The sequence below is a fragment of the Saccopteryx leptura genome, chromosome 1, assembly GCF_036850995.1.
Source record: "Saccopteryx leptura isolate mSacLep1 chromosome 1, mSacLep1_pri_phased_curated, whole genome shotgun sequence".
In the NCBI taxonomy this organism is placed as follows: Eukaryota; Metazoa; Chordata; class Mammalia; order Chiroptera; family Emballonuridae; genus Saccopteryx; species Saccopteryx leptura.
In genome coordinates, this window is record NC_089503.1 from 269,724,662 (window position 1) to 269,868,023 (window position 143,362).

The 143,362-nt window shown below is 45.3% G+C and overlaps 2 protein-coding genes and 1 non-coding gene across 8 annotated transcripts; 1 reads left to right on the forward strand and 2 right to left on the reverse strand.

The window, feature by feature from the left end:
- Window positions 1-19,413: 19,413 nt before the first annotated feature.
- Window positions 19,414-24,252, reverse strand: JMJD4 (jumonji domain containing 4). 5 transcript variants are annotated; one of them, XM_066352799.1, is made up of 6 exons: window positions 23,766-24,252; window positions 23,396-23,561; window positions 21,420-21,545; window positions 20,806-21,073; window positions 20,117-20,191; window positions 19,414-19,835 (listed from the first exon to the last, which is right to left on the reverse strand). In XM_066352799.1, exons 1-6 carry the CDS (start codon window positions 24,028-24,030, stop codon window positions 19,536-19,538), a joined length of 1,200 nt encoding a protein of 399 aa, XP_066208896.1. In that variant the 5' UTR covers window positions 24,031-24,252; the 3' UTR covers window positions 19,414-19,535. The 5 variants fall into 5 exon arrangements, with proteins under 5 accessions (XP_066208896.1, XP_066208877.1, XP_066208867.1 ...); XM_066352780.1 differs by having other exon boundaries at window positions 20,117-20,263; window positions 20,806-21,037; window positions 23,766-24,250; XM_066352770.1 differs by having other exon boundaries at window positions 20,117-20,263; window positions 23,766-24,250.
- Window positions 24,253-24,434: 182 nt separating this feature from the next.
- Window positions 24,435-94,515, forward strand: SNAP47 (synaptosome associated protein 47). Of its 2 annotated transcripts, none has more exons than XM_066352820.1 (5): window positions 24,435-24,611; window positions 31,677-32,215; window positions 68,933-69,423; window positions 75,556-75,680; window positions 92,758-94,515. In XM_066352820.1, exons 2-5 carry the CDS (start codon window positions 31,716-31,718, stop codon window positions 92,902-92,904), a joined length of 1,263 nt encoding a protein of 420 aa, XP_066208917.1. In that variant the 5' UTR covers window positions 24,435-24,611; window positions 31,677-31,715; the 3' UTR covers window positions 92,905-94,515. The 2 variants fall into 2 exon arrangements, with proteins under 2 accessions (XP_066208917.1, XP_066208925.1); XM_066352828.1 differs by having other exon boundaries at window positions 24,435-24,606.
- Window positions 41,691-41,766, reverse strand: TRNAD-GUC (transfer RNA aspartic acid (anticodon GUC)). The gene has a single exon. It is a non-coding gene; the product is annotated as a tRNA-Asp (tRNA).
- Window positions 94,516-143,362: the final 48,847 nt, after the last annotated feature.

The following is a 143,362-nucleotide window of genomic DNA, read 5'->3' on the forward strand; positions in this document are numbered from 1 at the left end:
TCCTGGCCAGGGCACCCAGGAGAAGCGCCCATTTGCTTCTCCACCCTTCCCCCACTCCTTTCTCTCTCTCTTCCCCTTGTGCACGCAACCAAGGCTTCATTGGAGCAAAGTTGGCCCTGGGCGCTGAGGATGGCTCCACAGCCTCCAACTCAGGTGCTAGAATGGCTCTGGTTGCAACGGAACAACACCCCAGATGAGCCAGGCATCACCCCCTAGTGGGTTTGCGGGGTGGATCCCAGTCAGGTGCATGCGGGAGTCTGTCTCTCTGCCTCCCCACTTCTCACTTTAGAAAAAAAAAGACTAGGAGAACAAAGTGGCCTTTGTTCTTAGGATTTTATTCAAAGACGGCGGACACCTCCTTAAGGACATGTGGCTTCATGTCCTGAGTGCTCTGTGCATGCACAGTGGCAGGCAGGCATTGCAGAGGGACCTGTGGGTCAGCTGCATGACTCCAGTGTCCAGATTACCTAAAGCATACAGTCCAACCCTGGGAAGGAATGTGTGCAGGTGTGTTAACAGTCCAAAATCCCCCATGTATCTGATGCTTCATAAGGCCAAAACTCAAAACACCAGAGTTTGGAGTAAGAAAAGGTTTATTGATCGAGAATACAGGAGCCCTAGTAGTTCCTTAAGTACACCTTAAGAAAGTACAGAGTTCAGGCTTCATTTATGTCAAGGAGAGAGGAAATGGGGGGGGGGGGTGTCTGCTTTTGTAAAACCCAAAGCTACAAGCAAACTTCCTCTAGTGCATCTAACTATACACAAGACAAAAGCTTGAACAAGACGGGGTGGGGGGGAATCCAAGAATTTCACTGTTGCAGGTGAATGTTCTCAGACATTGACCCAAACATTTGTAACCAGAAACAACCGCACAAAAAGAATTTTTGGATATGTGCTTCTTCATCCTCAGTGAGTTATCCTAGTGTGGTCAGGTGTTGCAAGAGATGGGCTGGATGCTAAGAGATTTTAGAGATGCTATCTGCCCCCACCTTCTTCTGTCTACAATAGAGAGTGTCCATCTCCTTCCTCTTCTTGTCTCAGAAGACCCATAAAATCCAAAGTGGGAAGTGTTTGAGATCTTGCTCCCTGGTATATGTCAGTTAACTCAATAAAATAAGTGAATGGAAGTATGAGGAGTGGTGTTAAATACTAGGCAACAGTCATTGAACTTGGCACGAAGAGGGGCGCTTGGAGTTTGGCAAGTCTGTCTGGATGCGCCTGCGGGGGCGGGGAGGCGCGGACGGACCGCTCCGGAAGCAGCCCGGCCAAAGTGGGTCGTGCGCGGGCTTGGGACCGGGCACACCTTCCTGGAGGGAGGTTGCTTGCGAGGAACTCGGCGTCCGTGGTTGAAGACAGCGGCGGCGCGCAGGGCAGAGCAGACGGCGATCCGCAGCCAGGCCCGGCACTCGGAGCCCTCGCAAGGGTCTCAGCGCGCAGTCCAACCCACATCTAGCGGTAGCTGGAGGCGCCAGCCGTACGCAGGGCGGAGGAGAGTCAGGGAAAGGGAAGGAGCGAGCGAGGGAGACGGGCGGAGGGAGAAGGCGAGTGCAGGGTGGGCAGACGCCTCAACCTGCGGTGACCCAGCGCCTCTTGGCGCGGCCAACATGCAGGGAAACACAGAGCTAGAGAAGCTCCCCGGCGGGGCGGAGGATCCCCCACCGCTGACCACCGGTGCGCCCCGTGCCCTCCTGGCAAACAACCTGGGAGCAACTGCATCCAGAGAGTCCTCCTGCGCACCCAAGTCCCACTGGCCAGTCCTGGGACGCAAGGGGCACACTCGCCCTATCCTAGTACCAGGGAGCAGGACAGGTGCTCAGGGAGGGGTCGGGGTTGGGAAGGCCTGAGATGGAGACTGCAGATGTCAGAAGACACTTTTATAGGAGCGTGCCCTCAAGCAGGGCTATCGCAAAGATCAACATCTACCCTCCCAGATAGAGGCAAGGTTCCCGGAGTCCTCAACTTCTCTCTGCCTGGAATCTCTATCCCCCTCCACCTGCCTCTCCATCCAGAGGCAGATTAAAGTTGGTTGAGGCCCCAGGTGCAGAAGAAAATATTGGGCTCCTTCATTAGAAAAAAGTGTAAAGTTGGGGTTTTGCGGGGCCCTTCGGAAGACTGGGCCCAGGGCGCGCCCGCCGTTAAATCCGCCGCTGTCTCCATCCCTCCACTGCAGCCTGGGACTTCACCCAGCCTCCTTCACCCAGACCTGGCCCTTCCTCCTAGAGCACAAGCAGGTCCCAGCCCTCACTTCTGCTGAATGGATTCCCCAGGTCCTGCCTGAAATAGCCTTTCTTCTCTCTAGCCTTTTCCAATTCAGAATACTAGGCACACCTCTTCGTCCTGAAGCAAGTTTGTTCTGGGAAAAAGCAAAACAAACAAACAAAAGCCCTCTCTAGATATTTTTTTCTTCATATAGGAACAGTGTTTCATGAAAGACAAAAAGCATTGTTTTGTTGAACAGTGAAAAACTGATCTCCAGCTTTCCAGCTTCTGTCAGATTAAATCCACCTTGATAAGAAAAGAAAATTATGAAAAATAATTATAATGCAGAAAATAATTAGTATATTGAATGCATTTCCTAATTTTGTACCTTATGATGGTTTCCCTAAATGGCAACACAAGCATTAAGAAAACAAAACATATTTGATGGAAATTCTTGGCCATCCTGTTTTTAAATTACTTAGTAACAGTGGTAACTAAGAAACTGTCTGGCTCCCATAAAACCTCCATGCAAGTTGTGGCCAGCAAATTAGTTATTATAACAGCTTACATTAAAGTAGGAAAGAGCTACACTAATATTAGGGAGTAAAGCTTGCAATTAGATGGCTCAGCCTCTGACATCTTTGCTCTGAATCTCTACCAAGAATGAAAAAAACCCTCTGCACCAAATATTGAAGGGGACCAGTTTTCTGATTGTGTCCTAGGGGATTTGGATAAAGCTCGAGAAATTTGAAGCATCACTTCACGTTGTACTCAGCAGAACTCTGGACCTCTGCCTTGATCAGGAGAAGATGCCAAATCACTAGCCGTTTGGTGGCATATAATTGCTTCAACGTTGACTACTCAGGGATATATATGATCTCCTCTGTTTAAAAGGGACTGAGCAGTTTAAATGGAAGAAGACTAAATATAAAAAAAAAAATTTAAATAAGCACTGAAAGGAGTTAAGCTGATGGTAAACTGAAAAAAAAAAAAAGGAAAATAAAACAAAGGCTTAAATATAGTATGAAGAAAAAGATTAATAATGTATGATTTCTAAACACAGTCTTTTCAATCTGTTAGAAATATTGAAGAATCAAGAGTTAAAAGAAAGGAGGGAAGAACTCAAACTTAGAACAATGTATGAAATCATAAGGCTGGTTTTCGGTGGTGTATAAGGTATTATGGCTGGTTTCGTGGATACAGAATTAAATAGCACTGAACCACACAGACAGAAAGGTCTTCTTTCATCAGTCTCAATAGGAAAGTGTTAGAGCTAGTCTGCCTTCAGCTTCCCTTAAACACTTTCCTTTTAAAGGAAACACACACACACACACACACACACACACACACACACAAAACTGGCCACAGGCTCCAGCTCTAATCTAATTGTTATTTCTATTGTATTTATTTTTGTAGTCAGCTTATCTTTATGGCAAGTGAACTGGTTTGTGATTGACCTATAATTTTTTTCTTTATTTACATTTTTGAAAACTGAGTCAACTTTTAAAGATAAACATTAGAGTACTGGGTGAAAAAACAGAGAAAACCAATAGTGGTTTTGCCCAACATGGTTCCATGGGCAAAGATCTTATAAAGGGCCCTGAGATAATTCCAGTTTTTTTTTTTAAAGTCACCTTAAAATCATGGACTTTCAGAGCCAAGGGACTAGGAGCAGGCAATCCAAATCTGCTCATTTGACCCATGAGGAGACCAAGGCCCAGTTATAGGGCAGAAAGGACCAGGAATAGCCATTACAAATTTGTGGTATCAGAGACAGGTGTTACTCTAAGCTGGCTGCCTCTTTACCCATTGCTTTTACCATTATTTATTTGGTAGGTTTCTCAAAAACTGTATTTGTTGGTCTTGGCTAAATGTGTCCTGCCTTCAAAGGTGTCAAAGTCAAAGGCAAGCCTCTAAGGAACGGATATTCTTTAGTGAGACAGACAAAACACATGCAGCAGGTAGGACCACAGTGACATCTCATGGTGTTCTTTGATGATGCGACTTTTGATGCAACCCTTGATTTCAGCAAGTTTGCCATTAAAAAGCAAACATTATTTTGTACAATATCCCTCGCTCAGTTTGGGGTTGACTGTTTCCTCATGAATAGATTGAGGTGTTTTTTTTTTAGCAGGAATGCCACCTAAGTGAAGTGTTTTCCTTCCTTAGTGCATCATATCAATGACAGCTTGTCCCATTATTGGTAATATTAACTGACTACAGGGGGTCCTCAAGTTACGACAACCTCGACATGTGACGTTTCGAGTTTATGACGCTCACTCTTATAAACTTTAAAAAATTGACACATGAGTGTTTCGGCTTACACCATTAGTGTCATACTTACAGACTATTTGGGCAAACTAGTTTGGTTGCATGCGGTAGAAGAATACGCAGTACAGTGTACAGTAAAATATATTTATGTCCTTTCCTTTTTCTGTGGCTTAGCTGTGTTTTTATGTTCTAGATTATGATTTTACACCTGTGTTAAAATAGGTAATGACTTAGGCTAGGGTGTGTTTTGACTTACACCAAAATTCTGGTTACATCACTGTCATAGGAACAGAACTGGGTTGTAGCCCGAGGACCCACTGTATTTGGTTATCGTGGTACCAGGTTTACCCTCTATCAAGTTACCATCCTTTTCCTTCTTATTAACGACTGACTAGTGGGGAGATATTTTGAAGTTATACAAATGTATATTTTGTCTTCAAACTTTCATTTTCTAGGTTTTTTATTTTTATTTTTAAATTAATTTTAATGGGGTGACATTGAAAAATCAGGGTACATATGTTCAGAGAAAACAGCTCCAGATTATTTTGACATTTGATTATGTTGCATACCCATCAGTCAAAGTCAAATTGTCTACTGTCACCTTCTATCTGGCTTTCTTTGTACCCCTCACCTCCCCCACGCCCTCCCTCCTGCTCCCCCCATTACCACCACACTCTTGTCCATGTCTCTGAGTCTCATTTATATGTCCCACCTAGGTATGGAATCATATAGTTCTTAGTCTTTTCTGATTTACTTATTTCACTCAATATACTGTTATCAAGGTCCGTCCATGTTGTTGTAAATCATCCGATGTCATCATTTCTTATGGCTGAGTAGTATTCCATAGTATGTATGTACCAGAGCTTTTTAATCTACTCGTCCACTGACGGACAGTTGGGCTTTTTCAAAATCCTCACTATTGTGAACAATGCTGCCATAAACATGGGGGTGCATTTCTCCTTTTGAAACAATGCTATAGTGTTCTTGGGGTATATTCCAAAAAGTGGGATAGCTGGGTCAAAAGGCAGATTGATTTTTAATTTTGTGAGGAATCTCCATACTGTTTTCCACAGTGGCTGCACCAGTCTGCATTCCCACCAGCAGTGCAGGAGGGTTCCCTTTTCTCCACATCCTCGCCAGCACTTATTCTGTGTTGTTTTGTTGATGAGCACCATTCTGACTGGTGTGAGGTGATACCACATTGTGGTTTTAATTTGCATTTCTATAATTAGTGATGTTGAGCATTTTTTCATATGTCTATTGGCCATCTGTATGTCCTCCTTGGAGAAGTGTCTATTTCTTTTGCCCATTTTTTGATTGGATTGTTTGTCTTCCTGGTGTTGAGTTTAACAAGTTCTTTATAAATTTTGGTTATTAACCCCTTATCAGACGTATTGTCAAATATGTTCTCCCATTGTGTAGTTTGTCTTTTTATTCTGTTCTTATTGTCTTTAGCTGTGCAAAAGCTTTTTAGTTTGATATAGTCCCATTTGTTTATCCTGTCTTTTATTTCACTTGCCCATGGAGATAAATCACAAATATATTGCTGTGAGAGATGTCGGAGAGTTTATTGCCTATGTTTTCTTCTAAGATGCTTATGGCTTCAGGGCTTACATTTAAGTCTTTTATCCATTTTGAGTTTATTTTTGTGAATGGTGTAAGTTGGTGGTCTAGTTTTATTTTTTTGCAGGTAGCTGTCCAATTTTCCCAACACCATTTGTTGAAGAGGCTGTCTTTACTCCATTGTATGCTCTTACCTTCTTTGTCAAATATCAGTTGTCCATAGAGCTGTGGATTTATTTCTGGGTTCTCTGTTCTGTTCCATTGATCTATATACCTGTTCTTATTTCAGTACCAGGCTGTTTTGAGTACAATGGCCTTGTAGTATAACTTGATATCAGGAAGTGTGATACCTCCCACTTTATTCTTCCTTTTCAAGATTGCTGAAGCTATTCGTGTTCTTTTTTGGTTCCATATAAATTTTTGTAACATGTATTCTATATCTTTGAAGTATGTCATTGGTACTTTAATTGGTATTGCATTGAATTTATAAATTGCTTTGGGTAATATAGACATTTTAATGATGTTTATTCTTCCTATCCATGAACACGGTATATGCTTCCACTTGTTTGTATCTTCCTTGGTTTCTTTTATTAATGTTTTATAATTTCCCGAGTACAAGTCTTTAATCTCCTTGGTTAAATTTACTCCTAGGTACTTTATTTCTTTGGTTGCAATAGTGAAGGGGATTGTTTCCTTAATTTCGATATCTGACAGTTTATGGTTGATGTATAAAAATGCCTCTGATTTCTGAGTATTAATTTTATATCCTCTGAGGTCACTGGTTCGAGACCTGCACTTGTCTGGTCATGGCACATATGGGAGTTGATGCTTCCTGCTCCTCCTCCCTTCTCTCTCTCTCTCTCTCTCCTCTCTAAAATGAATCAATAAAAAAAATTAATTTTATATCCTGCCACCTTGCTGAATTCATTTATCAGGTCCAGTAGTTTTTTAACTGAGACTTTAGGGTATTCTATATACAATATCATATCATCTGCAAATAATGATAGTTTTACTTCTTCTTTTCCAATTTGGATGCCTTTTATTTCTTCTTGTCTGTTTGCTACGGCTAGGACTTCCAGAACTATGTTGAATAGAATGGTGAAAGGAAGCACCTCTGCCTTGTTCCTGATCTTAAGGAGATTGCTTTTAATTTTTGCCCATTGAGTATGATGTAGGCTGTGGGTTTGTCATAGACGGCCTTTATCATGTTGAGGTATGTTCCCTGTATTCCCACTTTGCTGCGAGTTTTGATCATGAATGGGTGCTGGATTTTATCAAATGCTTTTTCTGCATCTATTGAAATTATCATGTGGCTTTTCTCCTTCTTTTTGTTTATCTGATAAATCATATTGATTGATTTGCAAATATTGTACCAGCCTTGCCTCCCCAGAATAAATCCCACTTGATCATGATGTATGATTTTTTTCATATATTGCTGAATTCGGTTTGCTAATATTTTGTTGAGGATTTTAGCATCTAAATTCATCAGGGATATTGGCCTATAATTTTCTTTCTTTGTGTTGTCTTTGCCTGGTTTTGGAATCAGAATTATGTTCACCTCATAAAAGGAGCTTGGAAGTCTTCCTTCCTCTTAAATTTTTTTGAAATAGCTTGAGAAGGATAGGGGTTAGTTCTTCTTTGTTTTTTATTTTTTATTTTATTTTTTATTTTTTTGTATTTTTCTGAAGCTGGAAACGGGGAGAGACAGTCAGACAGACTCCCGCATGCGCCGGACCGGGATCCACCCAGCACGCCCACCAGGGGACAACGCTCTGCCCACCAGGGGGCGATGCTCTGCCCCTCCGGGGCATCGCTCTGTCGCGACCAGAGCCACTCTAGCGCCTGGGGCAGAGGCTAAGGAGCCATCCCCAGCGCCTGGGCCATCTTTGCTCCAATGGAGCCTCAGCTGCGGGAGGGGAAGAGAGAGACAGAGAGGAAGGAGAAGGGGAGGGGTGGAGAAGCAGATGGGCGCTTCTCCTGTGTGCCCTGGCCAGGAATTGAACCCGGGACTTCTGCACGCCAGGCCAACGCTCTACCACTGAGCCAACCAGCCAGGGCCAGTTCTTCTTTGAATATGGTAGAATTCACTTGTGAAGCCATCAGGCCCAGGACTTTTCTTTTTTGGGAGTTTTTTGATAACTCTTTCGATCTCATTTGTTATAATCGGTCTGTTTAGGTTTTCTGATTCTTCTAGATTGATTTTTGGAAGATTGTATGTTTCAAGGAATTTGTTCATTTCATTAAGGATGTCTAGTTGTTTGGCATACAGTTCTTCATAGTATTTTCTTACAATATTTTGTATTTCTGTTGTGTCAGTTGTTATTTCTCCACTATTATTTCTAATTTTATTTGAGTCCTCTCTTTTTTTTTTCTTGATGAATCTAGTTAAAGGTTCATCGATCTTGTTTACCTTTTCAAAGAACCAGTTCCTGGTTTCATTGAGCTTCTGTATTGTTTCTTTAGCCTTTATGTTATTTCTTTCCACTCGGATCTTTATCATTTCCTTCCTTCTACTACTTCTGGGCTTTACTTGCTATTTTTTTTCTAGTTCTTTTTGATGTAGGGTCAAGTTGTTTATTTAAACTTTTACTAGCTTCTTAAGGTATGCCTGTAATGCTATGAACTTCCCTTTCAGGACTGATTTTGCTGTGTCCCATAAATTTTGAGTTGATGTATGCTCATTATTATTTGTTTCTAGGAATTGTTCTATTTCTTCTTTGATATCATTGTTAACCCAGTCATTATTTAATAACATGCTATTTAATTTCCAAGTGTTTGAGTATTTTTCAGTTTTTCTGTCATAGTTAATTTCTAGTTTCATGCTATTCTGATCAGAGAAGATGCTAGATATGATACTGATCTTCTTAAATTTATTGAGACTGCTTTTGTGCCCTAACGTGTGGTCTATCCTAGAGAAAATGCCATCAGCACTTGAAAAGAATGTATATTCTGCTGTTTTAGGGTGAAAGGTTCTGAAGATATCTATTAAATCGAGTTGATCTAGTGTGTCTTTTAAGTCTGCTGTCTCTTTGTTAATTTTCTTTCTTGAAGATCTATCTAGTGATGTTAGTGGGGTATTGAAATCCTCTACTATTATAGTATTGCTGTTGATCTCGCCCTTTATATCCATCAAAGTCTCTTTATATATTTAAGTGCTCCTATATTAGGTGCGTAGATATTTATAACGGTTATATCTTCTTGTTGGACTGCTCCCTTTATCATTATGTAGTGACCTTCTTTATCTCTTACTATAGACTTTGTTTTAAAGTCCATTTTGTCTAAGTATTGCTACTCTAGTTTTTTTTCATTTCCATTTGCATGAAATATTTTTTTCCATCCTTTTACCTGCTGTCTATGTGCATCTTTTGTTTTAAGGTGTGTCTCTTGTAGACAGCATATGCATGGGTCCTGTTTTCTTATCCATGCAGCGACCCTATGTCTTTTGATCGGATCATTTAATCCATTTACATTTAAGGTTATTATTGATATGTAGTTATTTATTGCCATTTTAATCTTTAAATCTCTATTCTTATTTTGCTATATTCTTTTTCCCCTTTGATCTTTTTTACAACAGGTCCCTTAGTATTTCTTGCAGCATTGGTTTGATTGTAGTAAATTCCTTGAGGGCTTTTTTTGTCTGGGAAGCTTTTTATTTCTCCTTCAATTTTTTTTTTTTTACAGGGACAAAGAGAGTCAGAAAGAGGGATAGACAAGGACAGATAGACAGGAACGGAGAGAGATGAGAAGCATCAATCATCAGTTTTTCGTTGCGAGACCTTAGTTGTTCATTGATTGCTTTCTCATATGTGCCTTGACCGTGGGCCTTCAGCAGACTGAGTAACCCCTTGCTCGAGCCAGTGACCTTGAGTTCAAGCTGGTGAGCTTTTGCTCAAACCAGATGAGCTCGCACTCAAGCTGGCGACCTCGGGGTCTCGAACCTGGGTCCTCTGCATCCCAGTCCGACGCTCTATCCACTGTGCCACCGCCTGGTCAGGCTCTCCTTCAATTTTAAACGATAGCCTTTTTGGATAAAGTTGTCTTGGTTGTAGGCTCTTGGTCTGCATTACTTTGAATATTTCTTGCCATTCCCTTCTTGCCTCAAGTGTTTCTGTTGAGAAGTCGGATGTCATCCTTATGGGGGCTCCTTTGTAGGTGATAGCCTTTTTTTCTCTAGCAGCTTTTATTTTCTTTTTATCACTTAGCTTTGGTATTTTATTTATTTTATTTTTTAAAAATATTTTATTTATTGATTTTTTGTGAGAGAGAGGAGAGAGAGAGACAGAGAGAGAGAGAAGGGGGAGGAGCAGGAAGCATCAACTCCCATATGTGCCTTGACCAGGCAAGCCCAAGGTTTCGAACCGGCGACCTCAGTGTTCCAGGTCGACGCTTTATCCCACTGCGCCACCACAGGTCAAGCAGCTTTGGTATTTTAATTATGATGTGTCTTGGTGTAGATTTCTTTGGGTTTCTCTTTAATGGAGTTCTCTGTGCTTCTTGAACTTGTGGGACTTTTTCCTGCCTTGAGGGAAGTTTTCAGCTATGATATGTTTGAACAAAGTCTCTATCCTTTGTTCTTTCTCTTCTTCTTCAGGAACCCCTATTATGCAGATGTTATTTCTCTTCATGTTATCACAAAGGTCTCTTAGAATTCCTTCAGACTTTTTTGAGTCTCTTTTCTTTTTTCTGCTCTGCTTCCGCGCCTTCGTTTATCTTGTCCTCTAACTCACTGATTCGATCCTTAGCTTCATCCATCTTTCTTTTAATTCCTTCCATTGTGGTCTTCATTTCTGATATTGTGTTTGTCATTTCCAACTGATTTTTTTTTATTATTTCAATGTCCTTTTTTATATTTGCTAATTTTTTATTTAGGTGATCATAATGACTATCCATTGTTGTTCTAAGATCTTTGAACATCCTAACAATCATTGTTTTAAACTCTGCATCTGGCAATTTGGTTATATCAGACTCATTTGGGTCCTTTTCTTGGGATTTCTCTTGATTCATTTGGGTTATATTTATCTGCCTTCCCATTTTGTCTGTGTATAAGAATGGTTTGGCCACTGAAGTCCAATGGATGTGACCTCTGTGTTCCCTAGATGTGTTTTGTCTGCAGGCCTGCCACCCCCTCTGCCGCTGCCTCCTGCGTTAGGGTATGGGTGTTGCTGGCGCCAGCCTTCTATGGCTGTTGCTGCTGTTTCTGCTCTCCTCTTTGGCAGGGGCTATATTCACGTGCCCAGGTCTACAAGCCTCTGCTGGTCTATTCACTCACCCCGACCCCGCAGGTGGGGTTGCGTGCGGCACAGGGCTGCAAGCCTCAGCACTGAGGTCTGCTATGAGCACCTTTGGTCAGCTGCGGGTCTCCACCTGTTCCGGGGCTTTTGCCCCACGCCGGCAGGAAGAGCCGGCTTGTGTGTTGGGCCACAAGCCTCGGCTCCTCGGGAAAGGCGAGGCTGCACCCACACGCCCTTGCTCTGTGGCGGGTCTCTGCCTGTTCCTGGGCTTTCGCCTCCCTTCCCCCAATCCCCACAGGCGGGGTTGCAGGCGGGCCCAAAGCCGGGCCTGACCGCTTTCACCTGTTCCCTCTGCCCCCACCAGGCTAGACTGAGCTCATACCGGGCCTCAGTTGTGGCCAGCCCGGCTTCCACCCCTGCTGACTGAACCGCGCTTCTGTGTCTCGCTGCTGCCCACCCTCTGGCAAGCCCTCAGCAGTGTGGGTGGGGGCGCTGCAACTCAGACCCTAACACTCAATACTGTAGTCCTGAAGCTCCCTCCTTCTAAGTGACTGTGCTCTAAGTGCTGCGGCAAAGCTTGTTTGGCTGGTGTCCTGCTTCCCTTTGCTGGTATTGCTGGTTCCAGGGGAAATATTCACTTCAGATTTGGAGAGTGACTCAGCCCAGGGGTTAGGGTGGTTGTCCCTCAAAGTGTTTCTCGCTGTGCCTCTTAGATTACACTCTCTTCCTGCTAATCTGGTCCTCTCCTCTCTCCCCATCCCCTGAAGCCCCGGGTGAGTGATTGTGAGGGAGGTTTTCTGTGCAGTCCCTTTAAGAAGAATCCTGGGTCTGAGTAAACTGTCTCTTTCTCACAAACAGTATCCTGATTTCTTTTGCTGCTAAATACTGTCCATATGCCACTTCTAGGCTCTGGGGCTGCAGGCTGGGGCTTTGTTCCTGGGGCCCAAGACCTTCCCCTCTCTGCTAAACTCACTTCCCGCCACATGAGTATCTCTGGGCTGCCGTTTGCTCCAGGGAGCTGGGCAGCCCTCTCCACGTTTCCACTTTTCCTGCCAGTCTCAATGTGGCTTCTTCAGTGTTCCTTGGTTGAAGAGTCCTCTTAGTTTAGTCCAAAGTTGGTTTTTCCAGATGATAGTTCTTAAAATTAAGTTGTAATTCACTTTGGTTCTGGGAGTTGGAAGTTTGTACAACTGCCTACCCTATCGCTATCTTGGGAAATCTCATTTTCTAGTTTTACTATTCATTAATAATTCTTGCCTGAATTATTAATATAGTAGTTGTGAAATGGTAATTCTCTAATTCTGTCATTTTTAAAAAAGATTTTATTTATTCATTATATAGATGGGGGGAGAGAGAGAGAGAGAGAGAGAGAGAGAAGGGGGAGGAGCAGAAAGCATCAACTCCCATATGTGCCTTGACCAGGCAAGCCCAGGGTTTTGAACCGGCAACCTCAGCGTTTCCAGGTTGACACTTTATCCACTGCACCACCACAGGTCAGGCCTCTAATTCTGTCATTTTTATGTAAATTTTTATATTTATTATTTTACTGAAAGAAGAGCTTTCCTTACCCTCTATTTATGGTGGTATTAATACAAACTCATGAATTCTTACATCATCTATAATAATGCTATAATAATCTACATTATACACAATCCACAATCTACTATTTATATCTCTTTAAAAAATATAAATGTTATGAAAGTAAAAAAAGGTGAGAAATTGTTACAGATTAAGGAGACAGAAGAGATATAACAACTCAATGTTATACATAATCCTGGATTTGATTCTGCACAAATCAAATCCAGGTGTAGGGAAAGGAGTTGTAAACATCTATAAAGGACATCATTGAGCCTGACCAGGCGGTGGTGCAGAGGATAGAGTGTCGGACTGGAATGCCAAGGACCCAGGTTAGAGACCCTGAGGTCACCAGCTTGAGCGCGGGCTCATCTAGTTTGAGCAAAAGCTCACCAACTTGGATCCAAGGTCACTGGCTCGAGCAAGGGGTTACTCAGTCTGCTGAAGGCCCACGGTCAAGGCACATACGAGAAAGCAATCAATGAACAACTAAGGTGTCGCAATACGCAACAAAAAACTGATGATTGATGCTTCTCATCTCTCCGTTTCTGTCTGTCTGTCCTTGTCTGACTCTCTCTCTGTCTTTGTAAAAATAAATAAATAAATAAAAGGAAGTCATTTGGACAATTGGTAAAATTTGAATAACCCTGTGAATTAGACACTGTGGATTAAATAACGGTACTATGCCAGTGATAAATTTTGTTTGGATCACTTTACCATGGTTATGTAAAATAAAAATATTTAAAAATATATGCTAAGATTTTTAAGGGTAAACTGGCATTATGTTTGCAGCCTGTTCTCAAGAGTAGCCTGGGAAGGTCTGGGCTGGTGAACTTCCCTGGACATCCTCTGGTCCCACTTCTGAAAACACCTTGGCCAAATAATTGTGTGTCTATATGTATGTGTGTGCGTGTATGTGTATGTATGTGCGTGTGTATGTTGAGAGGGAGATGATAAGCAAATGTGGGAAAATGTTTACGGTTGGTGGATCTGGGTGAAGAGTACACGGGTTCTTTGTGCATTCAGCAAAGATGTGGCAGCTATCTTTCCTGAGTGGCACATCCCCTAACTTACCACTTAGAACAAACGTTGATCATCTCAGAGCCTCAGTGACCAGGGGCCAGGCTCAGCAGAACTGGGAGCCTCTGCCTCTCCCAGGAGGCTGGGACTGCAGCCCCCACTGAGGCTCAACTGGGATAGGGTCTGTCTCAAGATCACAGGTTATTGGCAGGACTCAGTTTGGACAGGGGTCTCAGTTCTTGTCTGTGGGCCTGGTGCCCTATCAGTTCTTTGCCCTGGGGCCTCATAGGGCAGCTCATATCTGATCTTATCTCTCCAGGGCATTGGATCAAAGACATGGAGAGAGACAGAGAACAACACAGGAAGGAGGCAGATGGAAGTCACAGATTTTTTATAACTCAATCTTGGAAATGGCACCCCATGATTCTGCCCCACTGCATGCTTTAGAAACCAGTCATAGAGCCATGCCACCTTGAGGAGAGGGGCTCAGGTATAGGGGGGACAGGGCTGGGAAAGGACAGTTTTCAGTGAATACCCTGTGAGCACATCAGGAGAGGTCATTGCCACACACAGAAGGAGGAGCCCCAGATATTTGCATTGGGCCAGAAGCAAAGACTGGCCTCAGACCACCCATTTGGTAGACTGCATCCAGGGAAGATATCCTGTTGAGGGTTGTCGGGCTCTGGCTTCTCTGAAAGGCTCTGTAATGTGTTTGTTTTTGGAATGCATGTGAAAAGGTGGGCAGATGGGTAATTTTTTCTCCTCTCCCAGCTCTAGCACTAGCTCAGAGATCAATCCAAGCTCCAGCTCCAGCTCTTGGATATCCCGAGGAGCCAAAAGCAGTTGCAGAATCAAAGGCTCTGACAGATGCTGAAACCTATCTACCTCCAGCAGCTACTCCAGACCTAACCTGGAGACTGTCACCATTGAGAGCAGGCATCTAGAGAAGGTCCTGAATGAGACCTGAGCCCATACAAGCCACAGCACCACTGGATAAAGTACCACCACCTGCACTGCACTGGCCCCTGCAGACCTGGAGCCCACACAGGGCACAGCCCCTGGGTACAGTACCACCACCTGCACTGCACTGGCCCCTGCAGACCTGGAGCCCACACAGGGCACAGCCCCTGGGTACAGTACCACCACCTGCACTGCACTGGCCCCTGCAGACCTGGAGCCCACTGAGGCAGAACCAGAGGCTGAGGACTGAGGTTGGCTACAATGATGAGGTTCTGGGCTGGGCCACACAGACCGCAAAGTGGCCTCAGCCCACTCAATAGTGGCCCTCAGCCTGGGAACACTTCCTGGGATGTGGCGCCAGGGTTTCTCTTCAAGGCAATAGGGTATTTTCTGTCTTTTTAAAGTCACGTGGAAAGACAGTCATGTTAGTAAGCATTGCTCTGCCTGAAGCTCCAGTGTTGGGGCCAGCTGCAGTCCAGCTGTGTCAGAACTAACACTACAGCATCAGCTCGAGTAGAACCACCTCTGGCTCCAGTACCACTTCCTGGTTAACAGACAGTGCCCATTCCAGAGTGATAGCCAGTTCTAGTACAGCTCCACAGGGAAAACTAGCTCCAGCATCAACTCTGTCAACAATTTCAGAATTAGTGCCACTTCTAGAACCAGTTCAGTGCTAGCATGAATATCAGCTCCACTACCAGCTGCAGAGGTAGAATCAGCTCTAGCTTCAGCACAAATTCTAAATCTAAAGCCAGCCTGAGAACCAGCTCCAATGCTCAAGCCATCTCCATTCCCAGCTCCAGAAAAGTGCCAGTGCCACTCCGACACCAACTCCAATGCCAGATTTGAAGCAGCTCCAGAACCACCTGTAGCACTCTCTCTGTAGCTACAGCCAGCTTCACCACCTTTGCCAGAGCTAAAGCGAGCACCAGCTCTTACATCAGCTTCTGAGTTAGTTCTAGCACCAGCTCTAGAGACAGAGACTGCTGTATCACCAACTTTATGCCAGCTCCAGCGATAGCTCTAGCACCAGCTCTAGATCTAGAATCATCTCCAAAACAAACTCCAAATCTAGAACCAGCACCAAGTTCTGCACTAGATTCAGCTCCAGCACCAACTCTAACTCTAGCTCTAGAGTTCACATCAGTGCCAGCTTCTGCACCAGCTCCAGAGTCAAGGTAGCTCTGGTGTGAGCTATAAAGCTAGAGCCAGGGCCAGATCCTGAACCAGAACCAGCCTCAGTACCAACTACAGCACCTGCACCAGAGCTAGCTCCAGCACCAGCTCTACGACCAACTCAATAAAGAGACAGCCCTACCACCAAATCCGATGCCAGCCTTACCACCAGCTCTAGCAGCAACTCCAGAGCCCCGGCGCCGGCCCCGTGACTAGAACCTGCTTCACTATGTACTCCTGAGCCCGTCAGCTCCAGAGCTAGGATGAAGTCCAGTGTTGGCTCCAGTTCCTTTTTCTTTTCCAGAGAAACAACTTTTGCTTTGATTTTTTCTGTTCTCTATTACACTCATCTCTGCTCTAATATTTATTTTTTTACTTTTTCAGTTCACAAAATGCATCTAATTGATCCCTGATAATAGCCAACCTGAGGACAACCCTCTACAGGGTGTCTCTGGCTAAATAAACACAAACAGAAGTGGCCCTAGCCATGTGGGTACCTCCCTCCCAACCTGCCAGCTCAGGCTGCCTCCAGATTAGGACCTCTGTTCTGGCTGTGCCTGATGCCTGACTGCTGACAGGCTGACCTGGATTCCTGTGGTCCAGTTGCTGCTCTTGTGCCTTCCGCTATCTGGGACCCAGAGGACTAGCTGACTTTAGCTAAGGAGCACTGCCTTATACCTTTCCATTATCCCTTTGTAGTTATGGTGGGTCCCTGTCACCTAAGCCCACAGGCAGCCAGAGTACCCACTCACTCACTGGGTCTTAAGTTCTCGTGTCTACCGCATCTGCCTGTGAACTTCCCAGGGGTCCTAGCCCAGCCTTCCTACCACTTTAGTCTTTGTCAGAAGAGGGAATTGTCACCCTGGCTGCCTAGCTTGATTGGTTAAGCATCACCCCAATACACATGGGTTGTGGCTTCAGAAATAAATTGATGTTTGTTTCTCTGTCCCCTTTCCTCTCTCTCTAAAATCAATCAATATTTTTAAAAAAGAGAGAGAATTGCAAAGATCCCATCATCATCGTCTTGCCTACCCCAACCCTGGGAGAGACTCAGCCGTCTCATACCTGCCTCTTCACCAGGTGAGGAGGGGACAGCTGAGTCTCACTAATGTTCTCTGGTTCCTCTGCAAGTGCCACACACCAAGGACTTTATGAGACCACGGGACAGGGATCAGTAGGTGTGATTGAATTTTAACATAAAAGATTTAAAAATTTTTTACTGATTGTTACAATATTTGTAAACAGCAAAAACTACACTTGAATATTGTATTCAAGTTCTGTTCCTACTATGGCCTGGGAGCTATGGTTTTGCTCTTTGATTTCCTATGTCGATTTAAATCAGATATAGACTCATTCCTCAAGACATTTAGGTGGGAGAAGGGCCAGCTCCCGCCCTGGCTACTGAAGGACAAGGCCAAGTCCCCCTTCCTCTGATGACAGGTTCACTGCAGGGTCATGAGCCAGGGCCAGGAGCAGAGAAGCCCCTGAAAACTCCTGGGATTAGAGGCTGAAGGTAGTCAGGCAGAGAGACAGCTCTTGAAATGGGGTGTCTTTAAAGCAAGCCTGTGTCTGGGCCATTTACTGCTCTGGGACAGGAAGTCTTTGAGGAAGAGGGAACACTTTCAGTTTCTCTTGATGAGGTATCTTTTGGCCACCAATCGGGGAATTGTAGTTTTTAAGGTCAAATGGGAATTCATCAGCACTAAGTGGGAAAATAGTAAAAAAGATTAAAACATACACTGTAGAAAGGAAAAGGCCAGAGGAAGATTATCAGCAAAGAAAATGAGGGCAGGCGGGACTCCATCCTCAGTCCCCACCAGAGGCCCTGTGGTTGGTCTTTTACTTAGATTTGGATTCTGGGAGAGCCCCTAGGCTCCCCCCAGCCCCCAGGGCAGGTACACCCTGTTCACTCCCCTCCTGCTGACCCTGATGTGCTTTGGTTATGTCATAGGGGAGTGAGCCTTTTCCCCAGGGAGGGCTGAAATATGCAGCCTGGCAGGGAGGGGAGGGTGGGTACTGGCAAGAACATCCACCGGCAGAAGGAATGCAGCACTACCAATTAAACACTGCAGTGCTTCCAACCCTAGAGGGAAACACACCTGTTCTGAGCTCACCTCAGCACCCTCTGGGGCTTTCGGGATCAGGGCTCGAGGGCCAGCAGTGAACTCAACAGGGAGCCTCTGGGGCAGACACAACCTCCAGCCTGCACCCTGTCACTTATTTTAACAGCTCCAGAATATACAGCTTGTAAAGGTGGGCGCCTAGTGAAGTGTGGTGCAATTCCGAGTTAGCCCTTCCTCCCTGATAGCTACCAGTGTCATCTGCACAGGGCCCAGCATGACTGCAAGTAGACACTGAATAGAGCAAAATGCCACACACGACTATTGAGCCAGTGACTATGAGGTTGACCATTGATGGCTTAGTGGAGCCTGGATGGCAGAGGTGAGGTGCAAGGGAAGATGGGATTGGCACAGCACACAGTGTGTTGATGTGCAGGCAGCCAAAGGGATCACAATGGTTTTGCAGGATGGGGGGCTAGGAGGAGAGGAGCAAAGTGGTGAGAAGCGGTTGGTAATCTACCCCAGTGTGTTCAGAGTGGCTCGTGCACAGGGAGTGTGCAACAAGACACTTGAACAGCTAGTTAGAACCTGCACGTGGGAAGAGCAGGTATGTGATGCCACAGAGAAGTTGAATAGAATGAGAAGTACACACATGCACTGGTTGTGGAACTGCACATGGTAAGTAAAAGGTGATTGTGAATGGCAAACAATGGGTGTGCAAGGTGTGACACTGGAGAACAAGACCATGGCTTTTTGATTACATAGTGATTAAATGGTAGAGTGGGTGTGCAAGAAATGGAAGTTGATTGGTATAGAATGAGTGTGCAAAGATTGGTTGCCAAATTACCGCATGACTGGGAATAGTTTAATCACACAGTATGCCAAACCAGTGCCTGAAAACCATGAGGGAAGTAAATGTGCAGGGTAGGTGTGGACAGTGGGTGGTACAGTAAGTACACTAAAGGAGAGGTGTTGACTTGGGGGGGGGGGCATAGTGCTACTGCAGTGGGGCTGCAAGATGTCACTGCCTTGCATTGCCATAAATGGGAGGCCCATCAGTTTGGTGCTGGCATTTACTAAGGGAAGGCCAAGGCACCAAGAAAACCAGCCACAGACTGCTCCACTCCCAAGTCCCAGCATATCCCCAGGCTCCTTGCCACAGGTCCAAGTTACCAAGAATTCTCTACCCACCCCATCACTGGACCTAAGTCCCCACCCAGTTCTGCTGGGCCTCACAAAGACCTGAGCCCTCCGGACAGGCACTGGAGTCCCAGGATGCCTAAAGGGTAACCAGTCCCTTTAGAGCAAGAACTGTATCTGGATGTCAAGGCAAGAAGGCTCAGCAGGGAGGCAACATGTCCCAGGCCACACAGGAAGATGGAGCTTTATTTCTGGAAGGGACTCAGGAGCAGGGCTGCTGCCGTCCACGCCAGTGCTTTGAGTCCTGTCAAGATGTGTCATGTGGTCCTCATGGCATGCACTAAACAGACTCCATGGCAGCCAACACATCCTTCAGCTGCTGCAGGAGATCCTCTGGCTGCAGCGAGAATATGCTGGTGTCCACTCTCTGGAAGTCAGGGTTGACCACCACAGATGCCAGCACCTCAGCAATCCGGCCAATGTCAAAAATGACTTGCTGTGGGCCCAGCCCAGAGCCCTCACCGCACTCCAGTTCACTTGAGCCTATCTTCTTTGCTAAGAGGAGCCTTCTTTCAGCAATGATCTTGAGGAAGCAGTAAAATTCTTCAAAATTGATCCCAGAGCAGGACTTCATGATGACCTAGGCCAGAGAGTAGCAGCCAGTGAGCTCCCATTCACCTGCAACTCTGGGAAAGTTTCTGCTCTATGAGTCTCAGCTGCAAAGGACTCCAACCTATGTACCAGCCTTTCAGGATTGGGGAGGGTACCTGAGGCCAGCCAGTCTGGGTGGGTCTGAGACCCACAGCCTGGAAGCCTGTGACCTGCCTCAGCCCCAGACTGACCCTCTTACAGGCAGGCCAGGCAGCCACCACTCACCCCACTGCAGCCCTGCCCCACTCCTGTCCAGGCCACACACCGCACCTGGCAATGGCTGTGCCAGTCAGGCATGGTGTCCCTCCACTCGCTGACCTCCTGCTGCACGGCACAGAGCTCCTGCTGCAGGAAATGCCACATGTTGGCCAGGTTACAGCCGTTGACCCAGTTATGGTTGATGGAGATAGTGTCCTCCTGGAAGGGGCAGGGTGGAGGCTGTCCCCACAAACCCACAGCAGGCACTGTCCCTTCCCCCACCCTGAGGTCCTCCCAGTCCTCCTCAGCTGGGAAGGGCTCTCCCTCCTGTCTTCCTGGGGTGCCAGCAGGGAAGAGGGAACCGGATCTGGGATCACCTGAGTCCACAGCTAATCCAGAACAGGGCTCCCCAGGGGCCCTGGACAACCGCACTGTGTGAAGACTAGGAAAGTAATGTGGGAGGGAGGAGATGGGAGCTGGAAACCCTCAGCAGTGCTGTATGGAAACACGCCTACATTTGGGACCAGCCTCACCATGGCCTGCTGTCACATAGCCAGGCTCTCTGCAAGGGACAATCTGCCCACTGTGGAGCCAGGAGAGGCGGCACAGCCCTCTCTCCTCAGGAAGTACCTAGAAAGGTACCAAGGACAGGTTGGGGGGTAGTCAAAAGGGGGTCAGGACCAGACTGGTGAAACCTCATGGTGTGTCTCTCTGTCTGGCTGGGATACCACTCTGGCACACGGCAGGGTGTGCCGCCCTACCAGGTTGTGGACTTGGTGGTGCCACCCGCTGGGCACAAACAACATCTCTCCAGCCTCCTGTGTGACCTCCAGTGGTGGGTTGCAGTGCTCTAGCATAGGGTGCTGGTGGCTGTCCCAGAACTCGGGGGCAGTCACATCGTAAGGCAGGCCACCATGGCAATCCCTCAGGGCTTCTTCTTGCCCTGGTGGGAAAAGGAGCCACTTTTTCCTCCCGCAGATGTTGACTGACCAGCTGAAGGAACGGAAAATGTCGGCATGGAACGGCGACCTGTGAAGAGTCCCTGTTGGTGCCTCATGGTCTGGGTGTGGGCTTCGGTTCTTCCAGACAGACTGGTCACACTTAGAGGCCAGAGATCCCCTGCTCTCACAATGGTCTACGAGCCACAGCTGTGAACGAGACCTTCCCCACCCCAGAACATCCAGCAGGAGGGGCATGGGCTCTGGGCAGAGCTACAAAGGAAAGAGAGGGAAGGGGCTTGGAAGTGCCAGACCTGGCAGCTGACTGCATGGCTTGGCCAAGGGGAATTTCCCAGAGGTTCTAAGAGAGAGCCGACATGGTTCAGGAATGACCTGGGACAGGTGCAGGGCAGTGGGTGGAGTGGACACACAGTTACCAGGTGCCTGTGGGCCCCATGTAGATGAAGCGATAGTCGTCCACATCCAGAGCATCCCAGTACTCGTTGAGCCAGTCAGATGAGAAGTACACAGGCAGGGTGAACAAGCCCTTGGCAGAGAAGTCCCTTCAAAGAGCAAGCAGCATGAGAATGCAAACACCGCCATGCACACAAACCCAACGTGGTTACTGATGTGAGGTGACCTTCTGCAACCAGCACCAACTGCCAGACTGAGTGGGTCCTCCACAGACGACTCAGCCCTAGTCTGACCACAACTTCCAGTGACCTTAGCTGAGCTTGCCCAATAACTGACTCATGGAGATGAGATGGCTGTGGGGTGCTGTGACAGGGCCTAGAAGGCTCACGCAGGTAGCAGCCCAGGTACTCTGGGCCCCCCAGCACCAGCTCCAGGATTTCAGACTCTGGCTGAGCTGGGTTCTAATGACATCATCTGAATCACACTGATTTTCTGAAATGGTGGACCACTTGGGCATTTCCCCCCACAACAGTGACCTCAACTTTGCTGAGCAGACACAAGGCCACAGGCCCAGGCACAAGGACAGCCATGTACACCAAGGTCCTATTCACTGTCAGCCTTTTAAACACTCACTCCACTGGTGGATCCCACAGCCTAACCATGGGCTCCCAACACAGGAGCGTATTAAACCAGCCCAAGGGAGAACAACAGGCTGGAACAAACTTCATGTCATGTTACCCACACGTCGTGGTTGGTCAGAGGCCACAAGTAGAGCCCAGTACCACCATTCTACTTGGAGTTCCCCAAACACCATGCCTTTGTGCACTCACAGACCCTCATTCATCAGACCCTGCTCAGATAGACTTCCCATGCCTGCCTGGCTCTTTTCATTTTAGGGCTTGCTGGGGAAAATATAAGACACACTCAGTCAAGACCAAAACTTAAGTAAATGATAAAAAGTTTTTAGTATAGTATGCCCCCATGCAAAACTTGGGATATACTTACACCAAATAAACCCCACTCACTGTTTATCTGAAGTTCAGATCCACAGTGTCTTAGCGTTAGGGCCTATGGGTCCCTGAAGGCCAGGACCATCATCACACCTGAACCACTGTCTAACACAGAAAGCTTTATGCCAAACACGAAGAGGTGTGGCAGAAGCACCGAGGACATGCTGTGGGTGGGGGCTAGGGCTGGTGTGGCTCATGTACTTTAACACAGGTCTCAGGATCACATGAGCCTGAGCTGTCGTCTTTCTTTACTTTTTTAAGCCTTAGTTTCCACCTCAGCAAAACAAGAATTTGACTTGTGCACTGATTCATCCAACATTAATTGAGCACCTATGTGCCAGCTAGGGGAAATCTGACTCAGGTAAGTTCCTGCTGATGAAAAGCATGACCCAATGGGGAAATGGACACAAAACCAGAGGACCTCCACAGAAAGTGGGGATGGTGGTGAGCACGAGATTTTTCAGAGTAGCATGAGTTGAGCTCCACAAGTGGAAATGTGTGAGAGGAAGCAAAGAAAATCCTCTTTAAAGAAGTGTGTTGCTCAGCAGTGATGGCAATTTTAAGCAGGTGGAATAATCTGCAGGAAAGAGCATTTGGATCTCAGTGAGCCTCGCAGTGGGGCGCAGCAACTTGAGGCAGGCAGCCAGTGAGGAGACTGGCACCACAACCTGCTGGACCTGGAGGAGGGGCACTGGAAACGGAGGCAGGCTCCAGGTGGCATCTGCCAGGAGGAATGAAGGTTGGGGGCTGCCAGTGAGATGGGGTGGAGCCTAAAACTCTGGGCAAATGTGACAAAGATGTAATAACCAGGGACCACCTCCACTTCCACCAATCCCATATTCCTCACAGCAGCCAAATGAATGCGAACCATGGATTGACCCCACTATCCTGAAAATATTAAAATTCCTAACTGAGGAAAAGATGAGATTCCCCCATGTGCTAAGATGAGGGTTCACTCGGGTCTGGAAAAAAGTGCACCACACCTTTACCTGCACACGTGCCAGTCTTTGAGGTAGAGACAGCCCCGTAGAGAGGAGTAGTCCCCCTGGATGAACTCTTTCCAGTAGGTGATGTAATCTCTGAGAGGCATGTGTTCTTTAGGGTTCGAGTTGAATTCTCGGACCCCGCAGTTTGCAACAGGTACAACTGCATCTCCTGAAACGGGAAGGTCAGGCATAGACTTTTCTGAGTCCTCCAGCTTGTCCATTTTTCCTGACCTTGTCCACCCTCCAACTCATTGCGACACCTCCCCGCAAACCACGGCGACTGCTCTCCCGTGCGCCCTCTGCAGTGGGGCCTAAGAGCATCTGGAAGGACGAGAATCAGAGGACGCTGCTGCGGTCCTGCGCTCGGCCTTACCGTAATTCTGAAGCAGATAATCGAAGTTGGGCTTCCCACTGGATGTCACCCAGTGCTTCCTGCTGCCCCAGCCCTCGGTGAAGGCGCTGGAGAAAACACAAGGCACGTTGGGGAGCAGGTAGCCTTTGAAGAAGTCTGTGTAGGAGAAGGAGTCCGGTTTCTCGATAAAGTCCACGCGACCCGGGGACGTGCCGACGTTGCTGGGTAGATGCCTTTGGAGGCGCCTGAAGTGGTTCTCCGCGAACGTGCGCGTCTCCCTGTCCATGTGGCGCCGGGCCCCGCGTCCCGGAGCGCGAGCGGCCAGGGCGGAGGGGATCGGGGAGAACACAGCGTGTCTGCCGCGGGGGCACACGTGTCCGGGGTCGGGAGGGAAGAGGGGCTCAGCCGGAGAGTACGGTGCCGCCGCCGCCGCCGCCGCCGGGCGAAGGGCGGGGACCCCGCCTCGGGACGCCAGCTCCGCACCTCGCGACCGGGAAGGGAAAAAGGGAGCACTTCCTCAACTACTTCCGTCGCAGACGCCGGGCAGCTTCCGCGCCGGCGGAACGGATCGCGAGGGGCCCTAAAGCGCAGTGGACCAGGCGGTGCCCATCGGAACCAATAAGTCGCAAGCAGAGTTCCTACCAGAGTCCTGACCGCTGAGCGCGAGGTCCGGGGACGCATGCGCAGAACACGCAGCAGCCCTCGCCGGGCGTGGGCGCAGAAGCTGCCTTCAGAGCCTCCGACCGCGTTTGGGTGCGCAGGGCGTGAGCAGGTGTCAAACTGCGCCTGCCCGGAGTCCCGTCTTCTGCGCCTCTAGACTCAGGACGCGCCGTTTCTAGTCTGCGTCTGGGCCTGTGCGGCGGTGAGGTCCTCTCCTCTTTCCGGGGCCCCAGGGACTGCGGCTGTGGGATGTGGGCCCGGCCGGGCTGGGCTGGGAAAAGGGCAGAAGGGCCAGAGATGGAGTGCTGGGGTATGGTGAAGGACTAAGGCGATGATGGGGGACCTGGAGAGGAATAGGAGGGCCTAGGGAGATGATGGGAATCTGGAAGAGATTATGGGGCCTGTGGTGATGGCGGAAACCTAGAAGGTTGAATATGGGGGTTTAGGAGGTGTTGGGCAGATAAAATATATGCTCATTTTGTTAAAGATGCCGCTGCCCACATGGAAGCCAGTCGCCCAGGTGATAATGTATGTTAGGGCTGGCTGTGGGCAGGCAGGATCCTTGTAGCCTGGGGCTTGGTTTTAGGACCAATCAGCCTTTTCCACTCTTTTTGATGTGGGGTGGTGCAATCCCATCATGCTTCAGATAAGTGACTTTGTATTAGAGACTTCCCTATTTTGTATATTGCATTAAAGGTTTTAATTTCTGCACTATAAAGTGGGGCAGACCGGGAGCTTGCGCTCTTGGTTTCTGAGATTAGCATTAGAGAACAGAGCAGAGAAAGGCCACGTGGAGGAGGCCAGGAAAAGCAGCCAAGATGGGGGAGTGCTGAAGGAAAAGCCAGTTTGTGCAGGGAGAAGGAAGGAGTTGGGGAACAGAGGTGAATAAGTCTGGTGAGCTAGAAACCTTTGATTCTAGGAAACTCGGATAAGTCAGTAGCTTTGTGAGCACTGAACGAGTGGGTTTTGGAGCCCAGTGTGTGTTTTTACTTGCCCGCTGGGTGCAAGCTAGGATTAAAGATGATGGTCCACCAGTTTTTGGCTCCATTGTTTCTTTACCGTCTGTCCGAATCCAATGCTTACCTGCATGGGCCGGGCTGCTGTGATGGGGGCCTTGGAAACTGGCTTCACAGGAGGATAGTGGGGACCTGCAGGGAGTCATGGGGACATGGATGGGAAGCTAGGGGTCTAGGGTGGTGCTGGAGACCTGAAGGATGGTGGTAGGTCTGGAGAGATTGTAGATACCTGGAGGGGATGGTGGAGGACCAGAAAGACCTGAGACAAGAGTGTGGGCATCATCTGGGTGGGGATTGGAGCTTGCCTACCCCGCAGGCCTGAAATGGGTGCACACAAGAGGGAACATGGTGGGGCTGACATGGTACAGCCTCAGCATATTGGAGAAGTCATTGTCCTGCCCTCACAAACCTACCGACATCAGCATGGGAGAAAGAAACCATATGCATTGCGGTTGGACTTGACAGATCACAGACTTGATATGTGAGGGTGCCGGCAAGAGAGAACAATCTGGCAGAACGTCACACATCTCCCACACAGTGAAGCAGAAGAGGAAGCCAATAGGACCTCTCATCTCCTAGAGGAAAAGATAGACGTGGCTGTGTCATCTGCACCTGAAGAGAGACTCCAGACTCAGTCCTGGAGCTTTGTGTTTGCGAAGCAATCAGTAACGGAGAATGGGGAGCACCAGAAGTGGCGCAACAGGCCAAGGAGGGGAGGACTAGCAAAACAGTGAGGTCCAGGTGGAGGGGTATCTAAGAACACCAGCAAGACGGGACTGAGGCTGGGAGTTGTTTGTGGCAAGTGGAGCAGTGGGAGATGTGTAAGATTTGTGTCCCATCTGCCTCTGTTTCTTGTGCAGTTAAGGTGTGGCATTCTTCACTGGGCCAGCGTAGGGCAGATAGTGAGAACACATGGGGAAGGCAAAATGGAGAAAGTCATTTTGGATGGAATATCCAAAGGTGAACATGTTGTCTTTTTTGATGCAGAGCTATCCTTCCAGGTTTGTGTTCATTCATTTATTCATTCATTTGTATTCACATTCTTCCACTCCCTCCCGCACACTCACACAGTTGTAGAGAGTGCAGATCATAGGTGGCAAAGGGAAAAAGCACAGAGTGCAAACTATATAAAAGTTTGGGTAACATGGGTCAGAGTTTGCCCCATGGGAGAAATACACAAATCAGGTGGGTTTGCCTGGGAGGAATCCAGCTCCTGAGGGTATGTAGTTAAGAGTAAATTTCCTAAAGGGGGTGGGGCAGGGAGCTTTGGACCACTAGGTCCACCCACTCCCCAAGGTTGTCACTCAGGTTAAGGAAATAGCTGCTTCTTTCTTGAGCACTGACTGGCTGGTCCAGGCATTTGTGTTGTGTTTCCACTAGTCCACACAGTGGCCTTCTGGACTTGCCAGTGTCACCACCACCACTATGCACCTGAGGCTCTGACAGAACCGGTGACAGCAGGTGTGTGTCCCCCGAAGGCCACTAGATGGCAGCCTTGGCATCACCTGGAACTGATGAGAAATGTACGTGCTTGGGCCCCACCCAGACCAACTGCTGAAGTCCTGGGGGCGGGCACTTCCCAGTGACAACACCCATCAGAAGCGGAGAGAAAACAGCAGGAGGGAGTTTAAAAGGAAGCACTTTGTAGGCAGTGCAGTAGGAATTACATAAAATCCTAGTTGTCTGCTCAGAGGAGCTAGAAAGATGGGCACACCCTGTGAATACACCATGTTGTTGCAATAACACACCCCCAACATCACTTGGAACCTCCCAGGTTGAAAGTGGGCACCTCTGAGGCGCAGGCGGTGAAGGTAATGGAAAAGACTGGCCACAGCACCTGGAGACACTGCTCCCACTGTTCCGACTGTAAGCCTTCTTGTGGTCAGGAGTTACTGGAAGGTGTGCAAAATGTTGCTGGTTCTGTGTCTCTGGAAATTAACTAAAAATAGGTGTTTACTTGATACTGAGTCTCACTGTAGGCACAGGTCTGATGCAAGGACTGAAAGAGATCTGTTGTACTAATCACTGCATCATAAACCTGGCTCGTGACCCAGAGCATCACTCTGGTGATGAGCCCCAGATCCAGACACCTTGGGGAGCCTTGCCATGACATTCCCTCCCCATGTCAGCTTTTTCAGGGTCCATGCAGGTGTGTAAGTCCCTGGTATAGATGTGTGTTCTAGGTTACAGCAGGCAAGGACCGAGTAAGGACTCCAAAACTTAGCATAGTTCAGACCTAGGTCAGCATATGGAAGGAGGAAAGCAGTCCACAGTGGACAGTGTTTCCACATGGCATAACTTGGGGTTCATTCAGCAGGTACTTCTGAGTGCCTGAATGTGCCAGCATTGTGCCCGAGGCATCTTCTGTGTGACATTTGCTTCTGCAGTATGTAGACCCAGTGGGTTGCCGTGTGAGCACATTCACAGACTCTTTGGAGTTGTGGGGAGTGCTGTGTTTGGTGAGGGCTCTGTTTCAAGAGGAGAAGATGTCTCTGGGGCAGAGGCCATTCAGAGTCCTGGAGCAGCAGGTGGGGGCTCTGGCAGGAACAGTGGAGCACAGGTAGGAGGGGGTGGGGCTGGACAGTAGGTTGCAGCTCAGCAGAATCTGCTGGACTGGGAAGGGAAAAGTGGATTTCACTGAGTACATGGGGAAAGGTTTCATCAGAAGAGTGGCATTTTTTTTCTTTCTTTTTTTTAATCTGATATATTTTACTTACCATAATGTCCTCATGGTCCATCTGTTTTGTCACAAATGGCGGGATTTTTAAAATTTTTTTACTGAGGGTGGGAGGGTTGTGTTGATTAGGAGGGCCAGGGCTGTGTTCTGGTCATCAGCACTCAGCAAATGGGAGGAGAGCAAGAGCCAGCAAAGGAGACTGAAACACAAGCACCTGGAGAAGTGGGGGCAGGAACCCGGGGAGCCAGGACACAGGGGTAGCAGCGTTGGACAGAAGTTAGAGCGGACTTGGACATTGGGCATTGCCACCTGAAGGCCTTTGTAAAGCTGTGCCAGTGAGTGGTGGGGACGGGAGTCTGAGTGGAGGCTGGGATGAGCACGGGGAAGTGGTGAGTGTCTGTTGGAGGAGCAGCAGTTGGTCAGGGCTGTGGGGAGCTGAGGCAGGTGTGTGCATGTCTGTTTTCAGGTACAGCTCCTAGAGAAGATATGTAAGCTGAAGAAAAGATTGAAGGCAGGTTGGTGACTGTGCCCATGCCCACATGTGCTGTTCCTTTTCTATAAATGAAGTTTATTGGAGCCACCACACTCTTTTTATGCATAATCTTGGCTGCTTCACTTTACAGAGATGAGCATGGTGCCTGAGACCACATATCCAGGAGCCTGAACTATTCACTCTTTGGCGTGAGCCGCTGGGCCAGAGGGAAGGAGAAGTTGATGTTCCTGTGGAGGGAGAAGGATGGGGCCCTTGAGGGAACAGGACACTCCTTCCTGAGGGGACTGAGGGAAGACAGGGCACCCAGGGGAGGTGAGGGCATGTAGGTAGAGTTCCAGTTGGTCCTCTTTGTTGTAGTCTGTTGAGAAAGCCGCTGTGGAAACTATTAGGAAAAGTTGTGGCCACAGGACTCTTCTGTTGCTTTTTCCTTGATGTTTGTTAAACCCGGGTACTTACTCATTTTTCATATAGCTAGTACGATCGTGAGAAGTGTTTGGGTTCTCCTCCTAATTCTTTTTTCTTTTTTTCCTTTTTGAATTTTATAATACTTTAGAGCTGATGTTCTTGAGTTTTTTAGCTATCTTGATGGTGGATACACAGACTCAGAAGGGAAGTAGCTTTTCCATAGTCATAAAGTTTGTAGCAAAGCTGAAGTGGGAAGTACAGTATGGCTTCTTGGATGCTGTAGTCCAGACTCAGTAATTCTGTGGGGCATTTGTGCATAACCTCTCAGTGCTCAGGCATAATAGCTCAGGTCAGGCAATTGTTGACAAATTTAACTTCCATGCTAAACCCAACTCTCAAAGTACAGGGCAGTAGTGAACAACAAGATACACCCCTCCCCAGTTCTCTCCAGGGGTTGGACATGGTTTATGGCCAGCGGGGGTGGCTGGGTGGTGCGAGGTTCCTGTCAGCAGGAAGACCAGGGTGTAGCCACAGTTTTTAGATGTGGCCACAGACAGGGACCCTGTTACACATAGCAGAGCAGGCTTCATGTGTATCTGGCCCCTGGCCCCCCACTTTTGAGGACCCAGGTTCACGCTGCACAGCACAGGTTTGTGTCACAGCAAGGAACTACTCAATTTCATAAGCTAGCTGCTAAGAAACCTGCATAGCCTTTTCCTGCAGGAGGACCTGTTGTCTAGGTCTATGAGAGCGGAGACGCCATCAACAGTTATGAGAAAGACAGTCTGAGACAGATGCTTATACCCGATGTGGAGAAATGCCGTGGAGAATTTCCTCCCAGTAATGTCCACACTTTGTTTCTGTATCACCTTGGCCTTGGTGAATATTCCCGTTTCATTCTGTCAGTTACTGGGACTAGATCTGCACGGTTTGTCTAATAGTATGGAGGCTGCCTTCAATAGAACTCCAAACAGCAGGATGAGGCCAGCCTGCAACATTGACCTCAGAGGGCCCAAGGGTCCCCATTGGACACTGTAAACCAGGAGTGGATGTTTCATTCATTCAGTTACAAATTGCTCCCTGAGCTAGGATCATGAACAACATACCTGCCCTCTAAGAGCTTACAGTCACATAAACAAGTGGACCTGCCCTCTAAGAGCTTACAGTCACATAAACAAGTGGCCGTCCTGCCATGTGCAGGTGTAGTGAGCATGCCAGGTCTGCACAGACCCACAGGTTGGGGAGAGCTAAGGGCTGGTGGCCAGAGATAGCTGTGGCAGTGCAGGGTGCTTTGCGATGACAGATGCCAAAGGCAGGAATCCCATGAGGCTGCTGCCACAGTCCTGACGATGCCTGCAGTCATGCAAGCTTTGGGGTGTTTTTTTGCATTAACTCCCTCTGTATTTGATGCTATGTTGTATTTTCTAAAATCACTGTTTCTGTATAATTAGGAATCAATTCCACACAAGTTTTTCAGGTGCAGATTCACCTTTTTTCATTGTCACACCTTGTGTTGCTTGATGTGACATCTGCACAGCAGTCACATTGAAGAGTCTGAGTCTTTAGTATATATAGCTCAGTGAGGAAATCCATAGACATCCACAGAGTTCCATCCATAGAGCTCCAGGAGCCCGGGACTATGTCAGTGTTGTTTCTCTTGTCCTTGCGGCCCATTGTGGTGTGGTGGCCAAAACTTGTTGACCAAATGTAGAGAATCCCTGTGGCCTCTAGCCAGACCGTGAAAGTAATATTAGTTATTTGTTCTCATTTTTATAAGTGAAGTTACATCATTGTTAGAGAGAGACAGAGAGAGAGAGAGAGAGAGAGAGAGAGAGAGAGAGAGAGTGTGTGTGTGTGTGTGTGTGTGTGTAAGTGGGAACTGAAGAGCTTGTGGTATTTGTAGGTGGACCGCTACTTGGTAGAGCATTAGAAGGGCTAGGTCTAGCCATGTCAATGTTGTGACTTTGTGGTTGGACCTTGCACAGGGTCTTCACCCTTTCATTGCTTTTTATACTTCGTGTGTACAAGGGGGTTGGGCTTAATGTTCTATAAGGGTCATTTCAAATCTGTCCATGACATTTCAAACTGTGTTGATAAATGCTAATTATAGATACAACTATATAGAAATATATATATGTATCTTTGCATAATGTGTGGAACTCTAAAAACTACTTGGGATTACAAGAGGGGAAAAGTTTGTAGAATTATTTTCTCTGTGAAATTAAGTTCATAGAAATTTCAAAAGGAGACTCTGTTAGTTTAGAAAGTGGTATAGAATTGCTTTGGGATAGGGGTCATCACAGCCCAAATGGTGTTTGTGAGAAGGATCTCGGGGTGGTAGTTTCCAGCAATTTTTATCTGTTGTTCTCATCCTGCTGTGAACCCTGATCAGAGTGGGGGTGCTCTGGTGGGCATAGAGCCCTGGAGGCCCTGGGCTTTGGGAAGAGCACAAGCCTGAGATGTGACCATCTTCTTTCTCTGGAGTAGACAAAGATTTTGCCCTGCCTGTCACATGTAGGGACAGAGCTCTTGTAGGCAAGGACCCTGCTATGGGCCAGTATCTCAGGTTTCCTCTGACTCCAGATCATTCCCTTGCTGTTGGTGTCCTAGTGTCTCTAATGCAAATATGATGACACTTTTTAGTAGCCTCACACTAATTTGTTCCTTTTTCTTTGGAGCAGAGTGACCTGGGCCGTGGTGCAGACTGACCCAGGAACCAGATGAGCAGAGACATCTGTGTCCACAGCTGGCCATGCTCTTACTATCTAGAACTTGAGAAGCGATGGGTTCCTGGAAGACTTTTGTTAACTTCACTCTCCCTAAAATTTATGACTGATAAAACTGGGGACTTTCTTGTCAGCTTTCCCCTTGCCAGTATAATCGAGATCAAGAAAGAGGCGTCTCATTTTATCTTCAGTTCTATCACCATCCTGGAAAAGAACCATGTCAAGCATTGGTTCAGTTCCTTGCAGCCTAGTCGGAATGTTGTTTTCTATGTTGTTGAACACTTCTGGAGAGAGTTGCTGCTCTCTCAGCCAGGAGCTGCTGTGGAGGCGTCATCTTCCCCCAAGACTAAGGGGCAGGAACTGACTGGTCTGATGGCCAGTTCCCAGAAGCGTCTGGAAGATGCAGCCAGAGTCCTGCACCACCAGGGTGAGCAGCTGGACAGCATAGCAAGCAGCCTGGACAAGATGGAGTCTGACCTGGATGTGGCTGACAGGTAGAGAAAAGTACAGCCCTACACTACTCCTCGGGTGGTGGTGTTTCCCCTGTTCCGTATTTAATTTCATCTAGAAAATGTGAGTCCCGTCTATGTGGACAGTTGTGCTGGGCTGGTTGCTCCAGGCATGCAGATGCTGAGGGCTGGTGCATAGAGAAGCTCACTGTTGTTGGGTGCCGTGTAAGTGTTCGCAGAGAATCACTTCATTCAACCACCATGCAAGCCAAGAAGAACGTGTTGTTGCTGACTTCATTTTACCAACAGGGAGACTGAGGCTTAGAGGCCAGGGGATCTGTTCGAGGTTGCACACACTAAGTTTGTTAGCACAGTTCGGTTTTTTCTTTTTGGTTTTTAAAAAAAATTTTTTTATTCTGAAGTTGGAAATGGGGAGGCAGTCAGACAGACTCCCGCATGTGCCCGACCGGGACCTACCCGGCATGCCCACCAGGGGGTGATGCTCTGCCCATCTGGGGCGTCGCTCTGTTGCAACCAGAGCCATTCTAGCGCCTGAGGCAGAGGCCACAGAACCATCCTCAGCACCCGGGCCAACTCTGCTCCAATGGAGCCCTGGCTGCGGGAGGGGAAGAGAGAGACAGAGAGGAAGGAGAGGGGGAGGAGTGGAGAAGCAAATGGGCGCTTCTCCTGTGTGCCCTGGCCGGGAATCAAACCCGGGACTCCTGCATGCTGGCGAACGCTCTACCACTGAGCCAACCGGCCAGGGCCACAGTTCGTTTTTTTACATGGCTGTGGGGCAGCCAGGTTTGAGCTGAGCATTTTGGCTCTGAAGCTGCCACCTGAGCTGCTGGATCAGCCACTCTCAAACCTTGGGTCTTGGGATCCTTCTACTCTTAAAAATTGAGGTCTCCAAGGCTGTGGGTTGGTCTTGTGCAGGAGGGACCTGGGCCCTCCTCCTGGTTCAGTTTGACGTTTTCTTCTCAGCAGACTGCCCCAGACATGCAGACTCACTCCAGTGGGCTCCTTCTGCTTCTGGGTTGGCCGGGCTTGCAGGGGTGGGTCTGACTGAGGTCTCCACCTGCTCTTCTCAGCCCCAACTTCACCCCTGTCTGCAGAGATTCCTGGTACCACCTGTTTTTCCAGTTAGGGTTCTGTCGTGCGTCCTGGGTCATTTTTCACATTCTCCCACTGCTGCCTTACAGTTTAATTTCTCTTTTATTTTATTTTATTTTTATATTACTTTTAGAGAGGAAGGAAAGTTGAGAGAGAGTGAGAAACATCAACCTATTGTTCCCCTTATTTATGTATTCAGTGGTTGATTTTTTTTTTTTTTTTGTGGCAGAGACAGAGAGGGACAGACAGAAAGGGAGAGAGATGAGAAACACCAGCTCTTCATTGTGGCTCCTCAGTTGTTCATTGTTTGCTTTCTCATATGTGCCTTGACTGGGGGGCTACAGCAGACTGAGTGACCCCTTGCTCGAACCAGCAACCTTGGGTCCAAGCTGGTGAGCTTTGCTCAAACCAGAGGAGCCTGCTCTCAAGCTGGCAACCTTGGGGTCTTGAACCCAGGTCCTCCACATCCCAGTTCGACACTATCCACTGCACCACAGCCTGGTCAGTCGATGGTTGATTCTTGTATGTGCCCTGACTGAGGATTGAACCACAACCTTGGCATATTGGGATGACGCTCTAACCAACTGAGCTACAAGGCCAGGACCACTTGAATTTCTTGATTTTGCTAAGTATGTTTTTGAGTTTCCAAAATTTGGTTGATGTTTTTTCGTTTAGGGAAGACGGCATGTTTTCAGTTTGCCATCTGTAATTCTGTGACTTACAGTTAAATATGTTTGGTCTTATTCCAGGTTTCTAGCACAGAGCTCATGAAACCCTTGGAATTCCTCTGATGGGAATTGGAAAGGTGTCTTTTGTTACGTTAATGAGGCAGTTTGTGATGCCACTAAGGTCTGCAAGGGAATCAGGCTTGTGATTTGAGGGTTGGAGGTTTCAATCCTTGGGGGAAAGGAGAGGGGCTGGAGGTGGGATTAGGCCCTGGCAGCCAGTGATTCACTCAGTCCCGTCTGTATAAAGAAGCCTCTGGGAACACCCAAAAGGATGGGGTTTGGAGAGCTTCTGGGTTGGTGGTATGGACAAAAAAGGGACCACATGCTGAACCTGACAAGCTCAGGGGAGGCCTGCATGGTGGTCCTGCAGGCTCAGAACTTAATGTAACCACACAGGATGGTCTGAAATTACAACTTTCTAACTAAAAACAGTGCATGGAGGGCAGTCATGTCCTGGGGCCAGTATCTTCCCTGACCACTGAGCCTTTTTATTACCTTTTTGCATGTAGGATAACATAACCTTTGGAATACCAGGTCATTTCCTCTCCCTCCCCACCTTTTAAAGCAACCACTGTATCAGAGCGGAGACAACAACCTCCCTCATTGTTGTTGTTATCATGTTCATTGTTAACTGTCCTACACCTGCCTGTGTAAAAGAGGTGTGTTTCCATACATGTTCTTTTTAATCCAGGCCCAGGGATTCTCCTCCCCCCTTGGCATTCTCCCACCTCCCTAGTCTATCAGCATTTTCTCAGTATGTAGAGATTTTGCTTCCTGGCAATTGTCGTAAATTTGGCTCAAATAAACTCATAAAAATTCTTACAGGTTTGGATGTTTCTTACGGTGACGGTGGCCATGTGGAGCCGCAGGAAGCATGTTGGGCTCAGAGAGCATGGAAGCCCCTCACCCTTCTGTAAGGCCAGGAGCCGCCATCGTGGCCATTCACATGCAGGTTCCCATTGGATTTGGACAGTCGGTAAAGAAACAATGGAGCCAAGAACTGGTGGGCCATTAGCTTTAATCCTAGCTTGCACCCGGTGGGCAAGCAATACACACAGAGGGAAGACACTTCCCTTTCCATTCAGGGCTCCCAAAGCCACTGACTTATCCGAGTTTCCTAGAATCAAAGGTTTCTACCTCACCAGCCTTATTTACCTGCTTCCTATCTCCTTCTCTCTGCACAAACTGGCGTTTCCCTCAGCACTCCACCATCTTGGCTGCTTCTCCTGGCCTCCTCCACGTGGCCTTTCTCTGCTCTCCTTTCTCTGCTCTCTCCTCTAATGCTAATCTCTGTTCTCTCTGAACAATGTGATCTCTCTTCCTTTTAAAACCTTTTGGCATGAAAGCCCTCCCCCAACACACATTAATATTGTAAAGTATTTTTCCCTGCCAAGGAAGAAGGAAGGGGCGTAGCCACAATAAAGCAAAAGCTTAGCACATCCCATCCAACGATGTTCCTTGGTTCTGGGGACAGAGGCGCCAGGGAAGTTGTGTGGGAGATATTTAAAGGGACCCGTTTAGGGTGGTCGAGCTAATATGACGTAGCAAAATCTCACTGACTGATGGACAGTTGCTCTTTTCCCAAGGACTCCTAGGAAATTTCCTTTGGCGCGCATGGATGTGGGCGGCTCTAGCCAAAGTTCCTGGGTCTGGGTTCCTCACTTGACCTTCTCCCATTGCTCATCACCTTACAAATACAATCACGCCCATCCCAAGCAGGAAGGGCAACTAATGTTATCACCTGGGCAACAGGCTTCCACATGGGCAGCGCCATCTTTAACAAAGTGAGCATAATATATTTTATCTGCCCAACACCGTCCCCAACCTCTCACGCTTCTCCATACCTGGCCCTGTGCATCTCTCCCATCTGATGTTCCCGAATTACATTCCTTATGATAAGCAGGTGAATGTTCCTCTGAGTTCTGTGAGCCACTCTAGCGAATTAGTGGAACCCAAGGAGGGGGTTGTGGAAACCTCTGATTGATAACCAGTCAAAAGCACAGGTGACAAGCATGGATTTGCCATTATCATTGTAAATGGGGTCACTCTTGTGGGACTGAGGCTTTATCCTGAAGGTGGTGGAGGCCTGTGGGGTCTGACCTTGTCTCCAGGCAGGCAGTGTCAGAACTGAGTTAGTTGTTTGGTGCTGGGGGAAAACCACAGCTCAGAATTGGTGTCAGCATACGAACATCATGAAGCAGCCCTCTGACCACATTTCATAAAGGCATCTATCTCCTTGAGAACCCTTTCTTAGCACACTGAGATAAAGTTTTGGTTGCTGGAGGAAATAGGTTCTTCCACAGTGTCACAGGAAATGGATTTCAGGGACACGTGCTGTTGGGTAAACAAATGTTTTTAGGTTTGCTCACTTGTATTGGGGCAGCGCCATGTGTGTAGTCTATGAAAGGCTGTGACTGCTTGCCCCAAGGGCAGCAGATTGCAAATTATGGATTGCCTGCCTGCTTGGGAGGGGCAATTGTTTGCTCTTGTTTGCTGGAGAAGGGGTTTTTTGCCCCAGCCTGTTTAGGAGGAGAGGGGAGAGGGAGAAGGAGGGAGAAAGAGAGAGAAAGAGCTGAGGAGCTTGGGAGCCCAGAGATTTCAGCTGGGCCTGTTTGGCTGAGCCCTGCTGAGGCTGGTGGGGGCCAGTGAGTCTGGGAGAGTCCAGAGAATGATTCGTGGCTTTGGGAGCCCTGAGTGAATGGGAAGCGGTCTTCCCTGTGTGTTTGCTCATCCACCATTACAAGACTTTAATAATGGAATGGCGCGCCATTTTCTGGCTCCACTGTTCCTTTACTCTCTGCCTGAATCCAATGAGAACCTGCATGGCCACAGCAGCAGCCCCTGGCCTTACAGTAAACCAGTGTTTTTTAGATTTGCTTGATTGTATTGGGGCAGCTTCATGTGTGTATAGTATATGGAAGGCTGCGGGTGCTTGCCCTCAGGGTAGCAGATTGCAAATTGCAGATTGCCTGCCTCCATGGGGAGGAGTGATTATTTGCTGTTGTTTGCCAGAGAAAGGGTATTTCTGCCAGGCCTGTTTTGCTGGAGAGTGCTTGAGGGGTTTGGGAGCCCTGATTTTAGCCCAGCCTGTTTTTTTTTTTTAATTTTTACAGAGAGAGAGTGATAGATAGGGACAGACAGACAGGAACAGAGAGAGATGAGAAGCATCAATCATCAGTTTTTTGTTGTGAGACTTTAGTTGTTCATTGATTGCTTTCTCATATGTGCCTTGACCGCGGGCCTTCAGCAGACCGAGTAACCCCTTGCTCGAGCCAGCGACCTTGGGTCCAAGCTGGTGAGCTTTTTTTTGCTCAAACCAGATGAGCCCGCGCTCAAGCTGGTGACCTCGGGGTCTTGAACCTGGGTCCTTCCGCAACCCAGTCCGACGCTCTATTCACTGCGCCACCGCCTGGTCAGGCCCAGCCTGTTTGTTTTGCTGGGGAGTGGGAAGGTTGGTGGAGGCCTGTGAGTCCCGAGGATAAGTTCAGAGAAAGGGCCTGGGTTGTGGAACCACAGACTGAGTCAAAGTTTTGGAGCCCTGAGAGAAAGGGAAACAGTTTTCCCTGCCTGTTTGCTCTTCTGTTGTTAACGAGATTAATAAATGGAATGGCTCACCATTTTCTGGCTCCACAGTTCCTTTACGGTCTGCCCGAATCCAGTGGGAACCTGCATGGCCATGGCCATGGCTAGTGGCCTTGCACATGTGTAGGAGGGTTTTAAGTGCCAGTGGCAAGATTTATTAGAGCAAAAACAAAGTAAGGGCTTAAGATAGACAAGCCAGATCACAGTAACGGGAGTGTACCTGGACCGGGCTGCCTAGACTTGAGACCAGACGTTATAAAAGCAAAAAGGAGAGAGTCCTTAAAGCCTGTTGCTCCCCTGGTTGTACATCTCATGGGGACCCTTAAAGTTTAGGAGAAAAGAAAGCAAAAGCACAGTCCAAGAGAAGGAAGGGTGTCCAGGGCTCAGATTTCCCTGAAAAGACTACTGCACTTCTGAGGCACTTCCCTAGTGGGTCTAGCAACAGAACTGATTGATGTTCTGCCCCAGGTGACACCCCGCTGATGCCCCATTCACACCACATGGTTTTGCTCCCTCTCGCTATGGAAGAAGCCCAGCTTCCAGGCCCACACCAGTGCCCAGCAGGACCAGAAAGGTCAGGGCCCAGAGCTGCAGTGCCATCATCCCAGCACCCAGGGCTTCAGTTGGGCAGCACAGTCTCTGGCCTCAAGTGTACTCTGCGGCTGCCAAACGGAGACTGGGCCTGTGTTCGACTCTGTTACATTTCCTTGGCCTTGGGAGAGAGCAGGCTTTTTTCAAACTATCCAATCTTCCAAATTTTCTCCAGGCTTGTGCCCTTACCCTGACCAATCTTTCCGCCATATTTCCCCAGGGTTGTCTCCTCCCTTTATGGTTGCCGTTCTGGCTTCTGCTGGTGTGCCCAGTGAAAGGCCTGCGCCATCTCCTCCCTCTCCATCACTGGGGTGGCTGCAAAGCTGCCACTTTCTACACTTCCTACTTAATCGGGCTCAATATCTGACCTCATGTGCTCCTTCCTTTGTTAACAGCTAATTAATTAGCTGCCTACTTGTAACATTTTTATCTAAAATTCTGTTTTATATTTCTATCATTTTTTATATGTATAAGAAGTTTATTTAGAAAGCCACATGGTGGAAGAAGTGAGTGATAGAAGGAATGGGCTCAGGAAACAAATCAGTGAGGCAGAGAAGGGCTCTTAGAGCTTGAGAGAAGGGCAAAGGTAATGAGCCTGGGGGAGGGGGGGCCTGGCATGCTTCTGAGAGGGAGAGTGCTCTATTGTTATTTTTTTTAAAAAGTCTTTCTGAGAGGTGTTCTTTCTAACCTCTGTCATTATTGATTGGGAGGACAACCAAAGCAGCCGCAGTGGGTAAAATGCTCCGTCTCTTCCAATACTCTCTTGGGTGGTGGCAGCTGGCACAGGGCCCCAAACCTGAAGTTAGTTTGGGACACGGCTGTGTACATGTAGATGCGCTGGGCTCAGGTCAGTTCTTTATAAGCGAGAGGGGATTCTGTCAGTCACACTCTTACCACTGGGGACCTGGCACCTGCCAAGCACTGTTGTGGGAGCCAGGAGAGACAGCAGAGCCCTGGGCAGACCACAGGTTCCTGCTCTGCTCGTCGGAGTTCTCCAGAGAAACAGAACCAACAGAATGTGTGTACTGCACCTGCGGAGGGGACTTATTTAAGGAATTGGCTTACATGATGTGGGGCTGGCAAGCCCAAGATTTGCAGGTCAGGTCAGCAGGCTGGAGGCTCAGGGACAGCCAGCATTGCAGCTCCAGTCTGAGGGCGTCTGCTCTGCAGAACTTCTTTTTCTTTTTAGATTTTACTTATTCATTTTTAGAGAGAACGGAGAGAGGGAGAGAAAGAGAGAGAAGGGAAGAGGAGCAGGAAGCATCAACTCCCAAGGCTCGTGCCTTGACAGGGTGAGCCCAGGGTTTCGAACTGGCAACCTCAGCATTCCAGGTTGATGCTTCATCCCCTGTGCCACCACAGATCAGGCAGAACTCCTTCTTGCTCAGGGGAGGGAGGCCGTCAACTGCTGGATGAGGGACATCTGCTTTCCTCAGTCCACTGATTGTTAATCCCATCCAGAAACCTTTACAGAAACATTCGGAATATGGTTTGAGCAGCTATCTGGGCCCCATGGCCCACACTCAAGATGTACCATCACATCGCCTTCAGGAAGTGTATGTGCTAGTACACTAGGGGTCTTCTCACCACCCTCTAGCCACTTGCGTTCCATAGTCCTCGACATGCCTCTGTCACAGTGCTCTTCCCTGGGCTCCCAGGTCCCACAGCTCCCTGCGAGGTGTTTCACGGGGCCAGCTTCCTGGTGGCTTCTGCAGAAGATGGAATGGAAGGGGGCTGATGCAGGGAAGACTGGCCCCCACCCTTTGGGAGACAGCTGATTTCTCTGCTTACAGCCTCACTTGCATCCAAGAAAGGCTGTCCGACGAAAGTCCAGCTTTTCCTGCCATCTTGGAGCCGTGCCCTGTTTCCATTCACAGTATGAAATGCTGACGTAGTTGTTGAGGGTACTTCATAGGTTCAATGTATCAGCCTTCAGTATTGGGTCTTCTATTTTGATTTGCCATATTATTGCCAAATCTGCCTTTATATCTGGATAACCATCTTAAAGGGAAATAAGCAATAGAGAAATAAGGCAGGCTTTGTGGTCTGTCTGCTATGTTACTCCCAGTTCCCCTTGTGTGCTTTCAATCCCTACAAGGAAATGATGTTAAAAACTGACTGCCTGGAGAAACGGGAGCTGTTAGTTCATTTTATGTTATTTGTTCATTTTCCTGAAAACTTACTGATGACCCACAGAAATGTTAAGTCAAAGAGAAAGAAATGTTAAGTCAAACATTGTAGGGTCAGCCCCACAAGTTGTTGGTTCACTGTTCCCGTGCCAGGGTCTCTTTGGTAGCTCTGTACTGATGACTGTTAAGCCTAATCCAGAGGGACCCGAAACATTGAAGACACGAACAAAGTCTGTCGATTACACACCAAAGCTTTATTGTCTAGCTTGGCCAAGCGGCGGCAACTCCGAAAGAAATCTGAGGGAGAGCGTGCTGGCCCTTTGTTCTACTTAGTTTTTATAGTTTTGTAAGTGGGAAGTACAGAAGCACAAATTGTAATTAGGAGCCCTTTACCACTATTGGTTATAGTCATATGTCTTTAACATGATAGGACCATGTTCAATTTGCAAGCCATACATCATTTTGGAGAAAACAAAATTTACAAGTCAACACAATGGTAGAAAGATGTCTCTTTACATATTAAAAGGCATTCCTATATTTTCTAGTGTTCATCCACCATCTCTCTGTCCAGAGTCACATGTATTAACCACATGCATTTACATAGGAGAGGTAGTTTCCATGGGGACAAATGCCCGCAAATGGCTCATTGCTATAAGAAAAGGTTTATTTTGGCTTTTCTCTTCCTGCACCTGGCTAGCCATTCACTCCTTTCCCCACAGGTGTGGTGGAATGTCTGGGAATCCATGTTTTCCTCCCCTTTGCATTTACAATACAATGCCAAGGGCCATCCTGGTCATGCCAGTCACACAGTACAGCAGGGGTCCCCAAACTATAGCCCGTGGGCCACATGCGGCCCCCTTAGGCCATTTATCCGGCCCCCGCCGCACTTCTGGAAGGGTACCTCTTTCATTGGTGGTCAGTGAGAGGAGCATAGTTCCCACTGAAATATTGGTCAGTTTGTTGATTTAAATTTACTTGTTCTTTATTTTAAATATTGTATTTGTTCCCGTTTTGTTTTTTTACTTTAAAATAAGATATGTGCAGTGTGCATAGGAATTTGTTCATAGTTTTTTTTTTGTTTGTTTTGTTTTGTTTTTGTATTTTTCTGAAGCTGGAAACGGGGAGAGACAGTCAGACAGACTCCCGCATGCACCCGACCGGGATCCACCCAGCACGCCCACCAGGGGCGATGCTCTGCCCCTCCGGGGCATCGCTCTGCCGTGACCAGAGCCACTCTAGCGCTTGGGGCAGAGGCCAAGGAGCCATCCCCAGCGCCCGGGCCATCTTTGCTCCAATGGAGCCTTGGCTGCGGGAGGGGAAGAGAGAGAGAGGAAGAAGGGGAGGGGGGTGGAGAAGCAAATGGGCGCTTCTCCTATGTGCCCTGGCTGGGAATCGAACCCGGGTCCCCCGCACGACAGGCCGACGCTCTACCGCTGAGCCAACCAGCCAGGGCTGTTTATAGTTTTTTTTATAGTCCGACCCTCCAACGGTCTGAGGGACAGTGAACTGGCCCCCTGTGTAAAAAGTTTGGGGACCCCTGCAGTACAGGGACTATTTCTCACAATTTCTCTGCACACCTTAACCCAAATTAATAAAATGTTCTTCAAGCCTCTTAAAATATTAATATTAATTCTGTAGTTTTGGTACCTTACAACACCTGCAGGTGAAGTGGTGCAGTGGCTCCTCAATGACAATTGTTCTTTCTGTTGTGTGTGGGACCTGGCACCCCCCCCCTCCCCCCTGTGCCAGAAGAGCCTGCACTCCCTTTAGAAAGGTCACCGCTGTATCGATCCCATCATGTCCCTGTTTTGTCCATCCCCACTTCTCCTGTGCTGGCCTCGTAGGGATTGAAAGCACACATAGGGGAACTGCAAGTAACATAGCGAAAAGACCACAAAGCCTGCCTTATCTCTCTCTTGCTAATTTCACTTTAAGAACAGTCCTCCCCAGGGGTTGCTGGGCTCAGATCTCCTGATACTTAAAAATCACTACCTCAGACTTGCAAGAATGAGAGTGAATGGTTTCCTGTAGGTGTCCTGCTGGCCTCACTGCTTACATTTTATGTTTCTTTGTCATGCGTTGTCTTTCCTACTGGAAGTCTGGTTCTGCTGAAATGTCTGCTCTCACATCAGTCAAGAACTATGCTGTGTGGTTTCAGACCATCTCTCTTCTTGATTTAAGCAGTCCTGGTGCATTCTGTATGTGATTCCAGCCTCTAGAATGTACAAGAAACATAGAATATACATAAGAAAAGGACAAAATCTGATTCAGGATTTTGAAAAGCAAATCAGAAAAACAAACTGCTATGGAAACAAAGTGCTGTTAAACACTTCAAATCTTGTGTTCAAATGCAAGCTGCATTGTGTGGTTGACAAAATAGCTTTACATGATCTTAATAAGGAATTTGTGACTCAATCCTGCTCTTTGGGGGAGATCGAGAGTATGGCATGCACATTTTAAGAGGACCACTGAGAAAGTGAAGAATTGATTGAAAATCCAAATGACTTTAAGCTGCTCCTTTTGAGAGAGAATTGTTGGAATCCATGGGAGTCCAAAAGACCAGAGTAACAGGCTTTATTGAAAGGAAGAAAGGAACCCTGCTGGGCACTTCTCCCAGGGAGAAGAGCACCAGTTACAGACTAGGGGCAAGTTATATAGTGTTTGGGAGAGCCTGAGGGGATACTGAGTCAAAAGTCCTGGTATGTCCGGAATGCTCCTTCTTGAGGGGCTTGGAGCATGTGGGTGTTGAATCAAAAGTCCTGGTATGTCCAGAGCCCCTCCTTGGGGCGGCTTGTCAGCTTTTTGGAATTTCTCTGTCTCAGGGGCGATAGTCCAGTAAGGGTGAGGTCTGACAGATAAACGGAACATCAAGAGGGCAGTTTGGAATACACATATCTATCATTTCTCAACTCTGTGGTTACATATAAAAGAAAGGCAGTTATTAATTTTATAATATATGGTGAGGGGTGATGAGGAGAAAGAGGAGAAAACATTGGAAAATTATTGCTTCTTCTGGAGAGAACTCAAGAAGGGAACCTTGCCAAGCCAAGTCCCCTATCCAGTTAAGAAGGTCATCAATTTCCGTGTTGTAAGGTCTGAACCAGGCGATGTTTCTGAAAACCTGAGTGAGGAAGTAAAAAAATTTTGGCCCTGGCCAGTTGGTTCAGTGGTAGAGCATCGGCCTGGCGTTCAGGAGTCCCGGGTTCGATTCCCGGCCAGGGCACACAGGAGAAGCACCCATCTGCTTCTCCACCCCTCCCTCTCTCCTTCCTCTCTGTCTCTCTCTTCCCCTCCCTCAGCCAAGGCTCCATTGGAGCAAAGTTGGCCTGGGCGCTGAGGATGGCTCTATGGCCTCTGCCTCAGGCACTAGAATGGCTCTGGTTGCAGCAGAGTGATGCCCCAGATGGGCAGAGCATCGCCCCCTGGTGGGCATGCCGGGTGGATCCTGGTCGGGCGCATGCAGGAATCTGTCTAACTGCCTCCCCGTTTCCAACTTCAGAAAAATACAAAAAAAAAATTTTTTTTTTTGCAAGGTAATAATTGTGAATTGCCTGCTGCGAGTGCCGAGTGGACAGAGTGACATGGTGATACATGGTCTCCTGGTTGAGCCTCATGAGACGTGCTGGTCTGGTTCTTCTCGAATGGGAGGACATGTGGAGATTTTTAGAGACGGGGAACCTATTGGTGTAAGTTTTTAGAAGGAGTGAATATTAAAAGGAAGGGGGTTTGGCGAACATTCAGGAGGGAACTTCTCGAGCTGAGGGGTGGCTTCTTCCTGCTGTCATCCCTACCTATTTGATATTTCCCTCGTGAAGTTCTCCTTGGGGTATTGGAGAATAGGAGTGTAGGAGCATTTGATTGTAGGTAATCCTAGAGAGTTCTCTCATCCCGGCCTGTAGGAACTTGATAAAGAAAGAGGCAAGTATTTGGAGATCAGGAATGCAGAGATGAGGAGGGTTGTATAGCGGGTGGTGAAAGTTCTTCCATGGTAAAGTTAGAAATATTCTTTCCTGGCAGCCCTGGAGAGAGCAGTTAGTTTGAGCTAAAAGAAATGTTTCATGTCCATTTGTAGGCTCTTCTTCAGCCAAGAAGACCCAGCGATCTTGTTCCCTTACTATGTTAAGGGTAAAAAGACTGAGAAGTGTTAAGAGGTGAATGCTATTCATTCTCCTAGTTCTTCAGGGATACAGGAGAGCTTTAGAGTTAGGGGGCCTGTAGGGGTTGAAAGAGGATTTAGGAGGTTTGCTGATATAGGGTTTCAGATTTAACTGTTTCACGAGGACAGGTTTCAGTGTTGGTGTGTAGGGTTAGGTAGATTTTTCCAATCTGATTGGCGAAGGTCTGCATGTGGTTCTGTAAGAAACTAGTGAACAAACGTAAGAGGCAGGGTCCAAAAGTTAAAAAAATAAATAGAAGAGTGAGTGGACTAATGAAAGGCAATTATAGTCAAGATGCCCAGTTTGTGTGAAACTGCTGATTCCATGTATACAAATTCGCTAGACTTCAGAGAGAGAGAGAGAGAGTAGAAATAAGACAGAGCAGTGTCCAATCCCCCTGCCCCTAGACCTACTTTTATAAAGATTCCTAAAGCAACAAGAAGAGAAATTACCTGTATAGCTCGTTTGGTCCTTAGATTGACGGGTAGTGTACTAGGAATTGAAAGAGGCTCATGGGGTGGGATTAGGTTGATATTTGGGGTGAGATAGATTAGGGTACAGGTTTCTGTTCAGTTAGTAAGGAGACACATAAAGGTGTTGGTCCCATATGAGTAGAAAACCCCTGATTGGGTGAGGCAGGCTGAGAGGTGAATAGAGAGTAGAAGGACAAGAGGTCGGTTTTGTTTCTCTGTTTCTGAGCTCCAGATGGTCAGGGTGAAGGAAAGAGCCGCCCTTAGCAACAGTGGGAGTTGTCAGGATCACTGTGTGTGGACCTGTCCATGTGAAAGTCAGTCCTTGGGTGATGTACTGCTGAGTAACCTGTAAATCCTGCAAGTATTGTACTTAGGGAAAGGGTGGTTACATTTCTACTACTTTGCAGTTACAGTTTAAGTCCTACTGACCACTGCTTCTAACTGGAATTAGCAGCAGGTCCCAGCCTACAATAGGCATGGGGCATTGAGACAAGAGGAATAATGGAGATACTATACATTAAATAAAGTAACAAAATCAGATTGTCAATACCTACAGTAAAGATCTTTGAGGGATAAATAAAACTCAAATATTTAGACAAGGCATAGTAGATGGCCCTTGTGTTTACAAGAAATGAGATTAGTTTATCTGCTACTTGGAAGAAATACCTTAGGCTCGTGAATGATGTCCTTGGGACTTCAGTGGCAATTCCCAGCATTCTGGGCAAGGTCAGGTGACAGGTAGCTGGAGCAGGGCTAGAAGAGACTGAACCCTCCCTCCGTGGAGCAAGGGGGCAGCATACCTTCTCGTGTTCCTCTTTCCACAGCAGAGGTGTGTCCCTTGATGGGGCCGGGAAGCCTGGCAGGCTTCAGTTCAATGACCTTTCTTTCCACTCTGGAGCCAGGGCCCTGATGCAATTCTATGAAACCCTTTAGGGCACTGGAGCCTTTAAGAGCATATGCTAAACGCTGGTATTTCCTGACTTCTTTTGGGCTTTATTTGCCTTTTCTGTTACTTCCTTGGCCATTATAGACCTTAAAAGCCATGCTCAGAAGATCTCACTGAGGGACTTGACTAAGAGCAAAATTGGAACTCCAGTGTTTAAAGAAGCCTACTAGACTGAGAAAAGAAAAGATTTGATCTGTGGTGGTAGGTGGTTGGAGACTGTGGAGGGTCTGAGTTTGATCTAGGGTGAGACTTCAGGTGGTGGGCGTTAAGGTGATGCCTAGATAGACTAGGGACTGAGAGTGAAGTTGAGCCTTAGCAGAGAAGACAGGATATCCCTTTACAGCGAGGAAGTTAAGAAGGGTGGTGGTGTGTCTCCTTGAGGCAGGCAGGGAGGGGTTGCAGAGGAGTAGGTTATTTACATATTGTAAGAGAGTACTAGTTTTGAGATTGCTTGCTGTTAAATCCTGAGCTAGTGCCTGCCCAAACAGGTGTGGGCTGTTTTTGATCCCCTACTAGGGTAAGACAGTCCACATAAAGGTAAACAGAAAGTAAGAGTCAGGTTGTAGAGGAATGGTAAAGAAGGTATTCTTGAGGTCTAGGACCCTGAAATGAGTGGTGTTTGAGGGAATGTGTGACAATAACTTGTAGAGATTAGGGACTACTGGATGGAGGGGAACTATCGCCTCATTGATTAGATGTAAGGCTTGTACGAGGCGATAAGCCCCTGAAGGTTTTTGAACAGGAAGGATGGGGGTATTGCAGGGAGAGTCCATGGGGATGAGTAAGCCTTGATTTAAGAGGTGGGTAATTATTGGTTTAAGGCCTTAGAAACAGACAAAGTTATACATTAAACATAGACTTCAGATACACATATGAATTAAGGAATTTAAATGAGCGCGCTTTACTTGTTTCAATTCAAATTATACTAGAGATATTTTCTGACAAACAAAGAGACAAGACGGATTACTTACATAGCTTAATATACAATTCTGCTTTTTTAAGTTTTTAGAGGTGGCAGGGAATTGCCAGCATAGAGGGGAGGAAGAGAGAAAGCAGATAGATGGACAGTGTGAGCAGCTGGATGGAAAAGAAGGAGGGTCAGAATCTGCAGGAAGGGGAGGAGAGTAGAGTCCTGGTGTGGCTCCACGTGGTCAGAGGAGTCAAAAAAGATTTAGAGCTCTAAGGAGGGGGGGAGGAGGAAAGAGGCACAGTCACAGTTTGTAAGGAGGGAGGAAGGGTCAGAGAAGAAACAGGCACTGCAGCCAGAGCAAACAGCTTCAAAGTAGGGGGGAGGGGATGAAAAACACAGTGGAGAAGGGAGGGGGCGCTTGGAGGGAAGAGATCTGATTTGCGGAGGGACCAGAGAGGGGTCCCGAGAGAGAGGGGTGCCCTCAGGGGTAAGGCAGGAGGAGGAGAGAGTTGGGAGTCCGCGGAGAAGGAAAGATTAGGAGCAGAGGTTTTAGGTGAGGTTTCTCTGGCCAAAAACGGCCTGCATGTAGAACAGAAGGCACAGAAATTAAGGACAGGAGAGAACGGAGAAGGAAAAGCCTGCACGTAAAGAATCTCTTATGACCTCCCCGTCCGGTGGCAGAAATTGTCAAGATCTCTTAGGATATAGTAATGGTAGTAGAAAGCAACCTGGCTAGGCGCTTAGACTTTCAAGGAAGTCAGTAGAAGCTAGCCACTCAGGAGTAGAAACCTCCCAAACTGTGAACCTCAGAGAGTAGGGTGAGTCCCGGAGGAGTAGAGGAGTCCTGAAGGAGTAGAGGAGTCCTGAAGGAGTAGAGGAATAGTCTCTGAGGCCTGAGATTGGGAGGAGCCCATGTTCCAAGGGGAGCCTGGCTGGATGGTTTGGACTAGGAGGAGCCCACAGTAGAGGAGACTGGTGAGAGAAGGGGGCGTCCCTGCCTTCAGTCACAGTTCTGAGAGGAGAAAATCTCCGTAGAAAGAGAGTCTCAGACAAGAGGTCATCACCCCAAGGCTGAGATCCCAGGACGTAGGAGAGTGGCCTGGCTAGGCGCGCCTAGACTTTCGTAGAAGTCCATAAAGGAGTAGAGGCAGACCACCCATAGATATGGGGTCCAAAGTCAAAACCGTCTGACCAGGAAGGGGTGTTTTTAGAGAGAAATCTGGAGGCCAACGGGGGAAGGGGAAGGGAGAAACTCCATACCTTTCTGGTCCAGCAGGGGTTCAGGACAGGGTTAGACTGCCGGCCAATTGACCTACAATTACATGTCCAAACAGAATCAGGGAGTAAGCCCGGATGAGCTGCCGCTGCCCATTGCTTCCCTGGTTGTAAGTTTGGACGGCAAAGAGGGATTGTCCAGGCAGTTAGTCCCCTGTCCCAGGTTTCAGCACCAAATGTTGGAATCCATGGGAGTCCGAAAGACCAGAGTAACAGGCTTTATTGAAAGGAAGAAAGGAACCCTGCCGGGCACTTCTCAGGGGAGAAGAGTGCCGGTTACAGACTAGGGGCGAGTTATATAGTGTTTGGGAGAGCCTGAGGGGACACTGAGGCAAAAGTCCTGGTATGTCTGGAATGCTCCCCCTTGGGGGCTTGGAGCATGTGGGTGTTGAATCAAAAGTCCTGGTATGTCCAGAGCCCCTCCTTGGGGTGGCTTGTCAGCTTTTTGGAATTTCTCTGTCTCAGAGGCGATAGTCCAGTAAGGGTGAGGTCTGACAGATAAGCGGAACATCAAGAGGGCAGTTTGGAATACACATATCTATCAAGACTAAGAGCTGGTAGCCTGAGCGGAGCAGAGGGGAGAGCAGCCGGTCTGACATAACCAAACAGCTGTTGTGTGACACTTTTTTTTTTGTCTAGAAAGTTAGTTAAACAAGAAGCTTTAGTGGTGAGGTATTGGAAAAGAAAATTTGGATTACTAAAAGAAATTTTCTGACTGTACAGTTGAAAAGCCTGTACATATGAGCAATGAGCTTTCCATCTCTGGACTGTTATGATGACTCCAGCTCATGTCAGATGAACATGGGCCTAGAGCACCTTTAATTTTGAGATTTTCATATAGGAGTATATTCCACCCCCACCCCCCATATCAGTTTCCTTTAGATCTAATTTGCAAATTGGTCATCTTTAAGGTGAACGAACCCCTGTTGGCTTTCTCAGAGGCCACATGGACATACAGACTATTGGGCCCCGTTGTCTGGCTGCATAATTGGAAAGCCTCTGCAGCCCCCGCAGGAGGATGCTGATGGTGGTCCTCTAGGGTCTGTGCCCTGCATGTGTCTCAGGCCCTCATGACTGGACCCAGACAGCTTTGTCTTGGAAGCAGACTCACAGCACGGGAGACTCTCTAATGAAAAGCAGTGCCTCCTACAAGTTCAATCAGCATGTGTGGTGTTGTCCTGGTGTTACACATTTGTTTACCCTTACTGCTTACACTCACTTAAAACTGAATGTTGGGCAAAGAAACCATAGAATGCTCATTTGTGTATGTTAATCAAAATCTATGTCATCACATGAGCCAGTTCCTTAAAATAAACCAATCTTTCCCCTCTTTTTCCTTCTTCCCCTCGTCCTCCTCCTTCCCTCCTTCCCTCCCTCCCTCTCTTGGATGAATGTGTATATCCTGCTGGTTTTCTGTAGAGAACACTGATACAGATTCTGGTATTGAGAGTGAAGGGCGAGTTTGGTTCTACAGTTTCTATGATCTCTAATCTGATTAGATTTAAATCTACTAATAATGCTTGTTTCTAATGGTCTAGGAGTGCTGATAGCACATGGCATGGTGTGGCAATGGAGATACACAGATACCACTATGCAGTACTCCTAGTCAAAGACTTTAAAAAGGCAAGATTCTCACTGGTCATGCGTTTGACACCTAATATGTTTTTTTGTCAAACTAATGAATAGGATGAGATTAGCTGGCTCCTCCTCACTTCACTGGACAAAGTGGGGAAAGGGAAGGATGAGCTTGGGGTGCTGCATGAATGAGCTGAATATTTCTGTATGCTGCCCTGAAATAAACCCTTGGCCCCTGTCACTCCATCCTGAAGTTCCTAAACACCAGATCCAGCAGGTCATCCTGTGAGTGGTTGGATTGTAAGGTAAATTGAAACCCTTCCTTCACATGGTATCTGCTGTTAGACTGAGGGCATTGACTGGGAGGAAATGGCACCCTGAACATGGGACTGTGGATATAGGGGAAGATGCTGGTGAGATAGGCAAATTGAACCTCTAAATTCTGGTGAATCTTCTCTGCTAGTAAGCGGCCCTCCCCGCCCACCTGAGATTGTTCATGCTTTGCCAGAAGGTCCTGTGAGGGCCCTTGCTGAGGCCCTTGCCTTGCAGGACACTGCTGACTACCCTCAGGATGCACCCCCATCACCCTCTGTGCTTCTAGATGTGTTGCTAGACGTGGTCCCAGCAGATCCAAAAAGAGGAGGCATAAAGTGTGTGCTACACTCAAAAGAACTGCATGATTGTCCCCCTATACACAGGAGCCCAGAAAATATGTAGGGGATGGATATCAAAGGTGTGGGTCATGATGAAAGAAACAGTTGGATCAGGCTGAATTTACTGAAACAGGCCCACTGAGCCCAGATTCTGCATCGGGTGCTATCACTAGAAAGGTTTGCTTGGTTGTCTGAGACGTGAACCAAAAGGTGGCCTACACTAGATGAAGTCTGAGACATCAAGACTGCCTGGGTCAGTCCAGAGGAAGGACCCAGGGCTGAGGATGATTGGGGTGGTAGAGTGGACTTATGTTTGAGACCTGCTCACCTACTTGGCAGGGCCCAGAGGACACACTTCTTACCATGACTGTGAGGGGAGCCTTAACCGTCCTTAAAGATGTATGCAGTTGCTCGTCTATGCAGGCCAGAGATTAGTGGGAACTGCTGCCACTGAGCTGAGATCCCTCTGCAGTAGGGATAATTAGATCCCAGGAGCAGGGCCGAGTGACAGCACTCAATTACCAAAGACAAATGAGGATGGTACTATAATGGACAGCAGAGTCAAGCAGCCAGAAGCCTAGCTCCAAGACCTGTGCCGGTGGCTGTTGCCTGTGTGCCCCAGAAGAGAAGAAGATGGCAGTCTACTCAGTTCTCACCAGATCCATATATGCAGAATATAGGTCAGTTGAGCACAAATCTCACTTGGGTTTAAAAAAAAAGTCATGGCCCCTCGATTCCCAGATTGAACCAGTTTACAGACTCAGAATCTCTTGAGTGACAAGGAGGCTGGGACCTCTTGAGGAAGGACCCCACAATGCTACCAAAATTTTATACTGTTAAATCTTTCTCTCAGAGGGAGCTCCAGCATTTTCCCAGGTGGCTGTGTATTAAGGAGAAGGAAATAGACTTTTCAGGGATCCCGTACACTGGCTCTGAACTGACACTGATTCTAGGAGACATAAATCATCACTGTTGCTACCCAGTCGTAGTAGGAGCTTATGAAGGTCAAGTGATGGAGTTTTCTTAGCTCAAGTTCATCTCACAGTGGGCCCCCAAGCCCATCCTGTAGCTATGTCCCCAGTCCTGGAATGCATCATTGGAGCAGACGTACTTTGCAACTGACAGAACCCCACAGTGGTTCCCTTTGGAGGGGGGGGCCATTCTGGTGAGGGAGGGCAAGGGGAAGCCCTACTAGAAGTGCATGTACCTAGGAGGAAAATATTGTACTAGAAGCCACCCTAGATTCCTAAAGGGATTGCAAGGACTAGAGCTACCATCCAGGCCCTGAAGGATGCAGGAGCTGGGAATCCTACCCCAGGTGAAAACTGTAACTCTGAAGACAAGTGGATATGAAAAGAGCCATTATACAGTTGTTCTAGCTTGTGCCGATGGAACCAAGCTGCCTCCTATGCTGATTTTCAAACGTAAAACAATGCCGAAAGAAGACGTTCCTCGAGGAGTGATTGTCCATGTTCATGACAAGGGCTGGATGGATCAGGATGAGATGAAGATCTGGTTTGAGAAAGTTTGGAGAAGGAGACCAGGTGGGCTCTTACACAAACCTGCCCTATTGGTGCTTGATCAGTTCAGGGCACACATAACAAAAAACAAAGAAGACTGCTGCAGAGCAAAAAACAAAACTTGCCATCATACCCAGAGGCTTGACATCCCAGCTTCAATCACTTGATGTCAGCATTAACCCTTCAAAGCTGCCATGAGAGATGAATGGAACCAGTGGATGAAGTTTTCTGGGGACAATTTGACATCAGCAGGAAGAGTGAAGAAACCAGCTATAGGAGAAATTTGTACCTGGGTGAGAAGATCCTGGGATAATATCAAGATTGAGATCATTGTCAAGTCATTTAAGAAGTGTGGCATTTCAAATGCCATGGATGGAACTGAGGATGAGGCAATATATGCAGACAGTGATTCGTCTTCAGACACAGATGAGGACAAGCTAATGGATGGGTGTTTTGACAGTGATGAGTTGTATGAATTTTATGATGAATAAAACTTGGGTTCAGTAACTGTGTAATAATACATTTTTCAAATTTTGGGCCCCAAATATAAGGTACATTTATACATGGGAGTGTCTTATACATGGGGAAATATGGTATTTTATGTGAGCAGTTCAGGGCTTTTTTTTTTTTTTTTTTTAAGTAAATTTACAGAATTATACAAAGATCACTACATTCCAATTTTAGGACAATGCCATGACCCTAAAAGTTCCCTCAGGCCTATTTGCAGTGACTCTTCTGGCCTTAGCACCAGATCACCAGTTGTCCATCCACTCTCTCTCAGCTCTGGTCACCACTGCCCTACTCTTGTTGTATATTGTCCTTTCTGTTATGTTCGTCCTCTATATTGTCTTTGTGGACATGAAGTGGTATCTCAGTGGTAATGAACAACAGTTTTAGTACTGTTCATTTTTCTAATGATAATGAGCTTTATGTGTTTTTTGTCCAATGTATATTTTGTTTTCAAATTCTTTGACCACTCCCCCCTTTTTCTTTGTATTTTGAGAAATTTATTTTAGGACATCCAAATGCATTTTCTCCTTTTTGGCTTCATTCAGACAGTATCCTAAGAAACTTAACCAAGATTTCATAATTTCTGCTTTTCAAAGAATGATATCGGAGATGGCTAAGCGTGTGTGTACTGCCTCCTCAGTCCAGAGTTAAAATCACAGAAGTTTGTGGAAGGATGCCACTCTACTCCAACACTGTTCTCACAGTTTCCCTAAATGGAAACATGTTTTTGTTGTTTGTCTTCCTTTATTTTTTTATAGAATTAATGGGGTGACATTGATTTGCAAAACCATATAAGTTTCAAGTGCACAACTCAATAAAACACTGTTTGCACACCACATCATGGGCTCATCTCCCCAAGCAAAGTCTCTTTCCATCTTTGACCATTTAATTTAAATTTTTATTTTTAATTTATTGTGTTGAAATGGTTTCAAGTGTCCTACTCAATATAACACCCCTACACATTGCATTGTGCCCCCCATGCCCCATGCAAAGTCTCTTTCTACCCCCATTTCACCCTGTTGCCCCCCACCCACCATCCCTACTTCCACTCCCCCCTTTCCTCTTGTTATTACTACCCTGTTGTCTGATGTGAGTTATGTATATATAATTTGGCTAATCCCTTCACCTTCTTTGATCCTGTCTCCTCTTGTCCTTTCCCTCTGGCAGCTGTCCATCTGTGCTTTGAGACCCTGCGTCTGTTTCTATTTTGTTTCTCAGTTTACAGTTTTCACTGGATTCACAATATAAGTGAGAGCATATGGAATTCGTTTTTCTCTGCCTGGCTTATATTTCTTAGCATAATAGTCTCCAGGACCACTTATGCTGTTGCAAAAAGTAAGATTTCCTTCTTTCTCATGGTGACGTAGTATTCCATTGTGTATATATACCACAGCTTTTGTATTCACTCATCCACTGTCAGACATTTGTGCTGTATCCAGATCTTGCCTATTGTAAACAATGCTGCAGTGAACATCGGGGGTGCATATCTTCTTTTGAATTAGTGTTTTGAGACTTTTAGGATATATTACTAGTACTGGGATAGCTGGGTCATAAGGCAGTTCCATTTTTAATTTTTTGAGGAAACACCCCACTGTTTTCCACAGTGGCTGCAGGAATCTGCATTCTCACCAGCAGTGTAGGAGGGTTCCCTTTTCTCTACACCCTCTCCATCACTTGTGTATTGATTTTTTAATGAGTACCATTCTAACAGGTGTGAAGTACTATCTCATTTTGGTTTTAATTTCATTTCTCTAATGATTAGTGACTGAGTATTTTTTAATATGCTTATTGGCCATCTGTATGTCCTCTTTGGAGAAATGTCTATTCAGGTCCTTTGCCCATTTTTTAATTGAATTGCTTACCTTCCTTGTTGAGTTTTAGAAGTTTTTTATACATTTTGGTTATTAACCCCTTATCAGACATATTGGCAATTACATTCTCCCATAGTGTGGGTTATCTTTTTATCTTGTTAATGGTATCTTTTGCTGTGCATACGCTTTTTAGTTTGATGTAGTCCCATTTGTTATTTTGTCCTTTATTCCACTTGCCTGAGGAGATATATCAGCAAAAATATTGATATGAGAGATATCTGAGAGTCGATTGCCTATGTTTATTTCTAGGATTCTTTTTTATAATAATTTTATTTTTTTAATGGGGTGACATCAATAAATCAGGATACATATATTCAAAGATAACAAGTCCAGGTTATCTTGTCGTTCAATTATGTTGCATACCCATCACCCAAAGTCAGATTGTCCTCTGTCACCTTCTATCTTGTTTTCTTTGTGCCCCTCCCCCTCCCCCTTTCCCTCTCCCATTCCCCCCTCCCCCCCCCCCCGTAACCACCACACTCTTATCAATGTCTCTTAGTTTCACTTTTATGTCCCACCTACGTATGGAATAATGCAGTTCCTGGTTTTTTCTGATTTACTTATTTCGCTTCGTATCATGTTATCAAGATCCCACCATTTTGCTGTAAATGTTCCGATGTCATCATTTCTTATGGCTGAGTAGTATTCCATAGTGTATATGTGCCACATCTTCTTTATCCAGTCATCTATTGACGGGCTTTTTGGTTGTTTCCATGTCCTGGCCACTGTGAACAATGCTGCAATAAACATGGGGCTGCATGTGTCTTTACGTATCAATGTTTCTGAGTTTTGGGGGTATATACCCAGTAGAGGGATTGCTGGGTCATAAGGTAGTTCTATTTTCAGTTTTTTGAGGAACCACCATACTTTCTTCCATAATGGTTGTACTACTTTACATTCCCACCAACAGTGTATGAGGGTAAAAGACATACACTTTATAAATTTTTATTTTATTTTTTATTTATTCATTTTAGAGAGGAGAGGGAGAGAGAGAGAGAGAGAGAGAGAGAGAGAGGAGAGAGAGAGAAAGAGGGGAGGAGCTGGAAGCATCAACTCCCGTATGTGCCTTGACCAGGCAAGCCCAGGGTTTCAAACCGGCGACCTCAGCATTTCCAGGTCGACGCTTTATCCACTGCGCCACCACAGGTCAGGCTAGGATTTTTATAGCTTTGTGATTTTTATGGCTTCTTTTATCCATTTTGAATTTGTTTTTGTGAATGGAATGGTGTAAGTTGGTGGTCTAGTTTCATTTTTTTGCATGTACCTGTCCAATTTTCCCAACACCATTTATTAAAGAGACTGTCTTTACTCCATTGTATACTCTTGCCTCCTTTGTGAAATATTAATTGATCATAAAGGTGTAGGTTTATTTCTGGGTTCTGTTCTGTTCCATTGATCTGCGTGCCTATTCTTATGCCAGTACCATGCTATTTTGATTACCGTGGCCTTGTGATATAGCTTTATATCAGGAAGTGTGATACCTCTTACTTTGTTCTTCATTTTCAAGATTGCTGAGGCTATTTGGTATCTTTTAAAAAATTTTTTAAATATTAGTTCTAGATCTGTGAAGTATGCCATTGGTATTTTAATAGGAATTGCATTGAATCCATAGATTGCTTTGGGTAGTATGGACATTTTAATGATGTTAATTCCTTCTATCCATGAACATGGTATATGCTTCTACTTGTTTATATCTTCCTCAGTTTCTTTTTCAATGTCTTAAAATTTTCCAAATACAAGTCTTTTACCTCCTTGGTTAAATTTATTTCTAGGTAGTTTATTTTTTTGTTGCAATAATCAGGTCTAGTAGTTTTTTGGCAGAGACTTTAGGGTTTTCTATGTACAATATCATGTCATTAGCAAATAATGACAGTTTTACTTCTTTTTTTCCAATTTAAATGCCTTTTATTTCTTCTTGTTGTCTGATTGCTGTGACTAGGACTCCCAGTACTATGTTGAATAAGAGTGGTGAAAGGGGACACCTCTGTCTTGTTTCTGATCTTAAGAAGGGGATTGCTTATAATTTTTGCCATTAAGTGTGATGTTGGCTGTCGGTTTGTCATATATGGCCTTTATTATGTTGAGGTATGTTCCCACTGTTCCCACTTTGCTGAGAGTTTTGATCATACATTGGTGTGGGATTTTAGCAAATGCTTTTTTTTGCATCTATTGATATGATCATGTGATTTTATCCTTTATTTTGTTTATGTGATAAGTCACATTGATTGATTTGTAGAAATTGTACCAGCATTGCCTCCCCAGAATAAATCCCATTTGATCATGATGTATGATCTTTTTAATGTATTGCTAGATTCAGTTTGCTAATATTTTGCTGAGAATTTTAACATCTAAATTCATCAGGGATATTGATCTATAGTTTTCTTTCTTTGTAGTGTCTTTACCTGGTTTTAGAATTAGGATAATGAATGCCTCATAAAATGAGCTTGGAAGTTTTCCCTCCTCTTAAATTTTTGGAATAGTTTGAGAAGGATAGGTGTTGCATCTTGTGTGTGTGTGAGAGAGAGAGACAGACAGACAAGAGGGGAGAGAGATGAGAAGCATCAACTCATAGTTGCGGCACCTTAGTTGTTCATTGATTGCTTTCTCATAGGTGCCTTGACCGGGAGGCTCTAGCTGAGCCAGTAACCCTTTGCTCAAGCCAGTGACCTTGGGCTCAAGCCAGCAACCATATGGTTATGTCTATGATCCCATGCTCAAACCAGCAACCCCTTTCTCAAGCCGGCAACCCTGTGCTCAGCTGGTGAGCCTGTGCTCAAGCCTGTGAGCCCGTGCTCAAGCCAGCAACCTAGGGGTTTTAAACCTGAGTCCTCGGCATTCCAGGCCAATGCTCTATAACTGCGCCACCACCTGGCCAGGTTGATTTACTTATATTTTCATAAAGAATTATGCATCTTTGTTACTGAGATATATGGTTATGCTCTTGTGTTTTTTTGTAATGCCCTTATCAGATTTTTAAATAAGAGTTAAAGTGGTCTTGTGAACTGAATGGGCAAAGCAGTCACTCTTGCCTTGAAAGAATGGCTCTAGTCTTTATAAGAGTTGGTATACAATTGTTATTTTTTTCTTGTAGGTTTACAGAATTCATCAGTGAGGCCACTTAAACCATAAGTCTTTTTCTATGGCCAGCTCTTTTATTACAGATTCAATTTCTTTGTGAGACTGTTCATATTTTTAAACATTTTCTTGCCTCAGTTGCAGATGTTGAGTTTTTTCAAGTGTTTTGTATGTTTCATATAAGTTGTTCAATTTATTGGTGTAAGTTGAGTGTGATAACTTATAGCCTTTCAGTGGCTGAAGGACCTATGGTAAGACCTCTTTTTTATTCCTGGTATTGGTAATTTGCATTTTCTTTATTTTTTTTCTTGATTATTTCTTGCTAGGGGTTTACTTTTTTTTTTAATTTCTTTTTTTTTATTGATTTAAATTTATTGTGTTTACATAGATTCAAGTGTCCCATCAAATACATCCTTCCCCCACCCCGAAATTCCCCTCAATATCCCCTTTGTCCCCTCTCCCCAACACCCTCCCCGCGTTCCTCCAGGATTTGCTCTTTTGCTCTCTATAACACTGTTATGTATATGTAATTTCACCAATATCTTTTCCTTCTCTGATCTCATCCTCTCATCCCCTTTCCTTCTGTCCGCTTTACCACTGGTCCCTTTGATCCCTCCTCTGCCTCTATTCTGTTCCTCAGTTCACATTGTTCATTGAATTCCTCATATGAGTGAGGTCATATGATATTTTTATTTCTTGCCTGGCTTATTTTACTTAACATAATAGTTTCCAGGTCCATCCATGTTGTTTCAAAAGGTAGTATTTACTTCTTTTTCATGGCCCCATAGTATTCCATTGTGTATATGTACTACAGCTTTTTAATACACTCGTTCACTGAAGGATACTTGGGCTGTTTCCAGATCTTGTAAACAATGCTGCCATAAACATGGGAGTGCATTTCTTCTTTTGAATCAGTGATTTGGTGTACTTAGAATATATTCCTAAAAGTGGGATAGCTGGGTCAAAAGGCAGTTAGTTCCATTTTTATTTATTTTTTTAACTTTTTTTTTTAATTTATTTATTTTATAGAGACAGAGAGTGAGTCAGAGAGAGGGATAGACAGGGACAGACAGACAGGAACGGAGAGAGATGAGAAGCATCAATCATTAGTTTTTCGTTGCGCATTGCAACACCTTAGTTGTTCATTGATTGCTTTCTCATATGTGCCTTGACCACGGGCCTTCAGCAGACCGAGTAACCCCTTGCTGGAGCCAGCGACCTTGGGTTCAAGCTGGTGGGCTTTCACTCAAACCACATGAGCCCACGCTCAAGTTGGCAACCTCGGGGTCTTGAACCTGGGTCTGCTGCATCTCAGTCCGACGCTCTATCCACTGCGCCACCGCCTGGTCAGGCTCCATTTTTAATTTTTTGAGGAATCTCCATACTGTTTTTCACAGTGGCTGCACCAGTCTGCATTCCCACCAGCAGTGCAGGAGGGTTCCCTTTTCTCCACATCCTCATCAGCACTTACTATGTGTTGTTTTGTTAATGAGTGACATTCTGACTAGTGTGAGGTGATATCTCATTGTGGTTTTAATTTGCATTTCTCTAATGATTAGTGATGTTGAACATTTTTTATTTTGCCTATTGGCCATCTGTATGTCCTCTTTGAAGTGTCTATTAATTTCTTTTGCCCACTTTTGATTCAGTTATGTTCCTGGTGTTGAGTTTTACATGTTCTTTATAAATTTTGGTTATTAACCCCTTATCAGACATATTTCTGAATATGTTCTCCCATTGTGTGGTTTGTCTTTTTATTTTGTTCATATTGTCTTTAGCTGTGCAAAATGTTTTTAGTTTGATATAGTCCCATTTGTTCATCCTGACTTTTATTTCACTTGCCCGTGGAGATAAATCAGCAAATATATTGTTGTGAGAGAGGTCGGAGAGCTTACTGCCTATGTTTTCTTCTAAGATACTTATGGTTTCACGACTTACATTTAAGTCTTTTATCCATTTTGAGTTTATTTTTGTGAATGATGTAAGTGGTGGTCTACTTTTATTTTTTTGCAGGTAGCTGTCCAATTTTCCCAACACCACTTGTTAAAGAGACTGTCTTTACTCCATTGTATGTTCTTACCTCCTTTGTCAAATATCAATTGTCCATAAAGGCGTGGGTTTATTTCTGAGTTCTCTGTTCGGTTCCATTGATCTGTATGCCTGTTCTTATGCCAGTACTAAGCTGTTTTGAGTACAATGGCCTTGTAGTATAACTTGATATTAGGAAGTGTGATACCTCTAACTTTATTCTTCTTCGTCAAGATTGCTGAGGGTATTTGTGTTCTTTTTTGGTTCCATATAAAATTTTGGAATATTTGTTCTATATCTTTGAAGTATGTCATTAGTACTTTAATGGGAATTGCATTGAATTTATAAGTTGCTTTGGGTAATATAGACATATTAATGATGTTTATTCTTCTTATTCTTGAACACGGTATATGCTTCCACTTGTTTGTATCTTCCTCGATTTCTGTTATCAATGTTTTATAATTTTCTGAGTACAAGTCTTTAACCTCTTTGGTTAAATTTACTCCTAGGTACTTTCTTTGTTATTGTTGCAGTAGTGAAGGAGATTGTTTTCTTAATTTCTCTTTTGGACAGTTCATTGTTGGTGTATAAAAATGCCACTGGTTTTTGAATATTAATTTTATATCCTGCCACCTTGCTGAATTCATTTATCAGGGCCAGTAGTTTTTTTACTGAGACTTTAGGGTTTTCTATGTACAGTATCATATCATCAGCAAATAATGATAGTTTTACTTCTTCTTTTTCAATTTGGACGCATTTCTTAAATCTTAACTCCACATTCCTCTTTTACTAGATTCCCACTCCCCCTTGTTCTGTTTACAACAGGACTCTTAACATTTCTTACGTCATTGGTTTGGTTGTAATAAATTCCTTGAGGGTTTTTTTTTTTTTTTTTGTATGGGAAGCTTTTTATTTCTTCTTCTGTTTTTAATGATAGCCTTGCTGGATAAAGAAATCTTGGTTGTAGGCTCTTGTTTTGCATTAATTTGAATATTTCTTGCCATTCCCTTCTCGCCTCAAGTGTTTTTGTTGAGAAGTCGGATGTCATCCTTTTGGGGTCTCCTTTGTAGGTGATTGACTGCTTTTCTCTTGCAGCTTTTAGTATTCTTTCTTTATTTCTTAGCTTTGGTATTTTAATTATGATGTGTCTTCGTGTAGGTTTATTTGGGTTCCTTTTTAATGGGATTCTCTGTGCTTCTTGAACTTGTGTGATTTTTTCCTGCATCAATTTTGAGACATTTTCAGCTATGATTTCTTCAATCGGGTTCTCTATCCCTTGTTCTTTCTTTTCTCTTTCAGGAACCCCTATGATGTGGATGTTGTTTCTCTTCCTATTGTCACAGAGTTCTCTTAGAATTTACTCAGACATTTTGATCCTCCTTTTCTTTTGCTGTTCTGCTTCCGTGCTTTTGCTTATCTTGTCCTCTCAATCGTTGATTTGATCCTCTCTTTCATCACACCTGCTTTTAATTCCTTCTAGTGTAATCTTCATTTCTGATATTGTGTTTGTCATTTCTGTCTGATTCTTATTTTATGATTTCAATGTCCTTTTTGATGCCAGAAATCTCTTTGTTTAGGTGCTCATGTTGTCTATCTATGGTTGCTCTAAGATCCTTGAGCATCCTAACAATCATTATTCCAAACTCTGCATCCAGCATCTTAGTTATTTCCATTTCATTCAATTCTTTTTCTGGGGATTTCTCTTGTTGATTCATTTCAATTGCACTTCCCTGTCTTCCCATTTTGTCTCTATATAGACTGCTCCTTCAAATATGTTGTTTGTGTAGCTATCTGAGTATAGGGTTGGTGTTGTCTGACTCCAGCTTTCAGTTGTGTAATTTCTAAATCTTCCTGGGATGGCTTCAGCTGTTTGTAATCCACTGTGGGCTACATGTCTGCTGCTACTGCTCTTTTTGCTGTTTGTGACGTTTTCTATGCCTTAGCTGGGTCAGGTGTGAGGAGCCTTTTCTTAAGATACAACTCTAACTATGGTTGTTAGGTCTTGAGCTGATGCTCTGTATCTGGCCCACTGGATGTACCAGCCCTGGACCTCACAGGCCGGAAACTGGTGAAGACCAGTGGGAGTCACCGCTTTTGACTGGCCCTCAGCAACTTTCTTGGAGCTACAGGCAATCCAGAATCATCTTCTCCTCATCCGACACCCGATCCTCCAAGTCGGCCATCTTGGGCTGCTCTCAGTTTAATTTTTTTAATTTCTTAACTATTTTTGGCTTTGTTAATATTTTATATTTTTTGTTTTAAACATTATTAATTTCTACTTTTTCTTTTTTCTACTTAATTTACATTTAATTTTTAACTTTTTTATTTGTTAATAAAATTTATTTATTGATTTGAGACAGACAGACAGAAACATCAATCTGTTCTTGTATGTGTCCTGATTGGGAATCAAACCCACAACCTCTGTGTATTGGGACAATGCTCTAACTGGCCAGGGCTTAATTTACACTTTTTTTTGAAATTTATACTTTTTAAGATAGAAACTTAGATCGCTGATTTTTTAACCTTTTCAAATTGTTTTTAAATATGTGCACTGAGAACAATAAATTTTCCTCTCATGACTGCTCTATTTGTATTCTACCATTTTTTGTGTATTATATATTCAGTTTCATTCCCTTCACATATTTTTATATTCTTTATTTAGAATTTTGTTTAATTTCCAAATATTTGAAAATTTTCAAGTTAGCTTTTTTGTTATTGACTTCTAGTTTTATTTCTTTGGGACAGAGGATAGACTATCAGTTTTTTCAACAGTCTGAAATTTTGTACTGGTCTGCGAAAGAGTTAACCACCCTCATGTATGAAGATTATAGACCTCATGATCTTAGTTGAATTTTCTTATGCTCAGGGTAATTTCTGCCTTAGCAGTCCCCCCAAAAATTATCCTGTTGTTTTCACTGGTCCCCAAGTGTAAAAAGGTTGAAAACCACTACTCTGTGTGATTTCAATATTGAAATTTATTGAGGCTTGCTATTCTCTTTTTTAATGTTCTGAATACACTTGAAAACAGTTTATTCAACAGGTGGATGCTGATTCTATAAATATTAATCAGGTTGAGTTGGGTAAATGGTATGGCTTAAAATTTCTATATTCTTACTAATTATTTTTTGTCTTATTACTGTATCAACCATAAAAAGAAATTTGTTGAAACCCACAGCTGTGATTGTCTATTTCTCCTTTTAGTTTTACCCATTTTGCTTAATGAACTTTTAAGTTCTGTTTATTGGAAACATACATATTTAGTATTTTTAAGTTGTTCTGTTGGATTTGACCCTCCTGTTCTTATGCATGGTCTGTCTTTATTTCTGGTAACACTTCTTATCTTAAAGGTTACTTTTGGCATGATATATTTTTTTTCCAGTCCCCTTGCTTTTCACATATCTGTGTCATTCTAGTTCACAGTGTCTCTTAAGATATAGCTCAGTCTTATTCTTTCACCAGGCTAACAATCATCCCTTTAGTTAGAGAATTTAGTCCATTTTTTTTTTAGTACTAACTGTATCCAGCCACACATTGCTGTGGCTCAGTCTGGTTAAATGGAAAAGAAAGAAAAGAGAAAGCGCATGTTTCTAATATGTTTAATTTCACAATGCTTGTGGGTATATAATATTTTTTGTTCTATTGTCTGTGCAGATATAGAGATTGTCTGGTTTGCCAACTCTAGAACACACAACATATAATCGTAAAATATTTAGTATTTAGTATAGCATGTGTTGCTTTTATGTCCAGCAGATGGCACCGTTTTTTAAAAAAAGCATGTTTTAACCTGTCAAAGGTGTGACATCTATATAATAGTAGGTATATAAAAAAAAGTATGTATTCTAATGCAGCATTGTATCAAAATTTCAAAGCAAATTTCAAAAAAACTCTGAGGAACTTTCGTAGATTTAAGATTTTGAACAAACGAACATTTACATTTTTATTTATATAGGTGATTACTAGTATGGTTGTGTTCAGTTCCACCGTCTTGTTTTCTGTTTATTTGATTCTTGTTCCTTTGCTTTACCAGCCCTGCTTCTCCTTTTTTCTCTTGTATTGACTTTTTACATATATGTTATTATCATTAGTGGTTACTGTAGAGTGGTGCTGTCCAGTATGGTAGCTGTAAGGCATATTAAATTTAAGTTTAAAATTCAGTTCCTCATGTCTTATCCGGCCAGATAGCTCGGTTGGTTAGAGAATCATTCCGAAGCACAGAGGTTGCTGATTAGATCCCTGTTTAGGACACATACAGGAATGGATTTATGTTCCTGTCTCATTCTCTCTCTCTCTCCCTTTGACTCTCTCTAAAATCAAGAAAAATAATTCAGTTTCTTATTATATTAACTACATTTCAGGTACCCATGAGCCCCATGTTATGTATTTGGCAATACAGGTCACTGCCAAAAAGTCTGTTAACTCTTTAGCGATTAAGATTTAGGATTTATTTTGAGTCAGAATTACCCAGGGTCAAGTATGGTAAGAATAACATTTTCATCAGAAGATAATGTGTGCCCAGTACTGATTAGCTTTGTATTTGTAGGAAAATACCTACTGATTTTAACCTTGAATTTCTTTTCTTAAAACATGGAGATAATCCTTTGTGCTCTTTCTGCTTCATGGAATATTTGTGGAAAAGAACGCTGTGAAATGATCATGTGCTTTATAAAGGCTAAAGCAGATTCTTATTTAAAAAAACAAGTATTAAAAATGTATGGAGCCTGACCTGTGGTGGCGCAGTGGATAAAGCGTCGACCTGGAAATGCTGAGGTTGCTGGTTCAAAACCCTGGGCTTGCCTGGTCAAGGCACATATGGGAGTTGATGCTTCTAGCTCCTCCCCCCTTCTCTCTCTCTGTCTCCCTCTCCTCTATCTCTCTCTCTCTCCCTCTCTCTTTCTTCTCTAAAAAACACATGAATAAATAAAATTTAAAAAAAATGTATGGACCAGAGACTTCAAAGCAGCTTTACTAGGTAAGGAGATCACAAAAAACTGGAAGAAGCCTATAAGTCATACAGAGAATAATGGGTAGGCAGAGAAGCATAAGTCATGTGCTTCAACAAGATAAGTCCTCAGAAAAAGTCCTGGACGAATTGGAAGTAATTGAATTACCAGATGCAGAGTATAAAATAATGATTGTTAGGATTGTGAAGGATCTCAAAGCTACAATGGATGGACTTAATGAACACCTCAATAAAGAAATTGTAAGCATCAAAAAGGACACGGAAATCATAAAGAAGAACCTGACAGAAATGACAAACAATATCAGAAATGAAGACTAGACTAGAAGGAATTAAAAGCAGGCTGGATGAAGCAAAGGATCGAATCAGCGACTTAGAGGACAAGATAAGCAAAAATACGGAAACAGAATAGCAAAAAGAAAAGAGGATCAAAAAGTCTGAGGAAACTAAGAGAGCTTTGTGACAACATAAACAGAAACAATATCTGCATAATAGGGGTTCCTGAAGGAGAAGAGAAAGAACAAGGACTATAGAACTCTTTGAAGAAAGTATAGATGAAAATTTCCCTAAATTGGTGCAAAAAGAGCCACACAAGTTCAAGAAGCAGAGAGAACCCCATTAAAAAAGAACCCAAAGAGACACACACCAAGACATATCATAATCAAAATACCAAAGCTAAGACATAAAGAAAGAATATTAAAAGCTGTAAGAGAAAAACAGTCAATCACCTACAAAGAAACACCCATAAGGATGACATCTGACTTCTCAACAGAAACACTTGAGGCCAGAAGGGATTGTCAAGAAATACTCAAAGTAATGCAGAACAAGAACCTACAACCAAGACTTCTTTATCCAGCAAGACTATCTTTTAAAATTGAAGGAGAAATAAAAAGCTTCCCAGACAAAAAACCCTCAAGGAATTTATTACAGCCAAACCAATGCTGCAAGAAATGTTAAGGGGCCTACTATAGACAGAACAAAGCGGGAAAAAATATATATTTATTAAAAGAGGAATATAGATTTCAAGAAAAAAATGGCAATAAACAACTACATATCAATAATAACCTTAAATGTAAATGGATTAAATGATCCAATCAAAAGACATAGGGTAGCTGAATGGATAACAAAACAGGACCCGTACATATGCTGTCTACAGGAGACCCACCTCAAAACAAAAGATACGCATAGACTAAAAGTAAAAGGATGGAAAAAAAATATTTCATGCAAATAGAATGAAAAAAAAGCTGGGATAGCAATACTTATATCTGAGAAAATAGACTTTAAAGCAAAGACTATAGTAAGGGATAAAGAAGGTCATTACATAATGATAAAGGGAGCAATCCAACAGGAAGAGATAACCATTATAAAACTATCTATACACCTAATATATGAGCACCTAAATATATAAAGCAGATTTTGATGGATATAAAGGGAGAGATCGACAGCAATACTATAATAGTAGTGGGTTTCAATACCACACTAACATCAATGGATAGATACTCAAGAAAGAAAATTAACAAAGAGACAGCAGACTTAAAAGACACACTGGATCAACTCGATTTAATAGATATCTTCAGAACCTTTTACCCTAAAGCAGCAGAATATACATTCTTTTCAAGTGCTCATTCTCTAGGGTAGACCACATATTAGGGCACAAAAGCAGTCTCAACAAATTTAAGAAGATTGAAATCATATCAAGCATATTCTCTGACCACAGTGGCATGAAATTAGAAATTAACTACAATAGGAAAACTGAAAAATACTCAAACACTCGGAAACTAAACAGCATGTTATTAAACAATGAATGGGTCAACAATGAGATCAAGGAAGAAATAAAAAATTTTCTTGAAACAAATGTAAATGAGCATACAACAACTTAAAATCTATGGGACACAGCAAAAGCAGTCCTGAGAGGGAAGCATTACCGGCATACTTAGGAAGCTAGAAAAAGATCAAATAAACAACTTAATCTGGCAACTAAAAGAACTAGAAAAAGAACAGCAAGTAAAGCCTAGAGGAAGTAGAAGGAAGAAAATAATAAAGATCAAAGCAGAAATAAATGACATGGAGACCAAAAAGACAATACAGAGGATCAATGAAACCAAGAGATGAGCTGGTTCTTTGAAAAAGTAAACAAGATCAATGAACCCTTAGCCAGACTCACCAAGAGAAAAAGAGAAAGGACTCAAATAAATAAAATAGTAATGAAAAAAAAAATAGAAATGAGGGTGGAGAAGTAACAACTTGACACAGCAGAAATACAAAGGATTGTAAGAAAATACTATGAAGAACTGTATCCCAAAAAATTAGACAACCTAGGTGAAATGGACAAATTCCTTGAAAAATATAATCTTTCAAAAATCAATCTGGAAGAATCAGAATACCTAAATAGACCAATTACAACAAATGAGATCGAAAGAGTTATCAAAAAACTCCCATCAAACAAAAGCCCTGAGCCAGATGGATTCACAGGCAAATTCTACCAAACATTCAAAGAACTAACTACTATTTCAAAAAATTCAAGAAGAGGGAAAACTTCCAAGCTCCTTTCATGAGGCAAACATAATTCTGATTCCAAAGCCAGGCAAAGACAACACAAAGAAAGAAAACTATAGGCAATATCCCTGATGAATTTAGATACTAAAATTCTCAACAAAATATTAGCAAACCGGATCCAGCAATTCATGAAAAAAATCATACATCATGATCAAGTGGGATTTATTTTGGGGAGGCAAGGCTGGTACAATATTTGCAAACCAATCAATGTGATTCTTCACATAAACAAAAGGAAGGACAAAATCACACATGATAATATCAATAGATGCAGAAAAAGCATTCGATAAAATCCAGCACCCATTCATGATCAAAACTCTCAGCAAAGTGGGATTACAGGGAACATACCTCAACATGATAAAAGCCTTCTATGTCAGGCCCACTGCCATCCTCTTACTCAATGGGCAAAAGTTAAAAGCAATCCCCTTAAGATCAGGAACAAGGCAGGGGTGCCCCCTTTCACCAGTCTTATTCAATATAGTTCTGGAAGTCCTAGCCACAGCAATCAGACTAGAAGAAGAAATAAAAGACATCCAAATTGGAAAAGAAGTAAAATTATCATTATGTGTTGATGATATGATATTGTACATAGAAAACCCTAAAGTCACAGTTAAAAAATTACTGGACCTGATAAATGAATTCAGCAAGGTGTCAGGATATAAAATTAATACTCAGAAATCAGAGGCATTTTTATATACCAACAATGATCTGTTTGAAAGAGAAATTAAGAAAACAATCTCCTTCACTTTTGCAACAAAGAAATAAGATACCTAGGAGTAAATTTAACCAAGGAGGTTAAAGATTTGTACTCAGAAAATTATAAAATTGATAAAAGAAATCAAGGACGTCCGGGCCAGTTGGCTCAGTGGTAGAGCGTTGGCCTGGCGTGCAGGAGTCCCAGGTTCGATTCCCGGCCAGGGCACACAAGGAGAAGCGCCCATCTGCTTCTCCACCCCTCCCCCTCTCCTTCCTCTCTGTCTCTCTCTTCCCCTCCCACAGCCAAGGCTCCATTGGAGCAAAGTTGGCCCGGGCACTGAGGATGGCTCTGTGGCCTCTGCCTTAGGCGCTAGAATGGCTCTGATTGCGGCAGAGCAATGCCCCAGATGGGCAGAGCATTGCCCCCTGGTGGGCATGCCGGGTGGATCCCGGTCGGGCGCATGTGGGAGTCTGTCTGACTGCCTCCCTGTTTCCAAGTTCGGAAAAATACAAAAAAAAAAAGAAAAAAGAGGATATGCAGATGGCCAATAGGCATATGAAAAAGTGCTCAACATCACTAATCTTTAGAGAAATGCAAATTTAAACCACAATGAGATATCACCTCATACCTGTCAGAATGGCGCTCATCAACAAAACAACACAGAATAAGTGCTGGCGAGGATGTGGAGAAAAGGGAACCCTCCTGCACTGCTGGTGGGAATGCAGACTGGTGCAGCCACTATGGAAAACAGTATGGAGATTCCTCAAAAAATTGAAAATCGAACTGCCTTTTGACCCAGCTATCCGACTTTTAGGAATATACCCCAAGAACATCATAGAACTATTCTAGAAGGAGAAATGCATCCCCCATGTTTATGGCAGCATTGTTCACAATAGCAAAGATCTGGAAACAGCCCAGTGTCTGTCAGTGGACTAGTAGATTAAAAAGCAGTGGTGCATATATACAGTGGAATACTATGGAGCTATGAAAAAGAAATATTATTTTTTGCGACAACATGAATGGACCTAGAAACTATTATGTTAAGTGAAACAAGCCAGGAAGAGAAAGAAAAATATATGACCTCACTGGTTTGAGGAATTCGGCGAACAATATGAACTGAGGAGCGGAATAGAGACAGAGGCGGGATCAAAGGATCCAGAAGGAAAGTGGACAGAGGGAAAGTGGATGATAGGCTGATAGGATAGGATGAGAGCAGAAAAGCAAATCCTGGAGGGAAATGGGGAGGGTGTTATGGGGAAGGGGACATGGGGATGTACTGGGGAACACAGGGGAGGGGAGGATGTATTTGGGGGGACACTAGAATCTATGTAAACACAATAAATTAATAAAAAGAAGTACATAGGTAAAAAAAAATGTATGGACCAATTTATTTTTGTTTTGTTTTGTTTCATCTTTTAGGTTGCTGACAGAACTGGAATCTCCTTCTTGGTGGCCCTTCAGCTCCAAGCTTTGGAAGATGCCATCAGACACAAAAGCCAGGGGACACTCCTCAATGACTTGTTCCAAAGCTCTTGGAAAAGAAGGGACAGTGATCAGAATTCCTGCTGTTATTTCCCAGAGAACAGAATCTCATGTGAAACCAGGAAGGCTTACTATCCTTGTGTCTGGGTTGGAAGTCCATGATTCAGACTCTTCGCTCATACACAGATTTGAAAGAGAAGATGTAGATGACATTAAGGTTCACACACCTTATGAAGTTAGCATCCGTCAGCGGTTTATTGGGAAGCCGGACATAGCTTTTCGTTTGATATCTGCCAGGATGCCAGAAGTTATCCCCATTTTGGAAATGCAGTTCAACAAGAAGGTTGAGTTGTTAGAAGATGCTTTGATGATCAGAAGCACTGGAACCTCTTCCCCAGTGAAGAAGGGATACTCGGTGTGGCAGGGAGGTAAGTGGCCATCAACACAGCCTGGGCACAGGCCTCTGAAGTTGCAGTCAGACTCGGCCTGCATTGGTGCATACTTGACACAGTCATCATGGGCAGCTGCTGGCTCCAGCTCACTAGCAGCTGTCCATGTGTTTGTAAATAAAATAATTATGGCCCTGGCTGGTTAGTTCAGGTGGTGAAGAGCATTGTCCAGAAACAACGGGGTTGCAGGTCCAATCCTCAGTCAGGACACATACGGGAAGCAACCAAAGAATCCACGACTGAGTGGATCAACAGATGAATGCTTCCCTTGCCTTGGCCCTCTCTTTCCCTGTGTCTCTTAAAAAAATAAAAAGCCTTTGCCAGATAGCTCAGTTTTACTGGAGCATGAAGGTTGCGGTTTGATTACCCAGTCAGGGCACATACAGAAGCACCTTGATGTTTCTGTCTCTCTCTCCTTGCCTCTTTCAGAAAAAAAAAAAAAAAAAAAAAAAAAAAGGAAAGAAAGGAGGGAGAGAGGTAGGGGGGGCAGGGAAAGAAAAATAATAATTTCAGACCATTTTCCTAGTACTAGCCAACTGTGTATCTCAGATCACTTTGAGTAGGTTTCCTAATAGATCAGAAAGGGTTTTTCAGAACAAGGGGCAGGTTTGAGTAGATGCTTTCACTCTCCTTTGTGTGATTTGAGAACTAGCATTTCAGTTCTCATTAACTGGCACCAGCCCCACCAGCTCTGTTGAGTCCTCATCACCCCCACCATGACTCAGCCTCATTCCCCTGTCCCTTCACATTTGATCGAGGTCTTCCCAGATCACCTTCCAGGGTGTGTGGGGAGGTATTTGAATCTTGGAAAACTAGGCAGTAGAGTCTGTGTGGTTTACTCGGTTCCGTGAGGTACTCGAAAGCCTTGCTTTCCCCAGCAGCAGTGAGGCTCTGGTGTCCTGCAGGTCTCCATGGGGTGGACGGTGTGGCTGGGCATGGCCAGCGGGTTGAGTGTGGGGACAGAACGTGTGGATACATCACGTGTCCACACACCCTGTGGTTCTTGGGCCCCGGTCCCCTCCCTAGCACAGAGTAACTTGATGTCGTCTGACGTCTCAATTTTGCTATTCTGACAGGTATTTTGTGGCATCTTGATAGTATTTTAATTTTAATTTCTATCACTGATTGTGAGATGTGTATTTGCTTTTAATCCCACAAGTTTTGCTCTGTGGATTGCCTGTGTGTGTGTGCCTGAGTGTGTGCCTGTGTTTTCCTATTGGGACTTTTTTTTTTCCTTTTTATGTCTGATTTGTAAGAGTTCCTTATGTATTCTAGATAGTCAATCCTCAATGACTTTAGTGGTGGCTATCAGAGCCCTCCCAGACTGTCAGCCCTTATTATAGAAATCTTTATCTGTGGTCAGGAAAATTTGTTTGTTTTTGAGACTTATATAAGGAATCCCAAAGTCATAACATATTCTGACATCTTCTAATACTTGAATTATAGGTAACATTTTATATTTCATGTGGGGGTTTTTTGACAATTGGCTTCCTCATTAACTTTGATCCTGAATGTCTGTTTAAATCAGAAAGCTGTTTGTTACTATTCCAGTCTTTTTTTTCTCTCTTAAGTGATTGATTTTAATACTAATATGTGACCTGTTTCCCTAATGCATGAATATCTTGATACTATTCCAGATGGCCTTAAGTTTCAAAAAGAAATATACTTGATAATAGATCTGGTCTTGTAAGATATGAAATGTTAGAAATGTTGATGTCAAAACTTAATTTAAAAACCTATTTTCTTGGCATTTCTGGTTTTTCTTTGGCCCCTCACTCAAGGCGGACTCAGAAGCTGACCCAAAAGAGAGCCAAGAAGGGCAGGCTGCACCAGCCAGGGTGACAGCCTGACCAGAGGACCCATCAGGCAAGGCCATGTGCAAGCCTCACTGGCAGCTGCTCTGATGTCCTACGTTGTGATGTGTCACCCCACTGCATTTTCTGCTAGGTAGGGCCTCCCCAGTGAGCGGGAAAGGACCCAGCTGGAGGGACCAGGTAGTGCTGTCAGCCACAGTTCCACCAGTGCCAGTGGAGAACCCACAGCACCAGGCATGGCAGCAGGTACCCACAGCCTGCCTCACAGAGCTGCACCATATCTGTGTGTTGTTAGGCATAGTGGTTTCCAGGAGAGAACTCAGGAGGTAATGAATGAGATGGTGGCTGTGAGCGTACCATGTGCGGCCTGGGGTCACACCACACAGAATCTCTGGGTCTGCTGCTGGGCCCCACAGAAGGCAGGATGGCAGGATCCTACCCTAGTACCCAGGTGGCAGACAGGGCAGGAATAGAGTGCCAGGCCTCTGCGCCACTGTGGGAAAACAGGCGAGGACAAGTTCTGTAGAGCCTGTTGTCTGCAAGGGCAGGCTGGACTTCCTGGGCACTGGCTGAGGCTGCTAAGCACAGGCCAAACATTGTCTTCCTCCTCCAGGAAGCCACAGACCTGCTTTTAAGACCTTTCAACTAATCATAACAGACCTACCACATTGGGTAGCCTCCCTCACTGAGAGTCCATGATCATGGGTCTTCCCCATCCACATCACACACACCTTCCCGACACCTAAATTCAGGGATGGATTGAACAGCTGTGACCTTGCCTGTCACAGTAATGGACCAAATGTGTGTAGAATGAGCTGACAGATGGGTTTTCATCTTGGTGCTAACTTTAGCCTCTGGGTGGGATCCTTGCAGGGTGTCTGCATTGGCACCAAGCAGGGCATACCACCCTCCCTTTGCAAGGCTGCCCGAACTCGTGGAGGAGGTGCACCTGACAGCTGTGGGTCTGGAGAGGCTCAGGTAGCAAGTGATGTGTTTGGAAGGAACAGCCTGCTCAATTTAGCATAAGCCAGATGCTGTCTGACTTGCTTGGAGCTTCTCAGAGTCCTCTGCAAGCCTCACGACAAGAGCCAGCGTCCCAGCAGCTTCCCACCGTCACCTCTGGGTAGTGTCTGCCGTCACCTCCATCTTTACTGTTCCACCCTGGAAACTGTCAAGACAGGGAGTGGAAACCAGGACTGACATCACAGAAATGGGTTCCCCTCCTGTATGACGTATTTGGGTAAAATATGCTGCCAGAAGGTGGCAGTCTAGTAGCAGCAAACTAGGGTTTGCCATGGGCAAGCAGCTAGAAGAACTTTCCGGAGACCTCTGGGTTAATGTGTTGTGTGGACGGGTGAGGGTCCAGGAGTGACACAGGTGGGCACTCTCCACCTTAGGAAAGAGCAGTTGCGGATTGCTGTTTTTTCTTCACAGCATCTTTTATATAATCTTTCACATTTTAGAATAATTTAGACTTGCAGAAAAAGTTGTGTAGGGATAGTTCAGATTTCCCATGTCTCCCACACCCAGTTTTCTCTCTTGTTGTCACCTGTCATTATTGTTTGTTGTCCTAACTGAGGAGCCAGTGTGGATACGTTGTTATTCTTGCAAGTTGTGTTTTATTCTGGCTTCCAGGTTTCCGTATGACATTTCAGCATTGTGTCTCTTGGACCCTCTTGACCGTGTCAGTTGGCCAGACTCTCCTTGCTTTGGTGGCCCTGATGGTTTTTAGCAGCTGTAGTGTGCTCTAGGTTGTCTCGTAGCCCTGGGGTGAAGTCCACACACCCGTCTTTGTCAGAACCGTCCACTCCTGGATCTTTGAAGGTTTGGTACAGATTTTTGCCTTTGTTGTTTACTGACCGTCACCTTTTAAGAGAGTCTTTTTCTGACCACCTAATTTAGGACGTGTTGGTCACCCACACACTCAACCCATGGAGACCTTGCCTCACGCTTGCCCTCTGTTGCCGCCTGTGTGTCTCAGCCAGGTGCCCCTCAGTGTTACCTCCTTCCTGGAAAGTGGAATCATCTGTAAGTTCCTTTGTAGCTTGAACAATACTGTGCTTATTTTGGTTAACACAGATAATTCATGACTTTAGAGACAAAAAGCATCTTATACTGAACTAAATTAATGTTCTTAGCAGATATTTCAAAGCACTGAGGTAACTGAGTCAGCAACTCCACTGTCAACACAGAGCACTGGGGTGGCCAAAGCAATGCTCTGGATGGGTCCCACCAAACCCATCGCTTCCTGAAAAAATCCCCGACTTAGTATATTCCAGGAAGAAATAGCCTCCAGTCTGGCTTTCTGGTTGTTTAAGTAATAATACTCTTTTGTTAAGCATTCAAAAAGAGTGTATCTCTCAGTAAGATAGCTCTAACTGCTGAAGTGGACACCAGAGCACAGTCTCGGGCACCATGCGAGTGGACAGACCTTGCACTCACAGAAGCTAGTCAGGGCAACCCCAGTGGGAGGGGTGCTGAAAAAATAAACAGCAGGGCCATCCCAAGCCAGTTCAGTAAAAGATGTGACACCAGGGTAGCTGCCGACAGAAGGACCACATGCAGGACATGTCACCAGACTTAGCCCTGGGGGTGGCCCCTCTGTGAGATGCATGCAGGTGAGGTGGAGAGGTGGTAGGACCAGCATGCTAGAGATGGGGTGGCGAGGGCGGGGCAGGCTGAGTGAGGCATTTCCTCACCCCTTAGGCCTGGAGAACTGCTATTTCACAGGCCAGTGAAGTCCGCCTTGCCATTGTGACATCCTGATAACACTCCACACAGTACTGGTGGGTGTCATGCTACTGAACAAGCCTCAAGGATTCTGGAGGAGCTGGGACTCAAGCCAGTCTAGAATACAAGTTACTACATTAGTTCAGAGGAATTGCAGCCAGTGTTTTCATAAAGAACGGACTAGAAGAGCAGACGTTTGGGTTCGTGGCGTGTAGTTATATTTTGTCCTGTGAGCCTTTTCTAGACTTAAAAATGCAGTGCGGGTGTGGCTGCTCTGTGCGGGACGCATTTCCAACTTGCGTCACTGGGGATGGGCCTGGAGGAGGGCCAGGGTCTTGCCTCTAGCAGACATGGTCCTCTGCCTGCCTCCTCAGCTTACTCCGTTTGGCCTAGGCCCTTGTCCTCCCAAGACCCTGAAAACTTGCTTTTTGTCCTCATTCCAGCTTCCATGTATCCCACACAAGGCCAGGCACTCTCAGGGAGTATTATTTATAAGAATTATCTTAAGAAATAAGAATAGCGGGGGCTGACCTCTCCTACAAAGGAGGGACTGGCACAGTGAGTGTGTCCCGAAGGCCACCAGCTGGGCGCCAACCCTGCAGGCCCAGGAGAGCCGTACCCCCACAGATCTGCTCCTGTCCTTTCTTTAGCAACTGCTCGTCACTCTGGCGAAAGGCAGCTCTTCTCCCTGACCCTAGCATCCTATGAGGGATGGGGTCACCTGTCGCCCTGCTGTGCCCCCACTCCCCTGAATCAGAGGAGCCGTGTAGGTTCCCAGACCAGTGCTTTTCTCTGCCTGTTCTCCCCTCCTCTCCAGCATCCTGCTCTGTATCCAAGCTGGTGTGTGCACATGAACAGGCAGCAAGCTCATTGATGCCCTTATCTGGGCCCACAGTGCCAGGGTGCATTTGGAGTCAATTCTTTAAATAAAGGACAGGTGGCACACTGCAGGAGGGGCCATGAGCCACCTGATTAGCACGATCTCTATCCAGGCTGGCCTCTGCTCCTTGGGGACATCACCCAGGCAGGTGCTGTGTGAGCAGAAACCCGTTCTGAGCAGCGCCTGGCCTCGTGGCTCATACTCACCCCACCTGTGGCTTCGTAGTCACATTTGCTTGGCTGGCATCTGACTATCCCCTGTGCTTTCCAGACCCCCAGCATCCTGTGGGGCTTATGAGTGTTTAACAATTACTGTCTTAAACTCCAAGTCTATATTCTTTTCTCGGAAAGAAAATGACCATTCCTGGGTAGGAGCCTTTTTTCTGGGAGCCAGTTTTTACAGCCCCAGGTTTTTACAGATTCACTGGGATCAGGGTGGGGTAAGGAAGCCTCGCTAGACTGGGATGGAAGCAAGGTGTGAGCAGGCCTCGCAGCTGTTGGGCTGAGCAGTGGCCAGGGAGGGGGCTGGCAGGTGTAGCTCTCTGGAGGACATCTCCGTAGAGGATGGAGATGCCTGGGAGGACACTTTGTTGGCCCAGAGAGCTGAGAAGATCTTTATAAAGCTGTGAGTGCTTCTGTGTTGTGCACAAGTACTGGAAGGTGTCATTGCGTCTGACTTTGATTTCAGCATCCGGGTTGATGGACTGCGCCAGGCACCGAGAGCCCTCCACTGGGAGCCAGGAAGGCGGGCCACTGCAGCTGCAGGCGACTGAGCCACTCATTTCCGAGGAGAACACCCAGGAACTGAGACAGGTAATGTGCATTTGGGAGCAGGTGACTCCCTACTCTTCCCTGCCTGAGAACAGCTCTCTCTGGCCTGTGCTTGCCTCTCAGCCATGGGAATGGCTGGGGTACCTGCTGGGTTGCTTGCTCCCTGCAGCTGGAGACGGGAGAGAAAGGCCATGTCCATCCTGAACCCTTGTGCTCTGTGCATGCAGACACACACAGCCCTCCTGTGCTTCTTCCTGTGTACATGTGTGTATACATGTGGGCGTTTGTCCACATGTACATGTGTGTTCTGAGTCTGTACCTGTGAGTGCTGTGTGTACGTGTACTCAGTTGGTGAAATGTGTTCATGTGTGTGTTATGTTGTACATGTGTGTACATGTGTGTGCTGTGAGTCTATGTAGTGTACCTGTGTGCTGTGTATAGGTGTGAGTTTTTGTGCATGTGTGTGTACACATGTATGCTGTGTGTGTGTCTCACTGAGGGTGTTTGTTTGCTCAGTCCTCTCTCAAGTGCTCAGCTGGATTCTGAGGGGGCTTGCCACTTTGTTTTCACAAATTTGAAATTTAATGTTTGATAGAAATACTTTTAAGTCAACTTGTCTTCCTATGTTATTGCTGGGCAACACAATGGCTTGATGTCCCCCTTTTAAAATAATTTTGAAGCAAATACATAGACATTATTTTATTCATGAATATTTAAGCATGTATCTATAAAAGATAGAACTGCATTTAAAAACCATCATCACACCATACTGACTTTTAAAAACCAGAAGGTAACTCCCTGCTGTCACCAGCCATCAGGAGGTGCTCAGGCGCCCTGTCGTGTGCTTCAGGAGTGTGCTGTTGCTGCAGCTGGGAGCCCCATGCAGAATCCCGTGTGGGAGCCCCATGCGACAGCGCCCGGTGGGGGGGGCCTGAGTGAAGCCCCGTGTGGCTGGGTGGCAGCGCCTGTGGGGGGGAGCATCTGTCCTCTTTTCTTTTTCTTTTTCAGTTTATTTGTTGAAATCGAGATTTTTGCAGTTTGCTCTTGCTGACTTGGCCTCCCCAGGGCGAGCAGAAGCTCTCTGCCCAGTGCGCTGTCAGTCAGTTTGTAGCAGGCCTGGCCCTGCTCTGGAGAGACCATGCAGTGGTGCCCGCACACTGTGTCAGAGCACCAAAGGCTGTGCTGCCCGCAGGCCTGTGTTTATGAGTCTGCTGAAGCGTAGACACCTTACACTCAGCTCTTTCCTTGTGGGGAAAAAACTGTTCACCTTTGCTGTGGGGTATTTTAAATATACATATTTGTCACTTTTTCCTCTTGGTCTAACTTAGTTACTTTTTGTAATGACACAGACATGCTGCTTTTTAGCTACAGCTAGCAAGTGTGCAGGTTCCCAGTCACTTCCAGAGCATGTGGCTCTTGTCCTCTGGGAGCTTGGGAACACTTGCCCTGTACAGACTGCGTGTGGCTGAGAGCCCCAGTCTCGGGCTGGAGGGATCTGGGAACCCACCCCACGAAAGTGTTATGGCAGAGACTGTTCTTCTGACCCATGGTGGTGCTGAGAAAGAAACATGGCTTTGTGATGGGGGGGGATATAGGGATTTCATCTGTTAATGCTGAAGGTAGCCGTGCAGCTTGCAAGGGCCCTTCCCCTGGAGGCCATGGTGGGTGGGAGAGGCTGGTCTAGTGCAAGCACATGTCTCCGGGCTGGCTGTCGTCAACAAATCCTAGTGAGCCTGTGTGCTCAGGAAAGTGGCCAGGTGAGTCAGAGTTTTGGCTTCGGGGCAGAGGAAGTGGTGTGGTGACCCAGCAGTGTGGGCTGGGCAGAGCTGCTGTAGGAGGGGCAGGGCTTCCTACTCTCAGCTGTTCACCCTCCTTCCTGCACGAAGAACCTATTTAGTTTCATGAGAGATGATCTTTTAGAGGTTAATCACATTTCCTATTCAGAGACGAGATCTCACTCTGTGGTGAAGCTCAAGCATATAGAGGAATGAGTTAAATTTCTAGCGAGAAAAAAATATAAAAGCACCCCCCCCCCCCATTCAGCTGTGGTTTCTGCTGCAAATGCTGTTAGAGTCATTATATGAAATGGGCCTTGGTCTTGGTGACTTAAACTGCCGTGGGTCCTGCGATATGGTGATCCCAATCTGATTTCCCAGCCACAGGGTGGTGCAGTGGAGACCGTGGCTCCCCTGCTGCGTCACTGCAGGAGGGCCCCTGTCAGGGCTGGAGCACTGGCTTGGCAGTGAGCCTTGACTGCTTTCCTACCGTGGGACAGGCTGACGTTCCCCACCTCACAACTGCGGCTTTGTGTTACAGCCTGTCCCTGCCACATACTGGATGCGGCATTTGGACATGACAGATAAAAAATAAACACATTTGGCTTCACATAGGACATCTTGGTTTCATGGGGATTTTCTTTACAGCTTTCGAACGTGCACTTCTCTCTCTTATCCTTTGCTTGGTTCTTCTTCATCCTGCCTCCCTCTTTCACCAGGAAAGAAGCAGATGAGAAGCTGGCACGGGTCTGGTATTTTGGTTAATCCTGATGGGCGGGCAGGGCACACTCCCCACCAGCGGGTGGCAGGGAAGGCTGTATGAGCTCCAGGGACTGTGGCAGGAGACTTGAGCTGACTCCCTCATCATTCCTGATAAGGAGGATACACAGTGTGCATTTCAAGGACAGTTTTAGGCCGTACATTTAAACTCTGTAGTCCACCTGCTGTGTCTGATATCTTTATAAGCAATAAGCACAAAAATTAAAAAGAAAAACTGAGCCCTAGCCCGATAGCTTGGTTGGTTAGAGCATCATCTTGTTGCAGAAAGGTTGTGGGTTCAGTCCCTGGTCAGGGCATATACAGGAACAGATTGATGTCTATCTCTCCCTTCCCCCCTCGCTCTCTTCCCCATTCCTCCCTCTCTAAAATCAATAATAAAAAAAAAAAGAATAAAACCAAGGTAATACATTCAGTTTAGTCAAAAAGCCCATTTACTGGAAAACAGACAACGGGTGGACTGGTGTGAAGAGAAGAGTTTAACTGCAGAGGCAGGCCTTCTGATGAAGGACAGGAGGTGACTGCAGCCCTGCCCTGGGCTCCAGGGTGCTGCCCTCTGCCTGCTCACTGGAGCAAAGTTGCACAGGGACCCATGCCAGCAGCTCTCAGGACCCCCTCAAGTAATGCTAGGGCAGGAGAACCTGCTGTGCCTCTCTGCTTGCTGTGAAGCTATCTTAAGGAGCTCATGTCCTATTGTCCCTTTTTAAGAAATTTAGAACACATTTCATCTTCAGTAACTACCGTCCTGGTCATTTCCCCCTATTCTCTGTTCCCCAGTATTGAAACTTGTTGTAATCCATCAGTCTGCTCTCATAGTCATGAAAAAAAGATCAGCCGTCTCTCATAGACACAGTCTATGTAAGAGGATTACATTTAACCAGTGACCTTCAGCCCCAAATATGCAGCTCAATGGTGAGTGTGTTGACTGTCAGCGCATGGCCACACAGTGACCAGCAAGTACCCTTGTGTCTGCCGTGCGGCAAGCCACACTGCAGGACAGATGCATCAGGAAGACAGGCCACTGGGCTGAGGAACCCTCAAGGGTGGACAGGCAGGAGTCAGGATTGTGTTCCGTGAACCGTGTGGATCACTGAGGGTTTCTGAGTGAGAAGGGGTGGGATAATTTCAGATTTTCCTGTCTTCCTCTTTCCTATCCCTCCTCCTGAAGCTTTTCCAGACTGTTTATCTCATGTGTTAATTGTGGGGGAACATCATAACAGTTTTTATGATGCTGTTTTTAGTTATGGCTTTGATACCACTCCAGATATCACTAGGGAGCTGGGCCACTTGTTTCAATATCTGTTACTTTGAGAATTATTACTAAGTGTAAGTCATTTCTAAATGTTAAACCCATACTTGGGAACTGGGCAAAGGTACCTAGTAACTTCTGATATGCACACACTGTGGACATTTCAGTAAGAGGACAAGTGCTCTAGGATGAGCGCTGGATTAGGAATTAGGGTCCTGGAGCTGCTCCCGGCCCACCCTGTTGGCCCACAGACCTGGGCAGGCTGCTCCTCCTCTGGCCTCTGTTGCTACCTCTGAGAAGTGAGACCCTGGTCCCCACTGTCCACTGCAGAAACAACCACGACAAATGAAAGCTAAATTACAAAAAAGTGTCACATCTTTTCGATATTCACTCATGCTTTTTCTGTCTACTCTGTTGGATAACCAGGCCACTGGTGACGTTGAGCAGTGCTTGGACAGACACACAGTACCACCCTGCCCCACCCTACCTGCTGTGGTCTCTCTGACACCCCCAGAGTAGCCATCAGACCTCTTGTCACATTGCCTGTGGTCACCTCTCATACAGGCCCATGTTGTCCGTGGCAGTGGTTCAGAGTGAAAGGGCCTGCCCAGGCACGTGGCTATGTGTCCCCTGCAGCTGACAGAAGGCTGTGCAGGTAGCTGCACCTCCCTTGCATAGAAGCCATGGCTAAACCTGGGCTGCGTGGTCCAGAGGCCTGTGCCTATGAGTGTTGGGGATGTGTTGTACCTTCTGCTGCCCCAGGACTGGGAAGGGAGGGAGCTACCCGATGAGGAAGCCCCAGATTCCAGACCATGCCAGCATCTCCAAGCCTCTTCTAGAGCAGTTGTGTGGCTTCAGCAGCTGGGACGCAGGCAGCAGGCTTGCTCCAGCACTTTGATATAAAGGACAACTAGGACAACTGGTCCTTCCTGGAACATTTAATGAACCTCATTTAAATGTACCTCAAGTCTTGAAATCAAAGTTTTGATTATTTTGTTATTGAGTGCCTGTCAATGGAAGCTTATATACATGTATTATTTATATATATTATGATCAGTTTTTTATTGTGGTTGAATATATACATAATACAAATTTTTCCATTTTACCCATATTTTTCCTTTCTTTGAAAGAGAGAGAGAGAGAGGAGAGAGAAGTATCAAGTCATAGTTGCTACACTTCAGTTGTTCATTGATTGCTTTCTCATACATGCCTTGATCCAGGGGCCACAGCAGAGCCAGTGACCCCTTGCTCAAGCCAGTGACCTTTGGGCTCAAGCGAGCGACTTTGGGATCATGTTGATGATCCTGTGCTCAAGCCAGCAACCCTGCACTAAAGCGACAAACCTCGGAATTTCGAATCTGAAACCTCAGTGTTCCAGGTTGACACTCTTTATCCATTGTGCCACCAACCCTGGTCAGGTGCTGTTTTAACCATTTTAAGTGTACAATTCAGTGGTATTAATTACATTCAAAATGTTGTGCAACCGTCATCACCATTGATGGTTCTAAAGCTCCTTCATTCCCCCTCCCGGCCCCCCCCCCTCCCAGCCACTGGTAACCTCCAGTCTCCCCTGTCACTGAATTTGCTTATTCTGGGAACCTCCTGTAACTGGAATCGTACTTTCATCCTCTCTGTCTAGCTTTTTTCACTTAGCATGATGTTTTCTTTTTTTTTCTTTTTTCTTTTTTTTTGCCGGTCTATTGCAGCTCTCTTGATTTCAGAAAACTAAAATTTTGGTCAAAATCAGGTGATGGGAAATGAGTAGCTTATAACTTTTTTTTTTCTCATTCTATTTTTTTTAATTAATTTTAATGGGGTGACATTGATAAATCAGGGTACATATGTTCAGAGAAAACATCTCCAGATTATTTTCACATTTCGTTATGCTGCATACCCCTCCCCCAAAGTCAAATTGTCTTCTGTCACCTTCTATCTGGTTTTCTTTGTGCTCCTCCCCTACCCCCACCTCCTACCTCTCCTTCCTCCCCTCCCCCCCATTACCATTACATTCTTGTCCATGTCTCTGAGTCTCATTTTTATGTCCCATCTATGTATGGAATCATATAGTTCTTAGTTTTTTCTGATTTACTTATTTCACTCCGTATAATATTATCGAGGTCCATCCATGTTGTTGTAAACGATCCGCTGTCATCATTTCTTATGGCTGAGTAGTATTCCATACTATATATGTACCAAAGCTTTTTTTTTAATCTTCTTTTTATTAATTCTAATGCAGTGACATTGATAAATCCGGGTACATATGTTTCGAGAAAACATCTCCAGATTATTTTGACATTTGATTATGTTGCATACCCCTCACCTAAAGTCAAATTGTTTTCTGTCACCTTCTATCTGGTTTTCTTTGTGCCCCTCCCATCCCCCACCCCTTCTCTCTCCTTCCTCACCCCCTGCCCACCCCCAACTACACCCCACCCCCATTACCATCACATTCTTGTCCATGTCTCTGAGTCTCATTTTTATGTCCCATCTATGTATGGATTCATATAGTTCTTAGTTTTTTCTGATTTACTTATTTTACTCCATATAATGTTATCAAGGTCCATCCATGTTATTGTAAATGATCCGATGTCATCATTTCTTATGGCTGAGTAGTATTCCATAGTATATATGTACCAAAGCTTTTTAATCCACTCGTCCTCTGACGAACACTTGGGCTGTTTCCAGATCTTCACTATTGTGAACAATGCTGCCATAAACATGGGGGTGCATTTCTCCTTTTGGAACAGTTCTATGGTGTTCTTAGGGTATATTTCTAAAAGCGGGATAGCTGGTTCAAAAGGCACTTCTATTTTCAATTTTGTGAGGAATCTCCTTACTGTTTTCCACAGTGGCTGCACCAGTCTGCATTCCCACCAGCAGTGCAGGAGGGTTCGCTTTTCTCCCCATCCTCGCCAGCACTTATTCTGTGTTGTTTTGTTGATGAGCGCCATTCTGACTGGTGTGAGGTGATATCTCATTGTGGTTTTAATTTGCATTTCTCTAATGATTAGTGATGTTGAGCATTTCTTCATATGCCTATTGGCCATCTGTATGTCCTCTTTGGAGAAGTGTCTATTCATTTCTTTTGCCCATTTTTTGATTGGATTGTTTGTCTTCCTGGTGTTGAGATTTACAAGTTCTTTACAAATTTTGGTTATTAACCCCTTATCAGACGTATTGTCGAATATGTTCTCCCATTGTGTGGTTTGTCTTTTTTATTCTGTTCTTATTGTCTTTGGCTGTGCAAAACCTTTTTAGTTTGATATAGTCCCATTTATTTATTCTGTCTTTTATTTCACTTGCCTTTGGAGATAAATCAGTTGTCCATAGAGCTGTGGGTTTATTTCTGGGTTCTCTGTTCAGTTCCATTGATCTATGTGCCTGTTCTTATGCCAGTACCACACTGTTTTGAGTACAATGGCCTTGTAGTATAACTTGATATCAGGAAGTGTGATACCTCCCACTTTATTCTTCTTTTATAAGATTGCTCAGGCTATTCTTTTTCTTTTTTGGTTCCATATATTTTTTGGAATATGTGTACTATATCTTTAAAGTATGTCATTGGTATTTTAATTGGTATTGCATTGAATTTATAAATTGCTTTGGGAAATACAGACATTTTAATAATGTTAATTCTTTCTAACCATGAGCAGGGTATATGCTTCCAATTGTTTGTATCTTCCTTGATTTCTTTTATCAATGTGTTATAATTTTCGAATACAAGTCTTTAGTCTCCTTGGTTAAATTTACTCCTAGGTACTTTATTTTTTGGTTGTAATAGTGAAGGGGATTGTTTTCTTAATTTCTCTTTCTGACTGTTCATTGTTGGTATATAAAAATGCCTCTGATTTCTGAGTATTAATTTTATATCCTGCCATTTTGCTGAATTCGTTTATCAGGTCCAGTAGTTTTTTGACTGAGACTTTAGGGTTCTCTATGTACAATATCATATCATCTGCAAATAATGATAGTTTTACTTCTTCTTTTCCAATTTGGATGCCTTTTATTTCTTCTTCTAGTCTGATTGCTGTGGCTAGGACTTCCAGAACTATGTTGAATAAGAGTGGTGAAAGGGGGCACCCCTGCCTTGTTCCTGATCTTAAGGGGATTGCTTTTAATTTTTGCCCATTGAGTATGATGTTGGCTATGGGTTTGTCATAGATGGTCTTTATCCTGTTGAGGTATGTTCCCTGTATTCCCACTTTGCTGACAGTTTTGATCATGAATTGCTGCTGGATTTTATCAAATGCTTTTTCTGCATCTATTGAAATTATCATGTGGTTTTTCTCCTTCCTCTTGTTTATGTGATGAATCACATTGATTGATATGCGAATATTGTACCAGCCTTGCCTCCCCAGAATAAATCCCACTTGATCATGGTGTATGATTTTTTTTTAATGGTTTTTTTTTTTTTTTTTTTTGTATTTTTCTGAAGATGGAAATAGGGAGGCAGTCAGACTGACTCCCACATACGCCTGCCCGGGATCCACCCGGCATGCCCACCAGGGGGCGATGCTCTGCCCATCTGGGGCTTCGCTCTGTTGCAACCAGAGCCATTCTAGTGCCTGAGGCAGAGGCCACGGAGCCATCCTCAGCGCCCGAGCAAACTTTGCTCCAGTGGAGCCCTAGCTGCGGGAGGGGAAGAGAGAGACAGAGAGGAAGGAGAGGGGGAGGAGTGGAGAAGCAGATGGGCACTTCTCCTGTGTGCTCTAGCCGGGAATTGAACCCGGGACTCCTGCACACCAGGCCGACGCTCTATCACTAAGCCAACCGGCCAGGGCCGGTGTATGATTTTTTTCATCTATTGCTGGATCCGGTTTGCTAATATTTTGTTGAGGACTTTAGCATTTATATTCATCAGGAATATTAGCCTATAATTTTTTTTCTTTGTGTTGTCTTTGCCTGGTTTTGGAATCAGAATTATGCTCGCCTCATAAAAGGAGCTTGGAAGTTTTCTTTTCTCTTGAATTTTTTGAAATAGCTTGAGAGGATAGGAGTTAGTTCTTCTTTGAATATTTGGTATAATTCACTTGTGAAGCCATCAGGCCCAGGACTTTTCTTTCTTGGGTGTTTTTTTGATAACTGTTTTGATCTCATTTGTTGTAATCGATCTGTTTAGGTTTTCTGATTCTTCCAGATTGATTTTTGGAAGATTGTACGTTTCAAGGAATTTGTCCATTTCTTCTAGGTTGTCTAGTTTTTTGGCATACAGTTCTTCATAGTATTTTCTTACAATATTTTGTATTTCTGTTGTGTCAGTTGTTATTTCTCCACTCTCATTTCTAATTTTATTTATTTGAGTCCTCTCTCTTTTTATCTTGGTGAGTCTGTTTAAAGGTTCCTCAATCTTGTTTACCTTTTTAAAGAACCAGCTCCTGGTTTCATTGATCCTCTGTATTGTTTCTTTAGCCTCTATGTCATTTATTTCCACTCGGATCTTTATTATTTCCTTCCTTCTACTACATCTGTGCTTTACTTGCTGTTTTTTTTCTAGTTCTTTTAGGTACAGGGTCAAGTTGTTTATTTGAGCTTTTTCTAGCTTCTTAAAGTATGCCTGTAGTGTTATAAACTTCCCTCTCAGTACTGCTTTTGCTGTGTCCCATAAATTTTGAGTTGTATGCTTATTATCATTCATTTCTAGGAATCTTTTTATTTTTTCTTTGATCTCATTGTTAATCCATTCATTATTTAACAACTTCCTATTTAGTTTCCATGTGTTTGAGAATTTTTTAGTTTTTTGTTGTGGTTGATTTCTAGTTTTATGCTATTGTGATCAGAGAAAATGCTTAATATGATATCAATCTTCTTAAATTTATTGAGACTGCTTTTGTGTGCTAACATGTGGTCTATCCTAGAGAATGTACCATGAGCACTTGAAAAGAATGTATATTCTGCTGCATAGGGTGAAAAGTTCTAAAGATATCTATTAAATCGAGTTGATCTAGTGTGTCTTTTAAGTCTGCTGTTTCTTTGTTAATTTTCTTTATTGAGGATCTATCTAGTGATGTTAGTGGGGTATTGAAATCCCCTACTATTATAGTATTGCTGCTGATCTCGCCATTTATATCCATCAAAGGCTGCTTTATATATTTAGATGCTCCTATATTAGGTGCGTAGATATTTATAATGGTTATATCTTCCTGTTGTATTGCTCCCTTTATCATTATATAGTGACCTTCTTTATCTCTTACTATAGCCTTTGTTTTAAAGTCCATTTTGTCTGATAAAAGTATTGCTACCCCAGCTTTTCTTTCATTTCCATTTGCTTGAAACATTTATTTCCATCCTTTTAACTTCAGTCTATGTGCATCTTTTGTTTTGAGGTGTGTCTCTTGTAGACAGTATATGTATGGGTCCTGTTTACTTATCCACATAGCTAGCCTATGTCTTTTGATCGGATCATTTAATCCATTTACATTTAAGGTAATTATTGATATGTTTTTGTTTATTGCCATTTTATTCTTTAAAGCTGTATTCCTCTTTTGCTATATTCTTTTCCCACTTTTATCTATTTACAACAGGCCCGTTAACATTTCCTGCAGCATTGGTTTAGTTGTAGTGAATTTCTTGAATTTTTTTTTGTCTGGGAAGCTTTTTATTTCTCCTTCAATTTTAAATGATAGCCTTGCTGGATAAAGTAGTCTTTGTTGTAGGTTCTTGTTCTGCATTACTTTGAATATTTCTTACCATTCCCTTCTGGCCTCAAGTGTTTCTGTTGAGAAGTCGGATGTCATTCTTATGGAGGCTTCCTTGTAGGTGATAGCCTTTTTTTCTCTTGCAGCTTTTAATATTTTCTCTTTATCTCTTAGCTTTGGTATTTTAATTATGATATGTCTTGGTGTAGATTTCTTCGGGTTTCTTTTTAATGGAGTTCTCTGTGCTTCTTGAACTTGTGAGAGTTTTACCTGCATTAATTTAGGGAAGTTTTCAGCTATGATATGATTGAACAAAGTTTCTATCCCTTGTTCTTTCTCTTCTTCAGGAACCCCTATGATCAGGGGTCCCTAAACTACGGCCCATGGGCCGCATGCGGCCCCCTGAGGCCATTCATCCGGCCCCCACTGCACTTCCGGAAGGGGCACCTCTTTCATTGGTGGTCAGTGAGAGGAGCATATTGACCATCTCATTAGCCAAAAGCAGGCCCATAGTTCCCATTGAAATACTGGTCAGTTTGTTGATTTAAATTTACTTGTTCTTTATTTTAAATATTGTATTTGTTACCGTTTTGTTTTTTTACTTTAAAATAAGATATGTGCAGTGTGCATAGGGATTTTTTTATAGTTTTTTTTTATAGTCCGGCCCTCCAACAGTCTGAGGGACAGTGAACTGGCCCCCTGTGTAAAAAGTTTGGGGACCCCTGCCTATGATGCAGATGTTATTTCTCTTCATGTTGTCACAGAGCTCTTTTAGAGTTTCCTCAGACTTTTTGAGTCTCTTTTTTCTGCTCTGCTTCCATGCCTTCATTCAACTTGTCCTCAGCATGCTGAGTCTTACCTCAGCTTCATCCATTCTGCTTTTAATTCCTTCCATTGTAGTCTTCATTTCTGATATTATATTTATCATCTCTGACTGATTCTTTTTTAATATTTCAATGTCCTTTTTTATACTTGCTATCTCTTTATTTAGGTGTTTGTAATGACCATCCATTGTTGTTCTTAGATCCTTAAGCATCCTAACAGTCATTATTTTAAACTCTGCATCTGGAAGTTTGGTTATTTCCATATCACTCAGTTCATTTCCTGGAGGTTTTTTCTTGTGGTTTCATTTGGATTGCACTTCTCTGTCTTCTCATTATGTCTGTGTGTTTGAGTGTATTGTTTGTAGAGCTGGTTGAGTCTAGGCTTGGTGTTGTCTTCCTCCAATTTTCAGTTGTGTTATTTCTAGGTCTTCTTTGGTTGGTATCAGCTGTTATTTGTCTAGCATGATGTTTTCAAGGCTGATCCAAATCAGCACACACATCCCTCTTAGGTTCCTTCTTAAGGCTTATGTAAGGATAAGGTGAGGAGACTTGCACTATGTGGGGTAGAATTTGGGCACATTATTTAGTGAGCTCTATTCACACATGTCAGTGCGGCTTCCCAGAGGTGAGCCTGTCACCTCTGAAAAGCCGTGGACGTCATGCATCTTCCATGTGCTTCATACTCTGGAAACTGCCCCACTGATGCATTTATTCCAACATGGGAGAGGAACCTTCAGGTCATTGTCTTAATGGAGATGCTTTGTCCTCTTAAAAACCTGGTTCTTGGAAGCTCTGTTTAGGGTCTGATGGCAGGTTGCCTCCCAACCTTCTCCATCCCCCCACCCCTCCCCCCTCGCCATGGGAGGTACTCGCCTGTGCTTTTCCTGTCTGGACCATGAGCTGGAGAGGCCATCTGTAATGAGGGCTGAGCAGTCCCTGCTGTGTGGATGCAGCCTGAGGCTGTACCGAGGCCCCCTGCCCTCTGCACGGGGCCTGGCAGAGAGCCTGTGTCAGGGCTTCAGGGATGCAGCAGACGAGGTGGGCATGGGGCTCTCTGTGAGCAGTGAATGTGAGAGAGTGTAGCCTAGAATGTTCTTCACAGCCTCCAGAGCTTTGGCTGTGCTGGAAGCCAGCTTCTACCACTCTACCTTCTCTACAGCATATTAACAGCCCAACTGGTAGAGCTGTTTGGAGTTGTAGACAGCTTGATTTATCCTAAGATGGTTGCTAATTTCTCACTGCAAGAAAATTCAGTTTTGTAATGAGTCAGCATAATAACAAGATGAGGGCAGACAATCTAGCTAATACTAAACTTACTTTGAGTGCTTAATATTAATATAGTAATAATTCTGAATCCTGGAGTTTTTATCATGAGGTGTAGAACAAATATTTTCTTTTTTTCTGGCTATAAATTGAGACAACAAGTACAGTTTTGCAGTCATTTTGGAAAGGTGAAGCCAGTACTTGTGTCATGGCCTCCTGGGCTACAGGGACAGGACACGGTAGGACCCACTTAAAGGTGTGGCTCCCAGTAGAGCTCAGGAGCCCAATGGCTTGGGTAAGGCACAAACATTTAAACAAGTCTGTTTTGGTAAGTAGACCTACTCCACTGAGTGAGCTATTTTTTTGTGACTTACTTTATGTTTTTATAAACAAGATGGAAGTGGTTAGAAGGCCAGACTGTCTCCCTATCTGCTTTCACGTTGGTCTACATGGTGCCTGTGCGGCTGCTATGTGTGTGACCCAAGGAGAGGCTGCTCTGTCCCAGGGCCATGCGGTGCCTCCCCATCTCTGGCGCGGGTGGCTGGCCCAGCCTCTGCCTATGGAGCAGGGCCTCCTACACTTTGTGGGCCCCCAAGTGCCTACTCTTCCCATCCCCATGCCTGGGCGGGCTGGCCCCCACGTTTCATGTCTTGCCTGTGACAAGTACACTGTGTTCATAAAGGTTTTTCTTGTAAAACTTAATGCTGTTTTCACCAGGTAATTCTATGTAGGTACGGACATGGCTGGAAAGAAGGCTGCCGGGTCTGTCAGTGTCCCACAAACTCAGAGAAGAGTCTGCTTTGAGCCTGGCCTTGACCCAGAGCCCCGTGAAGGCCCATCAGAGAGGCTAGCTGACATTTCAGAGGCTGGCAGTGTTCTACGTCGATGACTAGACAGCTTGTCATCCTGGGCCACAGCAGTAGTGACTGTGCTTAAGGCTTGGCCAGGCTTCCTGCCCTCCATTCTTTCCACCTGTGTTATATAGACTGCACACAATGCCTTTTACTTACTTCAAGCCCTGTCTTAAAGGAAAAAGATATGGGACCATTATTCTGAGAGTTTACTAGGAATTGTCTTTGTACACTCAGTAGCAATAAAGACCTTTCTTGTATTTTTTAGAATTAATTTCAAGTGCACTTTATACTATATACTGTATACTCGTGCAGAGTATCCAAGAGTCTCAGCAGGGTGCCTAGGAAGAGTGTTGTAATTATGGCCATCCTCTTGGAGACATTTTCAAAATCAACTCGAAGGAAGCTACCCTTGTTTGCACCACAGACTCAATAGAATGCTTAGCTTCTTTGGGCATCAGCTTATCAGCTCACAGACTAAGTGGCCTGTGCCCGTTACTACTGTGCTGGTTCCTCATAGACTCAGGGATGTCAGCGTTCCCGCTTGGCCGCCGTTTGATTGTGGGCTGGGGAAGGTGTCTCTCATCCTCCCAAGCAAGCTGGCCAGCCGAGGGACTGGCACAGAATTGGGAGGACTTGGTGGGAGGGCTGTCATGCAGCAAGGTGGTCCTATGCTATGTGACAGTAGCCACTAGTCACATATGGCCACTGAGCACTTGGAAGATAGTGGGGCCGAGTTGCGATGTGCTATATACTGTGTATAGGTACACATTCACACCAGCTTGCTGGGACTGCATGTAGAAAAGAATATAAAATGTTTCATCAATAATTGTTTATATTGATTTCATGTTGAAATGGTAATATTTGGAATTGATGACTGGGTTAAGTAAAATATATTATTAAAGTTAATTACACTTACTGTTTTTTACTTTTTAAAATGTGAGTACTAGAAAATTTTGAATGACAAGTGTGGCTCTCCTCATACTGGCCATCTTATCACAGTTGCTGAGGGCCCTACAAGCTGCACAGTGTCAGGTCCCTACCTCCCCTGCTGTGAAAGGCCTGCGTGTCTTGGTGATGTGGCCTCTGAGTCATTGCACTGTGACATTGGTTATCTGTGTGGTGATCACAGCAGGGCCACACCGGGAGACATGAGGGAGACAGGTGGCCCAGCACCTCAGCCTGGCCTGTGAAGCAGAGCGACTTTGAGGATTGACAGGAAAGGGCAGTGGGAGCACATCCGAATAGCCCCATAACTCAGCCTTGTCTAGGATGACTGGGGGATAAGGAGACAACAACTCGGCATGCGCATTCAACCCCAGTTTCACTTTCCTGCGAGCATGGATATTGGGGCAGAAGGAAGCAGAAGCGGGCACCACTGTAATTGCTGACAGTGCCTGTCTGGCAGGCCCTGGTCTGGATTTGGGTTTCAGGGGACTCTTCTCTAAGCGCTGTGCCCTGCTTTGCACTGAGGCCAACACGCTGCTGCTGAGAGCCCACCTTTCCCCCCCCCCACACACACACACACGGGGACTGCTCACAGTCTGCGGCCTGGTGCTCCTGAGGGACATGTCAACTGGAAATGAACTTGACCACACTTTGGAACGACTGACGATGACTTAGAAGGTGCAGAGAGAGTCTCGGGGTTCGTACTGTATCATTACTCAACACAGGAGAGAGACCTCGTGGGTGTCAAACCAGGTGCAGGTGCGCGACAAAGGCCAGTCTCCCAGGGGAACTTTTGTGTGCGTTCCTGGTAGAACAGCCTGTTACCACTCTAAAAACAGAGGTAAATCAGATGGGAATAGATAGTTTACCAAAGAACAGCCTGGAAGGACCTGCCTGACATGATGGTGAATGGTGGTTTTTAGTGCAGTTTGGGCCTCACCCCTGTGTGATCATACGAGTGAGACATGGGAAGAGACCTCCCTTGTTAGGTCAGCCAGCCAGGCATCCAGAGCCACTGACCCCACGATGTACTTTCCAGAGCACTTCCAGGGTTTCAAATGATTCCACTGATGAAGCTCCAAGGGGGAACAGAACGGTGGTTCCCAAGCCTGAGGACTCGGTCGCAGTTGACTCGTGTCTCGTGACTGGGGTCCAGTGATGATCGTGCATTAGAAGAGAGGCATGGGCCACATCCTGCCTCTGCCCCTAACCTGTGTATGACTGTTCATGGCCTCTGCTCCGCTCACCCCCACCCCCTCACTGATGGGCACCCCGGACTCCTGCCATCCAAGAGTGCTGACACTTGGCTGAATTCCCTTGCAAAGCACTTCACAATCTTCACAGCTTGTTCATGTGTGTGACCTCACTGGAGCCGCATCATTTCTGGGGACAGAGCCAACCTCGTTATTCTCCTGGCCGTCGTCCTGGCTTGATTGTTGTTAATGAGATGAAGCAGCCCTCACCCAGGCTGATGGCCAGGTGGTCAGGCATGTCTTCTGATTCTAAGCACAGAGCTGCCATGTGACCAAATGGGTACTGCCCCTACCTCCTGATACCATACGGTGCCAGTCACTCTGCTCTCCCAGGAGTAGCGTTGTCCCAGACTACATGGTGGGACCTGGGGCTGATACTGGTGGGTTATCAATATATTGGACTTGGTCCCCTGGGGGGGAGGGTCTTCTAGGCTGCTCCCTGCTGACGTCATTTCTGTGTGACAGTGCGCAATTGACCCCTCCCCCCACCCTGGGACAATCTGGCGATTCATAGTGTGTTTCTGCTTCTCCCCCTACCCAGCGGCCTAAAGTTTCCCCAAAAGAGGCATTGACGTTTGCAGCAAGTAGATGGTCAGTACAGTTTCTCGTAAAGCCATTCTTTTGTCAGCTTGAGGATATTGAATTTTTCAAACCTAAAAAGCTCTGTAAGGAGCAGGTAAAGCACATTGCACAGAGCACATTTAGACTCACCATAAGGCGGCTGCTCCAACTGCTGTGTGAAACTATGAAGGATGGTGTGAGTCAACGCGGTCCAGCCTGGTCCACTTTCCTGACGCTGCTGTACTGGAGCAGTCTCTCCTGTGGCATTGTGGGGCTTGCGGCACTTCTGTGCCCTCTATTTATCCTCACCTGGTCCCTTCTCTGCCTCCTGAAGCCCTGGCCCTATGCTTCCTGTCAGTTCCCTTGTCTCTCATTTCTCAGGCCCGGGGAGTGGAGAGGGCGGGGGTGGGAGAGGCTGTACTGTATGACTGGGTTATTTGTGCCATGTTCCATCCTGCCTTTTGTATTTGTATGTGAGCGTACAGACAAAAAAAGGACTTTGCTTTTCTTCTAAATACTGTTTTCTGAGCTTTAATGTGTGCAGTTGGCACTTGGGTGTAGACAAGTAGTGAGCACAATGATTGGGCAGGACTGGAACTCAGATCCCAGTGGTCGGCCTCAGGTTTCTGGTTCTCCTGTGCTTGTTGCCCCACTGCTGCAGCCAGAATTCCTCATGGATGTGGTAAGACGTCAGTGACATGGCACACTGTGTGGGGCTAGAACGCAGTGCCCTGGAAACTGGTGGTCAGACTGCTGCCCTTGGCCTGGTGCACAGCCAGGGACAAGCATGTCATCTCCAGTCAGTGGCAGAGCTGAGACCCAAACCCAAGCTCTGGCTCTGGGCTACACCAAGGGCACAGAGGGAGCATCATCCCCACTGACTCACAAAATTCCTTAAGCAGTACAAAACTAATGGGAAGAAACATTGTCTACTTTTGAAAGTTTAAGGACAGTCAGCTTTCCTGCCCTGTGCTTCTCCGCAGATCCTGGGGAAGCTGAAGGGGCTCGCCTTGGACGCGGAGGCAGAGCTGGAGCGACAGGACGAGGCCTTGGATGACATCACCACTGCCGTGGACCGGACAACCTTAACCGTCGACAAGCACACTCGGCGCATGAAAAAACTGACCTAGGAGGACAAGAGAGTATCCAGGTGACCGCTTTGGACGAGAACCACGCCTCAGTCTGTTTTCCTTACCCCTGCATGCTGCCTTCGGATGAAGACCACAGGATGACATTCCCAGGGCCAGAGAGGAACTTGCGGCTCTGACCAAGAAGCACACCTGCCTCAGGACCAAGGCTGCTATGAAGCCCGAGGCAGCCACCGAGGGGTCTCCTGCAGGGCGCTGAAGATGCCATTCCAGGAGAGGGGTCTGCCTGTGAGCACAGGGAACAGCACCCACCCAGGCCCTCACAGCAGCACCCGGGCTCTCAAACACGGGGCGGAGCCTGGCGAGCCCTGCACAGCTGCATGGTGGCTCTTTGTTGGAAGGGTTGGCTGCACCAGCACCTGGGGACCGTTCTGCATGGCTGCATGCTAGGTCTTCTGTATCACCAGTAGCTGCATTGTCATCCTTTCCCCGCTCTCGTCGGGCGTAAAAGGAAGTTTAAGTCTCTGCAGATGAAATCTGCTTATTTTTAACTCTGTGTGTCTAAGTACCGCAGGTAGACCCTATATCAGCAAAATTCCCTCCCCAGGGTCGTGTGGCCTGCACCTACCTGCTCCCCTCCTGGGCCGCTTGGTGACCCACCGCCCTCACGCGTTCCATGTCTGGCTGGTTTCTTTTCGGTTGTGCTGTGATTTTCTAACTGAAGCTAAGAGTCTAGCATACCTTGAGGTCTTCATGTAAACAACTAAAGTACCATTTCACTGCTCAGCTTTCAGCCAAATGTGAAAACAGTACACACTGCACCTGTTAAAGAATGTTGCGTTTTGCTTTTACTCCCCATTTCTACCCAGAAATAAGAAAGAAATGCCGCTTTTTGAAGGTAACATTGATGATGCAAAGGTTTGGAGTCCATGGGAGCCACTTGAGGGGACGGGGGAAGTGAAGAAGTGGGTGTCTTCCAGGCCGCTTTGAAATAGTGTTCCTAGGGGCTGTACACAGGCTCCTTAGACCTGAGGGGAGTGTCCAGCTCCTTCGATGGCACCCACAGGCCCTGTGCCACCTGCGTTCTGAGCCCTGGGGGGCCTGGGTGACTGCGCTCTGAGTGCCCCATCTCTGGCTGCCCTGATGAAGCATCACACAGTGTGGACCACAGGGTGTGCTCTCTGGGTCTGGAGGCCAGCAGTCCAAGGGCAGGGTGTCAGGGCTGCACTCCCTCCTGAGGCTGTAGTGGGGGCTTCCCTCCTGCCCCTTCCAGCGGCTGGTGCCCCAGATATCCCTGGGCTTGTGGCCACATCACCCCCTCTCTGTCTTTGTCATCCTGTGGCCACTCCCAGTGTCTATGTCAAATCTCCCTTTATATATAAGGCCCGTGTCCGTGGGCTCAGGACCCACCTGGTCCAGCCTATCTCATCTCCAGCTTGACTCTGACGATACCCACAGAGACCCCACTTCCACACAGGGCCTTGTTCTGCGGTGCCGGGTGGCATGAGTTTCAGGTAGCCTCAGGATGCCCAGCCTTACGGAAGCTAACCCATGGGAAGTAGCCCTTTCCAGAAAGTAACCTCCAGGGGGCCTTCCTGTTCTCTTCTTTCTTTTATTTGGTAAACTCCAATTCTTTGTCTTGTTTGGTTTGTATTTAGCAACCTCCAAGATCTTTCCTTGAATGCAGGCATGGGAGCAGTTGCTCCTGACCTCTCCCTCAAGCCCAGCAAACACTGGACCTCTGAGGTATTCTGAGCCTCTGGCAGCCCCTCCCCTTGTGCCCAGTGTTGGGGACGAGGCAGGGAGGGCAAAGCACATGTGTAGGTGTGTCAGCAAGGACAGGTACCGAGAGCTTACGCTGTACCCAGAGGCAGGGGCGCTGGACCATGTGTCCTTGTGGAGCCTAGAGCAACACTGGAGGACAGGCATCCTGTGTCCGGGGCACAGGCACATGTAGGGATGTTGTGCTTCTCACAGCAGTTCACGAGGAGTGGGGTTCTCACCCACAGCCATGGGCGAGGCTGCCCTGCTTCTCCGAAATCACTGACACGTACACGCTGGGTTCACACAGGGATTCAAAACATATACTCGTGCACATGCTGGGCTCACCTGAAGACAGTGCACACAGGCACTCACATGTCCGTGCATGTGGCTCAGCCAAGAACTCAGAAAATACAAACACATGCTGGACTCACCCTGGGACTGAGGTACACAAATGCACGCACATAAACACACTGACCACCGGCCCCTCAGTCAGGCTCTATGAGTGTACATGCTCCCCAAGTGTGTCTTAACAAGTCGACCATGCAGGAGCCACAGGCCAGGTAACTCACTGCTGTCACGCCTGCTCTCCCTGTCCAGCTCAGAGCTCTGAGCAGGGAAAGGAAAACACCTGCCCCGCCCAGGAGGGTGCTGCTCAGGTGCCTTGCTCAGCCTGCGGCCTCCTTGCACCCACTTGTCCTGAGAAGGAGCCCCGCCCAGTGCCCATGGGCATTGGGCCTCTGGCGTGGAGAGGTCATCGGGCCCATGACCCCTTTCTGTGAGGCAAGCCCTGAGCTTTTTGGCCTCACTCTCTTCTGGGGTGTGAAAACCCTAGATACTGGGTGCAAAGGTATGTGGGAACCCAAATATTTACCACTACATCATTATTCTACCCTTCCCACCCATAATTAAATTGATGGAGATGATGGTCTGTTTTATGTGAAAACTTAGAGTGTAAAAAGAGCCACCAAGGGTCATATGCTATTTTGTTTACCTTGGCCCCACGCTTTACTGCATTCTGAGCCCTGGGGGTTTAGGGTGACTGCACTGTGATTGCTCAGTATCGGGGCTGCACTAACAGCACTGCTTGGCATGTATGACAACAGGGGTGTGCTCTCTGGGTCTGGAGGCCAGAAGTCCAAGGCCAGAGTGTCAGGGCTGCACTCCCTCCTGAGGCACATTAGGATCTTCTAGTAGCAGAAAATCCACCTGCTAAACCGGGTTGATGACTGGAGCCCAAAGCACAGACCAACCTATTTAAACCAGCAGATAAGTCACCAAGCTGAGGCAAAGGTGTCAGAACCCCGTGACACTAAGAACTAACTCCCAAGCCCATGCTCCCCACCCAGGTGCTCACCTCTACCTTCCACCGCTTCCCCCCACCAGGAGCACTAGCTCCACACTTCCTGTCCCCTCCACCTCAGAGCACACATCCCAGAGCCTTAGACTAGTACGCCCACGATGCTCCAACTTCACCCCGTGGTGCCCCTGTTGGTCTGTCTGTCGTGCCCTCCCCCATACCCTGGGGGAAGGGGAGTGGACCTTGTGATGCTCAGACGCTGGACCAGAGGAAGGAGCCGAGCCTGCACCGCGCAGGGACAGCCGGTGGACCACTCCAGGGGCCCCCAGGAGAACAGCACACGGGCCGCAGCAAGCCCGCCTGCCAGCATCACCAGTGGCTGCTCCCATGAGGGCAGTGCCTTGCTTTCCCTTCCTTGCATGGGAGCTTGTCCTCTGACACTCATTTTGGGACTGTGTGGGCTGACCTCTGTTCACCCTTTACCCTGTCAGTAACAGGAATGGGTCATGTCTGTGGGCCATCATGTAGGGTGTTTGCAGTTCCTAAAACATGACATTGTGAGCTCAGCGACACTCTGTGAAGGTGGGCACAGTGGAAGCCTGCATCTAATGCAGCTGTGGAACCCACATTGAGCTGATAAGGGACAGCTCTGACATTTCATCAGAAAGGGCTGATTCCTTTGCTTGAGGTGGGGTTGGCAGACTTTCTGTTAGAGTACAAGTAGTGACAGCTTCCCCTTTCAAGTCGTACAGTGTCTGTCCTAACATCTCCGGTCTTCTGTCTACATGGAGACAGCGTGGGCTTGTGAGCGAGCGACGGGTAGGCTACATTCCAGCAAAACGACCTGTAGAGTTAGAATTCCGCGTACCACAAATGTTATTCTTGTTTTGATTTTCTTCTTTCAACAAGTGAAAATTCAAGTAGGACCTCAGCATGCAGGCCACAGGGGAACAGGCAGCAGGGCTCACCTGCCTGGTGGGTGTGGCCTCCACAGCTGCAGCCAAGGTTGTTCAGCGCTGTCTCTCCTGGAGGGTGACTCACTGCCTGTCTTGGCCCCAAACAGGAATGACCTGAGCCCCCAGCATGATATCCCTGTTGATGCCAAAGCCAGCCCAGGGTTGTGGCCAGGAGACTGCCACCCTGTTTCCTGCTGTGCTCAATTGTTCAGAGCTTTGAGGACATTTGGTCCTGTTTCTTCTAAAGGCAGAGCTTGGAAGAGAGGCACCATGGAGAGGGGAGCGGAGCAGGAATGAGGAATGACCCGTGCTAGTTTTCAATGGTGATTCTCATTGGATACCTCAAATCAGCATACATGGAAATGTTAGAAGAGACGAAAAGCCTGGCCAGTTGTTCTCATTGGCAGAGTGTTGCCCTGGTGTGTGGATGTCCAGGGTTTGATTCTCGGTCAGGGCACACAGGATAAGTAACCATCTGCTTCTCTACCCCTCCCTCTCTTGATTCTCCTCTCTCTCCTCTCCTCCCGCAGTCAGGGCTCATTTGGAGCTAGTTGGCCCTAGGCACTGAGGATGGCTTCATGGCCTCTGCCTCAGGTGCTAAGAAGAGCTCAGTTGCTGAGCAACGGAGCAATGTCCCAGATGAGTGGAGCATCACCCCCTTGTGGGCTTGTGGGGTGGATCCCTGTTGGGGCACATGCAGGAGTCTGTCTCTGCCTCCCCTCCTCTCACAGAATAAGAGAGAGAGAGAATGGAAACAACAAAAATCTATCTGTCCTTGAGACATTTTCAAACATCACAAAACACTCGACTGTGTGCTGTCAGCAGGCAGGGCTCTGGTCTTGTCTGGGGTTGGGTGACATGCTCTCTTGGAGGCAGCTGTCCTGACTGAGGCATTAGCCGGAGCATGAGGCCACATCACAAGGATGCCCCTCTGGGGCCATGCCCACCTCACCTGGGAGGAGCCATCCCCTTCACTGCTTCTAGCTTGTTAGCTGTGGGTTTGAGTAAAACTTGAAAGACACATAAATTGTCATGTTTTCACATTTGCAACTGCCCTCCACATCCACATGGTGTTTCAGCATCTGGCACCCATCTGGAAACTTGGAACATCCGTGGGCTTGTCAAAGAGGCAATTTTCCCTGATTCATTCCGAAAGCGAAAAGCCACAAAGCAGGTCCTGCAGCTCGTCTGAAGGCAAGGGTGGTCCTTCTTCCAGAGGGCCATTCGGTCTCGTCCTCCCCTCAGCTTCCTCCTGAGAAGCAGGCAGTGAGGCCACAAGGCAGGCATCCCATTGCCGACCCCAGGGGCTGCTAGTTGCTGGGAGAGCCACACAGCAGCCGCATGTGGTGTCCAGAGTGAAGGCCATAGAGCCTAGGCAGGAAGACCTGGGCTTCAGGATGGAGCTAGGACCATGACTGGTCAAGGCTGTGCTCCGTGACCCTAAGCACACATCCTGAAGTTGTGGCCACCATTCAATCACAAGGCTGGTGCCCTTGGCTACTGGTACCAGAGGACCTTCCAGCACGGTCTCCCAGCTGGTCTGAAGCAGTGCCTGCTCCTCATGGCCTTTTGGCTGCTACTTACCATCTCTTATCCCCACCTGTGCCCTTCCATTCATCCTAGGGAGGGAAGTGTGAGCTGAGGGACATATGACTCGCTTCCCCTCACTGTCCCTTCTGTTCAAGCAGGCTGCAGGGTTAGGGCAGAGGCATGTTTCCTGGATGAGTACAGGGCTCGTGTTCATCATACGCTTGCAGAAACCTAGCTGGTCATGAAGGGGGTGGGGGTCTGGGCCTGGCAGGTGTCTTGGGACATACACAGCTTGGGACTGCTGCCCGGGGGGGTCTCCACTTCTGCACACAGCATCTGCCCCACTGCCCTCAGTGAGCGTTCTGTTCCCATGCCTGGCACACACACGTGGTGCCAGGAGGTTAATGAGGCTAGCCTTTGTCTGGGTGCTTCAGGGCAGATGTGCTGGAAAAGGTGGGAGCAGCCATCAGAGAGCAGCCTCACCAGGGTGAGGACAAGCACAACCTCCTGAGGTCCCTGGAGTGCAGCAGCTTGGGACTCGGGCTGCATTTCCCAATGGAAGTTGTGCTCATGAGGGCGATTTGGTTCTGAATGTGAGACACTGGCATTGAGATGTTCTGCTGGGGAGTGGACATTAGGGAAGAGGGTGATGGGAGCAGGTCAGAGGGCAAGCACTGGGCCCCTTCCCAAGCCCAGGAGTGCTTCCTCTGAGAGTCAGACATTCACATCTGTTGCAGTGCTGAGAGGGTCCCTGCATGGGAACAACTCTGTTTGCTCCTCTTACAGACGACACGTGCACCCTCCCTGGGCCCACACTCCCATCTCTTGGAAGCTGCCATCCTCTATCCACACGTGGCTCAGGAGAGCAAGCCTGCTGGGAGGACAGTGTGGCAAGAAGGAAGCAGGTCCCAGGCATTTAGGTGTGGCCAGGGCTGCTCAGGATGCACCCATCAGAGCCAAGTCTGCAGAGGCAGACCCACCTGCTTTCAGGGACTACCTCAGGCTTCCTGCTGAGCTCACCCAAGGCCTGTCTTCCCATAGCCTTGTCCACATGTGGCATTGCTCTGATGAGACAGGAGCAGCGAGGGGGAGAAATGAGATGCCCTCTGAGGCTTAGGGTGTCCCGATCTTTCCAGCACAAACCAAACTCAGAGAAGGACCCCAACCAGCAGCTCATCACTTTGTGCATTGCTGGAGTATGCTGGTCACAAGAAAGGACCATTGCCTCTTACTACGCTCTGACCATTACAGTCTGCAACACAGACTTTTTGCCCTCTTGGCATCTGAGACTGGCGTGAGGCTGCCTACAGTCCATTGCCTCTCAGCTCTGAGCTCTGTCATGTCACACTGCCCAACACATGAACTTCACCATGAGTGGGTCTCCCCATCCCCAGGCCCTCACTATATGCAGACCCCACAGCATGAGTGAGTCTCCTCATCACCTGTGCACATACTTCTTCCCATCACACTGCCCTCATTGCATTCAAATCTACAGATGTGTAATGTGTTCCTGTCATTCACCTCTCACTGTGCACATACCTCACAGAGTGGTGGCGTCTTTCATCTCCTGCCCCCTCACTCTGTACTGACTTAGAGTCTTCCTTTCCACCAGTTAATTCCTTAATGTCTGTTCATCTCATGAATGTGCAGCAACACCTTTTCCAAGTAAGGTCACAATTACCGGTTCCTAGAATTAGGACTTGGCCATGCATTTTGGGGTATAACAGTTCTGGCCAAGATAGCATGCCCTATATTCCTGCAAAACTCACATCTGTCCCACATACAAAATATATTTAATCCATCCCAACACCTCCAAAAGTCTCAACCTTCACACATCAGATCTTTGTCCCAAAAGCTCACCCATGTGTCATCAGCTTTAATCTCTAAATACAGTATGGGTGGTAGTATGTCCACCCTGGGGCAGAATTCCTTTCCATCTCTGACTGTGGAACCAGAGAACAAATGAGCTGCTTCCAAAACACAGTATAGATATTCCTACTTCAAAAAGAAACAATATGGGAATTAGAAAGGACACTAGAGTCCTGGTTTAGTGCTAATATGTGAGGATCTGAGAAGTCACACTCATCCTAAAAAGTTAAAAGCTATACAAACTAAAAATCAACAACTCTTCTCTGATCCTTGAGAGAAATAAGGTCATAGGGTAATCCTCCAAACTTGGAGAGACAGAAATGAACCCAGAAAAATCACAACTTATCAGAGCAGACATGTTGCAGGGAAGGAAAACCTGAACTAGAGCTGTGACAAATGCTTGAGGCTCAGGGTGGACAAGACTGACAGTTTGGGCAGCAAGATGGTGATGGAGTAGGCGGACATACCAACTTACACCTCCCAGAACCAAAGTGGATTACAATTTAATTTTAAGAATCATCATCTGGAAAAACCAACTTTGGACTAAACTAAGAGGACTCTTCAACCAAGGAACACTGAAGAAGCCACACTGAGACTGGTAGGAAAAGCGGAAACATGGAGAGGGCGGCCCGGCTCCCCAGATGAACGGCAGCTGGGAGAGACTCCCGTGGTGGGAAGTGAGTTTAGCAGAGAGGGGAGGGTCCTGAGTCCCAGGAACAAAGCCCCAGCCTGCAGCCCCAGAGCCTAGAAGAGGCATATGGACAGTATTTGGCTGTGAAACAAGTCAGGATACTGTTTGTGAGAAAGAGACAGATTTCTTAGACCCAGGATTCTTCTTAAAGGGACTGCACAGAAAACCTCTCTCACAACCACCCACCCGGGGCTCCAGGGGACGGGAGAGAGGAGAGGACGGGAGTAGCAGGAAGAGAGTGTAATCTAGGAGGCACAGGCAGAAACACTTTGAGAGACAGCCACCCTAACCCCTGGGCTGAGTCACTCCCCAAATCTGAAGTGAATATTTCCTCTGGAAACAGCAATACCAGCAAAAGGAGGCAGGACACCAGCCAAACAAGCTTTCCAGCAGCACTCAGAGCTGAGTTGCTTAGAAGGAGGGAGCTTTCAGAACTACAGTATGGAGTGTTAGGGTCTGAGCTGCAGCACCCCCACCCACATGGCTGAGGGCTCGCTGGAGGGCGGGCAGCAGTGGTTCTATTGGTGGGGGTGGAAGCCAGGCTGGCCAGCCTGAGGCCCAGCATGAGCTCAGTCTAGCCTGGCGGGGGCAGAAGAGGCCCGGCTGTGGGCCCGCCTGCAATCCCACCTGTGGGGGGGAAAAGGCAGGAGCCCAGGAACGGGCAGAGATCCGCTGCTGAGCAAGGGCCCACAGGCATGCAGCCTACCCGACCAGCAGAGTCAAGGCTTGCGACCTTATGCCCAAACCGGCTCCACCCACGGGGGCAGGGCAGAAGCCAGGGAACAGGCAGAGACCTGCAGCTGACCAAAGGTGCTCACGACAGCCCTCAGTGTCAAAGTTTGTGCCCCGTGTGTGGTGCGCAACCCCACCTGCAGGGGCGGGGCGAATGATTAGACCAGCTGAGGCTTGTAGAGCTGGGCACATGAACAAATCCCCTCCCATGGAGGAGAGGCAGAAACCTCAGCAATAGCCACAGCAGGCTGGTGCAGGCAACGCCCATACCCCAACACCCTAGGCAGCAGAGGCAGAGGGAGTGGCAGACCTGCAGACAGACCACACATAGGGAACACAGAAACAACACCCATTGGACTCCAGTGGCCAAACCCTTCTTACACATAGACAAAATGGGAGGGCAGAGAAGTGCAACCCAAATGAATCAAAAGATATCCCCAGAGAAGGACCTGAATGAGTCAGATATAACCAAATTACCGAATGCAGAGTTTAAAATAATGATTGTTAGGATGGTCAAAGAGCTTAGAATATCAATAGATGGTCACTACGAACACCTAAATAGATAGCAAATATAAAAAAGGAAATTGAAATAATAAAAAAGAATCAGTCATAAATGACAAATACAATATCAGAATTGAGAACACAATGGAAGGAATTAAAAGCAGGATGAATGAAGCTGAGGATCGAATCAATGAGTTAGAGGACATGATAAACGAAGGAACGGAAGCAGAGCAGCAAAAAGAAAAGACTCAAAAAGTCTGAGGAAACTCTAAGAAAGCTCTGTGACAACATGAAGAGAAATAACATCTGCATCATAAAGGTTCCTGAAGAAGAAGAGAAAGAACAAGGGATTGAAATTTTGTTCAATCAAATTATAGCTGAAAACTTCCCTAAATTGAGGTAGGAAAAAGTCTCACATGTTCAAGAAGCACAAAGAACTCCATTAAAAAGAAACCCGAAGAAATTTACACCAAGACATATCATAATTAAAATACCAAAGCTAAGAGATAAAGAGAAAATATTAAAAGCTGCTAGAGAAATAAAGGCTATCATCTACAAGGGAGCCCCCATAAGGATGACATCCGACTTCTCAACAGAAACACTTGAGGCCAGAAGGGAATGGCAAGAAATATTCAAAGTAATGCAGAACAAGAACCTACAACCAAGACTACTTTATCCAGCAAGGCTATCATTTAAAACTGAAGGAGAAATAAAAAGCTTCACGACAAAAAAAAAAAAAAAAACAACTCAAAGAATTCACTACAACAACACCAATGCTGCAAGAAATACTAAGGGGACTATTGTAAAGGGGAAAAAGAATATAGCAAAAGAGAAATACAGGTTTAAAGAATAAAATGGCAATAAACAACTACATATCAATAATAACCTTAAATGTAAATGGATTAAATGATCCAATCAAAAGACATAGGGTAGCTGCATGGATAAGAAAACAGGACCCTTACATATGCTGTCTACTAGAGACACACCTTAAAACAAAAGATGCACATAGACTGAAGGTAAAAGGATGGTAAAAAATATTTTATGCAAATGGAAATGAAAAAAAAGCTAGGATAGCAATACTTATATCAGACAAAATGGACTTTAAAAAAAAGCTATAGTAAGAGATAAAGAAGATCACTACATAATGATAAAGGGAGCAATCCAACAGGAAGATATAACCATTATAAATATCTACACACCTAATATAGGAGCACCTAAATATATAAAGCAGACTTTGACAGATATAAAGTGCGAGATCAGCAGCAATACTATAATAGTAGGGGATTTCAATATACCACTAACATCACTAGAGAGATCCTCAAGAAATAAAATAAACAAAGAAACAGCAGACTTAAAGGACACACTAGATCAACTTGATTTAATAAATATCTTCAGAACTTTTCACCATAAAGCAGCAAAATATACATTCTTTTTAAATGCTCATGGTACATTCTCTAAGATAGACCACAAGTTAGCGCAAAAAGCAGTCTCAACAAATTTAAGAAGATTGATATCATATCACACATTTTATCTGATCACAATGGCATAAAACTAGAAATCAGCCACAACAGAAAAACTGAAAAATACTCAAACACACTTGGAAACTAAATAGTATGTTATTAAATAACGAATGGGTTAACAACGAGTTCAAAGAAGAAATAAAAAAAATCCTAGAAACAAATGATAATGAGTATACAACAACTCAAAATTTATGGGACACAGCAAAAGCAGTCCTGAGATGGAAGTTTATAGCATTACAAGCATACTTTAAGAACTAGAAAAAGCTCAGATAAACAACTTGACACTGCATCTAAAAGAACTAGAAAAAGAACAGCAAATAAAGCCCAGATGTAGTAGAAGGAAAGAAATAATAAAGATTTGAGTGGAAATAAATGACGTAGAGGCTAAAGAAACAATACAGAGGATCAATGAAACCAGGAGCTGGCTCTTTGAAAAGGTAAACAAGATCAATGAACCTTTAACTAGACTCAACAAGAAAAAAAGAGCGAGGACTCAAATAAAATTAGAAATGAGAGTGGAGAAATAACTAACACAACAGAAATACAAAATATTGTAAGAAAATACTATGAAGAAATGTATGCCAAAAAACTAGACAACCTAGATGAAATGGACAAAATCCTTGAAACATACAATCTTCCAAAAATCAATCTGGAAGAATCAAAAAACCTAAACAGACCGATTACAATAAATGAGATCAAAACAGTTATCAAAAAACTCCCAAAAAAGAAAAGTCCTGGGCCTGATGGCTTCACAAGTGAATTATACCAAATATTCAAAGAAGAACTAACTCCTATCGTTCTCAAGCTATTTCAAAAAATTCAAGAGGAAAGAAAACTTCCAAGCTCCTTTTATGAGGCGAGCATAATTCTGATTCAAAAAATAGGCAAAGAAAACACAAAGAAAAAAAATTATAGGCTAATGTTCCTGATGAATATAAATGCTAAAATCCTCAACAAGATATTAGCAAACCGGATCCAGCAATATATGAAAAAAAAATCATACACCATGATTAAGTGGGACTTATTCTGGGGAGGCAAGGCTGGTACAATATTCGCAAATCAATCAATGTGATTCATTACATAAACAAAAGGAAGGAGAAAAACCACATGATAATTTCAATAGATGCAGAAAATGCATTTGATAAAATCCAGCACCAATTCATGATCAAAACTTTCAGCAAAGTGGAAATACAGAGAACATACCTCAACATGATAATGGCCATCTATCACAAACCCACAGCTAACATTATACTCAATGGGCAAAAATTAAAAGCAATCCTCTTAAGATCAGGAACAAAACAGGGGTGCCCCCTATCACCACTCTTATTCAACATAGTTCTGGAAGTCCTAGCCACAGCAATCAGACAAGAAGAAGAAATAAAAGGCATCCAAATTGTCAAAGAAGAAGTAAAACTATCATTATTTGCAGATGATATGATATTGTGTATAGAAAACCCTAATGTCTCAGTCAAAAAACTACTGGACCTGATAAATGAATTTAGCAAGGTGGCTGGATATAAAATTAATACTCAGAAATCAGAGGCATTTTTATACACCAACAGTGAACTATCATAAAGAGAAATTAAGGAAACAATCCCCTTCACTATTGCAACCAAAAAAATAAAGTACCTAGGAGTAAATTTAACCAAGGAGAATAAAGTTTGTATTCAGAAAATTATAAAACATTGCTAAAAGAAATCAAGAAAGATACAAACAAGTGGAAGCATATACCGTGCTCATGGTTAGGAAGAATAAACATCATTAAAATGTCTATATTACCCAAAGCAATTTATAAATTCAATGCAATATCAATTAAAATACCAATGACATACTTCAAAGATATAGAACACATATTCCAAAAATTTATATGGAACCAACAAAGAACACAAATAGCCTCAGCAATCTTGAAAGGAAGAATAAAGTGGGAGGTATCACACTTCCTGATATCAAGTTATACTACAAGGCCATTGTACTCAAAACAGCTTGGTACTGGCATAAGAACAGGCATATAGATCAATGGAACAGAACAGAGAACCCAGAAATAAACCCACACTTTTATGGACAACTGATATTTGACAAAGGAGGTAAGAGCGTACAATGGAGTAAAGACAGCCTATTCAACAAATGGTGTTGGAAAATTGGACAGCTACCTGCAGAAAAATGAAACTAGACCATCAACTTACACCATTCACAAAAATAAACTCAAAATGGATAAAAGATTTAAATGTAAGCCATGAAACTATAAGCATCTTAGAAGAAAACATAGGCAGTAAGCTCTCCAACATCTCTCGCAGCAATATATTTGCTGATTTATCTCCACGGGCAAGTGAAATAAAAGACAGGATAAACAAATGGGACTATATCAAACTAAAAAAGTTTTGCACAGCTAAAGACAATAAGAACAGAATAAAAAGACAAACTACACAATGGGAGAACATATTCGACACTACGTCTGATAAGGGGTTAATAACGAAAATTTATAAAGAACTTGTAAAACTCACCATCAGGAAGACAAACAATCCAATCAAAAAATGGGCAAAAGAAATGAATAGACACTTCTCCAAAGAGGACATACAGATGGCCAATAGGCATATGAAGAAATGCTCAACATCACTAGTCATTAGAGAAATGCAAATTAAAACCACAATGAGATATCACCTCATACCAGTCAGAATGGCGCTCATCAACAAAACAACACAGAATAAGTGCTGGCAAGGATGTGGAGAAAAGGGAACCCTCCTGCAATGCTGGTGGGAATGCAGACTGGTGCAGCCACTGTGGAAAACAGTATGGAGATTTCTCACAAAATTAAAAATTGATCTGCCTTTTAACCCAGCTATCCCACTTTTAGGAATATACTCCAAGAACACCATAGCACTGTTTGAAATGGAGAAATGCACCCCCATGTTTATGTCTGCATTGTTCACAATAGTGAAGATCTGGAAACAGCCCAAGTGTTCGTCAGAGGACGAGTGGATTAACAAGCTTTGGTACATATACACTATGGAATACTACTCAGCATAAGAAATGATGTCATCGGATCCAAGAACATGGATGGACCTTGATAACATATGGAGTGAAATAAGTAAATCAGAAAAAACTAAGAACTTTATGATTCCTTATATAGATGGGACATAAAAATGAGACTCAGAGATGTGGACAAGTACATGGTGGTTACTGGTGGTGGGGTGGGAGAGGGATGGGGTGGGGGAGGGGTGGGGCACAAAGAAAACCAGATAGAATGTGACAGAAGACAATTTGACTTTGGGTGAGGGGTATGCAACATACTCAAACGTCAAAATAACCTGGAGCTGTTTTTTCTGAACATATGTACCCCGATTTATCAATGTCACCCCATTAAAATTAATAAAAATAAAAAAATTTTTAAAAGAAGCAATATGAAATGCCTTAAAAAAATTGAAAGTTCAAAACTTTGGGAGAGCTCATACTTGCATGAGTTTTAGCTCCAGGAAACATGCCAAGTTCTCACCCTCCTGCTTCAGGCTGTCTGTGGGGATAGGAAAGTAACCATTGTGAATATGCTAGAGCATCTATTCCTCTAATAAGGCCTGTCCTCAGGACAGATTATCCCAGCAGAGCCTGACCAACCTGGGGGAAGGAAATGCCCACCCCAGTCCCTTTACCTTTCTTGTCTCACCTACGTGGGGATAAAAGGTGGTTGAGGTGAGGAAGGGGGGGCTCATCTGGTTTGAGCAAGGTTCACCAGCTTGGACCCAAGGTCGCTGGCTTGAGCAAGGGGTAACTCAGTCTGCTTTAGCCCCTAGTCAAGGCACATATGAGAAATCAATCAATGAACAACTAAGGAGCCGCAACAAAGAATTTATGTTGCTCGTCTCTCTCCCTTCCTGTTTGTCCCTATCTGTCCCTCTCTCTGACTCTCTCTGTTTCTGCCACAAAAATAAATAAATAAAAATTATACACATTGATTAAGTGGAATTTATCCCAGGTGTACAATACTAATTCAAAATTCAAAAATTAATATAATCCATCACATCAACAAACTGAAGGAGAAAAATCACACGATCACATCAATATATGTAGAAAAGCATTTGGCAAAATCCTACACCTATTCAGGATTAAAAAACAAAACAAACAAACAAAAAAACACCAGAAAACTAGAAACAGGGGGTAACTTTCTCAACTTCATAAAAAACAGCCACAAAATATCTGTGTCTAACATCATTCTTAATGTGAGAAACTGGACGCTTCTTAACTAAGAAGGCAAGGATGTTCCCTCTCACCATTCATTTTAAGTGCTAGGGAATGCAATAAGTTGAGAAAAGGACATTAAAAGTACACTGATTGAGAAGGAAACAATAAAACTGTCTTTGCTTGAAGACGACATGGTTGTCTATGTATAAAATCTAAAAAAAAAAAAATTAACAAAATCCCAGTGATTATAGCAAGGCTGCAGGGTGCAATGTTAATATACCAGTCAATAACCTTCTTATACCATCAATGAAAATGTGGAATTGAAAATTAAAAACACAATATCATTTACATTATCACTCCTTCCAAAATGAAACACTTAGGTAAAAATCTAACAAAAAATGTAAAAGAGCATACCAGGAAAATGACAAAAGTATAAGGAGAGAAATCAAAGGAGGACTAAATAAAATGAAATTCTATATTCATTGATGAATAGGAAGACTCAATATTGTCAGATGTCAGTTCTTCTCAACTTGATCTATATAGATTTAATGCAATCCCCACCAAAATCCGAGCAAATTTCCCTGTGGATGCCAACAAACTGATTCTAAAGTTTATATGAAGAGACCAAAGACCTAGAACAGGTAACTCAATACTGAATGAGAAGAAGAGAGTTAGAGAACTGCCACTGCCCAACTTCAAGACTACTGTAAAGCTACAGTAATCAAGACAGTGGAAGAATAGACACATAGATCAATGGAACAGTATAGAGAGCCCAAAAACAGACCCACATAAACATAGGCAGCTGATCTTTGACAAAGTAGCAAAGGGAATACAATGGAGTAAAGATGGTCTTTCCGACAAATGGTGCTGGAACTGTACATCCACATGCAAAAAAAAAAAAAAAAAATCTAGACACAGACCTTTACAAAAATTAACTCAAAATGAATCACAAACCTAAATGTAAAACACAAAACTATAAAACTCCTAGAAGATAACATAGGAGAAAACCTAGATGACCTTTGGTGTGGTGATTACTTTTTAGATACAGCACTAAAGATATAAGCTGGACTTCATTAAAACTGAAGTTTTCTGCTCTGTTGAGGACACTGCCAAGAGAAGGAGAAGATAAGCCACAGACTGGGCTTGCAAAAGACACATCAGATAAAGGACTGCTGTCCAAAGGACTGAATGAATGAACACACTGTCCTGCATTTATATGATGGAATGGTATTCAGTTCTAAAAAGAAATGAGCTATGGAGCCATGAAAAGACATGGAGGAAACTGTAATGTATATTGCTAAGTGCAAGAAGCCAGTCTGAAAGGCCACATACCGTATTCCAACTCCCATATGACATTCTGGGAAAGGCAAACTAAGGAGAATTGATGGTTGTCAGGGGTTGGGGGGAGAGAGGAGAAATTGGTGGAGCACAGAGGATTTTTAGGGCAGTTTAAGCTAGTCTATGTGATATGCAATGGTGAACACATTGTCTATAACCCATGGAATGTGCAACATGAAGTGTGGACCTTATGTACACTACGGACTTTGGGTGAGGATGATGTGTCAGTGTGGGTTCATCTGTTGTAACACATGTCCCCCTTTGGTGTAGGATGGTGATATGTAGATGCTGTGCATAAGTGGGGACTGGGAGTATATGGGAAATCTCTGCACCTTCCTCTCAATTTTGCTGTGCAATCCTTAAAGAAAGGAGAGAAAGAAAGGATGGAGGTAAAGAAAGGAAAGAGATGAGTCTGGCCCAGATTGATATCAAAACCCAGCAGGCAGGTTCCATTAGGTCTCAAGACCTGAGCAGAATCCTCTGTGATTGAAGGCCTTGCCCTTCTGCACACACAACTCCACTCTCAGATTCACCCCTTCTCTTGAAGGGTAAAACGTGTTTGCTGCTCAGTAGCTCCATCAGCCTATTTCCTGCCTGTAGACTTTTGGAAGTCTAACAGCCCCTTTTCACCTCGTCCCTTTCTGTCCATGCTGGCAGTTTTTCTGCTAAGATAACATTCTCAAATACCTTGTGTGCTTCCTGTGTTGGTCATGGGGATGCACACCTCAGATCTCTCCTTGGCAACCCCATCCCATTCTTGGCTTCTGCTGAGATGGTTGAGTGCACCCGTGAGTCACACACTTGTCTCTTCAGCCACACTGTTAGCTTTCTCTCCAGGGCACACTTTTCCAAATACGAATCTCCGAATTTGAGCATCTTTTGAAATCTGGACAAACTGAGAATTTCCCAAGTTGTCAGATGCTGGTTCATTGTTGCTTGACAGCCCCTCCCTCAGTCTCTCTTTCCTCTCCCATCTCACTATAGACAACGAGGAGGAACCAGGCTGAACCTTCAATGTTTTGCTTAGAAATATTCTCAGGTTTATTGTTTACAAGTTCTGCTTTTCACTTTCCAGCCAAGTTCTCTGCCACTGTATAACCACTTGCCTCGAGTTTCCAGGGACGTGCTCCTCACTTCCACCTGAGAATCTCCAGCAGGCTTGTTAATAGCCATATTTCTACCAACCTCTATTCAAGGCAGTCTAGTCTTTTTCTATCCTGTGTCTCAAAAATTTCAAGCCATTATCTATTTCTAAAGCATTTCCTCATTTTTAGGTATTTGTTGCAGGTGACAAATTTGTTGCATCCAGGTTACAGGATTTGTTTTTTTTTTTTCCCCTGGGGCTGCTATAACAAAGCTTCACAAACTGGGTGGCTTTCAACAACAGAAATTTATTCTTTCATAGTTCTGGAAGCCAGAATTCTGAAATCAGGGAGGGTATTGGCCGGGCTATATCCTCATCTGGCCTCATCTCGGGCTCTTCTGAGCTCATCCAGGTTGTTGGCAGAATTCAGCTCTTATGGCAGGAGGATTGAGAGCCCCATTTCCTTTCTGGCTATCAGCTGGGCTGTGCTGAGCTTCCAGAGGTCAGACACACTCCACAGCCTGTGGACCCTCCATCTTTACACCAGCAGCAGCAACAGCAAAGCCCCTCTCATGCCATGACTCTTGGACTTCCCTTCTTCAATCAGCTGGAGAAAAGTGATTTTACAGGGCCTCGTGCATCGGGTCAGGCCCATCCTGTATTTAAACTCTGCTGATCAGGAACAATGATTCCATCTGCAGAACCCTGTGGCAAATTCCTAATTAGTATTTGATTGAATAACTGGGAAAAATCTTGTGTGCACCAGATAGGAATGTTAGAACATGTTAAGATCTGCTCCTCTCTGTCCCGCCATCCAGAACAGCAGGGTCTGGCCATCACCCTCACTGACCAACAAGGAGTGGATGCCTGAATCTTGGTGCGGGCTCTCTTCATCCTCTGTGGGGCCTCAGAAAGATACTTCCTGACTCTGAACACCCATTTCTGCATCTGTAACATGGGGATCCTGGTGACCCAGTGTCACAGCCAAGCAGAGCCCCTAGCCCAGGCTGGTAACCTCCTCTCTGCTCACCATCTGTGTCTTATGGTGGCTTCAGGACTGGGAGACAGTGAAGTCACTCCTATTCCAGGAAAAGATGGAGGCTTGTGGGGAAAACAGCTGTGTTAGGCTTGCTCACTGGTTTTCCAGCTGTAAGCACTTTGCAAGATTAGTGCATGAACATGCAGCAGAGAGCCACATGTGTCTCTATGAAAAGCCATTGGTGCTTTCCCTCAGTGGCGATTCTCCCAGATCTCTCTCCTGCCACTGTGAGGTGTGATTCCCTGATTCCCTCAGCCACCATCATGAGGGCTGGTTTTCCTGATACCTTGCCCTCCACTATGAAAAGTGGTTTTTCTTTGTTTATTCACTTGTCTGTGTGTGTGAGCCTCCAGTAAATGGATAATGGCCCAATGCTTTCCAGGTCCACAGTTCCTCTACCATCTGCCCAAATTCAATGTGAACCTTCCTGGCTTCACCCACCAGCATTACAGCTGATTCTGTGTGCAGGATTTGGATCAGATTGGTATGGAGCCACCAACACCCTTAAAGTGGGGGGATAGAGGAGTGGTCATTGTTCTTCAGCATATGGTTCTCTGTGGCTACCCTGTTGGGGGCTGTAGGCTCAGTGTTTTTCACAGCCCTGTGAGAAGAACCCGAAAGCTCTGTGTGAGAGGCTGTATGAGGTCAAAAGCTCCAGGATGAGCTAAAAACTGAGCACCAATAACAGCATGAGCTGGAACAGTCACTGGAGAAATAGTTGCTGATTTGAGAACTGCAGGTGAGGCTATAGGCTGACAGCCAGCGTGGTTTGACCTGAAACAAGCACCGGAGAAGGAGGCTGACCGGGTTCAAGAGCTGCAGTGTGAGATGCAGGGTGAGCACCAGTAGCATCTGGAACTAGAATAGTCTCTGGAAAAGGAAAAATGGGTTTGTGAGCTGCAATTTGCCCTAGAAGCAGAATGCTGGCAGAGACAGTTGTTAAAGCAACAACTGCAGGTTCAAGAGCTCAAGCTTCAGTTTCAGGCTGAGAGCTGGCAGCCTCAGGAGATGAGACGATTGCTGAAGAAGGAGCTGCATTTGTGCCAGCAGAGTGGCTCTGAGTTGGCAGTAAGAGGCATTTCCAATTCCTCTTCTTTGAGGAGAAGGAGATTTGGGCTGAAACTCCTGTCCACAGACTCAGTTCCTGGCTGGTGTCCACCCAGAAGGTAAAAACCCAGCAGCCTCAGGGGCAGGCACAACCCCCTCTGCAGGTAGTGGAGCACTCTGTGGTCTGACTCTACATCCAGGCAGAGTTGATGGAGTTGGGGGCAAAATTCAGGCAGAAACCCACCGTGCTCCTGGCAGCCTGGTTGCTGTGGTTTTGGAACATAGGCATCATGCTCTCTAGAACAGAGATGGAGAAATTGGCCACTACTACCACTCACTCCTTCTTGAGGCAGTTTCTTCAGAACTGCTATGACAACCCAGGAAACCATAACCTATGAAAATGATGATGGCTGCCATTCATACAGTCTAGCAGAATGCTGGAAACTTGCCAGGGGCAGTGAGTTGGTAGCAGTCATATATTGACCTACAGCAGGTCCTCCAGAAACTAGGTATGAGGAATGCTGCTTTCAACCTGAGGTCCCATTGACTAGATAAGAAAGTGTTTACAAGCCCTGGCCGGTTGGCTCAGTGGTAGAGCGTCGGCCTGGCGTGTGGAAGTCCCAGGTTCGATTCCCGGCCAGGGCACACAGGAGAGGTGCCCATCTGCTTCTCCACCCCTCCCCCTCTCCTTCCTCTCTGTCTCTCTCTTCCCCTCCCACAGCTGAGGCTCCATTGGAGCAAAGATGGCCCGGGCTCTGGGAATGGCTCTATGGCCTTTGCCTCAGGTGCTAGAGTGGCTCTGGTCACAACAGAGCTTCGCTCCCTGGTGGGCATGCCGGGTGGATCCCGGTAGGGTGCATGCGGGAGTCTGTCTGACTGCCTCCCGTTTCCAGCTTCAGAAAAAGAAAAAAAAAAAAAAGAAAAAAAAGAAAGTGTTTACAGCAGGGATGAGGGACCTTATTCTCTGTAGTGCCCATCAGCCCTTTTTGGGTCACTAGTGGCAATCTTGAGCCCATATGTGGGGAAGCCCATCAACATGGTTCCACAGATGGTGGCAGATTTGGGGGAGCTGAAAGCAGCACAGAATCATAAAGTTTTGAGGGCTGCTTCTTGTGCTATGCCCTCCCCCACTAAGAGAAATGAGCCTGTAAAGGTTACCCGAACACAAATGTGGGTAGATTTGATTGTGGGGCTGGGGCAGATAGGGAGAAATTAGGTGGCAACTCTAATAAAGTTCTTTTGGAGCTTTGGTAGCAGCTTAAACCAGAACAGAGACTCCAGCTGCTGAAACAAACAGCCCAGCAGCTGCCAATAAAATGGTTGGTACACAGGTGGCATGATTACAAGATTATATGATGGAGACTGCTGAGGGAGAGGAGGACCCCCAAGACCCATTGTTCAAGTTTGAATTAGGGCTAAGGCCAAGGGACCCATCTAACAGGGACAGGCAGGGACTGGAAACCCCACGTGGAACTGGCTATCCACTGGTCCCCTCTAATATACAATGGGTGTTGGCCTTGGTGGATACAGGTGCAGAATGTTCCCTCCTCTACGGCAACCCAGAGCGGTTTGCTGGGACCTAGGTGGCTATTGATAGTTATGGAGGCCAAACTGTTCAAGTGAAGCCAATAACTATTCCTTTGGGGATAGGAAGACTGCCTCCTAAGCCGTATAAGGTGTATGTCTCACCTATTCCTGAATATATTTTGGGGGTAGATGTCTTACAAGGACTGTGGTTGGAAACTACAGCTGGGGAGTTCCGGCTGCAGATCAGGGTTGTGGAGATAATGTTGCAGGGACATGTAGCACATCCCCCCTTGCATTTACTCATCCCTCGGCGTGTGACTAGCCCAAAGCTGAATCACCTGCCAGGTGGTTATGAAGAAATCACAGGGGTGATCCTCGAACTAGAAAAGGTGGGGATCATCTGGCCAGTGCACAGCCCTTACAACTTCCTGGTATGGCCTGTGTGCAAACCAGATGGAACCTGGTGAATGACAGTAGATTACAGGGAATTTAATAAGGTTGTTCCCTCTTTGCATACTGTTGTTTCCTCGATAGCTAACCTGATGGACTGACTAAACCATGAGTTGGGGACATACTACTTTGTGGCAGATTTGGCTAATGCCTTTGCTCTATTGATATAGCTGCAGAGAGTCAAGACTAATTTGCCTTCACTTGGGAAGGGCGGCAGTGGACCTTTACAGTATTACCCCAGGGCTATTTGCATAACCGTACATTTTGTCATGGACTGATGACTGCTGACCTGAATAAATGGAAACAGCCAGAAGCAGTTCATATGTACCATTATATCAACGATATTATGCTAACCAGTGACTCACTTCCAGAATTGGAGCAAGCAGTTTCTACCCTCCTCCTGTCCCATTTGAAAGTATGTGGCTGGGCAGTCAATGAGGGCAAATTACAAGAACCTGGATTATCTGTTAAATTCTTGGGAGTTGTCTGGTCGGGTAAGACAAAAGTTATCCCTGACGCAGTTATAGATAAGATCCAAGCATACCCTGTGCCCACTATGGTAAAACAGTTACAGGAATTCTTAGGTTTGTTGGGGTATTGGCCAGCATTTATACCCCATTTGGCTCAGTTACTACGCCCCTTGTACAACCTTATTCGGAAGGGGGTTCATTGGGATTGGACTGAGCAGGCACAAGGTTCATTTGCAGCAGCTAAGAGAGCTGTCAAAGTGGCACAGGCCTTGAATGTGTTTGATCCTGCCAGGCCCTGTGAGCTTGATGTCCATGTAACCTTGGAGGGGTTTGGATGGGGCTTGTGGCAACGGACAGAGCACTTACAGCAACCTATTGGGTTTTGGTCCCAATTTTGGAAAGGTGTTGAAGTCCATTACTCATTAGTGGAGAAGCAGTTGGCAGCTGTGTATGCTGCCCTCCTGGCCACTAAGAGTATTATGACCACAACTCCAGTTATGGTCAAGACAACATACCCTATTACAGGATGGGTGGGAGATTGGGCAACCAAACTCTACCATGGTATGGCCCAAATATCCACCCTGGCCAAGTGGGGTGCCTACTTACAACAACACTGTGCTCTTAGCCAGTGGTGGGATTCAAATAATTTAACAACCAGTTTTCTGCCCTAATGACCGTTTTAAGTATAAAAAAAGATATACTTAAAAAGTAGTTTATTATTTCATGCATTTAATAAATAACCATAAAAGAGGTACACAAAACTGGATTATGTTATAAGAAAGAGTTTTAATGAAAAATATTAATGAAATTATAATTATAATTAATGAAATAATATTTCATTAATATTAATGAAAAAATATTATATAATACCTGACAAAAAACAATAAAACTGTTATTTAAGATATTTCCATATTGCTTCTCTTTCTTTTTTTTTTTTTTTACTGAGACAGAGTCAGAGAGAGGGATAGACAGGGACAGACAGGCTGGAATGGAGAGATGAGAAGCATCAATCATTAGTTTTTCATTGCGTGTTGCAACACCTTCCTTAGTTGTTCGTTGACTGCTTTCTCATATGTGCCTTGACTGCGGACCTTAAGCAGACTGAGTAACCCCTTGCTCAGGCCAGTCACCTTGGGCTCAAGCCAGTGAGCTTTTGCTCCAACCAGATGAGCCTGCACTCAAGTTGGAGACCTTGGGGTCTCAAACCTGGGTCTTCCGCATCCCAGTCTGACACTCTATCCACTGCACCACCGCCTGGTCAGGCCATATTGCTTCTTGATTGGCATCCACACTTGCAACTTTTGTCACCTGTGGACAGAATGAACATTACTACAGGTGCTTAGAATATGCTGTTGCACAGGTGAACATTAAAAAAGAGTAAGTAATATAAATTTGTGATTTCCACATTGGGTAGCTGCCCAGACGCCCTCCTTAGAGAGAACCCTGATTACAAGTGCCATTTTAACAACCGGTTCACTGAACTCAACAAAAAATTAGGTATTGGTTCTGCCAACTTGGTGTGAACTGGCTGAATCCCACCACTGCTCTTAGCACCTTCCCACTGAGGGCATAACTGCAGGAAGTCTTGGGTCCAGTCATCTATGTGACCCTAGAGTCAGGTGCAGCTGGGGCTCAGGAGGCAGAACCTGAAGTCAGTCCCTACCAGGAGGGGCAGACACCCATCCCCGAGGATGCCTGGTATACTGATGGTTCCAGCAGGGGCCAACCTGCCAAATGGATGGCCATAGCCTTCCATCCGGCCATTGAGACTATTTGGATGGACACAGGTATAGGCCAGAGCAGCCAATGGGCAGAATTAAGAGCCATATGGCTAGTTTTCTGTAATGAACCTTCACCTCTGTTGATCTGCACTGACAGCTGGGCTGTCTATCGTGGACTGACCTTTTGGATTGCTACTTGGCAAGTTAACCAGTGATAGTAATGCACTGTCCACTGTGGGGTCAGGCCATGTGGCAGGACTTATGGGAAATAGGACACCAGAAGCAGGTGACAGTATATCATGTCATGGGGCGTGCCCCTCTAGCCTATCCTGGCAATGATGAAGCAGATACATTGGCAAGGGTGTGATGGTTGAGACTGTGCCTGGAGGTGATATGGTGCCGTAGCTCTACCAGCATCTGCTCCATGCAGAGTTGAAAACTATGTGGGTTACGGTTAAGGCATGGAACTTGCCTGTGTCCTATGCAGAGGTACTTGCAGCTTGTGAGCAATGGGCAGTATGTTCCAAGGAGCACCCTTGGAGACAACTGGTGTCACCTGGACAGATGCACAGAGGTCAGGTTCCACTGACACGATGGCAAATAGACATCATCAGACCCTCGCCAAAGTCAGAAGGGTACCAGTATGCAGTCACTTGTGTAGATACTGCCACCAGTCTGCTTGTTGCTTACCCCGCCCATAACCCTGATCAGAGGGCAGTCATACAGGCTCTGGACCACCTGAGTGCTGCATATAGGTGACCGCTGGTCCTTGAAAGTGACAATGGTACCCACTTCACTGGTTCAACAGTGAGGCAATGAGCTCAAAACCTGGGGGTGGACTGGAAGTACCATTTCCCTACCACCCCCAGGTTGCTGGTATCACTGAGCAGCATAATGGACTCTTAAAGCAGGGATGGTGACAAAAGGGGGCACCAGCTCCCTTACTCAATGGGCACTCCACTTGTGGACAGTACTCTGGCTTTTTTTTTTTTTTTTTTACAGAGACAGAGAGTCAGAGAGAGGGATAGACAGGGACAGACAGAAATGGAGAGAGATGAGAAGCATGAATCATCAGTTTTTTGTTGCAACACCTTAGTTGTTCATTGATTCCTTTCTCATATGTGCCTTGACCGTGGGCCTTCAGCAGACCGAGTAACCCCTTGCTCGAGCCAGCGACCTTGGGTCCAAGCTGGTGAGCTTTGCTCAAACCAGATGAGCCCGCGCTCAAGCTGGCGACCTCGGGGTCTCGAACCTGGATCCTCTGCATTCCAGTCCAATGCTCTATCCACTGTGCCACCACCTGGTCAGGAAGTACTCTGGATTTTGAATGAGAGACCTCGATGGTGGAGGCCCTCCTGCACCTGGCAGCTGCTCCCATACACACCAAGTACACTTGACTCAAGCCGGGCTTTGGACAGCAGGGCAACATGCTCCTGCCTGCCCCAACAGCCCTCTTTAAAGGCAAATGGCTTCAGTGGACATGGTCCTGGACTGTACAGGCCCCCTACCTATAATGGGTGGCCTTGTTGGTACTATGGGGTAGGATGCTAGAATTGAACTTCCAGTTAACTCCCTGGGCAACCAGCACCTGGCTGCCTAAAATAGAAGTGTATTATCCCTTGAGTGCTCAAGGGGACAGCATTATGAAGGGCACCTTTGTAATTTCTTTGTGCCGATAATGAGTTCTCCTATTTTACTACACGTAGAACCAGCACAACCTGATGTACTGGCAATAAGGTTTGGTACGCTTATCTGGGGCAGCCTCCAGTACCTGCTACTGTGCTGTCTGCAGACAGAACTCTGGCCTGTATTCTGCAAAAGGGGAAAGATTTGTCTTTCTTGGTGCCACTGACAGCTCTCTCCTTTCACCCATACTTACTGGAGGAGACCCAGGAGGTGAAATGTCAAATGGGGAACCCCCTCCAAGAATGCTGGGCATCTTTAGCAGCAGGCTGGCCCACCAACTTTATTGTCATATAGCTTGTGCTTTTATAATTGTTTCTGTTGTCTGTACTGTTTCTATTTATGTAATGTACCTCACTGCTTGCACAGGGACCATCCTGGAAGATACCTGTCGTGTTGATTACAAGGCTAGCAACCCTAAATGGGTGGAAACAGCTGTGGGGAAAACAGCTGTGTTAGGCTTGCTTGCTGGTTTCCTGGCTGCAAGCACTTTGCACAATTAGTGCATGAACATGCCGCAGAGAGCCACAGGTGTGTCTCTATGAAAAGCCACAGGTGGTGATTCTCCCAGATCGCTCCGCCGCTGCAACATGCAGTTCCCTGATTCTCAGCCACCACAGTGAGAGGCGGTGTTCCTGATTCCTTGCCCTCCCCTGCAAAAAGCAGGTTTTCCTTTGTTTATTCACTCACCTGTCTCTGCGAGCCTCCAATAAATGGGAATGGCCTGCTGCTTTCTGGCTCCACTGTTCCTCTACCGTCTGCCTTAATCCAATGCGAACCTGCCTGGCCTCAGCCACCAGCAGTACAAGGCCTAAGGAGCCAGGACTTTACAGAACTCACTGTGCTCCACGCAGGACCTCTCAGCCCTCTGCACCCTGCTGATGTGCAGGTGAGACTGGCAGGATGGCCACGTGGTCTGACAGGGAACTGGCCTACCTTTTCTAAGAGCAAACTAGGGGCACACAGCCCCTGGGGTCTGTATCTTGTCTGTGTGGATGTAGGTCCCCTTGCCACACAAACTGAGCACTTCTGACAGTCATCCAGCACAGGTGGTGAGCTCCCCGTCACTGGAGCTGTTCCAGAAATCAGGGTATTCCCAAACAATGACTGCAGAGATATGAACAAGGGGACCTCGTAGGTCCTTGAAAGGCTGTCTTTCAGCCTGGCCAGTTGGCTCAGTGGATAGAGCATTGGCCTGGCATGGGGACGACCTGAGTGCCATCCCAGGTCAGGGCACACATGAAAAGTGACCCTTCCTGCTCTTCTTCTCCCTCTCTCCCTTTTCTCTCTCTCTTCCCCTCTCACAGCCAGTGGCTCGATTGGTTTGAATATTGGCCCCAGTCGGGTTGCTGGGTGGATCCCAGCTGGGACATGTGCGGGAGCCTGTCTCTATCTCCCCTCCTCTCACTTAAAAAAAAAAGAAGAAAGAAAAGAAAGGCTGAAATTCGAAGCCTGCCTTCCTCACCACTTGTTATAAGAGGGCCCCTGACTCATAGTGCTCCTGTTTGGGCACAGTTATGTCTGGCCCTCCCAGCTGGCCCTGAGGTCATCACATTGTTCAGCGAACACCCCTCAGCCCCTGAAGAGGCTCAGCATCCACACAGAGAGGGAGAGGCCCAGAAGGGTGTGGGGGTTCTCAGATGGCACCCAAGGCACTGGGAGCTCCCTCTGACTGAAGTAGCAGAGGAAACAAGCCAAGGCATCTGAAATCCTTCAGTGTGATGAGGACTGAGTGCTACTAAAGGATATTGATGGAGAGAAGCTGACCTTTCCAGTGCCTGGGAGTATTTCCGGAAATGGCCTCAGAGTCTCTGGTAGACAAAACCAGAGGCACACCCCAGGTGTCAGGCCCCTGTCTCTGGTTTCTCCCCTCTGTGATAAAGGCTGCAGGAGCCCCATGAGAAGGAGCCCCATGCAGGTGAGCTCATGGTGGAGGGAGCAGAGGCAAGGAGGCCCAGCTCTGAGTCCCAGTTCTTCACCAGTAAGAGGGAAAAGTGCAGGTGGGGAACGGGAGCAGGAGGCTGCAAGCGACTGCTGGTGGATGCAACGCCTCCTAGCCCATGGTGAGACACAGCAAGCCCAGAAATGACGCTGGAGCACTAGTTAGGGTCTGAGTGTGTTGGTGAGACCCACGTGAAACCGGGCTCCTTGCCCTTCCAGTTGGGCACATGGGTCCTTTGCCCCTGTGTGGTACATTGTTAGGCACACAGCCAGCACCTAATGCCTGTAGGGCCATGGCTGCACAAGACCCAGCTGCACAGAGTAAGGGAAGACTCCAAAGAGTGTGCCTCTCCTGGGATGTTACTCTTTATTGCTTTAAACCTTGAAGCCTAGCTTGGGTGTGTTGTATGGGATGGGAGGGAGGATTGAACAGGAAGAAAGCAGAAGGCCTGGAACAGGGTCCTGCGGAGAGGAGGGTGACATTCCTCAGGCTCCTGCCTGGAGTCGGCCATCCTGTGGAAGCCTCCACACTTGGCCCCACTCCAACCAGTCTCTTATTTTAGAAAGAAGGCCAGGCACTCTGCATTTGTGTGGCCAAAGCTTCAGCATGCCAGATTATGAGTAAATGGCAGCCTCTCATCGAAAGCAGATGTTTATCCCCAGATGCCATCCCAGTGAGCACAGACCTGAATAAATAAATAAATTACTCTGCAATTTCAGAAGAAAGCATTCCTGTCAGGGTGGGCTTTCTGTGATTTTCAAAGGAGAAGCTTCCCACAACAAAAAATCGTCTTAGACTGGAAATGATACCTCCTTCAGGCTCAATTCTTTCCTTATGTGCAGTGTGAGACGAATGAGGTGCAGACTGAGGCCCGGCTGCCGTACCCAGATGGTGCTGAAAGGAATCAAGATCAATTCTGTGCAGGAGGAAGCATCCGCTTATTTGTTTGCTGATCACACTTGCTTGTACCCTGCCCTCCTGACTAAGCCCTGAGGTGTTAAGGACCAGCAGATGCGACGGTGGAGCTGAAGGACAGAGTGGCATAGATGGGGATTTGGACCCAGGCAGAGGAAGGGTGTCCAGGTGGATGGGTCAGGGGACAGAGGGGCAGTGTGGGGCTGGTACAAAGCTCAGTGGTATCTCTGCAGCTGGAACTCAGAGTGTGGAAGGTGGGAGAGATGGGTGCTGAGCCCCTTCCTTATGAGGGTCTTTGGTAAGCATCTGGGTTGGGGAAGAAAGGAACCACACCTTCCAAGTGCCAGGCCTCGGCAGGGAGACAGGGTGGAACTCCAACAGGTGATCTGGAAACAGTAATTTAGGTGCACAACCTATGAACCCTCCAGACAATGTCTGCACACAAGCTGCTCACAGCCTGGGAGGGCCTCAACCAACCATGGGAGGCTCCCAGCCCTCACTAGAGGCCCCGACTTCTGACCAGATCTGTGGCCTGCTTGATTCCTAATCTCTGGCTCCTCAGGCCTTAGCCACCAGGATCTGCACAAGAGACTGACCAGGAGCTGGCCTTTTACCTTCCTGACTCCAGAGCTGTGTTTGGTTAGGGGACACAGGCCTGGTACTGTCCACAGGTGCCATGGGGACAGCAGTGTGAGCTGGAGGAGGGAGGGCTGGCCTGGCTCCAGGGGGAAAGGGCCAGTGGGACGTTCTGTCCTGTATCTCACCAGGCTCCTTGGGTGCTGCTATCAGTGACCTCAGTGCTGGGTGGAGACACATTCCAGGACAAGTGGTGTCTATGTGCATTGTGTGTGTGTGAGTGTGTATATGATATGTGTGGGCAGGTGTGATAGAGGGTTGTGAGTGGGTGTGCACATGGTGTGTGTGTGCATATAGGATGTGTGTGGAAGGGTGTGGAAGAGGGTTGTGTGTGGGTACATGGTGTTTGTGGTGTCCAGTGTGTGTAGGAGGGTATGTGGATGAGTGTGTGTGTATGTGTGTGTGTGAGCATGTGTGAGACTTTGGGTGGATGTGTATGTATGTGTGTGAGCATCTGTGAGGCTTTGAGTGTGTGTGTGTGTAAGCATGTGTGAGGCTTTGGGTATATGTGTGGGGTGTGTACACAGGTGTGTGTGAGCATGTGTGAGGCTTTTGGTGTGGGGTGTGTACACAGGTGTGTGTGTGCGTGAGCATGTGTGAGGCTTTGGGTGTGGGTGTGGGGTGTGTACACAGGTGTGTGTGTGCGTGAGTATGTGTGAGGCTTTGGGTGTGGGGTGTGTACACAGATGTGTGTGTGAACATGTGTGAGGATTTGGGTGTGGGTGTGCGTGAGCATGTGTGAGGCTTTGGGTGTGGGTGTGTGTGAGCATGTGTGAGGCTTTGGGGGTGGGGGTGGGGTGTGTACACAGGTATGTGTGTGCGTGAGCATGTGTGAGGCTTTGGGTGTGGGTGTGGGGTGTGTATACAGATGTGTGTGTGAGCATGTGTGAGGATTTGTATGTGTGTGTGTGTGTGAGCATGTGTGAGGCTTTGGGGGTGGGGGTGTGCACAGGAGTGTGTGTGTGCTTGGATGTGTACATGTGGGCTGGTTGGGGTGGGTGAGGAGCCTGGCGCAGGGTGTGCTCTGCCAGGTCCCGCCTCCTGGAGGCTGGGCAGGCATGCCTGGCAGTCTCCCCCCAGGAAGCTGTGGGCTCCAGGCAGAGGCAGCTCTAAGGGCACCTGCTCCAAAGGGTTCCCACACCTGAATCAGGTAATGTGCATGTTCTCAGTGAGGACAGTCAGGGAATGGTGCTCATCTGGGGGTGTTGTGCCCAAGCCTTTTAGCAACTGCTCTCATGGCACGCTGACATTCGTTAGGGAGACGGGAACCTGTGAGACAAGAAGCACTGCTGTCTGGGGACCTGAGTGATTCCCACTGGGCGGCACCCTCCCCACTCTGTGGACGCAGCACGCCCGTACAGCCTGCACTGTGGGTCCCTTCCCACTGGTGAATTACGGCATCCTGTCATCTGCTGGCTTCCTCCTCTGAGCCCCCCACAAACACCTATTACACACACCCTCAACCCCACAGTGCCGGTGCCACATCATCTGCATGGCCACCAGCATAAGCCCAGGCCAAGTGGCCAGTGACAATCTGTGTCCTGTACACTGGACACTGACAATGTAGCTTCAACCTGTGTGTGGAGTCACCCTGGAGACTATGTTTACTCTTCCCCTAGCATTTCACCAAGCACCTGGCCTTTCACACCTGGAGGAGCTTCCCAGGACACAGGACTTTGGCATGAAAACCCGGATAGTGCTTCCCAATCTTGGAGCTGAGGAGCCCTAGTGGGGGCAGGTCTGCATGGTCTCACCAGAGAGGCCAAACCTTCCACCTGTTTCCAAACAAAGGCAGTTCTGGTACCTCCTGTGGCAGCTGCTCCGCCCAGCAGCCTCCTCCCTCTAGGGACACTGGCCTCAAATGGCCTGTACTCAGAGCGACACCATGGAAACTCAGGGTGGGCCCTGGGTGAGTGGGGAGAGCCAGGGATGCTGGGTGGCACATGAACATGACCCTCTCACTTGCCCTGGGGCCCTTCCTGTATCCTCCAGAGAATCTCTCCAGGAAGGATAGGAGCTGTGGACCCCTGTTTTCCCCTGTGCCCAGCATTGCCCCCTCCTGCCTGCCACCTTCCTGGGCTTTCTCTCGGTGAGCCCACAGTCGCTGGGGTGGGGGTGGTGCTGGAGCTGACAGCTCTGAGGAGGAGCAGTGGGAGGAGGCTCAGCAGCCACACCAGCTTCTCAAGCCTAGCTCTGGGTTGGGGGTCGGGGGTGGTTCCCCCAGGCAGCCTGCAGAGTCCCTGAGGACTCTAGGCCCCACTCCCCACAGCAGGGCACACGGTGCTGTCGCCACAAGGAAGCTCTGGGCCAGCTTTCCACACAGGATGGGCAGGCTGCTGTCCATCCTCCTTTCCTAAGGCTGCTCGGCTTTCCCAGAGCTAAGGGAGAGGCTGCCAGGACGGTTTCGGAGGAGAGGCCTCTGGGTAATCCCCACCCCTTACAGACAGGAGAGAGGCTGACAGGAGAGAGCCCCAGGCCCACCCTGCAGGAAGGAGCAGAAACAGGTGCCTCTGAATCCGCCCTCTGGGCAGAGCCACCTGCTCAGGAGCACAGGCCTTCTTCAACTCCAGTCCTGTGTCAGGGTCTTCACTGAAAGGCCAAACAAGTTTCAAAAAGTTTAAAAAAATTAAAGTTAAAAAAGAGGAATCTGCAAATGAGGATCTCTCTCTCTCTCTCTCTCTCTCTCTCTCTCTCTCTCTCTATATATATATATATATATATATATATATATATATAAATATATATATTTGGAGTAATTAATGGTTTGTGCTCACTTTCTCTCAAAAACATCATGCTGGCTTAAAGCTCAGTATCCGTGCAATACAAAACTGGAATAAAGCTTAGGGAGCTCTCACCGTCCTTCTGTCGAGGAGACAGACCAGGAAAGTGTGCAGACATTGCAGAAGGCTCTTCACTGAGTTGGGTGGAGACCACATAGGTGGGCTGCAACGTCCCTAGGGACATGGGCTGCAGAGCTCCCAGGGAAGCAGGCTCTCTCCAGGAATCTCACTTGCCTGAGCTGCCAGCCAGGGACTAATCTCTGAGGTAGGATCAGGGCAGGAGCACCAGGGTGCTCTTCCGGAACCTGCCTGTTACTTCTCTGACCTGCAAACCTTGAAACTAAATATCTGCATAGATTAAGGAGGGCTCCAGGGCCTTGCAAGAGTTGGGTGCTTCTTGCTAACCTTTATTATTTTATAGACATAAATGCAAGCAATTGTGTTCAGCCTTATGACAGGTTTTCCTTCTCTCATCTGTCTAAGCTTCTAGATCAGCTTAATTAAAATGCATGTGGTTTTGGGATCAGAGAGGGTGCTTTGAGGACAGACGGGAGGACTCATATGTGGACACATCCTCGCATCACGGTCGCTGCCCTTTGCTGGGACAGAGGAAAGGTAGATGGCTAATAAATGGTTCCAGCTGTGCAGCCATATGGTTTCAAGCATTTCACTCCCTCTTCAGGCCCTTCCCAGCATGAGTGAGGTGGAGCAGCTGGGTGAGAAGGAGTAGATGGGTGGGAGGGAGTAGCTGGGTGAGGTGAAGCAGCCTGAATGAAATCATCCAGTTGGGTGAGATGGAGCAACTGGGTGAGGTAGAACAAGGATACAGGCAAGAGGAGGACTGGGGTGGCTCCCGGCCTTTTCTTCCCAGCCTGCTCTAACCCACTGATAGACCCAGAAAAGTAATTTAGAAAATCTTTATGACCCCACCAGAACTAGACTGACTTGCTGCTTTCAGGAAGGGCAGACTCACCTTCCTGTGCTGTCTTCCTGTGGTCACTCACAGAAAGGCCAAGGGCTGGCAGCCATGCCTCCTTGGGTTGCCAGGTGTCCTGGGTCCTGGGAATCTCATTTGTGCAGGACAGTCATAACTTGGCTTGCTGTGGGTGTTTTCTCCTGCCTAGGTAACCCCTGAGCTACCTGGGCTTGACACACCCCATCACTCCTTTTAACCTGCTCCCTTGCTCTTAGAGGAGTTCCTATCCCACACCCTAGCTGGCTAGGCTCTCTCTAAGCAGGAATAATTTCCTGAACTGAGTAAGTGTTACATGAGTGAATGAAAGGCACCCTCTACAGGCAGGAGAGAGGCCTGAACTGGCCTACGACAGCCAAGGGCTGGGGTCTCCCAGACACCCTCAGCATCTGGCTTCTCTGCCCAGGTAAGTCTGCAGCCCCTGCTTGCCCACCATGTCCCTCCCAGGCCCCGCCTGCCCTAATTTGGACTCCCCACCCCAAGAATAATAAAGCCATCTCCCCTGCCTCCACCTTAACTCCCTAGAGACCCACCCCCAGACAGGGGTCCTGGGTGCTGCCCTCTCCTGTTGTCTGTGCTTCACCCAGACCCCAGCCAGCTGGTTGGTTCCTTCTTCCAGAACTCCTCCACAGAGCTGCTCAGCTACCTGGCCCCTTGAGCCCCATCCTTCAGAAGGGCTGGAAAGAAGCAGGCTAGTTTCCAGGCTTTCACCCAGTGTTGCCGCCTCTGGGTCTGCATTGTTGCTTGGAAGTTTCCCAAAGTCATAAATGGTGGGGTTCTCAAAGTAGGTGATTTCAATCCCCCTCAACAAACATCAAACGTAAGAGCAGCTGAGATCTCTTCTAACTTCCTTCTGTGGGTTGTTTATCTCAGAACCCAGAGTGCGGTTTCCTGCAGCTAGGCTGCTCATGCTCTTCTCTCAGTCTGCCCAGTCAGCTCAAGATGGGCCATGACCCTCTGGAAGTATGTGGATAGCTGCGATTGTTGTGAACCTTGAGAAAGAAGACACTAAGAAAGGCTCCTGGTGGCTAACTGGACTAAAACAACAAAAACAGCCTAACCTACTTCTGCACAAGGGCCTCTCACTCAAGCTGCACTTCCTAGAGAGCCTGCCCTGAACTGCCTCCTGCACTGTGTTTCTGCCATCTGAGCCAGCCTTATAAAGAAGTTCCTGGAATCCTATGTCAGCCAATAGGACTGAGGCTTTCCCCATCCAACCAAAGCTGGACAAGCCCCAGCCAATCAGAGAAGCTCTATTCTGACCAATCAAGACAGCGCTTTTTGCACCAAACAAACTAAAAGGACTTGGAGTCCTCATTTGCATGAGGGTGGGCCAATCAGGGACCAGGGGCTGGGACTTCTGCCCATATAAGCCAGCTCTCCTCTGGCTGGGGGGAACACATTTTCCCTTTCAACTGGGGGCTGTTATTAGAGCTGGGCTGAAACACCAGAGATATCTCACCAGCGTAAAGTCCAGCTGAACAGACCAGCCCAACACAAAGTGGACCATGGAGGAGCACAGCAAAGCTGTATAGCTTGAGTGGAGCTTGGCCCCAGAACTATTCTGCAGCTGTGCTTTTTTCACAATGGAGCTGTTTTGCACTGAATAGTTTCCTTTTTCACCACACCCCAAACTGGGGATTCCTGTTGGTATTGAATAGGTGCCAACAACCATCAGTTGACAGTGTGCTTATGTGTCTCTGTGCACATGGACCTACGTGTGTGTGGGTGGACAGATCTATGTGTGCAAGTCTCTGTGTGTTCATGGACATACATGTTTCTGTGTGAGCATGCATCTCTGTGTGTGTCTGTGTGTGCATGGACCCACATGTGTCAATGAGTCTGCATCTGAATGTATTTCAGCCTATTTACAAAGTTTCTTGGTGGTCAGGGGTGCATTAGTCCCCAGGATGGAATAGGCCCCTACAATGCTAAGGCCTGCAACTTTTTCTAGGACCTAACAGGATGTCTGAGATGCCCAAATGCATATGTTGGCCCTTAAATACACAAAGAAAGTTGCTAAATTGAAATGACTGGTTTCCAAAGCAAAATTAGACAATTTTAAACTATTTTCCCAGTTTAAAAAAATGCACTAAATGGGGGGGGGGGGTACAAAGCATCCTTATGCTGTGACTCAGTGTGAGGGGTCTGCCTGGCAGGATGATCTCCCAGACTCCACAGGGCCCCAGTGTGCATCTCAGGCCAGTGGGGTTTTTCGGGTATCCTCCTGTCCAAATGCCAGCGATGCAGGAGCCTCAGCTAGTGTACTCAGAACATTGCAGAAGTCTCTGGTCACTGAAGGAGGGACAGGATAGGGTGGTCCCCCCAGGCCTGAATGACAACTTCCAGTTCCTCAGATCACTCCCTCAGGGTCTGTAAGGCTCTGACCCCTCCCCACTTCATCTGGACTGCTAGGTAAATGCAGATTCCTGAGCCCAGAACCCTGGCAAACCCAAAGATCTGAATTTGTAGCCTTTTGACCCAAAAGCCTGTTGCCCTATAACATTTTTCTCCAAAAGAGACCGTGCCTAGCTACTAAGTCCCCTCACCTGAAAAGGAATAAAATTGCTCCTTTCTCCTCAAGACCTGCATACCATGAAGTGGTCATTTGTCATGCTAGTGAGCCCTGGTCAAGTGCTCTGTGGCTAAGGTCAGGACATAGCAGGTTGGAGGACCTACCTGTGGAAGGGTTTGAGGGTGTGGCCCATCCCTTCAGAAGGGGTTGCCCAGGGTGCTGGCCAATGTGGACACCTATGAGGCTCCCTGATGGGCTATCAGATCCACTGTCATGAGTATCACTGAGCTTACAGAGCAAACTGGATGGCCCTGGGTGGGCCATGGCACTGAGCCTATCTACCCAGCCCTAGGGGCTGCGAGGGCCTTGGCTCCACCTTCAGACAACAGATGGTTATTCATTTTGGGAAGCCAACATCCCAGGCATGTTTTGCCAACCCACATGGCCATCTGCCCTGGAGAGGGGTGGCCTGGCCCTGTCTGACTCTCCACAAGCCTTTCACTCATTTCCAGGGTCAGGATGAGGGTATGGGGTGTAGAGGCTGGAGGTGGTTTGGGGAAGGCCAGGGACTCCAGTTCACATCCCTCCTGGACTCCCTAGTCCACACTGGGTAAGCTGTCAACAGTGTCTGAGGAGACACTACTGCTAGTCCCCTCACCCTGACAGGACAGAGTGAAATTCACATAACAGGAAATGAACTATTTTTAAGTGAACAGTTCAGTGGTAATTTGGCACAGTCACAGTGTTGTGAAGACACTACCTCTATCTAGTTCCAGAACATTTTTATTACACCAAATTAAGCCCTGTATCTATTAAGTAGTTTCTCCCCATTCTCCTCTTCCAGTCCTTGGCAACCATCAACCTGCTTTCTGTTTCTATTGTTTTGTCTACTCTGGACATTTCATATAAATGGGATCATACAAAATGTGGCCTTCTGTTTCTGGCTTCTGTCACTGGAGCACAATGCTTTCAAACTTCATCCATGTTGTAACAGTCACCTGTGCTTCATTCCTTGTTGTGGTTTTATGATATTCCATTGTAAGCGCTAACCTAAAAATAAAAGGCCTTTCTAAGAGAGGCAATCAACATTTATTGAGATCCTAAGAGTAGCTATTTCAGACACACTGATTCAGACAGAAGAGGCCTGATTAGGAGACAGAGGCGATGGGTATTGATGAGAAAGGGCAGGGAATAGTTACTTCAGTAGAAGGAAGGCATTTCTATCGGTGCGGCTAAGCTAACACAGTATAGCGTTGCCAATTCTAAACAGTGTTCTTAATTTTCAGCGGGTGGCCATCAGTCCAGTAATCATAATATCTGCTTTCTTGTTATCCTTACAAACAGTTCTTTGGGGCACAGTGTTGCATCAGGCCCAGTCCAAAGTTATTCTGCCCTGTTTTAATATCTGAAGGTTTGAAGCATAAGGCGCACAAGACAGTTCCTCTAGGAGGGCAGCTCCAGCTCCATTTTAAAGTGGTTCCATTGGTTATGTTTCTTTGACATAAGTTTTATCTGCTCACCATTGGTGGACATGGAGCTGTTTTCACCTTTGTGCGATTGTTAAGAATGCTGGTATGAACACAGCTGTGTGTGTTTGCTTGAGTCTGTTTCAGCCCTAGAAACTCCATTCCTTAGGAGTGACATTGCTGAATTACATGGTAATTCCATGTTTAACTTTCTTAGAAATCATCCTTCTATTTTCCATAGTAAGTTCACAATTTTACATTCCCATCTGCACAATACCTGGATTCCAATTTCTGTACACCCTCACTGACACCTGTTATTTTCTGGGGGGTTTTATTTGTTTTGTCTGTTTCAGCCATCTTAGCAGGTGAGAAGTAGAATTTTGTTGCTGTTTTGATTTGCAAGAACCTAATGACAAATAAGGATGGGCGTCTTTTCATGTGCTTACTGGCTATTTATATCTGCTTGAAATATCTGTTGACGTCCTTTGCCCATGATTTAACTGGGTTATTTGTCTTTTTGTGGTTGAGTTGTAAGAATTCTTTATATGTTATGCATACTAGATTCTTCAGATATATGTCTTGTAAATATTTGCTTCCATTTCGTATACTGTTTTGTTTTGTTTTTATCACTTTCTTGGTAATGTCCTCTTGTTCACAAAAGTGCTTAGTTTTTTTTTAATTAATTTTAATGGGGTGACATTGATAAATCAGGGTACACATGTTCAGTGAAAACATCTCTAGGTTATTTTGACATTTGATTATGCTGCATTCCCATCAACCAAAGTCCAATTGTCTTCCGTCACCTTTTAACTGGTTTTCTTTGTGCCCCTCCCCTCCACCAACCCCATCCCTCTCCTCCCCCCCCACCCTGTAACCCCCACACTCTTGTCCATGTCTCTGAGTCTCATTTTTACGTCTCACCTATGTATGGAATTATATAGTTCTTACTTTTTCTGATTTACTTATTTCGCTCAGTATAATGTTATCAAGGTCTATCCATGTTGTTGTAAATGATCCAATGTCATCATTTCTTTTTTTTTTTTTTTTTTTTTTTCTTTTTTTTTTTTTTTTTTTTTTTTTTTTTTTTATATAATTTTATTTTTTTAATGGGGTGACATCAATAAATCAGGATACATATATTCAAAGATAACAAGTCCAGGCTATCTTGTCGTTCAATTATGTTGCATACCCACCACCCAAAGTCAGATTGTCCTCTGTCACCTTCTATCTTGTTTTCTTTGTGCCCCTCCCCACCCCCTATCCCTCTCCCATTCCCCCCTCCCCCCCCGTAACCACCACACTCTTATAAATGTCTCTTAGTTTCACTATTATGTCCCACCTACTTATGGAATAATACAGTTCCTGGTTTTTTCTGATTTACTTATTTCGCTTCGTATCATGTTATCAAGATCCCACCATTTTGCTGTAAATGTTCCGATGTCATCATTTCTTATGGCTGAGTAGTATTCCATAGTGTATATGTGCCACATCTTCTTTATCCAGTCATCTATTGATGGGCTTTTTGGTTGTTTCCATGTCCTGGCCACTGTGAACAATGCTGCAATAAACATGGGGCTGCATGTGTCTTTACGTATCAATGTTTCTGAGTTTTTGGGATATATACCCAGTAGAGGGATTACTGGGTCATAAGGTAGTTCTATTTTCAGTTTTTTGAGGAACCACCATACTTTCTTCCATAATGGTTGTACTACTTTACATTCCCACCAACAGTGGATGAGGGTTCCTTTTTCTCCACTGCCTCTCCAACATTTGCTGTTACCTGACTTGCTAATAACAGCTAATCTAACAGGTGTGAGGTGGTATCTCATTGCCGTTTTGATTTGCATTTCTCTAATAGCTAAAGAAGATGAGCATCTTTTCATATATCTGTTGGCCATTTGTATTTCTTCCTGGGAGAAGTGTCTATTCATATCCTCTTCCCATTTTTTTATTGGATTGTTTGTTTGTTTGTTGTTGAGTTTTATGAGTTCTTTGTATATTTTGGATATTAGGCCCTTATCTGAGCTGTCGTTTGAAAAAATCATTTCCCATTTAGTTGGCTTTCTGTTTATTTTGTTATCAGTTTCTCTTGCTGAGCAAAAACTTCTTAGTCTGATGTAGTCCCATTCATTAATTTTTGCCTTCACTTCTCTTGCCATTGGAGTCAAATTCATAAAATGCTCTTTAAAACCCAGGTCCCTGAGTTGAGTACCTATGTCTTCTTCTATGTACTTAATTGTTTCAGGTCTTATGTTTAGATCTTTGATCCATTTTGAGTTAATTTTTGTACAGGGGGAGAGACTGTAGTCCAGTTTCATTCTTTTGCATGTGGCTTTCCAGTTTTCCCAGCACCATTTATTGAAGAGGCTTTCTTTTCTCCATTGTGTGTTGTTGGCCCCTTTATCAAAAATTATTTGACTATATATATGTGGTTTTATTTCTGGACTTTCTATTCTGTTCCATTGGTCTGAGTGTCTATTTTTCTGCCAATACCATGCTGTTTTGATTGTCGTGGCCCTATAATAGAGTTTGAAGTCAGGTATTGAAATGCCCCCAGCTTCATTCTTTTTCTTTAGGATTGCTTTGGCTATTCGGGGTTTTTTATAGTTCCATATAAATCTAATGATTTTTTGCTCTATTTCTTTAAAAAATGTCATTGGAATTTTGATGGGAATTGCATTAAATTTGTATATTGCTTTGGGTAATATAGCCATCTTGATTATATTTATTCTTCCTAGCCAAGAACAAGGTATATTCTTCCATCTCATTATATCTTTTTCGATTTCCCTTAACAATGGTTTATAGTTTTCATTATATAAGTCCTTTACATTCTTTGTTATGTTTATTCCTAAGTATTTTATTTTTTTTGTTGCAATCGTGAAGGGGATTGTTCTTTTGAGTTCCTTCTCAGTTGTTTCATTGTTGGCATATAGAAAGGCTATTGACTTCTGTATGTTAATTTTGTATCCTGCGACCTTACTGTATTGGCTTATTGTTTCTAGTAGTCTTTTTGTGGATTCTTTGGGGTTTTCGATGTATAGTATCATATCATCTGCAAAAAGTGATACCTTTACTTCTTCTTTTCCGATATGGATGCCTTTTATTTCTTTGTCTTGTCTGATTGCTCTGGCTAGAACCTCTAGTACCACATTAAATAAGAGTGGAGAGAGTGGACAACCCTGTCTTGTTCCTGATTTAAGGGGGAAAGCCTTCAGTTTAGTGCCATTTAATATGATGTTAGCTGATGGTTTATCATATATGGCCTTTATCATGTTGAGATATTTTCCTTCTATACCCATTTTGTTGAGAGTCTTAAACATAAAATTGTGTTGTATTTTATCGAAAGCCTTTTCTGCGTCTATTGATAAGATCATGTGGTTTTTGTTCTTTGTTTTGTTGATATGGTGTATTACATTAACCGTTTTACGTATGTTGAACCATCCTTGAGATTCTGGGATGAATCCCACTTGATCATGATGTATTATTTTTTTAATATGTTGTTGTATTCGATTTGCTAGTATTTTGTTTAGTATTTTAGCATCTGTATTCATTAGAGATATTGGTCTGTAGTTTTCTTTTTTTGTTCCATCCTTGCCTGGTTTTGGTATGAGGGTTATGTTGGCTTCGTAAAATGTGTTTGGAAGTATTGCTTCTTCTTCAATTTTTTGGAAGACTTTGAGTAGAATAGGAACCAAGTCTTCTTTGAAAGTTTGATAAAATTCGCTGGTATAGCCGTCAGGGCCTGGACTTTTATTTTTGGGGAGGTTTTTAATGGTTTTTTCTATTTCTTCTCTACTAATAGGTCTGTTTAGGCTTTCTGCTTCTTCTTGACTCAGTCTAGGAAGGTTGTATTTTTCTAGGAATTTATCCATTTCTTCTAGGTTGTTGAATTTAGTGGCATAAAGTTTTTCATAGTATTCTACAATAATTCTTTGTATATCTACGGTGTCCGTGGTGATTTCTCCTCTTTCATTTTGGATTTTGTTTATATGAGTTCTTTCTCTTTTTTCCTTGGTAAGTCTTGCCAAGGGTTTGTCAATTTTGTTGATCTTTTCAAAGAACCAGCTCCTTGTTCTATTAATTTTTTCTATAGTTTTTCTGTTCTCTAATTCATTTATTTCTGCTCTGATTTTTATTATCTCCTTTCTTCGGCTGGTTTTGGGTTGTCTTTGTTCTTCTTTTTCTAGTTCCTTAAGGTGGGAAGTTAAGTGGTTCACTTGGGCTCTCTCTTGTTTGTTCATATATGCCTGAAGTGATATGAACTTCCCTCTTATCACTGCTTTTGCTGCATCCCATAGATTCTGATATGTCGTATTGTCATTTTCATTAGTCTGTATATATCTTTTGATCTCTGCACTTATTTCTTCTTTGACCCATTCATTTTTTAAAAGTATGTTGTTTAGTTTCCACATTTTTGTGGGATTTTTTTCCTCTTTTTTGCAGTTGAATTCTAGTTTCAAGGCTTTATGATCAGAAAATATGCTTGGTACAACTTCAATTTTTCTGAATTTGCTGATGTTGTTTTTGTGGCCCAACATATGGTCAATTCTTGAGAATGATCCATGTACACTGGAGAAAAATGTATACTCAGTCACTTTGGGATGAAATGTCCTGTAGATGTCTATCATATCCAGGTGCTCTAGTGTTTTGTTTAAGGCCACTATGTCTTTGTTGATTCTCTGTTTGGATGACCGATCTAGAGCCGTCAGCGGTGTATTGAGGTCTCCAAGTATGATTGTGTTTTTGTTAGTTTTTGTTTTAAGATCAATAAGTAGTTGTCTTATATATTTTGGTGCTCCTTGGTTTGGTGCATATATATTAAGAATTGTTATGTCTTCTTGATTCAGTGTCCCCTTAGCCATTATGAAATGGCCATTTTTGTCTCTGAGTACTTTTCCTGTCTTGTAGTCAGCATTATCCGATATGAGTATTGCTACACCTGCTTTTTTTTGGATGTTATTTGCTTGGAGTATTGTTTTCCAGCCTTTCACTTTGAATTTGTTTTTATCCTTGTTACTTAGATGAGTTTCCTGTAGGCAGCATACAGTTGGATTTTCTTTTTTAATCCATTCTGCTACTCTGTGCCTTTTTATTGGTGAGTTTAATCCGTTTACATTTAGTGTAATTATTGATACTTGTGGGTTCCCTATTGCCATTTTATATCTTGCTTTCTGTTAGTTTTGTGTCTTGTTTGATCCTTCTCTTTTGTTTTTCTATCTTTTGTTTTTATTTGGTTGTATTCCATACATCTTTCCACTGTTGCTATCTTTTTTATCTCATGTGCTTCTGTGGTGGTTTTTTCAATGGTGGTTACCTTTGAATAATGAAAAGGGTCCCTACCCTGTTCATTGTAGCGAACTATTTTGTGAGTACTTTTGCACTCCATCGTCCTTTGCTACTGTTAATCTCCATCTTCTCCCCCTCTTTCTTTTTGTTGTTGTCACAGTTTAAATTTGGTTTTATTGTGTTCTTCTTGGAGCTTTTACTTGTGGCTCTGTTTTTTTTTTTTGTTCTTTGTATCTGATTGGAGAACCCCCTTTAGTAATTCCTGGAGTGGGGGTTTTCTGATGATAAATTCCCTCATCTTTTCTGTATCTGTGAATGTTTTTATTTCTCCTTCATATTTGAAGGATAGCTTTGATGGGTATAGTATTCGTGGCTGAAAGTTCCTCTCTTTCAGGACTTTAAATATTGGGGTCCACTCTCTTCTAGCTTGTAGAGTTTCTGCTGAGAAATCTGATGATAATCTAATGGGCCTTCCTTTATATGTTGTATTCTTCTTTTCCCTGGCTGCCTTGAGAATTTTTTCTTTGCTGTTGGTTTGTGTCAATTTCATTATGATATGCCTTGGAGTAGGTTTGTTGGGGTTAAGAAAACTTGGAGTTCTGTTTGCTTCTTGAACTTGAGGCTTTAGTTCTTTCCACAGGCTTGGGAAGTTCTCATCTATTATTTGTTTGAGTATGTTCTCCATTCCATTTTCTCTCTCTTCTCCCTCTGTTATACCTATTATTCTTATGTTATTCTTTTTGATGGAGTCAGATAATTCTTGTAGGGCTATCTCATTTTTTTTAATTTTTGAGTCTCTTTCTTCTTCTCTCTGTTGTGCCTCAAGTTGCTTGTCTTCTATTTCACTAATCCTCTCTTCTATCTGACCTGTTCTATTAGCTAAGCTTGTTACTTCGTTTTTCAGCTCGTGAATTGAGTTTTTCATCTCTGTTTGATTTGTTTTTATAGTTTCAATTTCCTTGGACATATATTCTTTGTGTTCATTGAGTTGTTTTCTGAGCTCCCTAAATTGCCTTTCTGTGTTTTCTTGTATATCTCGGAGGATTTTTAGGATTTCTATCTTGAATTCTCTGTCATTTAGCTCCAAGGTTTCCAATATATTAAATTTTTTCTCCATAGATTTTTCCTCATCTAGCTGTGTTACCTCTCTTTCTTTTGTATCCATGATGTTCGATTTTCTCTTCCTTAATGGCATCTGAGGGTGGTTTTGTTGATAGTATTAATGAGATTTAATAAAGAATAAAAAGTTTAAAAAAATAATAAAAAAAAATCGAAAAAAGTTGTTTTTTTTTTTTTAAAATTAATAATGTAATAAAGAAAAATAAAATAAAATAAAAATTAAAAAAAAAAAAAAAAAAAAAAAAAAAGGAAATTATTCCCCCCCTCCTTTTTTCCTCTCCTCTCCTCTCCCCTCTTTCTTGATAAAATCTTGTGGTGGACTGTGAATTATAACAAACAATGCCTGTGATGGAGGGCCTGAATTGGGGAAAAGTAATAAAGGGGCAAAAAAAAAAAAAAAAAAAAGAAAAAAGAAGAAGAAAAAAAAGAGCGTATGGACCCACAAAAAGCAAATAAGGAAAAAATTTGGGTCAAGAATAAAATGATTTGCTTTTAGGTGTTGGTTGTCTAAGAGTTATGATGAGAGGATTAAGAGGAAAACGGGGGGACAAATTAAAAAATTACTATTGTATTTAGTGGAACAAGAACTAGATAATATGGAGAGCCAGGGATGGGAGCACTGCTAGTGAGTTAAAAAGGTGAAGTAAAAACCCCCCAGAATGCCACAAACATAAGTTTGAGTCCCAGATAAGATAATTTGTTTGTTATTGAGGTTTGAGTGAGAGGAGATGTAAAGGAGAAAGAAAGAAACTAATATAGAGGGAGAAAAGAAAGAGAGAGAGAGAGAAAAAAAGAGGGAACCACTAAAAGAAGAAAAAAGAAAGGAGAGAGAGAGAGAGAGTTAAGGGTTTTGGAGTGCAACCCTCATAGAGAGAAAGGAAGAGAAGAGAAAAGATAATGGGAGATGTAACACTTATGGGTAGTGTAGTTCAAGGAGAGGAGAGAGTAAGACCGGTAGAGAGTTAATCGGCCAAATTGGAGGAGGAAAAAAAAAGTATCAAGAATGAAGATAAGAGAAACAAACGAACAAATATAATAAAATGGGATAGGTTATAAAGTCTGCAGATTATTCTTGATTTTGAGAGGTTATCTTCTTGCTTTTTCTTTTCTCTCCCTCTTCCTGGTCGGTGACTCTGTACCCCGGGTTTTGCCCCTTTGCCACGCTCAGGTGGAGGTTTGCAGTTGATAAGTCTCTATGGCAATGTCATGTATTGTGCTTTAGTCTTGTTGGCAGTCTAGGCTATTAGCATTTATAGGCTCCGACAGTGAGAGAGTCCGTGTTTCTAGAGCCTTTCTCCTAGTCTTTCCTTCCTCAATTAGTAGCCTGATAATCCAGCTATGGGGTTGCTGCTGCCTCTGCCTGGATAGTAAGAGGCTCAAAGAGCTGGCAACTCCCCACTCTATTTCCACTCAGCACAGGGCTCTGGGTAAGACTCAGTCAGTCAGAGCTGCTAGCATAATCAGGTGGGCTTTCCGGCCATTCAAAGACCTCTGGCTCTGCCACTCTGTCCGGTAACACAAGCGCGTGTCCACTTCCGGGGCGCTTGGAGGAAACGCTCACTCACTGGCTGCGCGCGCAGACCAGGATATCCGGCCAGCAGTCTCACGCTCTGAGTGAAACCCCCAACCGCAGGGAAAAGTTGCAGCGTTGGAATTGAGTCTCGCTCCGTCCCCGTGCGCGGCTTTTGCAAGGCGCTGGGGCGGCCCGAGATTCCGCTTTGGCCCACACAAAGGCCCCTGACTCTGCCCCTCTGTGCGATAACACGGGTGCGCACTGCCGAGGCACTCGGAGGAATCGCTCACTCCTTATCTGCGCGCGCAAACCAGGATATGAGGCCGGCCGCTTTCCCTCTGAGTGAAACACCCTCAGGCACGGAAAATCTCCACCATTGGAATTAGTTCTCACTCCCGTGCGTGGCTTTCCCAGGGCGCTGGGGCTGCCCAGAGACTCTGCCCTCGGCCCACAGAAAGGCCTCTGACCCTGCCTCTCCGTGAGGCAACACGGGCACTGACTCCCGGGGCCTAGGAAGAAATCTCTCGCCCACTAACTGCGCACCAGCCAGGAGACCGGGTAAAATGGCCGCGCCGCTTGTCTTTCTTTGTTTGGGTTTGGCGCGAGTGTTAGCTTGTATTGCCCGGGTTGCCACAGGATCAGATTTTCCTCGGCTTGGATCTCCGTGCCACAGCCTGGTTCGGCCGTTTGTTTCGCGGCCTGGATGTATTCACCCCCTTTGCCCGCCTCAGTTTCTATATTCACAGTTACCAGAGAAAGCCGCCCTGTTTAGGTTAGTGAGGAAGGCGGAGCATTTCTTACTCCCTAATTCCTTCGGGGTTTGGTTATATATTTAGCCAATTTTTCACTCAATCATACCTTTGGGTGTATTGCGAAGCATCTGGAAGCTCCAAGTATAGGTTGTTCTGTTTCTGGTTGAAGATCTTGTTGAGTTTTGGGGGAGATTTATCGGTATCGCTTCCTACCCCGCCATTACTCTGACGTCATCTCCAATGTCATCATTTCTTATGGCTGAGTAGTATTCCATAGTATATATGTACCAAAGCTTTTTTTTTTTTTCTATTTTTCTGAAACAGGCCGGCAGTCAGACACTCCCACATGCGCCCGACCGGGATCCACCCGGCATGCCCACCAGGGGGCGCTGCTCTGCCCATCTGGGGCGTTGCTCTTGTTATCCTTGCTCTGTTGCCACCAGAGCCATTCTAGCGCCTGAGGCAGAGGCCATGGAGCCATCCTCAGCGCCCGGGCCAACTTTGCTCCAATGGAGCCTCGACTGCGGGAGGGGAAGAGAGAGACAGAGAGGAAGGAGAGGGGGAGGGGTGGAGAAGCAGATGGGCACTTCTCCTGTGTGCCATGGCCAGGAATCGAACCCGGGACTCCTGCATGCCAGGCCGCTGCTCTACCACTGAGCCAACCAGCCAGGGCCTGTACCAAAGCTTTTTAGTCCACTCGTCCACTGATGAACACTTGGGCTGTTTCCAGATCTTTGCTACCGTGAACAATGCTGCCATAAACATGGGGGTGCATTTCTTCTTTTCAAACAGTGCTATGGTGTTCTTGGGGTGTATTCCTAAAAGTGGGATAGCTGGGTCAAAAGGCAGTTCAATTTTTAATTTTTTGAGGAATCTCTATACTGTTTTCCACAGTGGCTGCACCAGTCTGCATTCCCACCAGCAGTGCAGGAGGGTTCCCTTTTCTCCACATCCTCACCAGCACTTACGCTGTGTTGTTTTGTTGATGAGCACCATTCTGACTGGTGTGAGATGATATCTCATTGTGGTTTTAATTTGCATTTCATTAATGATTAGTGATGTTGAGCGTTTTTTCATATGCCTATTGGCCATCTGTATGTCCTCTTTGGAGAAGTGTCCATTCATTTCTTTTGCCCATTTTTTGATTGGATTGTTTGTCTTCCTGGTATTGAATTTTACAAGTTCTTTATAAATTTTGGTTATTAACCCTTTATCAGATGTATTGTCAAATATATTCTCCCATTGTGTAGTTTGTCTTTTTATTCTGTTCTTACTGTCTTTAGCTGTGCAAAAGCTTTTTAGTCTGATATAGTCCCATTTGTTTATCCTGTCTTTTATTTCACTTGCCCATGGAGATATATCGGCAACTATATTGCTGTGAGAGAAGTCAGAGAACTTATTGCCTATGTTTTCTTATAAGATGCTTATGTTTTTATGGCTTACATTTAAGTCTTTTATCCATTTTGAGTTTATTTTTGTGAACGGTGTAAGTTGGTGGTCTAGTTTCATTCTTTTGCAGGTAGCTGTCCAATTTTCCCAACACCATTTGTTTAAGAGGCTGTCTTTACTCCAATGTATGCTCTTACCTCCCTTGTCAAATATCAGTTGTCCATAAAGGTGTGGGTTTATTTAAGGTTCTCAGTTCTGTTCCATTTATTTATATGCCTGATCTTATTCCAGTACCAGGCTGTTTTGAGTACAATGGCCTTGTAGTATAACTTGATATCCGAAAGTATGATACCTCCCACTTTATTCGTCCTTTTCAAGATTGCTGAGGCTAATCGTGTTCTCTTTTAGTTCCATATAAATTTTTCGAATATATGTTCTATATCTTTGAAGTAAGACATTGGTATTTTAATCAGTATTGCATTGAATTTATAAATTGCTTTGGTTAGTATATACATTTTAATGATATTTATTCTTCCTAACATTGAGCACGGTATATGCTTCCACTTGTTTGTATATTCCCTGATTTATTTTATCAATGTTTTATAATTTTCAAGTACAAGTTTCTAATCTCCCTGGTTAAATTTATTACTAGGTACTTTATTTTTTTGGTTGCAGTGGTGAAGGGGATTGCTTCTTTAATTTCTCTTTCTGACAGTTCATTGTTAGTGTATAAAAATGCCTCTGGCCTGACCAGGCGGTGGCACAGTGGATAGAGCGTCGAATGGGATGCCGAGGACCCAGGTTTGATACCCTGAGGTGCCAGCTTGAACATGGGCTCATCTGGTTTGAGCAAAAGCTCACCAACTTGGACCCAAGGTTGCTGGCTCAAGCAAGGGGTTACTCGGTCTGCTGAAGGCCCACGGTCAAGGCACATATGAGAAAGCAATCAATGAACAACTATGTGTCACAATGCGCAACGAAAAACTAATAATTGATGCTTCTCATCTCTCTATTCCTGTCTGTCTGTCCCTTTCTATCCCTCTCTCTGACTCTCTCTCTGTCTCTGTTAAAAATATAAAATAAAATAAATGCCTCTGATTTCTGAGTATTAATTTTATATCCTGCCACATTGCAGAATTCCTTTATCAGGTCCAGTAGTTTTTTGACTGAGACTTTAGGGTTTTCTATATACAATATCATATCATCTGCAAATAATGAATGTTTTACTTTTCTTTTCCAATTTCTATGCCTTTTATTTCTTTTTCTTGTCTGATTGCTGTGGCTAGGACTTTCAGAACTATGCTGAATAAGAGTGGTGAAAGGGGGAACCCCTACCTTGTTCCTGATCTTAAGGGGATTGCTTTTAATTTTTGCCCATTGAGTATGATGTTGGCTATGGGTTTGTCATAGATGGCCTTTATCATGTTGAGGTCTGTTTCCTGTATTCCCACTTTGCTGACAGTTTTGATCATGAATGAGTGTTGGATTTTATCAAATGCTTTTTTTGCATCTATTGAAATTATCATGTGGTTTTTCTCCTTCCTTTTGTTTATGTGATGAATCACATTGATTGATTTGTGAATATTGTATCAGCCTTGCTTCCCCAGAATAAATCTCACTTGATCATGGTGTATGATTTTTTTCATCTATTGCTGGATCCGGTTTGCTAAGATTTTGTTGAGGATTTTTGCATCTAAATTCATCAGGGACATTGGCCTATAATTTTCTTTCTTCGTGTTGTCTTTGCCTGGTTTTGGAATCAGAATTATGCTTGCCTCATAAAAGGAGCTTGGAAGTCTTCCTTCCTCTTGAATTTTTTGAAATAGCTTGAGAAGGATAGGAGTTAGTTCTTCTTTGAATATTTGGTAGAATTCACTTGTGCCATCAGCACAGGACTTTTCTTTTTTGGGAGTTTTTCGATAACTGTTTCCATCTCATTTGTTGTAATTGGTCTGTTTAGGTTTTCTGATTCTTCCAGATTAATTTTTTTAAATTTTTTTTATTTTATTTTATTCATTTTTAGAGAGGAGAGAGACAGAGAGAGAGAGAGAGAGAGAGAGAGAGAGAGAGGAGAGAGAGACAGGGGGGAGGAGCTGGAAGCATCAACTCCCATATGTGTCCTGACCAGGCAAGCCCAGGGTTACGAACCGGCGACCTCAGCATTTCCAGGTCGATGCTTTATCCACTGCGCCACCACAGGTCAGGCCAGATTAATTTTTGGAAGATTATATATTTCAAGGAATTTGTCCATTTCATCTAGGTTGTCTAGTTTTTTGGCATATAGTTCTTCATAGTATTTTCTTACAATATTTTGTATTTCTGTTGTGTCGATTGTTATTTCTCCACTCTCATTTCTAATTTTATTTATTTGAGTCCTCTCTTTTTATCTTGGTGAGTCTTTTTAAAGGTTCATTGATCTTGTTTACCTTTTCAAAGAACCAGCTCCTGGTCTCATTAATCCTCTGTATTGTTTCTTTAGCCTCTATGTCATTTATTTCCACTTTGATATTTATTATTTTCTTTCTTCTACTACCTCTGGGCTTTACTTGCTGTTCTTTTTCTAGGTCTTTTAAATGCAGGGTCAAGTTGTTTATTTGAGTTTTCTTCTAGCTTCTTAAGGTATGCCTGTAATGCTATGAACCTCCCTGTCAGGAGTGCTTTTGCTGTGTCCCATACATTTTGAGTTGATGTATGCTTGTTATCATGCGTTTCTAGGAATTTTTAAATTTCTTCTTTGATCTCATTGTTAACCCATTTGTTATTTAATAACATGCTTTTATTTTCCAAGTGTTTGAGTATTTTTCAGTTTTTCTGTTGTGGTTGATTTCTAGTGTCATGCCATTGTGATCAGAGAAAGTGCTCGATATGATTTCAATCTTCTTAAATTTGTTGAGAATGCTTTAGTGCCCTAATATGTGGTCTATCCTAGAGAATGTATCACAAGCACTTGAAAAGAATGAATATTCTGCTGCTTTAGGGTGAAAGGTTCTGAAGATATCTATTAAATCAAGTTGATCTAGTATGTCCTTTAAGTCCTTTCTTTGTTACTTTTCTTTCTTGAGGATCTATCTAGTGATGTTAGTGGGGTATTGAAATCCCCTACTATTATAGTATTGCTGTTGATCTTGCCCTTTAAAGCCATCAAAGTCTTCTTTATATATTTAGGTGCTCCTATATTAGGTGTGTAGATATTTATAACAGTTATATCTTCCTGTTGAATTGCTCCCTTTATCATTATGTAGTGACCTTCTTTATCTCTTACTATAGACTTTGTTTTAAAGTCCATTTTGTCTGATATAAGTATTGCTTCCCCAGCTTTTTTTTTCATTTCTATTTGCGTGAAATATTTTTTCCATCCTTTTATCTTCAATCTATGTGCATCTTTTTTTAAGGTGTGTCTCTTGTAGACAGCATATGTATGGGTCCTGTTTTCTTATCCATGCAATTACCCTATGTCTTTTGGTTAGAGTATTTAATCCATTTACATTTAAGGTTATTATTGATATGTAGTTGTTTATTGCCATTTTATTCTTTAAAGCTGTATTCCTCTTTCGCTATAATCTTTGTCTCTTTTGATCTGTTTACAACAGGTCCCTTAGCATTTCTTGCAGCATTTGTTTGGTTGTAGTGAATTCCTTAAGGTTTCTTTTTTTTTTTTTGGTCTGGAAAGCTTTTTATTTCTTCTTCAATTTTAAATGATAGCCTTGCTGGATAAAATACCTTGGTTATAGGCTTTTGTTCTGCATTACTTTGAATATTTCTTGCCATTCTCTTCTGGCCTCAAGTGTTTATGTTGAGAAGTCAGAAGTCATCCTTATAGGG

Bases quoted from the DNA above. Each gene is read 5' to 3' on its own strand.
- JMJD4 (XM_066352770.1), bottom strand. From the start codon at position 24,030: ATGGACAGGGAGACGCGCACGTTCGCGGAGAACCACTTCAGGCGCCTC. The intron at 23,562-23,765 runs GTAAGGCCGAGC...TTCCCGTTTCAG, and splicing joins TTATCTGCTTCAGAATTACG to GAGATGCAGTTGTACCTGTT. The intron at 21,074-21,419 runs GTAACTGTGTGT...GACTCTTCACAG, and splicing joins ATGGGGCCCACAGGCACCTG to GTCGCCGTTCCATGCCGACA.
- SNAP47 (XM_066352820.1), top strand. From the start codon at position 31,716: ATGAGCAGAGACATCTGTGTCCACAGCTGGCCATGCTCTTACTATCTA. The intron at 32,216-68,932 runs GTAGAGAAAAGT...TTCATCTTTTAG, and splicing joins GACCTGGATGTGGCTGACAG to GTTGCTGACAGAACTGGAAT. The intron at 75,681-92,757 runs GTAATGTGCATT...GCTTCTCCGCAG, and splicing joins ACACCCAGGAACTGAGACAG to ATCCTGGGGAAGCTGAAGGG.